This window comes from Podarcis erhardii (assembly GCF_964252035.2).
Source record: "Podarcis erhardii genome assembly, chromosome: 11".
NCBI classification, from domain to species: Eukaryota; Metazoa; Chordata; class Lepidosauria; order Squamata; family Lacertidae; genus Podarcis; species Podarcis erhardii.
This window is the reverse complement of record NC_138501.1, coordinates 13,768,938-13,913,116: the sequence shown is the minus strand read 5'-3', so window position 1 is coordinate 13,913,116 and position 144,179 is coordinate 13,768,938. Positions and strand designations below refer to the sequence as shown.

Genomic DNA, 144,179 nt, shown 5'->3' with positions numbered 1-144,179 from the left:
TCCGGGCAGTCTTGATATATAGTTGTCAGGCATTTTGTTTAGAAACATTAAATGAAGGAAATCTTTCAATGTTTATGTGAAACTCAAGATCCTTGACATCTGTTGAACATAAAATGTAAGATTAAACCATTTGTTTTAGAAGGCAATAGGGCAAGAAGGGCAAGAGGTGAGCTGGTAATTAAGATTCCATGTAAGATATATTATTACTTATTTGTCATTTATATATAGCTCTTTGTCTCCCATATAAGGGCAAGGAAGTGGGTGTATCTTTTGTGGGTGTATCTTTTGTGATTGGCTCTAGCAAACAGCCAATAGGAATTTCAACCAGGCTGATTGGACAGAGGCAGCCACAGGAGGAGCAAAGGGGGCTGGATTAAGGGAATATAAGTGCTGGCCAGAATGGCAGGAGGCCAGGCCAGAGCTTGGTAACCACGTACCACTGAGCCTCTTATTTATTTGTCTGACAAATAAATTACTATTTTAATTTCTCTATTGCTGCGTTGAATATTTCATTCCAGCTAAGCGTTAACCACAAGCAGGGTGCTACAAAGGGACACATGGAGAGACTCTTGCCTGCATTGGCTACTTCACTCCCTACACCACCTTCCAGATCCCACGCTTAAACCCAGATTAAACATGTGCAAAGCAGGAGGAAGGACAGATAATAATCTCTGCCTATACCTCCTTCCTTCCCTCTGGCCGCATGTTTAATTGGGTTTAATTGGATCTAAACACAGGGGGAAAACACACACTATAAATAAGTCAGAAATTAAATCGTCATAAGAAAAAAACCCCACAGAGACTAGGGCTTGCTGATCAGAAGGTTGGTGGTTTGAATCCCTGCGACCGGGTGAGCTCCCATTGCCCTGTCCCTGCTCCTGCCAACCTAGCAGTTCCAAAGCATGTCAAAGTGCAAGTAGATAAATAGGTACCACTTCGGCGGGAAGGTAAACGGTGTTTCCGTGCACTGCTCTGGTTTGCCAGAAGTGGCTTAGTCATGCTGGCCACATGACCCGGAAGCTGTACACCGGCTCCCTCGGCCAATAAAGCGAGATGAGCACCGCAACCCCAGAGTCGTCCGCGACTGGACCTAACGGTCAGGGGTACCTTTACCTTAAGAAAAAAAAACCTATGTAAAAATGTTATAGAAAGGTTTTTGTGCTCTCTGGTGCCGGTGTTTATAACACATTCAAATCGTTGTATTTTCACTAATATAGCTGAGTCCCTTGTTAAATATGCTGCTGCCTGAGCAGCCTGGTTCGCTCCAGGTGGACATGACACAGCCTGGAGGTGATCCAGGGCTCCCTTTACCAGCTCTGGGTAAATCCCAGAGATGGGCTCAGTTGGGTTCAGGACAAGAGATTTGTCCAAAGGTTGTACATTTGTACAATTGTGCATATGAGAGTGCAAGGTGGGACACCGTTTTCAGCAACAGTCCCATGGTGAGCATAGCATGTAGCCAGTGGTTCTTTCATATATTTTTCAAAGTTGGGAAGCAGAAAACAGAGGAAGGAGAGAGAATGAGGATTTGGACAACTGATGTGTTTGCCAGAGAGAGAATGGGGTGTGGGGATGTACCTGTGAAGAGAAGGCTTCACGTAGTCGAAAGGAAGGCACCTCTTCCTCAACAGAAAGCGAGAGAGAAGGAAGGAAGATCACAGAAAAGTTCATGTACAGCGAAACTCTGGGCAGGGGTCTCTGAGATCCAAAACGATTACGAGTTACTGAGACAAAACACAACTCTTTTTATGCCCCAAATCAGGCACAGGCAAACTCGGCCCTCCAGATGTTTTGGGACTACAAATCCCATCATCCCTGACCACTGGTCCTGTTGGTTAGGGATGATGGGAGTTGTAGTCCCAAAACATCTGGAGGGTCGAGTTTGCCTATGCCTGTCCCAAATGGAGGCTTAAAGGTTAAAACAAAAGCAAAGATTAACAATCCCATTTTCCTGTCTCGTCAAAATCAGGATGGATTAAGAGGGTAAAGGTATTAGCCCTTTCTGGGCTAACAAAAGGAAGGTAAAAATTAACAGTAGCTGGGACCACACCAGTCAGTTTTGTATAAGTTGGGGCCTCAATTTTTGAATTTAACAAGCAATTCCAAGAGGAGCAGAGGAAGCAAAAGGGATTAAGTTGGAAACAACAGACCTACCACTGGGATGCTGACTGTGTGTGTCGTTCCAGAGCCGGAAAAAATTCAGGGTTGTTTTCTGTATATGGTCCCTGATCGCTGGGTGGATTGGGGCAAGTAATATTCTAATAAATAAAAGTAATCTTTTATCACATAGGAAAAAATGGGAGAATAAAATGGGATTATCTCTTGTACGCTGTCTTTAGAGGAAGGTCATAAGTATGTAATACAGTGGAACCTCAGGTTGTGGACATAATCCGTGATGGAGGCACTTTCGTAACCTGGAGTGCTGCGTCTGGGCATGTGCATGTGCATGACGTGATTTGGTGCTTCTGCGTATGCACAAAGCGCAATTTAGCATTTCTGCGCATGGGCAAGCGGCGAAACCCAGAAGTAACCCTTTCCAGTACACAACCTGAAAACACGTAACCCAAAGCGTCTGTAACCCAAGGTACCACTGTAATAATAATAATAAAGTATAGCCGCTATAATATACAAAGTATTAGAGAGGCTGAAATGTGTGGCCTCATTAGCTGACATCAGTAGCATCGCAAGGGGGGCGGGGAGGCAGTGCGCCCGGGGTGCCATGTCTGGGGGGGTAACAATGCACCCCGCAGGGTGCTCGCCCCACCGCTCCTGGGTGCAGCGGCATGAGCAGCCATCCTGCCACTGCATGTAGAGGATCCTCCGTTCGCGGCTGCAGCCCCGCGCAGAGGATCCTGCCACCGCCCGTACAGTGTTCGAGTGGCTCCGGCGGCAAACCACTACATACAATGTGGTGTCGCACACATTCATTGTACATAGCGACGCCACACATGTGCTGTACATAGCGGTTTGCCGCCAGTGCTGCTCAAGCGCCGTACAGAGGGCAGTGGGATCCCTCTGTTGCCGCTACAGCTGCGAGCAGAGGATCCCTCCACCGTTTGTATGGCGCTCGGGCAATGCTGAACATGTGCCCTACGTAGCAATGCCATGCATGCGTCGTACGTAGTGGCGCAACGTGTGTGCAACCAGCGGTTTGCCCCGCCCCAGGTGTCAGTTAGCCTTCGTGAGCCCCTGGCTGACATGTCCCTTTAATTGCTCAATACTGTCTGTTTCAAGAATGTACACAAGCATCTCACATGGGAGCCTAAGTATTCATGATTTCATAATCTGACTTCGCATAGTAATGTTTTACTATTCCAGCTTGACTTGCTGATTAACTGTATTAAAAAAAATTATTTCCAAATTTTCCTTGCTGTTATAAATTCCCATGATCAACAGTTCATGAACCTATTTTTTCCCCAACCAATAGGTAGTCAAATATAGATTTTCCCTTCTCTTACTGAGCACAATTTCTTCTCTTTAGCCCTTCATGCTTTGTGTTATACCTAGATGTCTGAGACAATATGCAGTCCACATTAAGATAAGACAAAAGTGCAGCTGTACAAAATTTAACTTTTCTACGCTACATTTCCAGTCAGTAGGGAATGAGAGGCCCCAAAATGTAAGAGATATGATCAACATATATGGAACCAGAATATTTTCAGACTGTTAAAATAAACAATGCGGCAAACAATACATAACCATCTCTGTTAAATTTTACACCCTTTTTAGTTGGATAGCTCCCCAGATGTCAAATATAAATCCCATCCAAACAGTGAGTCAGAAATATACAGAATTTTCATCTCATGCGCTGCTTGAAACACTGCTTATTTCAGAAATAAAACATTAACTTGAAGCCTGATCCTGAATGGAATAACCTTGACTCAGCAATTGATTGCAGATGCAGGATTTGTGTTCCACACCTGGGGTCCCCCATTCACTCCAGAACTACTCACACAAAAAGGAAAAAGGTTTCAAAATCAGAACTGCCCCATCTATTTAAGAGAAAGAAGAATCTGATGTGGAACTGTGGAGTTCTGTCATGTGTGGATGAAGTGCACAGAAAACTCTTGATCAGCGATCTTATGTTAAAGAATTTCCTATTGGCTCAGTAGAACTTGCTTCCATGTGATGCATTCATTAGGGTGGTGAAAAAAGTTCTCTTAACAGCAGTTGGGATCCCCAACAGAAAAAGAAAAAATATATATGCCAGAATCAGGTGGACATCCATTTTTATCCCTTCCCTCACAGGTCATGTGAAAGTGCATCGCGGACTAGAAATTATGCAAATGGTGGAGAAACAGGAGAAAGCTCGTTTAATAAAGCTTTTTGATGATTATGGGCAATAAGCTGATGTTTTGCAGCTAAGCAAAACTTCCAGGTTCTAGTTTGGTATTGCTATTCCATCATTACTACAGTGGACGCTAGGGTTGCGAACGTATCCGTGTGGGATGCACATTCGCAACCCGCAGCGTTCGCAATCTGCAGTGGCGCATCTGCGCATGCGCGGCTTGCAATTTGGTGCTTCTGCACATGCACAACTGCCAAAACCCGGAAGTAACCTGTTCTGGTACTTCCGGGTTTCGGCGGTCCATAACCCAAAAAAACACAACCTGAAGTAGCTGTAACCCGAGGTAGGACTGTACCAGCAAGTATTGCCAGGAAAACTAACACAGAAGAACATTTTTTTGGTAATTTTGTTTTAATACACTGCCCATAGAAAGGAGTTGTTCTGGATGAGTAAATACAAAAAGACATGGGCATCAAATTTAAAACAAAAGACATCAATGGATCCATCTGTCTTGCTGAAGGAACTGGGTATGTTTAGCTTGGAAAAGTGGAGACTGAGAGGAGATATGATAGCCATCTTCAAATATCTTAAGGGCTGTCACATGGAGGAGGGAGCAAGCTTGAACCAATGGCTTCAAGTTGCAAGAAGATTCCCACTACATATTTGGAAAAACATTCTGACGGTAAGAGCTGTTCGGCAGTGGACTCTCCTTCCTTGAGGGTTTTCAAGCAGAGGTTGTATGGCCTTCTATCATGGATGCTTTAGCTGAGATTCCTGCATCGCAGGGGGTTGGACTAGATGACCCTTAGGGTCCCTTTCCAACTGTAAAATTCTATGATTCAATAGTTCTGGAGAGAACGGAATCTTTGGACTCAATCCAATGTTTCTTCCAATAGCAGTTAATAAGGTGGTGCAGAGTTGCTGACCTGCCTTCTGAACACTGATAAATGCTGCCAGTTCCTGAGAGAGGAGGGCAGGAGGTTAGAGGCAGTAAGAGTTCAGCGGCAGAAGCATTGAATTAGCTCCACAGTGACCCATTTCTTCATAGCACACCTGGCACATTGCATGGATGGCCACCAGATCTCCCCTGTTATTCCAGGAAGTTGGCTGACCTGCCCAACAACTTAACCGAGAGATGCTATGCCAGATGATGCCCTCCAGGTGTCGTTGGATGACAACTCTCATCAGCCATTGCCAGTGACCCAGAATGATGGGAGTTGTAGTAAAGAAACATCTGGAGGACACCATGTTGGCTACTAGTGCTAGGTGTTTGCAGTTGTCCGTTAGATCAGCTTTGTGCCGGCTCCAATATGTTAAAAAGTAAAAATAAATTAGCAAAGCCACTGTTTACAGATGGAATTGTGCATTTTCCAAGTTAAAGAAAGGGCCAGGGAAAACTTGCGTATCGGGCAAAAGATCATGTCTACAAGGGCAAATAAATAATGCTAATATCAAACTGATCACCGAATAATTGATGCTTTTGAATTATGGTGCTTGAGGAGACTCTTGAGTGTCCCATGGACTGCAAGAAGATCAAACCTCTCCATTCTGAAGGAAATCAGCCCTGAGTGCTCACTGGAAGGACAGATCCTGAAGCTGAGGCTCCAATACTTTGGCCACCTCATGAGAAGAGAAGACTCCCTGGAAAAGACCCTGATGCTGGAAAAGATTGAGGGCACAAGGAGAAGGGGACAACAGAGGACGAGATGGTTGGACAGTGTTCTCGAAGCTACTAGCATGAGTTTGACCAAACTGCAGGAGGCCGTGGCAGATAGGAGTGCCTGGCATGCTCTGGTCCATGGGGTCACGAAGAGTCGGACACGACTAAACAACAACAACAATATCAAACTAAGGGTGCTGATCACAGCCATTGTAAGTCTAGACACAGAGGTAACACTTAGCAGTCAATGGTATTTTATTTGTCCTCTTAAGTTATCAGTAGCTTAGTTAGTTATGAAGTCTATTAATCGGCCAAAAGTATGTGGCGGTGCCCCAAGCAGGTGTTTCACTGGCAGTGATGACCCACATTTACTTTCCCCCTGCCCCCAGACTGGAATGAGTGAAGTCTGGTTTTCATCTCCATCTATAGACAGTTATTTCTGAGTGTTCCATCCAAGTGAGTAAATTAGCTACCTGGAAAACATTATTTTTAAAGACATCCTCCAGTCTAGCAAATGGATTCTATCCTTTTAATTATCATAATGTAGCATATTAATTGCATCATCTGGAAGGTGACTTTGTAAAAAATGGTTGTTGTTTTTTTTAAAAAGACCCTTCTTTACAGTTTGCTTTTTTGTTTCTGTAATGTTAGTCTCTGTTTCTGTCCCAGCATGATGCTGGCACCAAAGCTATGTTTGAATGAAGCAGACATTCCTAATGTGTACTGCCAAAAATAATGGAAAGCTTGATACAATGGAATAGTACCTGAAATGCTTAAAAAGCCATAAAGTTTAACGTTGCACAGCTCAACTACCGGATGCCAACTACTGAATGCAGCTGTTGAGACAAACGTAAAGAATGTCGGGTTCTGCCTCCCCTTCTTTTAAAATAATTTGCAGCATACTGTAAACATCTGCCTTTAAGGCTCACTTGTTTATTATGTCAATAGCAATAGTTTGCCATGCAAGGTTTTTTTTAAAAAAAGGCTTCTAATCAACTACAGGATAGCAAAGTCAATGCAAAATGCTTTCCATAAATAATTTGGCAAGAACGAATGCTAGATGATGCCTAACTCCTTTAATGTGCTAAAGTAATACTGCTGAATAGGATTTGTGATTTTGACATATGGTTTGTTTGTTTTAATTTTTCAGCTGGAAAAGACGGCAAAAGTATAACTAGTACATTTCTCCATTGCTTTCATAGTCAGTCTAGAGATCTGTGTCACCTAGAAAAATACATTATTAATCAGTGCTTTTTTCTGGAGGGGGGGGACACGCAGGGATACGAATACCCCTAAACATTTTGTGAATCTTTGTACTTTGGTCCATTTACTTTTCCCGATTTGATCTATAAAATGGTGATTTTCTGGAGACAAAAGGAGAGTACCCTAAACATTTTTTTAGAAAAAAGCACTGTTATATTATTATTATTATTATTATTATTATTATTATTATTATTATCATCCACCTTTCACCCTAATGTCCCAGATTAAAGGTAAAGGTAAAGGGACCCCTGACCATTAGGTCCAGTCGTGGCCGACTCTGGGGTTGCGGCGCTCATCTCGCTTTATTGGCCGAGGGAGCCGGCATACAGCTTCAGGGTCATATGGCCAGCATGACTAAGCCGCTTCTGGCAAACCAGAGCAGCGCACGGAAACGCCGTTTACCTTCCCGCCAGAGCGGTACCTATTTGCACTTTGACATGCTTTCGAACTGCTAGGTTGGCAGGAGCAGGGACTGAGCGACGGGAGCTCACCCTGTTGCGGGGATTCGAACCGCCGACCTTCTGATCAGCAAGCCCTAGGCTCTGTGGTTTAACCCACAGTGCCACCTGCGTCCCAATGTCCCAGATTAGGCTACAACAATTTAAAAACAATGTTAAAAACAGTTTAAAACAACTTGCAATTACAGAGTTAAGGTGGGTCCAAAAAAATACACATCTCAGGTGTCACAAGTGAGGGTAAATATATGTGTCTTCAGTCACAGTAGCTCAGTGGTAGGAAATCTGCCCAGGTTCAGTCCCCGGCATCTCCAGATAGGGCAGAGATAGACATCTGCTTGAGTCCCTGGAGAGCTTTTGCCAGTCAGGGTAGACGATTCTTATCAAGATAGACCAATGGTCTGCTTCAGCATCTTCCTATGCTGCTAGTGGAGAGTGGTTATTAAGGTCCGCTCGCACAAGGGATCACCATATCACTTATGCAGGTCATTTCTTCCCTGCCAATCATCTGTGGTGTGGTGCAGTGGTTAAGAGCGGAGGACTCGTAATCTGGTGAAATGGGTTCGCTTCCCCGCTCCCCCACATGCAGCTGCTGGGTGACCTTGGGCTAGTCACATTTCTCTGAAGTCTCTCAGCCTCATTCACCTCACAGAGTGTTTGTTGTGGGGAAGGAAGGGAAAGGAGAATGTTAGCCGCTTTTAGACTCCTTCAGGTAGTGATAAAGCGGAATATCAAATGCAAAAACTTTTCTGTTCCCTGCTAGTTTAAGAGCCAAATTAGATAGCAGAATTAGAATCTTCTACATTTTAAAAAAGGCAGTTATATTTTCCTCATACCAAGATGATGCTGGTGTTTGTTCTTCGCTGCAGGTCATGGTCAGTGAAGAGAGAGCATAACCATGAGGCTGGGTTTGGATGGTGTTGGGTATCAAACCTTGGCTGAGGTCAGCATGGCGCAGGAGCAAAAAGAACCAGGAAGGAGAAAGTACATTCATGCAGTCCTAGTAAGCCATGGCTGGGCTTACTTTGTGGTGTGAAACCGAGTATTATTTTGGTCTCTGTGTGGGGATGAAACAACCTGATGCATCAATGCATTGCCTAGGCATCCAGTTCATGTTGGCCAGAGTAGTATCAACAGGTTGCAAAAAGATGGTACCAGCAAAGGGTCTGTTCTCACATTCATTTGAGCCAGTGTGGTGTAGTGGTTAAGAGCAGTAGACTCATAATCTGGTTCACGTCTCTGCTCCTCCACATGCAGCTGCTGGGTGACCTTGGGCTGGTCACACTTCTCTGAAATCTCTCAGCCTCACTCACCTCAGAGTGTTTGTTGTGGGGAAGGAAGGGAAAGGAGGTTGTTAGCTGCTTTGAGACTCCTTCGGGTAGTGATAAAGCGGGATATCAAATCCAAACTCCTCCTCCTCCTCCTCCTCTTCTAATAACTAATCTTAGAAAGTTATACAGTGAGAACTGTTTTTCAGGGACCTTCTTTCTTAGAAGGTGTTTGACACTTGGTACTAATGGAACTTGACTGTTCAGAACGAGCAAGCGTTCACAAGTATGAAAAGAAAGACTAAACATGCCAGGTCTCTAGAGTTCTCAAAAGCATTCCTGCAGGTTTTCCCATCATAGATATGGCCTTTAAAGGCTACATGAAGTTGGGCATAGTCTAAAGGTTTTGTTGGCACTCACTGGAATTACTACATTGTTCACATGTGGCTTCACCATTAACAGGTCATTTGATTATAGACGGTTCAGTGCAATAAACTATGAATGATGTCAAGTTGCAACTGTGGGCAGGAAATGGAAGGCAAAGGATGCAACTTTCAGGAGATTTGTATGAGCTTGTGTATTTTTAAAATGGTTTATCGTCATTTTATTTAGAAAGCATGTAAAATTATTAAATGCTGTCTCAATTTCATCAAAAAGAAGAAGAGTTTGGATTTGATATCCTGCTTTATCAGTACCCGAAGGAGTCTCAAAGTGGCTAACAACCTCCTTTCCCTTCCTCCCCCACAACAAACACTCTGAGGTGAGGCTGAGAAACTTCAGAGAAGTGTGACTAGCCCAAGGTCACCTAGCAGCTGCATGTGGAGGAGCGGGGAATCAAACCCGGTTCACCAGATTACGAGTCCACCACTCTTAGCCACTACACCACAATGGCTCTCAGTGTGCGCTGCTTGCAGGCTTACATTACATTCTCTTTCCAAGCTTCTAAAGAGTGTCCTACCATTATGTAACCCAACTACGTATCTGGACCCACTTCAGTCTGGATTTGGGCCTTTATCGAAAGAGAGACAGAAGAAATGCAACACTGTTACTGTAAATTGATTTCTCGTTGGCTTTTGATACCATTGACAATGGTATTCTCCTGGACCAACTGCTCAGGGTGGGTATTAGAGGCAAACTCCTCAGTTTTACAGAACCCCTCACCAAATATTTGGAAGAAGCCAAGGGTTGGTGCCAAGTTCATATGCAGAACAAGCACTGTAAATTAGTGATGCAAGAAAATATCCCTGTCCATTCAGATAAAATTACCACACCTCCAACAGACAATGGTGATAGGTGATCATTCGAGTAACCCTGAGATTTTGGTTTCAATTACTATTCATTACGCGGCAAACTATATATTTAAGGAGAGAGCCAAACAATCGCTTGTTCACAAGCATGTACTAACGCCAACTGTGTGGTATGTACTGATTATGGCAGTGGAAGTATACTATATTGGTCTCTCATATCTAAAATTATATCAAAAAGAGCTTCAGGAGGGATAATCAGTCAAGAGCTCCAAACGGTAGAACAATGATTCCTGTCAGTCCTCAAAAGGGGATACTAAAATGTTCATAACTAAAGACTAATCCGCAATACAATCAAGTCTGAATTCTTAGATTTAGGTTGATTAGTCCCACTGAGCTTGGCTCATATCCAAGCCCTCCTGTTTATCCAGTTCATGGGTTGGGTTGAAAGGTTTGCAAATGGTATTCCTGTTCATATTTCATTACCAACAATGGGCAGCAAGTGCTTCTCCTTCCCTCTTCCCTCCCTTGTTAGTCACGCCATTTGGCAATGTTGCTTGCTTAATTGTCTGTGTTTTCTATTACCATGCTTTCTCTTGAAAATGTCTAATATGTGCTGAAGGAACTACGTGGCAAGGCGGATTCATGTGTTTTCCATTGTTGTGAAGAAAGTTGAGAATGAAAAATGCAATTTTGGTCAGTCACAAGAAAACAAAATGACCAAAAAAATCAACTCCTATCCTAGTGCAAAACTAAATTGTAATAAATCTTTACTCTCAAGTATTAAATTCGCAAATCTTTGCTGTATTCATAAAGGTGCCATAGACATAGTTCCTATAATAATTATTATTACTACTACTAGTCTGCTATTCAGTTAACTACATAAAAGGCAGCTTATAAAGGCGTTCAAAAATACAATTAATCTATGTGTGGTGCAAAATAACAGTAAAAATAATAGTTGCAAGCATAAAGAGTCCATTATCCCTCTCTTCCTAAGCAGACTATGTATGGTTCTTTCATTATGGTTGTGGAAAATATGTTCACAATGTATTGACCTTCACCATATTGTTCCTTCTTTTAAAGGGGAAAGTGGTTAAAGTACCAAACCAGTAAAATATTTTGCCTTGTATTCATAGGCGCCGACTCCATGGGGCCTGAGGGGGCCCGAGCCCCCTCAAAAATTCGTTTGGGGGGGCTCTGCCCCCCCCCAATAATTTAAGAAAATTATTAGTTATATTATGCTTTGTAAAATCACAAAATTATGTTGGTATTTTTTATTTTCCTTGTTTGACAATAGTTACCTTTTAAAATACATTCAGTAATGAGTTAAAACAAAGCCACTCCCGATCTAGAGAGGGGGTGGGGTTGCGGGCTCTCGACCCATCAACAATCTCGCGGGGCTGGTGTCAGCCCCGCGAGAAGCGGGGATTCCCCCTAGCTCATTAATATTCACCGCCCACGGCGGCAGCCAATCGGCTGCCGCAAAGGGCGGGCCCTCACAGATTCACTTAAGGTCGGGGCAGCCCGGGGCTCGTCCCTTTCGTTCCCCCAGCAGCAGCGGTTTGGAGGTCTTGGCCCCCCCCCAATATTTTTTATAAGTCGGTATGGGCCCCCGCCCCCCCCAATATTTTTTATAAGTCGGCGCCCCTGCTTGTATTGCCTATCCAGTTTCATCTGCTAGAAGTCCTACAGCAATTACCTTTTCCAGCCAACTAACACTAACCCCAAACTGTTACCTGGGATGACATTCCACAATTTTTACCCATTTATTTGACAACTTGTGGTACAGCCACAGAGAAGGTACTAAGGCGGCTTTTGGGATGGGCACCAAAGAAATTTGCAGAACCTAAAATTGCAATGGCAAAGGGTGTGTGAGAGAGAGACATTCTTTACGAAGGTTTTTAAAATATAGTGAATTAGTGACCAGTTTCACTGCAGAATTTAGAAATGCCAGTGTGTCTCCCCTCCCAGATCCAAATTACGGAGGAGTGGAATGATCTAGTGCTACGCTTAGTGCAAAATGAGAGAATACGCTCTTTCAAGTTGCAGCTCTGCTGAGAACAGTGAAGTGAAAGTAATCAATCATTTTTCCAGCTGACTAACCTTCCTGCCTTGCATAATTTGGCCCTTTCTCTTTCCATGTACCTTCTTGAAGCTCCACAGTAAAAGTGTTATCTTGAAGAATACTCTTAGAAGCCTACTTTTGAGAACCAATGCATTTTTAATGGGGCATTAAAGTCAATTTCTTGGGAAACCTTTCTACTAATATAAATCAAGTGAGATTATTAGTTACCTTTTTGATAAGTCTATATAAAAAGACAGCCTTTGTCTCTAGTGTCTATGTAAATGCAGTTTATTATATGTTTTAATGAAGAAGGCTGTTGATGGAATGAAGCGTGGCTCCTCTGTTACACTACTGACCTTAGGCCAGCACTTGCAATTTGAGATGAAAACTGCCCTGTGTTCTATAGAAAATGCAAATTTTCTGGACGTATTTACCTTGGACTGGAAGACCCTTTTCAAATCTCCACTCAGCCATGAAGCTCACTGGGTGGCCGCAGGAAAGGCAGTCTAACCTACCTCACAAGCGATTGTGTGGATAAAATGGAATAATGCCAAGCACACCATTCTGAGTTCTTTGGAGCAAGATGCAAAATACAATAAATTCAACGCTGTTAACTTTCTGCCAGTGTTACCCACACAAAGGTCTATCAGGCAACTGCCATTGTGACTGTGAAAACAAAAACAACGCAAGGTACACCCATGAATTGCGACAGTTTGCCATTGATTAATTAAAAGCAAATGATTTAAGGTGGAGAATATTTCATACACAAGATTACATTTTAGATAAGCAAACAGAACACATCCCTTTTGCCAAGGAGAACTAAGCATATGGGAATAACAATAACAATTTATTATTTATACCTTGCCCATCTGGTTGGGTTTCCCCAGCTACTCTGGGCAGCTTCCAACAAAATATTAAAATACAATAGTGCGTCAAACATTAAAAGCTTCCCTAAACAGGGCTGCCTTCAGATGTCTTCTAAAAGTCAGATAGTTGTTTATTTCCTTGACATCTGATGGGAGGGCGTTCCACAGGGCGGGCGCCACTACCAAGAAGGCCCTCTCCCTGGTTCCCTGTAACCTCACTTCTCGTAGCAAGGGAACTGCCAGAAGGCTCTCAGAGCTGGACCTCAGTGTCTGGGCTGAACATTGGGGGTGGAGACACTCCTTCAGGTATACAGGACTGAGGCCGTTAAGGGCTTTAAAGGTCAGCACCAACACTTTGCTCATTTCTCTATTAAATGCTTCCAGAACGCCCCCCCCCCATTAATTTGGAAATTAGTGGAAGCTTTGTGTTCTAATTCCCCCATGGTTTTCATGATCAAGCCATGATCAAGATGAAATTGTGCTCGGAAACGTATTGGGAGCCAATGAAGATCTTTCAGGACCAGTGTTATGTGGTCTCGGTGTTATGTGTGACGCTCCAAGTCACAAGTCTAGCTGCCGCATTCTGGATTAATTGCAGTTTCCGGGTCACCTTCAAAGGTAGCCCCACATACAGCGCAGTACAGTAGTCCAAGTGGAAGATAACCAGAGCATGCACCACGCTGGCAAGACAGTCTGCGGGCAGGTAGGGTCTCAGCCTGCGTACTAGATGGAGCTGGTAGATAGCTGCCCTGGACACAGAATTAACCTGCGTTAACAGGCATGCTTGGTGGGAATACAGGAGAGGGCCTTCTTGTTGGCTGCTCCCAGAACTTGTAATAGAATTAAAATTATACACATAATTTTAATGTGTATCACTGTCCAATGGCATTTTAATGGTTGGTTTTTCTATGTTTTTTTAAGAGGTTCTTCTTTTTCTGTAGGCAGCCTTGAGTCCTGTCAAAGGCGGGATATAAATGTAGAAGAAGAAGAAGAAGAAGAAGAAGAATGGAACCACCTGAAAGCTGTAGTCTTTGATGGTCCCTAATCCCAGATGTCTGGAGGATGCTGTGGTTATTCAGTGGCAAGGGAAAGCCATTCTTCATATTCACATATGTACTCCATTACTACTTGCCTCCAGTATACAAAACTGGGTTCTGGCTCAAATTAAACCCTGCGAGGGAGCAGAGAATAACCAGAATGCTTACTGCACTTGTCATCTTCTTTACAACAGGATCCTAAGCGCAATCACTTGTAGACAAGTCCCATTGATTGCAGCGGAATTTATGCCCTAGCAAATGTGCTGTTTTCAAGCTTTCTATTTTGGAACTGATGCAGAAAGTAAGCGTCTCGAAGTCAAAAATGTTTTGGCTCCAGGACGAAGTATGAAGGCACATGATGTAGCTACTTTGCTGAGCCTAAACAAGTCTGCATTTGGTCAGTGTATGGATGGGAGACTGCCTTGGGAATCCCATGTATGCTGCCTTGAGTTCTGTAATTGGGGTGGGGGAAATCTATGAGATAAACATAATGAACAAAAAACAGGCTTGAAAGCCTCCAGCATTTTTCATCCACCCATTTAGATACTGTTCACACTTTGTGCAGTTCAAAATGATGTACAATGCATGCTAAAAGTAATATAGCCTCCAGATCCAAAGACTGATGAAATTAAGAGAGATAATTCTATTTTATTTTAAAAATGTATTCCCTGGCTTGTGAATGGTGGGGTATTATTTCGTTCTTGTTTCTGAGGTCAAGACTTTGTTCCAGAAATGCATTCCTTTTTCTCTGTTATCTGCCTTATCTTCCTTTTTTATTTTTTGGGCCAGAACTTACTGTGAATTATCAGTGGACTGTTCTTTTTTTTTTTTTTGTTAATACTTGTTTTTAAGCCTATTTTTCATATGACTGTTTCATTAGAACTTGTAACTGAGTTCACCTTAAGAAAACTTCACCATGCTGTGAGCCACTTTGAAAAGCTGCCGATGATGTGATTGACAACAAAACCAGCAAAATTATTTTTAGTTTTAAAACAACCTAGTGAGTACAGTCATGGCTTTTTTTTATTTGCTAATAGCCACCACTCTCCTGAAATCAGAGGCTGCTCTTTACCTCTTTCATTGGGCACTATAAGATAATATTTTAGTTTTCTGTTATGTTGCTTTGACTGTATACTCTATATTTGACTATTAGTTCTACAGGATTACCGAATTCTTAGGATCACATAAGCCCTTCCTTGCCTCCCTCCAACATCTTTTTAAGGGATATGTGTTTTTTTAGCAGCAATAGGCACCCTATTAGTAGCAGAGGACATATAGACTCTTTATGCTCATGCAAAACGGCCTCGGTCCAGTATACTCGAAGGAGCATCTCCACCCCCATCGTTCAGCCCAGACACTGAGGTCCAGCTCCAAGGGCCTTCTGGCTGTTCCCTCACAGCAAGAAGTGAGGTTACAGGGAACCAGGCAGAGGGCCTTCTCAGTGGTGGCGCCCATCCTGTGGAATGCCCTCCCATCAGATGTCAAAGAAAGAAACAACTATCTGACTTTTAGAAGGCATCTGAAGGCAGCCCTGTTTAGGGAAGTTTTTAATGTTTGATGTTTTATCGTGTTTTTAATCTGTCTTGGCTGCCAGCCACATGCCCTCTTAGCTTTTAAAGCATAACTACTACCACACAATCCAGGAAAGATCCAGCTGCATTTGTCACCAAATCTTGCTAGATAAAAATATGGCTTAAACTTAAACTTCCTTTATGCTGCGAAGCCTTAGAAAGCAGCTGTTGCTACCAAAGGGCCACCTCATCATCATTAAGGTAAAGGTAAAGGGACCCCTGACCATTAGGTCCAGTTGTGGCCGGCTCTGGGGTTGCGGCGCTCATCTTGCTTTATTGGCCGAGGGAGCCGGTGTACAGCTTCCAGGTCATGTGGCCAGCGTGACTAAGCCGCTTCTGGTGAACCAGAGCAGCACACGGAAACGCCATTTACCTTCCCGCTGGAGCAATACCTATTTATCTACTTGCACTGGCGTGCTTTCGAACCACTAGGTTGGCAGGAGTAGGGACCAAGCAACGGGAGCTCACCCCGTCGCGGAGATTCGAACCACCGACCTTCTGATCAGCAAGTCCTAGGCTCTGTGGTTTAACCCACAGCGCCACCCTCGTCCCTATATTCATCATTAGCCACAGTTTATTCTTCACTTGGCCTCTTGACACCTCCTCTAGTTTTTCTCCTTGCATGATACTAGCTCAAGCATCCCCAAACTCGGCCCTCCAGATGTTTTGGGACTACAATGCCCATCATCCCTGACCACTGTGGTCCTGTTAGCTAGGGACGATGGGAGTTGTACTAGCTGTACTAGCTCACTGATAATGGCCCACATTCCACAACATGGTGCAAATCAGACCAGGTAAGCAGATTTGCACAGTTAGAATTGTACACCAAAGTGCCACAGTCACAGAAGTAAAGGAAAACATGAAATATATCGAGTGTACAATTCGAAAGATCTTCGTTCTTAGCCTACATGTTTTTCTCCTTTCAATCTTGTATTAAAAAATAAATCTAAAATTCACTTGCAACGTAAAAGCAGCAACGACATCTGCATTAGCTCCACAGTGAAAAAATCAGACCCCTTCACTCCGCTGCATGTATGTTCCTGTAAGGAACAAACTGAGCTTGCAGAGGAGATGGCTGGGAGAAGCACTGCTGCAGTGTGCTGGCAGGCGGCCATCTAAAAAACTGTTTACGGCTGCGTATGTTGGAACAGCCTTTACCTTGCTCCAGACAATGGGCCAGGGCTGGCAAAGACTCAGCTAAAGATTTAGAGAACCCCAGCCAGCTCTCAGAACAGTCTGAATCACATTTCCATCGACGTGAATGGGTTAAATCAGTTTAATCCAAGTAACGCTGAAGAACTCACTTAGGCTACAAGCAACTCTCCTTGTTTTTGGAGAGATTTAACAGGAGACAGGCCCAACAGGAGTTTCATTTCATTTTGCTTCTTCATATCACTGATCTTCTCGTCGTCCAATATTTGGAAGACAACCACAGTCTGTTGGTAATGGGCCATCAAATTAGATCCAGGATAGAAAATGGATGCTTCTAGACGAAGAATTTTGCACATAAGATACCTGCTGTCTGCATTGTGCCTCTGCCAGTCCTGGTGCTGATTGCTGATAGTCAAAACAATCTAATAGGATCAACGTAAGTGGTATAAATAGGGACACGGGTGGTGCTGTGGGTTTAACCACAGAGCCTAGGACTTGCCGATCAGAAGGTCGACAGTTCGAATCCCCGTGACGGGGTGAGCTCCAGTTGCTCAATCCCAGTTTCTGCCAACCTAGCAGTTCGAAAGCACGTGAAGTGCAAGTAGATAAATAGGTACCACTCCAGTGGGAAGGTAAACGGCGTTTCTGTGCGCTGCTCTGGTTCGCCAGAAGCGGCTTAGTCATGCTGGCCACATGACCTGGAAGCTGTACACCCGCTCCCTCGGCCAATAAAGCGAGATGAGCACTGCAACCCCAGAGTCGGTCACGACTGGACCTAATGGTCAGGGGTCCCTTTACCCTTTACCTTTAAGTGGCATAAATACAATGATAATAATTTCAGAATTCTGAATTCGTTTCAGTACCTCTTTTGTAAGCAGTGCTCCCAACCCAACCCTCATCCCTTAGTGCTACAACGCTGGGGTAAGGTGCCATGCGAGAGTATCCTCACATAATATTTCCTGAAGAAGACATTGATGTTACTGTTGGGTAGGAATGGGAAAGTAATTTGATTCATTTCACATTTTAAGGAGAACCTACCTAATTCACACTGGCCCCAAACAATATGTGAACTCAAACACCAGTGAATTTTGCAATGCAAAAAACAGGCACAAAAATATGTATATTAGGGGAAACATAAATGTGTTAGTGAAAAACAACATACAAAAACACATTATATTAGGGAAATTTTCTTGCAAAATATGTATATTACACCAAGGTGAATATAAAAATGTGTGCATTCAGAGCACATTAAAAGGGTGGAATATTTTTGTGAGAGCTTTTTAAAAATAAATCGCAAATTGACATAGAAATGTAGCGAACTGAATGTAGGACTGGAAAACTGAGGGAAACAAAAAATTAAGCAGAATCATATGTCCTTGCTGTTGGGAAGCATATGTACTCAGGGTTGTTGGTTTTCAGCCGGAACTCAGTTCTGGCACCTCTCAGGTGGACGCCATTGCCATTGTAAGAAAACAAGGGAGAAATTCATGGTGAGCTCCGGCCAGAGCCGACTTTAGCATATGCGGTGCCAGGGTGCAAAAAACTGCCCAGCGCCCCCAATTTTTTGGCTGGCCTGGCTCTTCAATCCTTGGACTCCAAATCTTGGCCCCGGACTTTCGGCCTGGCGCCCCTGAGAGCCCGGTGCCTGGGTGCCCCGCACCCCTAGTGCCTGTGGGTAAGCCGGCCCTGGCTCTGGCACCTCTTTTTCTAGAAAAATAGCACTGTATATAATAGATTAATGACCATGCACAAAAGTCTCCCTTGCCCTTACCAAACGTAACAGGAAGGACTTGGCTTTTAGGCCTGTTCCTTGAGAGGACTTCTGAGTCCACTCATGTAAAAGGAAATACAGTGGTACCTTGGGTTAAGAACTTAATTCATTCTGGAGGTCCGTTCTTAACCAGAAACCGTTCTTAATCTGAGGTACCATTTTAGCTAATGGGGCCTCCCGCTGTCGCCGCGCGATTTATGTTCTCATCCTGAAGCAAAGTTCTTAACCCGAGGTACTATTTCTGGGTTAGCGGAGTCTGTAACCTGAAGCGTCTGTAACCCGAGGTACCACTGTACATGTTTTCTTGCTACTAATAAATTGAGACTAGTTCCTTTGACTAGAACTTGTTGAGTACTTGAATTAGAAGCAAGGTGTATTATGTGGGAACATTATCCGAGGAGTGGACTGCTGAGGAAACAAAGAATCAAACGCTTAACTATTTAGAGAGCTGATCCTGTGTCGCTAGAGTAAATTGCTTCAACCTGGTATTACTGTTAGGTATTGATCCAATGCAGGTAGCAGGAACAGCCAATAAAAATTTCTTTACATATTAAAACTTTATGGCAAACCAGAATCTAGATGTTCTGGTATGCTAAAAGCTGGCCCTGTCTTGAGTTCTTGGAACCTATAGCTCCTGGTGGAGTTTATGCTTTGCTGTTAGGAATTTCTGCTTCTTTCACTAACATAGTGAATATAATACAGTAGTTTGCTATGTTTATATTAAACTCTGGAACCGAACACACTTAGTATCAATAATTTGCATCATACAAACATTTCACTGGAGATAGGGTTTGTAAATAGTCATGTCTCCTGTTATGTCTGTGCTGCAACATAGCTGAGATGTTGGCAAGGTACCAACGTCGACTCAACACTTACATTTTTCTGGCTGAATAGATAGCTAAATCACCTACCACTGGGTAGATCAGGTTCCTGACCTTGTAAAGATTGCATCAGAAATGTTTAATTTGACATATGGTAGCAGTATGGGCACATTATTTAAAACTTTTTTGAGTCATCTATACCTTGACAAATTATTAATTATCTTGCACAACTGTTAATGCACTTAGCAAACAAAAAACACTACGATGTTAAACAAATGATTCAGAGGCAAAGAATGCTTTATAGACAGAACCACACATAAAAAGAGCTGTTCAAATATATATTCTTAACTTTGCCTCCAAATTGTCTTTGGCATACAGTCCACACAATTCTCTTCCAGGTAGTCGCACTCAACAGATGCTAGTGTTAATCTCTTTGGGTAGTTCTTCAGAAAATATATATTTCAATTCTAAAAGCACAGAAGTGAAGCAGGAACAGTTCACAGAAATGTTCTGTCGACAGAGCAATCCTATGTCAACCACTGTTCCATTAAAGCTTACACCGGTGTAACTAGAAACATGCTATGCTCTCCCAGCAACAGCATCAAAAGTACAACGGTAGCAGCCAAAAAGAGACTAGACACACTTTCACAGGATCCCTAGTGACACTGACACTGACATCAATCATTAATCATTTAGCTTCCAACAACACCCCACTCAACTAGCATGTTGAAAAAACGGGCTGTGTTGTTTGCCAATAGGACAAGATGAATGGAAGGTGCTCTCTCACCTATCCTCCGGCAACTGCTAAAAGCACTTTCATCTGGAAAATGTTCTGGTTTGCTCCCTATCATCTGCAGAACTGTGAGATAAATTTATTTATTGTCCCCATGGACACGTCTTTGCCCGGTCATCCATTACAAAAACACCAGTGCTGCAAAATTAGGAAGCCTGTGTCTGGATTCTGAAAGCAATATTTTGAGGAGACATGCACATGGTAAAGGGCGCATTAAAGTAATTCAAATATAGCAATGGGAGTCTCATGAGCCCCACATCTGGTAAAGAATAGATCTTAGAAACATGTGGCATGATAATGCAACTGTGTGCATTTTATATCACTCTATACAAAATCTGTAAAAAGTGGAGTTCAGTCCGACAGTATAAATTAATCACTTTCTCCATCCCCTTCCCCACATCTTAAATATGACAGATGGATATGGAGCCATGATTTAAGGGATGCACATGTACAGAGAAAACTCCTATCTCAAGCACACAGATTTTTGATTTTTTTTTTTTACTGAGTCTGTAGACCTTTCCAGGAAAGACAACTCAACCACCTTGAAAGACGTAACTCCTGAAAGTAACCCTGTTGTGGGGAAATCAGTGTTTCCCAACATTTAAACCACTAACTACAAATGATGGAAAACAGCAGTTTGCAGCTCAGCAAGCGGAACAGTTTCACTACCGGTTATAACCTCAGCTGCATATTGATCCTGGGGCAAAGCTATCCTCCTTCCACCCCCAGCAGCAAGATTATCCTCTACCCATATAATAATGTAAGAATGAGGATATTACTTGACTACCTCAAGCAAAATGGTAAGAGAAATTAATGTTTGGGGGAGGGGCCATCGCTCAGTGGTACACCATCCACATTGTATGCAGAAGGTTCCAGATTCAATCCCTGGCATCTCCGGGTAGCGCTGGGAAATAATCCTGCTGAAATCCTGGAGAACCATTGCCAGTCATTGCATGCAATACAGAGTGGTCAACAAAAGAGGTTTGAAGGCGCTCTCAAGGCAAATCTTTAAAAAATGTAGTACAGTGCTACCTCGGGTTACAGACGCTTTGGGTTTAGAACTTTACCTCAGGATGAGAACAAAAATCACGCAGTGGCGGTGTGGCGGCAGCTGGAGGCCACATTAGCTAAAGTGGTACCTCAGGTTAAGAACAATTTCAGGTTAAGAACGGACCTTCAGAACAAATTAAGTTCTTAACCCGTGGTACCACTGTATAAATGCCAACAACTGGGAAACACTGGTCTGCAAGCTCTCCAATTAGAGAACAGCCTTTACCAAAGGTGTCATGGACTTTGAAGATGCTCAAACTCAGGACTAAAGAGAGAAACATGCTAAGAAGAAGGCATGTTTGGCAAACCCTCACCAAGATCAACTGCCACCCAGAAACCTACGTCGCCACTGTGGAAGGACGTGTGGATCCAGAATTGGCCTCCACAGTCGCTTACGGACTCACTGTTAAAACCGTGTTTATGGAAGACCATCTTACTCGGCTACGAGTGATCGCCAAAGAAAAACAATATAGAGGCAAACAGTAATGATTACTTCAGTACTGAGGTAATAAGGCAGCCATGCTCCTGTGAAGGACAATGACTACAAACACAACTGTATGGTTGTATAAAATGAATTAAAATGTATTGTTACAAAAAGTTGGGGGCCTTCCCCTATCTCTGCTAAGTGGCAGCAAGAACCCATGGGGTTCCAGGCACTCGCCCAGGGTCTGTGTTCCTTTCGAGAACTGAAACATGGCAGAGACTATTACAGCTTTAAGAGATTTTATAATGAATTGATTTTAGAATACTGTATTATTTTACTGTTGTTAGCCGCTCTGAGCCTGGCTTTGGCTGGGGAGGGCGGGATATAAATAAAATATTATTATTTATTATTATATGGTTTATTCACCTACGGCTGCCATATTTCAAAGAGCAAAAAAAGAGGACACTATGACGGCCATTCAAAGTAAATAAATGCAATTTGTCTCAAATTTTACCCCGGAAAAAGAGGACATGTCCTGGAAAAATATGACACCTATTTACACCTTCAGTGTGCATGGAGGGAGTCCAGATCTTACAGCATGGTCATTTCAAGAGTGGCTTAAAAACTCTTTTCCTGTCACCTCAAACACATACCTCATCACCTTTGCAACATCTGTCTGCCCAGGTCAGAAGATTCCTCTCAGACACCTTTTATCGTCTTAACACATTTGCTCTTTGCTAGGTCAGACAAGCTGGTTTTCATGAGCCAGCCCTGAGATTCCTCATCTGGCACAGTTCTGCAACTTCATCCATACCCCAATTAATCAAAATCCTACCAGTTGTTAATTTCAACCATGGTTGAAGAAATGTAAACTCTCCAGTCTTTCGATGTGTTTGCCTATTACATAGGCTCTCATGGATATCCTTGTTGGCCCATAACTGATTTTCCCCCCTTCAGGAGAAGCCCACTTTGATAGGTGTGCAGAACAACCCACCTATGAATCTGTAAAAAAAATCAATATCTTACTCCAGTAGACTGATCCTCACCATGTCTGTATTTGAGGGACTGCCTGTGCTCTCGGAACAGGGGTGTCCAAGCTTTTTTCAAAGAGGGCCAGATTTGATGAAGTGAACATGCGTGTTGACCTTTTTGGGGGATTGGAGTTGTTGAACTTCTTTTTTTACGATTTTACCCTAAAGTTGTTGAGCTTTTAATTGGGTTGAAGTTGAGGTTTTTTTTAAGACTGAAGTTGCTGAGCTTCTTTTAAACAATTTTACCTCAGGAAATAAACTACCACAGGGGCCAGATTAAACCGACCGGTGGACCAGATTAGGCCCCCAAAACGGACTTTGGACATGCCTGGCATACAGCAATGCAGAGGTACTCAGGAGCCATCGTGTAACGGACTTTGGCTGTACCGCCCATCGTGCATTTGCTGCACAAGCAAGTTCCAATAGGGAAGTCTCTCATGCAGCCGATCCAGCATACTGCTGATGGGCGATAGGGCCAAAGCCTGCTTTCGCTTGCCAACCCAATGCACAATCAAAACTGCACTTTCAGGCTCCCGGTTGCACATTGGTTGCTGCATGTCTGTGGGCAAGTGCTTGACATCACAGATGACATTTTGTGTAGAGCAGGTGGGCACGATTTGAAGAAAACAGCCTCACAAGCTAAATTTGAACCTCTTGTAGACCAAGTTTAATCCACAAGCCAGCTCATCCTTGCTATAGTAAAAGAGGCTGGAGTCAAACTATTGCTATTGTCTTTAATGGCCTCATATGCTGCAATGATGTGATAAAATAAATATTTCAACTTCTCTTTTTTTGAAGAAAAAAAAAGGATTAACCTTTACAGTCATAAGGAAAAGCATTAGAGCAGGACCCTAAATGTAGAGGAGATGGAGGGAAAGAACTCAAATGTATTATTGTTTTAAAACACACAAGCTCTAATCATGACTTTTCGTACAGTTTATGTTGGCAGTATGGGTGGCATTCAGCAAAACCATATGCTCATGATTAAGGAATTTTAGTGTTTGAGGATTTAGTAGCTCAACCAAATATTAAAAAGAACACATTGACTTTTCTGAACATGGGCAGATACACAATGATATCTTTTTTTTAAGCAAGCAGAGGAAAGAGATCTCCAGTTTTCAAGATTGTTGAAAATACCAAAAAGCTGATATGCCTATTGCTGAACTTTTAATATAAACATATTTTTAAAAATATTTATCAATTCTTATTTACAATGGAATTTTCTAAAGTCCACAGAGTAATCATTTGTGTCAGTGAAGACCTTAACTAAACGCAGGAAGACGCTAACTGGCTAGCGTTGGGTATACACTTGGGGAAAGTCATTCTTGATAATATAAAATATTCTGCCTTTTGATACGCTAAATAGAACCATCTATACTTCATGCTAAAGAATGAAAAATATGCTCTTATCAAGAACAGATGCGGAAAATAGATCCTTGTTTTGCATAAGACATAGTATCAGAGGTGACAAGTTACTTATGCTAGACTTGAAATGCTTTTCCATTCTTTTAAACACACACATGAACAAAGCCCTTTTCTGTGTCTATCAGCACAATGCTATATTGATGCAGGAGAGACAAGACACGAGAATCACACATATCTTCAACTTCACTGTCATAAACGGAGAAATACTCTTACGATGATAAATGAAAATAACACATGGAAGACAGCTGCTTTGACTGAGAACATTAACAACTATTCTTACGCTGCAAAATATGCTAACAGAGAACTGAATAATTGACAAAACATGATAAAACTAGGTAGTATTTGTTTAACTTTTTTTCTTTTTTAAAAAAGGAAAAAAAAATGTAAATTCAAAGACTGATTCTAAAAATGATGAAATGTGGCGGTTAATTCTAGAGTACCATTTCCAGATGTCCAGGAAGCAAAATATATCTTAAGACAATGCGGTCAACTCAACCAAAACATCTGCTTGAGCATTAGAGATAAAACACCCACATAAGTTAAAGGAACAGCATGTTGACTTGATGGGAAATAAATAATTTGCAAGTGTCTACATTAGTCATCTCTGAATGTGTAACTGTTGCAGAATTCCATGAATGGAGAAACTTATCAACAGCAAAATACTAGCCAAATGAGACATGAAATTGAGTCCCCAGTCAGTTCTGCACCAGAAGATGGCATAAAAATGTACAAATAAATGAATGACTAAGTCAATGTCTGTTGGTAATATGGATGCATTAACCAACTTCAACAGCTTAGCATTTGCTGTTAAAGTATATTCACATGTGTTATCAAACCTACTTCTGCAAAAGCTGATCTTCCTCATCCAATAAGAAAAATATTATTTCCAGACAGAAGCTGGCGCAAAAGGTGGACTTTGCGACACAGCTCTGTTTCTTTGTACCCCAAACCAGTCATTTATGAAAGGGACGACTACACTGCCCTCTGCAGGTAAAGCAGGAAAAATCACCCGTCGGCTCACATGAGTACACATTATCCATGAAACCTTTGCTCAGGCTATTTTTCAATGGGTAATTATGTATGTATTGCTATAAGATCTCTTTCCACCGAGTAACAGTCCTACTGAACAAGCAGGGTATTGTGTACTGGGAAAATGAATTCATAACAAAATGCAAAGATACTATCAGCCCTGTCCTTTCAGCCTCAGTCCTCCCATATACAATTCTTAACGAGGATTTTAAAGGAAAAGCTTCATCTGCACATTTTTAAATTAAGCATTTGAAACGTTTATACAAGAGACATGTTGATAGACAATATATATATATATATATATATATATATATATATATATATATATGGGGAAAACAAACTGCTATTGTGTCATATGCACCATAAGAAACCAAGAAAGTCTAGAGAATTTTGTCTACTTTTTAATCAGGTTTGGGATGTTCTGACAATGGAGATTCCATATAATGTTCATTATTAATAGACATTGATAGACCTATCCTCCTTTTAATTAGTCTAATCCCCCTTTAAAACCATCAAACTAACATGTGAGAAAATGAAACAATTCTGGGATATGATCTACAATGAATTGAAAAAGATGTTTAAATATACGTTCCCAAAAAAACCGGAAGCCTTTTTGCTAGGTCTGATAGGAGAAGAAATAGGAAAACCAGATCAGAGATTATTCATGTATGCCACAACTGCCACCAGAATTTTGGTAGCCCCAAAATGGAAAATACAGGAATTACCCACATTGGAGGAGTGGCAGACAAAAATGGTAGAATATGTGGAATTAGCAAAACTGACCTACAGGATTCGTAAGCAAGAGGAAACAAAGTTCAGAAGACAATGGAGCAAATTTGTGGAGTATATAATTAGAAACTGTAGAAGTCTAAAGACCGTAGCAGGGCTAAAATAAATCTTATTATGTGGATAGAATGTTATTAAGAAACTGTGGAACGCAAACTGTAATACGAAAAGCTGCTGAAGGTAGGGAGGGAAGTCCATGCTTGGCAGAGCGTTGAGATAGTAAAAATTATGGAATTTTATTGTATTTGTTTGTCTGGTTCATATCAAAGAAAAATAAATAAAAAAGCATTGGGGGGGGGGAATAAAGCCATCAAACTAGCTTTGCCACATAGCAGAGCAACTCGGCCCCACAACCGTGGGTGCCCTGGGCTGCAGGTGCCAGCCTGCACCTAAATTTGTGGGTGGCCGACCCCTTCATAAGGAATTATGTGGGTGCTCAGGCACCCAGGGCTCCAGGGAGTTGGCACCTATGTAGGAGGGCAAAATCACTTGCTTCAGGTATGCCCGTGGGGCAAATAAAAGAAGGCATGTCTGAATTGCGCAACAACACTTTTAATGCCTCGCACCAGCACTGCTATTGGACACCACCACATTTTGTGTGTTTTGTGAAAAGCTGTTTTATTTTATCTGGCCTGGATCTACTGATGGGACCAAGGGTACCTCTATAATGCCCCCATTTTATGGGAGATATTCAAGCGCATACTGGTTCGCACAGTTAAAGTGGATTAAAGGCCTCTGCTGCCACAGTGAAACAAAATTGCTTTTTAAAAAAAGTATTGGACTTTTTGCGGCTTGGAATGTGAAGGGGAAATGGGTAAAATGAACAAATGACTAATGGGAAGCAGTATAAACATCCCTCAAGTAAATCAGAATGAATGCTCATTGTCATTTAACCACCCCGTGGATACACAGGCTGGATCTACACTGACCTCTTTAACGTTATTAGAACGATATTAGATATGTCGTTCTAAAACATCACAGGACCTACTTGTTAAGTGTTTTTTACCTTGGTTTTTTTCCTGTCAAAATGCTGTCTCCTTGCGGTTGGTTGCTGGCTGCTCTGCAGAGCCCTCTGGTTAATGCATTAATGCATTTAATAACACATTAGCAGGACATCATGTGCCCATATATGTTATCAAACCATTCCTTAACCCTTCCTTAACATTAAAAACCATGAGTGTAGGTCCACCCACAATAAAGACTGGACATAGCCTAACCACCATGCAACTTTTGCGCAAGCAAATCAGCATGAATGCTGAATACATAGATTACTTGGAGGGGGCCCAAAAAAAATTCCCCTCTTCATGCAAAATTTTATAAATTTCTTTCATATCTTCTCCCCTACCCAGCTGCACACATTGGGAATGAGCTTCATTAAACATAGTAAGCTTTACTTCTGAGTAAGCCAAGGTACAGGATCATATTGTAGGTGTCTTTAAAAAAAATGTGTTTTCAACTTAACCCATATTTCCCTACGTATGACTTTATGGTAGACAGTATGATTTTTTTTATTTTTTAAAAAAGTATCTCTTTTAAGGTTCTTACCTTAACCTCAGAAAGCAAAATGTGTTCTTTATAAGAGATAATCAAAGATTAAGAAAAGAATCATGATTGTACAAGGAATGCAAAGATCTCCTTTGTTTTACGTCTTCCAATGGGGAGGAGAGATGTAAAATCAAGTTGCAGTGTAAGCAGATAGTTCCCAGCCTTTCAACCACAAACAATGTTAAGGTGTTTCCGTTGAAATCTGGATTGCACATTAGCCTAAATATTCTGTCTCACTAATCGCCTTGCGGTGATCAAGCTTCACAGATAGTCGGGGAGGATGGTGAAAATTTACTCTTGGATAGGTTCTTAAATCTTATCTAGGCTTGTGCGTCCTTGAATGCAAAAGAGACACATCATCCTGTAACATTAAATCAACCTTTCTCAAAGAGTTTGCACTTAACAAATCTACCGTGAATCATTTAGAATGGAAAAAGATTAATACTGCTTTAATTTTTTCTAGCAAGCAGACGGAAACTTTAATCAGCACTTATCTGAGTTAAAGGTGCCAGCATGACTTATCAGAAAGGCAAAGTATAAAACATAAAGCAACATTAATTCAACGTCTAAGGGCAGTCCAAGGTTACGCTGCAAAAGTAATGAATTTTAAGTATTTCTTTGGAATTCTGGCTTAGGCCTTCAAGAGAAATTTCATGAACAATTCTTGAAAAACGAGGCTACCAGTGGCTATGAGTCATAATGGTTATCTAGCATATTCTGTGCTATTTTTCTAGAAAAAGAGGTGCCAGAACTCACTGTGAATGCCTTCCTCGTTCATTTAGAATGGCAATTGTGCCAGAACTGAGTTCTAGCAAGGTCCAGCTGAAAAAAAGCCCTGAGTATCTCCAGATTCAGATGCAACTCTGGATACCAGTCATCCAGGAACAATAGCAGGAAATGGTTGTCCATCTCACTATGGGCTTCCCATAGGCATTTAGTTGACTACTGTGAAGAACAGGATGCTTCTGCTTAAGAAGGCTGAAGCCAGCTGGTTCTCATCAGCACCTTCTCTTCTGTGTCCTTGAAGGCTGATCAGCTGCAGGTGGAGTCAATCCATCTTCTCACCTTCAGGCTGCTGTTCAGCAGGTGAAGCTCACTCCTGGCCCATGACAATTGCACGGCACCCTACCCATTTGCCGTCTTGCAGCAAGACCCCTCCTTTTAATGGCTGATCACCCAGGGTTTATCACCTCAGAAGGAAACTAGCCTGGCTTAATTAACTGTTAACATTTTCTAGATACAGGGTAGTCGGGCACCCAACAACCCATGGCTTGATCAAATTCTCACACTTGCTGAATCCAGGGCATAGGAGCCAACTCCTAGGGGCCGTGGCCCCCACAATAAAATATTTGAGGGGGCTGGGCCCCCACAAAGTTGATGGGCATTCCCATTCAAATGAATTGTGTGCACTGCATCATGTGATCGATTGTGAGGGGTGGGGCTTACTTGGGCCCCCAGAATATTTTATTCAAGTTGGCACCCTTGATCCAGGGATTATAGGAGTCTGACCATAACTGTCAACCTTCCCTTTTTTTGCGGGAAATTCCCTTATTCCAGTGCCATTTCCCGCTGCTATCCCGGATTGTTAGATATCCCCTAGACTGTCTCCAGGACAGGTGAGGCTGCTGATCCCTTATTTTCAAATCTGGAAGTTGACAGCTATGAGTCTGATACCCACAAACTCTTAACACTATAGTAGATGAGCAGGGAACTTTTGCAAGCCTAAGGACCAGATCCAAAACCCTTCAGACCCCCTGGGAAACTCAACAAGCCATAAGAGCCCATGAAGTGTACACTGCAAATATTGAAAAGTTTTAATATTGTGCATTTGTTGGCTCATTTGACTGAGGCTAGCAGACTCTGAAATTCCATGACTTTCAATATGCTTATAAGCTCACCCAACCTACCTACTCCATTTAAAAACAATAAAAACAAACCACAATACTAGTCCACAAGCAAAACTATGGCTGGCAATCTTAGCAAGAATTCTAGGGTCAAAACACATATTAGAGAAGTTAAAGCTATGGTTTTCCCAGTAGTCATGTATGGAAGTGAGAGCTGGACCATAAAGAAGGTTGATCGCCAAAGAATTGATGCTTTTGAATTATGGTGCTGGAGGAGACTCTTGAGAGTCCCATGGACTGCAAGAAGATCAAACCTCTCCATTCTGAAGGAAATCAGCCCTGAGTGCTCACTGGAAGGACAGATCCTGAAGCTGAGGCTCCAATACTTTGGCCACCTCATGAGAAGAGAAGACTCCCTGGAAAAGACCCTGGTGTTGGGAAAGATGGAGGGCACAAGGAGAAGGGGACGACAGAGGACGAGATGGTGGGACAGTGTTCTCGAAGCTACCAGCATGAGTTTGACCAAACTGCGGGAGGCAGTGGAAGACAGGAGTGCCTGGCGTGCTCTGGTCCATGGGGTCACGAAGAGTCGGACACGACTAAACAACAACAACAATTGCTTCTTGCTTTGGGCTCTCAAGATTGCATGCAGACGTGCGGCTCTAGTGCACTAAAACCCAGAAAGAGAGAAATTAGATATGGCCCCCAAAGGGAAGAATCTATTCACAGCTTACTCTGCAGCAGCCTGGCTTGGCGAGTTCGGCTGCAGTTTCATAGCGAAACCAGAGAGTAAGTCACTTACAAAGAACTGAGTTGATGCTCTTTGGAGAATGGTAGAAAGAAACCTTTGCTTGCACATGCAATCAGCAAAATTCCTGGAGTCTTTATTGTTGCAGCTGCAGAGCAAACTTGAACTATCTGACTGCCAAATGAGGGACGCAGGAGCAGTGCCAAAAGAATGCACCAGTTCCAATTACACGGCCTTGACGCAGCCCGTAACAGTGAAGACTTGAGACTTCGCACTCGAAAGCCACAGGCGAAATGGGGCAGCCCCAGTTCTGAGAGCCCTCGCTTGTCCAGCCAGTTTCCTTCATCAAAATAAATACGGCAGGTCCTTCCTGAAGGCCTTCTCTGAGATGAACTTGCCATGCCCCATTATCACGATCATTAGGCTCATCTTCCCTAAATGGCTGGGTCATTTACACCACAGCTGTCTGCTCTCAGCCCAGGTGGACTTGGGGAGGAAGGGAAGCAGCTGCAGTTTTTTTGGATCACTGCCTGTAGGACTCCGCTCTTCCTTTAGAAACGTGTTGACTTTTTCCTGGAGATTGTGGCTTCCTGCCCCCCTCCAAAGGGGTGTGTGTGTGTGTGTGTGTGTGTGTGTGTATGAGAGAGAGAATGAATGTGTGTTGTAAACCACAGATTTCCTTAAATAAAATAAATACATGGAAATATTTGTAACTCCATTCTATTCCACTGCACGAACCTATCAAGTTCAAGGAGTGGGGAGGTCATCGAATAAACACCCCCATCTATGTGTTGTATGCAAATATGTGCATTGGTTTGTGTAATAAACCCTGTTTAGGGACGTTTTTAATGTCTGATCTTTTATTGTGTTTTTAATAACCTATTGGAAGCCGCCCAGAGTGGCTGGAGAGGCCTGGCCAGATAGGCGGGGTATAAGTAATATGTTGTTGTTGTTGTTGTTGTTGTTGTTGTTGTTGTTGTTGTTGTTGTTGTTGTTGTTGTTAAATAACTCTTTACAAATGAATTCAGAGTAAATGTGACAGATAACTGGATTTTTTTAATTATTATTTTTAAACACACCTATAATACAATCATACAAGAAAGCAAGTTAAGGTGGAGGGGAACCCACTTAAAACCAATTTTATCCTTTACAAGTCAACTTCTGGGTCAATGTGCTGTTTAATTGTGACTGATATTCGGCAGACATCTAATATCAACATTTACAACTTCCGCCAAAACCTTTTTTGTTTAGGCAAGCTGAGCCAGACATATAATTTTACCGACTGCATTTGTTTTTAAAAACCTGTTGATTTTATCTATATTTTGATAATTTTATGGTGTTTACTGTTTTCAAAGTCTGTGTTTAATGAATGTTTTATATTATTTATAAAAACCGCTCAGAGATTATTAATTTTTTTAATCTGGCAATATAAAGCTCTTGCTCGATAAATAAATAAAAATGTCTTTGCCTGCTAGCAGAAAGCAACCTTTTCACCGGGTGCAGAAAGACACTACATGATCAGCTGAAAGCAGCAAGAAGGCAGTGGGTTTCTTTTTCTTCTGTTCACATCTTTTAGTTGGCTTTAAAACAGGATTAGACCAGTGGTTCCCAACCTCTTCTTGGCCATGCCCCACCTAAGCATCTCTAAAATCCTAATCCCCACCCCCCAGGTGACATATAATTCTTGACTGGGAGTGGCCGCCAAGACCACATAACACCGGTCCTGAAAAACCAACATTGGCTCCCAGTACGTTTCCGAGCACAATTCAAAGTGTTGGTGCTGACCTTTAAAGCCCTAAATGGCCTCGGCCCAGTATACCTGAAGGAGTGTCTCCACCCCCAGCATTCAGCCCAGACACTGAGGTCCAGCTCCGAGGGCCTTCTGGCGGTTCCCTCACTGCGCGAAGTGAGGTTACAGGGAACCAGGCAGAGGACCTTCTTGGTAGTGGCGCCTGCCCTGTGGAACGCCCTCCCACCAGATGTTAAAGAGAAAAACAGCTACCAGACTTTTAGCAGGCATCTGTGATGGCCTGGGAATCGGATTCAGAGGCTGAACCTGAGGAATCCCAGCCTGCGCAGGAGTCCCCGCCTTCAGTAGGATCCAGAATGCAGCAGTCTGATTGGTCCGCAGGAGCCACCCAATCCAGCTCCAGGTGGAAGTGAATCAGTGGAAGTGAATCAGCGACCTGATTGGCCTGCAGGAGCAGCCAATCAGGCTTCTGGAGGAGGTGAATCCGCAACCTAATTGGCCTACAGGAGCAGCCCGGAATTAGCCAATCACGTGGGGCCCATTGTGATAATGTATATATAGCTAGACGTTTTGAGGAAAGATTCATTCATTGCTACTATGAGCTGAATAAAGAGCATGAAATTCACATTCGACTCCAAGTCTATTTCACACGTGTTGTCATATTAATTGCAGCTGAAGCAAAAGGATCAAAGGGCCCGTTCTCCTCCTTATTTGCTGTCCTGTCTCATTCTTTAGTACCCACAACCATATATATACGAGGCATTGCTGGTATCTGTCCAGACACAGCATCTGGTTCTTTTTGGCGCAAGGCTTTGTTAGCTGCCAATAGCTGTACAATTGCTTCTGCATGCTGCATAGGCTGTCAAAAAAACAAAAACAAAAAAAGAATCAGGCCTTCTCTTGCGAATTTGGCTTTGGGGAGCTGTTTCTATTCTAGTCACAGCTGGTTGTGAAAAGTTCGGTGTGGTGATTACAGCCATTCTAGAAGCAAATGGGGAAATTATTGATTTTACGCTTTATGTTGTCCAGCAAACGAGTCTATTTTCCCTGTGTACCAATACTATTTTAAAAGCTATCCCACATGGGTTGCAGCAGTCATGGAATGAATGTTTCTCAAAGCAGGCTAACATTGACGTGTTACATACAGTTGAGTGACAGATTTGAAGGTAAGCAGCTAAGTAAAGGTAAAGGGTCCCCTGACCATTAGGTCCAGTTGTGACCGACTCTGGGGTTGCGGCGCTCATCTCGCTTTATTGGCTGAGGGAGCTGGCGTACAGCTTCCAGGTCATGTGGCCAGCATGACTAAGCTGCTTCTGGCGAAGCAGAGCAGCGCGCGGAAACACTGTTTACCTTCCCGCTGGAGCGGTACCTATTTATCTACTTGCACTTTGACGTGCTTTCGAACTGCTAGGTTGGCAGGAACAGGGACTGAGCAATGGGAGCTCACCCCATCGCGGGGATTCGAACCGCCGACCTTCTGATTGGCAAGTCCTAGGCTCTGTGGTTTAACCCACAGCACCACCCACGTCCCTTAAGTAGCTAATAAGAGTTAAATTTTAGGTTGAAATCCTAGTCTTCATCTTAGTTTATGGCATGGCCCAGGGCAGATCCAGGATATTTACTGCCTGAGGCAAAAGGCAAGATGGCGCCTCACCCTCATCCCATGCTGATAGCACTGATAGAAGGTGACTCTTACTTCTGCACTGGCAACAGGACCATGTCCCGCTGCACACCTGAGGGAACTGGGCTAGTTTGGGGGGGGGTGACAAGCCTATGGCATACATAGCTCTGATCTCCAATGGAAGGTAATGTCTAGGGAGCTCCGGAGGAAGAAGCTGTAGGGGTTGCTGCTGCTCCCCCAACCAACCCAACATTTGCAACCTGAAGCAATTGCCCCATGCTGTCCTATGGCAGGCCCGGCCCTGAGATGGAACTGCAACTTATAGGGTTTGTTTTGGATGGAATAAGTGGTGAATATGTTGAAATATGCGCAGGTGACCCAACACATTTTGGTGTCTAAATGGATTTTATTAATAATATCTCATCAATGAAACACAATTGTATTTTTAGTCTTTCCTCCAAATATTACATTTACTTTTTCCTTAGATATTGGGGAAGTGGAGAAAGGGTTTGCATGAATGTGTCCTTTTCTCTGTTCCTGCTGCTCCTCTTTCTTTTTCTTTATTGACTCTTTCGTCTGTTATCTGACAATCGAACCAACAGGGAGAGTAAACCTTTTTAGAACTAAAATACCCAGAACTAAAATACCCAGCAGATGAAGTTAGACAACAGAGAGTAAACCTTTTTAGAACTAAAATACCCAGCAGATGAAGTTAGACAACAGATCAACAGAGCCAGACTGATACCCAGAGAGAACTTGCTGCAAGACAGACCCAAAAAAGAAAATAACAGAACACCTCTAGTCATCACATACAGCTCCCAAGTTAAAACAGTACAACGCATCATCAGAGATCTACAACCTCTCCTGGACAATGACAGTTCTCTTTCTCAAGCTCTGGGAGGAAGACCTTTCATTGCCTACAGACAGCCACCCAGTCTTAAACAACTCCTAACCCACAATAATACTACAACCAGACCTAACACGGACACAGGCACCAGAGCCTGCAATAAACCCAGATGCCAACTTTGCTGCCACATACACCCGGACAACACCATTACTGGCCCCAACAACATCACACATACCATCTCGGGACTATTTAATTGCTCATCGTCTAACATTGTGTATGCCATAAAATGCCAACAGTGTCCTTCAGCTCTCTATATTGGACAAACAGGCCAGACCTTACGCCAAAGAATAAACGGACATAAATCCGACATCAGGAACCACAAGACAGAAAAACCAGTAGGAGAACACTTCAATCTCCCAGGACATTCTATACAAGATCTCAAAGTAGCTGTTCTATTACAAAGGAATTTCAGAAATAGACTGGAAAGAGAAGCTGCTGAATTGCAACTTATCACCAAACTTAAAACTATGGAGAGACCTGGATTGAACAAAGACATTGGATTCTTATCTCATTATACATGACAAAGCCATTTTTCACCTTCTCACCCCTTGCTTTTTCCTGTTAGACCTATTGCAGTCGTTAAGAGTCGTCAACAGGCTCATCGCAGCTATCTGCCAATCACCCATTCCCACCACCCTTCTGAGTAATACCCCTCCCCACCTTCTCACTATATAGAAAGGTCCGGTGACTTCTGTTTCAGTGTATCTGAAGAAGTGTGCATGCACACGAAAGCTCATACCTAGAACTAACTCAGTTGGTCTTTAAGGTGCTACTGGAAGGAATTTTTTTATTTTGTTTTGACCATGGCAGACCAACACGGCTACCTATCTGTAACAGGGAGAGTATATGTATTTCTGCTGTTGCCCAAGCTTTAACTAGACATTCTTTAATCGTAGGTGGAAGAGTGTTCTTTCCAATTTGGGACCACTAACATATGAGCAGCAGCTATTAAGTTCCACATTAATCTTCATATTTAATTTGGTCATCAAAATAACCTACCAAAATTGTTGAACTCTCCAAAAGTAAAGGTAAAACGTAAAGGACCCCCAGACGGTTAAGTCCAGTCAAAGATGACTCTGGGGTTGCAGCGCTCATCTCGCTTTCAGGCTGAGAGAGCTGGCGTTTGTCCACAGACAGCTTTCTGGGTCATGTGGCCAGCATGACTAAACTGCTTCTGGTGCAATGAAATACCATGATGGAAACCAGAGCACACAGAAACGTTGTTTACCTTCCTGCCACAGCGGTACCTATTTATCTACACGCCCTGTTGTGCTTTCGAACTGCTAGGTTGGCAGGAGCTGGGACAGAGCAACGGGAGCTCACCCCATCACGCCGATTCAAACCGCTGACCTTCCAATTGGCAATCCCAAGAGGCTCGGTGGTTTAGACCACAGCGCCACCTGCTCCAGAAGTGTAACATAATGTGGACTATATGGAACTTGCCAAACTGACTGGAAGACTCCGAGACCAGAGAGAAGAGACGGTGAAAGAAGACTGGAAGAAATTTAAGGAATATTTGAAAAAATATGTTAATTGTGATGGCCTGGGAATCTGATTCAGAGGCTGAACCAGAGGAATCCCAGCCTGCACAGGGGTCCCCCGTCTCCAGGGCCGGCTGAGCCGGGGCAGGGCCTTGAATCTGAAGGGCCCACACCTGTGCCGAATCCTCAGGAGCAGACACCAGATGAATCCACTCTGGCTCCGGAGGTGATTGAGGACCCATTGCCTGCAGGTGCTCCTCTCCCAGCTCTGTCAGGAAAAGGTGAGGCTGCCTCTGGGTCCAGTAACCCTCCAGCCTCTCCTGAGCTACAGAGGCTCAGGGCAGAGAGGCGGAGAGAACTAGGTTCTCTTAGGAGGAGTGCTCGCCTTAAGGCCAGGAGAGGCGGGTCACCTGTGGACTGGGGCTGCCCTATGCCTCGGGGCAGATAAAAGCCAGCCAGCCCCAGTCCCGACGTTGGAAACCTGTTTCTGCCAGCACCCAGACCTGTTTTTCCAGAATTCCTGACCATGCCCAGCTTCTTGCTTTGGACCCCGCTTCCCCCTTGGTGGACAGTCTCCAGACCCTCGGCCCAGGACCGGACTTTGACCACGCCTCATGGTACCCCCCCCCGGGACCAGCACATTAATATTTAAATCTTAGAATAGCTTTGGAAGTGGATATCGGCTGTAGGGTTAGAAGCAGAAGATAGTGTATTTTAAAATAGTATTATTTGTAAGTGATAAAATGTGAAGATTTTTTTGTTTAAAGTAAGCGTGATTTTTAAAAATGGTTAGAAATTATGATATATGTAAACTGCTAAAGATGAGGTAAAATGAAAATCAGATAGGGGGGACTTAGGGAAGCCCACCTAACAATGTTTAGAAAATATAAGGACAAGACAAGAATTTCTTTGTATTGTTTGTTTTTCTGTTTGTGTTGTTTATTTGTGTTATAAAATCAATAATTTTTTTGAAAAAGAAGAAGGGTAACATATTGGGTCATTAGTGAGATTAAACCACTCACTGCTTCCCAGTGTATCATTATTAATGGATAAGACAACCAAATATTATTGGCATATACCTCCAGCATTCATCTCCATGCACCTATAACTTCTGTGACTCATCCCTCAGACTCTCCAGACCATGCATTTACAGCCCTTCCAATCCTTTTTCGAAACCAATTAGGTCCCAGTGATTGCTGTGGAAATTAATTCCAGATAAGAATGCACAGGACTGGGACTTCAAGCTCCTTTGCTGTGCAGACAGTGTTGTGCTTTCCTCCAGCTCCCAAATTTACTTGGACCTACGCACACTATATCTGTTATTACATCTGTTAGAATGAAACTTTTAGACAGGAGAAGAAGCAATTGGAAGCGTGTGTTTGCACTGTTGGTGTGAGAATAGGAGGGAGTCCAAGAAGTCGGCGTTTGAGTTTGAAATCCATTGTATCTTCATGGAAAGATTAAAAGGGAATATAAATTGGCTGCCTTGGCACACAAAATGTTGCTGTCACGGGGGATCAGTATCTTATAATAAAGGCTTCAAAATACAGAAAAGCTTCGGCTGATATTTCAGCTTGAAGTGCGTATGTTTCAAATAAAAAGCACTGCATTGGCAGAAGGCCTCTTTTTTGTTCAAAGGGCTGGTATAACACCGATTCCTCTATGTGCAATGTAGTCCCGGATAAAAGAGGAAACACGGTTGATGGTATTTGTAAAGGTGCTCCTCAGCTGGCTACTAAAAGCAGCAAGCAGTAGTCTTGGCACGAGAAGCAAATTATTGTAATGGATCGGAGATTGGCTCTGAGACAGGAAACTCAGAATAAGAATGAATTGGTTATCACTTTCCATCATAGTTAAAGGTTAACAACAGGGAGTCTAAGTTGTATTGCAGACCTGGCATTGTTGAAATATATTTATTAATGATCTGGAAAATAGATGGGTGATGAAGTTACAAGAAAGGCATTTAAGTTTAGATAGGCTCGGAGACAAGAACAGGAAACAGGTAAGAAGGAGCTGAAAGTCCTACTAAGGGTGGAACTCCATGTTACATGTAGTATTGCGATTTTCTTTATAGAATTGTTGTAAAAATGCACCGTAGAGGACATAGTTTGCCGTTATGAGGCTGGGGCTTCTCAACCCTTTCTCCTCTTCCTATTTTCCCACCATTTTCAGCTGGAGGTATAGGTTGGGGTGGTTTCTTTCTTTTAACGAGAAAATGACCTAAAAGGAAAAGGTTGAGAAGCCCTTCGCCTCCAACAGTAGCAGCAGCGGAAGTGCTCTTAATATTAAGCTGGAAGCCAGAAGCAATTCTGTGTGGCCACTCTGTCTATTTCAGCTTGTTTCTCATTTTATTCCCTTCTGAAGTCCAGTTCTCCACATTTTCGCATCACTTTGTGAATTCTTTTCTAAAAGTCCTCATGAAAATTCACTGGCATTTTGGAGTGAATTTTGTAATACATTTTGTTTTGCAATTTTGCTTAATATACACATATTTTCTCTAATATTTGCCCCAATTCAATGCATTTTGGTAAGCTATTTTCACTAATATATGCATTTTGTGCAGCCTTCACCTTAGTTATATGCATTTTTGTACACATGGCTTGGCTGAAGAACTGCATTGCTAAATTTGGAGCATTGCTCCAAAGAACTGCATTGCTAAATTTATCTCCCTAGCTTAATTTATGATGAGTTAAAAAAAATGTTTGGAATAACTTTTCTAAAAAGACCAGAGGCATTTCTGTTAAGTATTGTTGGCAGGGACATCCTGAATGCCTTTAGGGAGGTATTTTTATATGCAACGGCTGCAGCTCGGACTTTGGTGGCAAAGGGGTGGAAGGAAGAAAAGTTCTGACAATAACAGATTGGCATAACAAGCTACAAGAATTTGCTGAAATGGCGCAGTTGACAAATAGTCTGAGAGGCAATTCAAAACAAAAAATTATGGGAAAGTGGGATAGATATAAGATATATGTTCAGAAATACAGGAAGGTTTCGCTATCTATGCTAGCATTCAATTGACTTTGGAGAGAGACTGAGTTGAGAAATAAGACCAAGGGTACATATTGACATAGGAATGTATTAGATAAAATGTAAAGAAGGAATGAGATAGGTAAATGTAAAGAAGGAATGAGATAGGTTTTAGGTTATGCTATGCTTCTAATAGGTTGTGTTATATTCTGGATTATGTATGTTTTAATAGATTATGTCTGAATAGGATGAGAGTGTTGGAGATACGTGCAAATGTGTATGTGAATCCGGTCTTGGGTGTTTGATTTTCGTTGTTGTGTATACTGTGTATATATGGACAATGACAATAAATTTATCTATCTATCTATCTATCTAAAGAAACATACAATAATAAGAGTACATCTATTTGTTTTTTTTAAAAAGGAATATACAACAGGATAGACAGGAAGTCCAAAGTGTTGGTATATATATGATTTGGGAGTAGTTTTTTGTCCTTGTTTTTTTTCTTTCATTTTCTTTCTTTCTTCTTTAAGTATATAAACTTTGTATACATGCTGAAAATTATAGTATAATAAGCCTTCTGATGTACTGTAATATGATAATGTTTACCAATGTAACATAAGAACTTTAATAAATAAATAAAACTGCAATAATTAATAATAATAATGATGATGATGATGATGAATTTATCTCCCTAGTAAGCAGACACACACACACACACACACACACACACACACACTCCTACTGAAAATTGATTTGCCAAGGCTAGGAATATGGAAGACTTCAATAAGGATCTTGGCGGGGGGGGAAGGATCTTGAAAGTTGAAAATATAACTGAGGGTGATAGTTCCAGTTACAGATAGGTAGCCGTGTTGGTCTGCCATAGTCAAAACAAAATAAAAAAATTCCTTCCAGTAGCACCTTAAAGACCAACTAAGTTAGTTCTTGGTATGAGCTTTCGTGTGCATGCACACTTCTTCAGATACACTGAAACAGAAGTCACCAGACCCTTCTATATAGTGAGAAGGTGGGGAGGGGTATTACTCAGAAGGGTGGTGGGAATGGGTGATTGGCAGATAGCTGTGATGAGCCTGTTGACGACTCTTAATGACTGCAATAGGTCTTACAGGAAAAAGCAAGAGGTGAAAAGGTGAAAAATGGCTTTGTCATGTATAATGAGTGTCAGAGTCACCCGTGGTCCCAGCTCACAAGAGACCAAAGTCCAGTCCGGCTTATGTACAAAAGCTTTTATTGAAGAACATTCTTAGCTTTACATCCGAGCTCCGTGACTCCACGTCTGTTACGCTTAGACCGCTGAAGTCCCCTCTGAGTCAGTCCCGCCTCTACACCAGTTTAAGAGGCTTGTACTGGTCCACCTCTTCCTCTCTTTCCTTTTCCGCAGGGTCTTTCTGCCCCCCTGTGTTCTCTCCCTTCGGGACTCCCCAGAGGCTGTATCCTCTGACGCCTGCTCCCCCCTCCTTCGCGCTTTGGGACCAGGCTCCTCCCCAGGGCTCTCTTCACTTCCGCGCGCCTCCCATTTTGAACTTGGCGCGCGTACGTTGCTCCTGACCTTCCCTTCGACAGTTACACTGCTCTCGGTACTACTTTCCGCCCCTTCCGTCAGGACGTCTTGCCCCGATCTCCTTCCCCTCTCTGCTTCCTGTTCTGCTCCTCCTGACACACTGGTCACTCCACCCCCTTCACTCCGTTCCGGCGGAGCAGCCAGTCCCGATCTCCAACTCCCACTGGGGGTTCCCCCTTCGTTCCCTTGCTCCTGACTGCTTCCCCCTCTAGCTCCCCTTGGCCTGACTAGAGGGGCTCCCTTTTGGGAGTCCTCCGATTCACTGGACGGACTCATGGACAATCTTGGGTCATTGTCGTCCTCTTCCTCGTCACCCTGGAATCCTTCCCCCTCGCTCTCTGTCTCCTCCCTCATCTGCGCCTCTCTCCCTGAACCCCTGACATCCATCCCCCCCTCGAAGCCCCCCCTTCCCCCCTCCCGCCCATCGGAGGCAGGCTGTGGGAGCTGCAGCTCCTCGGAGGTAGATGCAGGATACAGTTCGTTTACTTCAATGTCCTCTGCTGGCAGCTCGGTGTATGTGTGTTCGAATTCGGGTTCTTCACCCAAGGTGTTCTCAGCTCCCTCTTCCATTGCTACTTCGTCTGGTGCTGCCTGCCAAGGCCCCGTCAGCCATTTCTTGCGCCAGTCTTCCTCTGGTTGCTCGTCCCACCAATAAGAGGGTTCTGTGTCTACCCCCGAACACGATCCCCTGGGCGGGCTTGAGTCTGGCGTTCTCTCCTCGGCGGAAGAAAAGCCCCTGAAAGTACTGTCTGAAAGTGTGGGCGTAAAGAGCCAGTCATCAAAGTACTCGGCTGGCATGGGTCTATGCGGGAAAAGTGCATGGAACTCGTCCTTCAGAAGAGGTTCGTCTAAAGCGTAGTCCGGCACCCAAATATTGGCACTGGCCGGGGTACCCTCTCTGGCTAGAAAGTATTCTACTCCCTCTTCCCCCCATCTCGAGTCTAGGATCTCAGTGACCTCGTTGAGTGGTTCGGCCCTGGGCGCCCCCTCCCTCTCGGGGGACTTCGTGCGTGGGTGCGGTACTGTTTCAGACTCCTGAAACCTGTGCGGGGTCTTGTAGGGAGTGAGCACCGACCTATGAAAGACCGGGTGCACTCTGGACCCTTCGGGGAGGGCCAGTCGAAAAGCTACAGGGTTGATCCTAGCCTCCACCTGGTATGGCCCTAGCTGCCTGTGTCCCAGCTTCTTCTTAGCCAACGACTTGGCTGGCATCGCTTGGGCCGCTAACCATACCCAGTCCCCCACCTGGATGTCCTCTCCCACTCTCCTGTTTTTGTCCGCCTGCACCTTATATGCTTGTTTGGCTAGCTCCAAATGTCTCCGCAGCTCCTCATGCACCTCTTGCAGGTCTGCTGCGAACTGGTCGGCCTCTTGCGGCACCCCCTCTCCCGGTGTTACGAACCCCAGGAAGGTTCTGGGATGACGGCCATTGTTCGCGAAGAACGGCGTCACCCCCGTCGACGCGTGCTTCGTGTTGTTGTAGGCAAACTCCGCCATCGGCAGGTAGTCCACCCACGCTGCAGGGCGCTGATTGGCGTAACACCTCAGGTACTGCTGCATGATCGCGTTGACCCTTTCTGCTTGGCCGTTGGTCTGTGGATGCCTTGCCGACGTTAGGTTGATCTTGACGTGCAGGATACCTAGAAGCTTCCGCCAAAAAGTAGAAACAAATTGGCGCCCCCTGTCGGACAGGATGGATTGCGGCAGCCCATGTACCTTGAACACGTGGTCGACGAAGAGTTTGGCTGTCTGTTCCGCCGTCGCCACCTTCGCGCAAGGAATGAAGTGCGCCATCTTGGTGAACAGGTCCACCACCACCAGTACCGCTGTCTTGCCTCTGGAGCTGGGCAGGTCAGTGACGAAGTCCAGCGCCACCCTCTCCCACAGTTGCTGTGGCGTCTCCAGCGGTTCCAGCAACCCCGCTGGCTTCTGGTGCACTGGCTTGGACCTCTGACAAGTGTCACACCTGGCGACGTAATCCGCTACCTCTCCCCGCATTTGGGGCCACCAAAAGTCCCTGGCCACCAGTTCTATTGTCTTCTCCTTGCCGAAGTGGCCCGCACTGGGGGCGTCGTGCAACTGCTGCAGAACCCTTGCGCGTAGCTCTTCGCCTGGTACGTAGAGGGCACCTTTGTGAGTTAACAGCCCGTCGCGTAATTGGAACTCATCGTCTCTCTGCGAACCCCTGCGCAGCGCCTCCATCTTGGATTGTGCAAATTGATCCACTTGCAACGCACGTCGCACCGCGTCCAGGTCGACTGCGATGGCAGCGCACGTCCACGTCTGTGGTGCGAAAATGTGCTTGGCTGCCACTGGCGCCGCTTCCTCGAGATATTGCGGTTTCCTGGAGAGCGCGTCGGCTATAACGTTGGATTCTCCCGGGATGTATTCTATCCTGATGTCGAAATCCGCGAAGAATTCAGCCCAGCGCATGTGTCTTTGGCTCTGGAGCTTCGCCGTGCGCCAATACTCTAAGTTCTTGTGATCCGTGCGGACCTGCACCGTGTGCTTGGCTCCTATGAGGAAGTGTCGCCACGCTTTGAAGGCAGCGTGGATGGCCAACAGCTCCCTGTCCCATATGGTGTAGTTTTGCTCCGCCTTGCTGAGCTTTCGGGAGTAAAAGGCACCGGGTCTCCAATTTCCTTGCGAATCTTCTTGCAGGAGCACGGCTCCCACCGCTCTGTCGGAGGCGTCGGTCTCTACTCGCATGGGTCTGCCCGGATTCACGTGCAGCAGCTGCTCCTCGGAAGCGAAGAGGCTTTTAAGCTTCCTAAAACAGCGCTCCGCCTGTTCCGTCCAAGCGAACTTCTTCTTCTTGGAACTGAGAGTGTCCGTGATTGCTGCCGTCTCCTTTGCAAAACCCCTGATGAATTTGCGGTAGAAATTGGCGAACCCGACAAATCTCTGGACCTCCTTCCGATTGCGTGGGCTCTTCCAGTCCAACACCGCGCGGACCTTGGCGCTGTCCATGGCCAGCCCCTTGTCAGACAGCTTGTAGCCGAGGAAATCCACCTCCGTCACATCAAACTGGCATTTCTCTAACTTGGCGTAGAGCTTGTGTTCCCGTAGTCTCTGCAAGACCTCCTTCACGTCCCTTTCATGAGCTTCCTGCGATTCCGAAAAGATCAGGATGTCGTCGAGGAAACACACACATTTCTTGTAGAGGAGCCCCGCCAGCACGTGATGCATAAAGGCTTGGAAGACGTGAGATCCATTTTGGAGACCAAACGGCATAACTCTGTATTCATACGTGCCTAGAGGCGTGAACATGGCCGTCTTCCACTCATCGCCCTCCCGGATACGTATGAGGTTATACGCTCCACGCAGATCCAACTTGGTGAAGATCTTCCCCTTCCGCACGGTCGCTAGGAGGTCATCAATCTTGGGCATGGGGAAGGCCTTGGGCTTGGTCATAGAATTTACGGCCCGGTAATCCACAATGAGTCTCTTCTGAGGCGTGTCCTTCTTCTTTACAAAAAACACAGGGCTGCCCCCCACTGCTTTGGACTCCCGGATGAATCCACGCTTCAAATTATGCTCTATGAACTCCCTGAGCTCCTGCATCTCGTCCTCAGACATGGAATACAGCTTCGCAGTCGGTAGCTGCGCCCCCGGCAACAGGTCGATTGCGCAATCGTAAGGTCTGTGGGGCGGCAACTGGTCAGCTTCTTTCTCGCAGAAAACCTCGAGGAAACTCTTGTACTTGCGAGGAACTGCCTGCACCATGCCAAGTTGCAGCTGCTGCTCCGCCCCCTCCTCCTGGCTGGACTGGATGCAATGTTGAGCACAGTATGATGAGCAAAAGGTGATCTGCCGTTGGTACCACGCTATCGCAGGACTGTGCCTCTCCAGCCAACTCATGCCTAGTACTATAGGCGTGTCCGACAGGCGGGTGACATTGAAGCTAATGACTTCTCTATGATGTCCAATCCGCATCACCATGGGAGGCGTCTGTTGCACAACTTGTCCTCCCAGCAATTTCCTGCCATCAACCGTGACTACGTTCAGAGGCGTTGTCGCGGGCAGAAGCGCTATGCGATGCTGCTTGACGAAATGCACCCCCACAAAGTCCGCGTTGCTCCCAGAATCGATCGTGATGGGGACTTCCAGGGTGGTTCCGTTTGGCAACTGGAGCGTTGCAGTGAGCTGCACCGTTGGCTTGGGTGGTAAAGGGTCTGTACGTTGCAAAGGCACTGGGGACTGTTCTACAGACTCGCCTGGCTGAGCCCCAGCAGCTCTGCTTCCAGCCAGGCACTGTCGTTTCCCTGAGGTTGCTCTTCTTACATCACTTCTGTTGCCACTGTTGCTAAGGCTGCAGTGTGCTTCTGGGGCCTCTGGGGGCACTCTTTCGCCATGTGCTGTGCACTGTCACAGATGTAACATTTCCTGTTCCCTCTAGGAGGCTTCGCCTTTACTGCACCGGATGCTGGGACTCTGGCTGTTGCTTGAGCCTTAGCACCACCAATTTCCATCGGTTCCTCTCCCTGCCGCGCCAGGGGCGAGGGATGTGCCTGGCCGAAGTCTCTGGGGAGAAAAGGAGGCGTCCTTGTCGGTGCACGCGCCTGGCGTCCCTCCTCATTGTGCCAAGGACGTTCTTCGTGCCGTACCCCTATCGCGAGAGCCCTCTGCACGACGTCCTCCAGGGTCTGAGGTCTGTCTCCCCTGGCAAGTTCATCTTTTATGGGGCCGCTGAGACCCTCCCAGAACAAATCCCTCACTGGTGTGCAGTCCTTCTCCCAGCCTAATACAGTCAGTAACGCGAAAAATCGTGAATGATACTGACGCACAGTGGCTCTGCCTTGCCGCAGCCCGTGCATTTCCCTGCGCGCAAGATCAAGATCCACGGTTGACTGGAAACAAGCATCCATCGCTTTAATAAATTCATCAGAATCGCGGCAGGCAGGGCCGTCTTCACGACACAAATTGCGCAACCAAGCTCTTGCCTCCCCATGCAAATGAGACACAATAAACCCCACTTTCTCCTCTTCATCTTTAAAGTCATTACGAAGCAAATGCAGTGCATACAAGACGTCTGCTCTGAAACTTGGGTAGTGCTTCAGGTTCCCATCGAAGTGGGTGACTAGACTGCCCCCCCGCCTTCCAAGTCCAATTCCCTCCGATCTGGATGCTGGGAACCCTTCCCTGCTTGCACGCTCCCACCTTGTTTGCAGGTCCTGGCAGCTCTTCTCCGCTTCATCACTCTTCTTCTGAGATGCAATGACTGCAGCGGTGAGTTCTGTAACTGCGTTTCGCAGTGTTGTCAGCTGCTCCTCCGCACTCATGGCCGCTACCGTTCGTGAGCTTTGCAAAAAAAAAAAATTTGCGTTCTAGAGAGGGGACTTACTGTCAGAGTCACCCGTGGTCCCAGCTCACAAGAGACCAAAGTCCAGTCCGGCTTATGTACAAAAGCTTTTATTGAAGAACATTCTTAGCTTTACATCCGAGCTCCATGACTCCACGTCTGTTACGCTTAGACCGCTGAAGTCCCCTCTGAGTCAGTCCCGCCTCTACACCAGTTTAAGAGGCTTGTACTGGTCCACCTCTTCCTCTCTTTCCTTTTCCGCAGGGTCTTTCTGCCCCCCTGTGTTCTCTCCCTTCGGGACTCCTCAGAGGCTGTATCCTCTGACGCCTGCTCCCCCCTCCTTCGCGCTTTGGGACCAGGCTCCTCCCCAGGGCTCTCTTCACTTCCGCGCGCCTCCCATTTTGAACTTGGCGCGCGTACGTTGCTCCTGACCTTCCCTTCGACAGTTACACTGCTCTCGGTACTACTTTCCGCCCCTTCCGTCAGGACGTCTTGCCCCGATCTCCTTCCCCTCTCTGCTTCCTGTTCTGCTCCTCCTGACACACTGGTCACTCCACCCCCTTCACTCCGTTCCGGCGGAGCAGCCAGTCCCGATCTCCAACTCCCACTGGGGGTTCCCCCTTCGTTCCCTTGCTCCTGACTGCTTCCCCCTCTAGCTCCCCTTGGCCTGACTAGAGGGGCTCCCTTTTGGGAGTCCTCCGATTCACTGGACGGACTCATGGACAATCTTGGGTCATTGTCGTCCTCTTCCTCGTCACCCTGGAATCCTTCCCCCTCGCTCTCTGTCTCCTCCCTCATCTGCGCCTCTCTCCCTGAACCCCTGACAATGAGATAAGAATCCAATGTCTTTGTTCAGACCAGGTCTCTCCATGGTTTTAAGTTTGGTAATAAGTTGCAATTCAGCAGCTTCTCTTTCCAGTCTATTTCTGAAATTCCTTTTTAACAGAACAGCTACTTTGAGATCTTGTATAGAATGTCCTGGGAGATTGAAGTGTTCTCCTACTGGTTTCTCTGTCTTGTGATTCCTGATGTCCGATTTATGTCCTTTTATTCTTTGGCGTAAGGTTTGGCCTGTTTGTCCAATATAGAGAGCTGAAGGACACTGTTGGCATTTGATGGCATACACAATGTTAGACGATGAGCAATTAAATAGTCCCGAGATGGTATGTGTGATGTTGTTGGGGCCAGTAATGGTGTTGTCCGGGTGTATGTGGCAGCAAAGTTGGCATCTGGGATTATTGCAGGCTCTGGTGCCAGTGTCCGTGTTGAGTCTGGTTGTAGTATTATTGTGGGTTAGGAGTTGTTTAAGATTGGGTGGCTGTCTGTAGGCAATGAAAGGTCTTCCTCCCAGAGCTTGAGAAAGAGAACTGTCATTGTCCAAACAAAAAAATTCCTTCCAGTAGCACCTTAAAGACCAACTAAGTCAGTTCTTGGTATGAGCTTTCGTGTGCATGCACACTTCTTCAGATACCTCCGATTCACTGGACGGACTCATGGACAATCTTGGGTCATTGTCGTCCTCTTCCTCGTCACCCTGGAATCCTTCCCCCTCGCTCTCTGTCTCCTCCCTCATCTGCGCCTCTCTCCCTGAACCCCTGACAATGAGATAAGAATCCAATGTCTTTGTTCAGACCAGGTCTCTCCATGGTTTTAAGTTTGGTAATAAGTTGCAATTCAGCAGCTTCTCTTTCCAGTCTATTTCTGAAATTCCTTTGTAACAGAACAGCTACTTTGAGATCTTGTATAGAATGTCCTGGGAGATTGAAGTGTTCTCCTACTGGTTTCTCATACCAAGAACTGACTTAGTTGGTCTTTAAGGTGCTACTGGAAGGAATTTTTTTGTTTTGACTATGGCAGACCAACACGGCTACCTATCTGTAACTGTCATTGTCCAGGAGAGGTTGTAGATCTCTGATGATGCGTTGTACTGTTTTAACTTGGGAGCTGTATGTGATGACTAGAGGTGTCCTGTTATTTTCTTTTTTGGGTCTGTCTTGCAGCAAGTTCTCTCTGGGTATCAGTCTGGCTCTGTTGATCTGTTGTCTAACTTCATCTGCTGGGTATTTTAGTTCTAAAAAGGTTTGCTGTAGATACATACAGCTCCCAAGCTTATAAGAGTCGTCAACAGGCTCATCACAGCTATCTGCCAATCACCCATTCCCACCACCCTTCTGAGTAATACCCCTCCCCACCTTCCCACTATATAGAAGGGTCTGGTGACTTCTGTTTCAGTGTATCTGAAGAAGTGTGCATGCACACAAAAGCTCATACCAAGAACTAACTTAGTTGGTCTTTAAGGTGCTACTGGAAGGAATTTTTTTATTTTGTTTTGAGGGTGATAGGTATTTTTTAATGTTAGTTGGGCTTTCATCAGACCTTTCTGGTTGTCAGCTGGCTTTCTCTTAGGCACTGTGCACAGGATAATTAGATACCCTAAATAGGTAAAAGGCAAAAGATTTATACAATCTGAGGAGGAGCCAGAGTATTCTAAATATGAATAGTATGAAAAACCTAATACCCTCAGTTGTATTCTGGGTATGATATTTACTGTACAAGCGAGTCAAGGAAGGATTTGAAGGAGGAAAAAGAAGAGTGGAAAAGCCAATTCCAGGCAAGAATGACAGACTCACCAAGATGGAAATACTATTGTTGTTGTTAATATTAAAATTACTTCGTTAAGAAATGTGCAGCTTAATGCCAAAATAGGCTTCTAAGTGGCTTGCAAGTATAAAAGCCATTGACACAAACATCCATAATGCAAAGATGCAATAAAACAATTATGAATATATTGTGTCTAGCAAACTGAGACAGAGCAGACATATGCAACCCATACATTGCATAAGTAAATGCTAACCTGTGTATCTGGCCATATTAAGATATGTTGGGCCCCTAAGTTATGCCAAGTTTAGCAGGACCCAAGACGTTACCAAAAAAATTCATGTTATTCTAACAGATAGGGCAATGAATAATAGAAATAACAAACTGTTACATCTGCAGTTTAACGAACCGTGAACTAACAAGCGAAAGAAAACATAATTAGGTAAAACTTGAAGTTTTGTATTGGGCTGTTGTTTTTGTATTTAGAGGTCTCTAATAACCTGTGGCCCTAAACTGCAGCTTACTTTTAAAAAGGTAAAGGACCCCTGACAGTTAAGTCTAGTCGCAGACGACTCTGGGGTTGAGGCACTCATGTCACTTTAGAGGCCGAGGGAGCCAGCGTTTGTCCACAGACAGTTTTTCCAGGTCATGTGGCCAGCATGACTAAGCAGCTTCTGGCGCAACAGAACAATGCACAGAAACACTGTTTACCTTCCCGCCAGAGCGGTACCTATTTATCTACTTGCACTTTTGGGCGTGCTTTCGAACTGCTAGGTTGGCAGGAGCAGGGACCGAGCAACGGGAGCTCACCCCGTCGTGGGGATTCGAACCACAACCTTATGATCGGCAAGTCCTAGGCTCTGTGGTTTAACCCACAGTGCCACCCGCGTCCCTGCAGCTTACTTAGCTTGTGCTGAAATCTGCCATTGCCTGTGTAGATTCAGGGTCCTCTTTGATGATGTCTTTAGCAGCATGGGAGCTACTGTAGTCTGAATCCTGTGAATACCACTCAGTAACAACACTGGCCCATTCTTCTGCTTCTAGAAGGCTTCCTACAGAAAATCTCAATATTGTAGGAATATTGAAGGATAATTTGAGTCTAAACTCATTTCACTTTCACCCTTCAAAATCATGTATCAGTCTAGTGAGCCTTAATACTAGTGAAATGATTCATATCTTCGCTATTTCCTTTGTGGGTATTTTTCCTTAAAACAAAAATAAAATAAAGCTGTCATTGTAACCATCATCATAAACACAGTCTAACTAAATATATATACTGGCTTTAAGGCATATTATCCACATTCATTGTATGGATGTAACCCTGGACCTGAACCCTGACACAGTATATTCATAATCAGCTGTTGAAAGAACAGCCAACTGCTGAAAGGAACAAATGCACCAAGGCCCTTTTGCATGCAAACTCCACCAAGCGAACAAATGAGCAAAGTTCGTACAGACTCTGTAAGGCCACTTCACACAGGAACGTTTGCAAGAGGCGCCCATAAACTCTTTTGCTGTCAAACCTAAAAACGCAATACGTTCACATGACAAATCTGTTTTCACCTGCATGAGTCATACAGTTGCACATGCTAGGTTGGTGGGATTTGCTGTAGCTTCCTGTTGCATATTCACAAATAACCGCATACAGCCTCGACTGCATAATATGTGAAGTGCCTAGGAATTCAGAGTGGGGTGGAATTGCCACTGTATTCAAATAGCAGATGAAGGAATGTGCAGTTGGATACACCTCTGCTGCTTTGTCAAAACTATATTCTGAAAAACCGGAAACCAGGCTTATAACAAATAAAACACAGTGCTAGAAATAGAAAAGTATTTTCATATGGACGGATGCCAATAACTGGCACATTCAATAAACACATGAGACGTAACCGGCTGTGTTCTTAGATAAATAAGATATACTATTCATAGTATCAAATTGTAAATTTCAACAGAAGTAACTCATAAAGTTCAACAAACGAACAAGGCAGAAGACCAAGTGGATCAGATCATTCTATAGTCAGTTCATGCATAAGGTGTAATGGTGTCCATTCCACCTGTCTGTTCATAAAGTCCAAACCATAAGGAATATTTGCCTCATTTCGCCATCCTCATTTGGAGCTACTACTATGCCATAAGATCCACTGTCCTGTAATATCACATATGAGCTTTAATTACTGATGAACCCCAGAACAGCGAAACAGGGCCAATATTCTGGAAATCCTTGTCTTAGACTTTGTGAAAGGATTTTGTGGAACTGTAACGACCTTTCATGTGGATGGTTTGGACTTTATAGGAAAGCATGCATTTTTGTGCTGTAGCAAAATCTACTCCAGTCAGATTACCTGAAAGTGAAATTTGGTTTGCTCACAATCCTACCACCTGTTTTCCTTTCAACAATTTTTTTTAAAACCCAATTTCTTTTGTAAAACCTTCAGGGAAATGTCCACAGATTCTTCATGTATATGTGGTATTTACGTGGATTCCACCATGGAGGAAAAAGTGTATAACTCAGGCTGTAATCCTTTGCACACTTACATGAGAGTAAATACTATGGAATATGGTTATTTACTTCCAAGTAAACATGTTTGATTGTTCTGCACTAGTATTTTTCTTTGTGTGTGTATGGAAATGGATTATCTGATAATATACATGCATATAATTCATATGTAAATGGATCATAAATAGAAAATAATAGAACTAGACATAACGTTCAATTTACATCTTAAGCTTTTTTGGTAAAGCATCACTTTTGATTGTTGTTCGGGTCTTTACGTTTGTGTTTGACATTTTTGCATGAATCATGGGACACAGGAAGGTTGGAGGTATTTATAAGATATCTTGTATTTCTTACATTTGTCCTTTTGCTGCTAGAGCAAGAAATACGCACAGACTATTTTATATCATTATCCTGAATTTCAACATGATTTAGTGGATGAGAAATGGTTGTGCAACACAGTTTGCTGCACTTTCCTCTGATAATAACCTTAAACTCTTGGCAAATATTGTCTGAGGCAAGAGGAGGTATACAAGTTTTGAAAGCCACCTAATTAAACACTGTTAACACCATCTGCCTACTGCCAGAACAAAAGTTCATTTTAGTACAAAGAACATGGTCTACTGTAAAACAGAGGACTTCTTAACTGAACACAGATGTTTTCTAGGATACCCGGCTCAACTTAAAAGTGCTATTTAGCTGTATCACTCTAATTTATTCTAGGTCACTTTCAATTTGTGTATATAGAATGACATGCCCTTACACAAAAGTATGAAGAAGTTCAGTGAAACTTAAACATAAAATAATGTGGGAATAGAGTTAGAGAGAAACAGTAACATAACTATGTGTAGCCAACACACACCTGAATTTTAAATCTTGGCATTTGGTTTGAACTCTTTAACTCCTTCACTTTTTTGCATGAATTAATGGAATAACGGTTTTGATGGCTCGCTTGCAATTAACTTCATCGTTAAACTTTAGTGACGTAATTAAATTGATTATGGCTGTCAGCGGATCAGGATCTGATTCTCTCATAATTTGCATGTGCAGATACACAGCACAACTCAAACAACTTCAGCTGCGTGAAACAGTTAAAAGCCAATTTATTGCCAGCGAACAGATACTAAATGCTATCCCTTTGTAAACACTTCCTTCAGTGTATTATCAAAATGCCAATACAGAAAAGTAAAAACCCTCACATGGACGCATGCTTTTCATGCTATTATTCAGATGCTATATGATTTGATTTGTGGGGGGGGGGGCGGACTGTGGTTCACAAATATTGAGGGAGAGGAAGGGTCGTGGGGGCCCAAGCACTTGCCTCCAAGAAGCCAAAGTAGCAAATGATAAAGGCAACTGCCCCATCCCATTAAATGTGTGAGCGACTCAAAGTATCAGTAGCACAATGGTCACAACTTGTAAGTGTGAGCTACAGTCCACCAGGAGTGTATATGTCCAGTTAGAAAAATCTCAGGTAGAAGAGCTGGTAAAGATTTATGCTCTAGACTTTGGAAAGCCTATACGATTTAGATGTCTGACTCAGTATAAAGCAACTCTTTATAACTTTAGCAGAATTCAGATGCTTTCAGACAATGAAAACAAACTGTTTAGTAGAATTGGTTTAATTCACACAGAAATGGAAAATGTCTGTGTATTAATAAAGGCTTAACATGAGGAGATTCCACTGAAGCTTTAGAAAAGCAAGAAGAGCCCTCTGAGCTCTTGCTGAGTTGATAATTAATGAATTGTTGTTTTTTGCTAGCTAATATGTAAGTGTTGTAACATTAAATCAGTTGACAAAGGTATTGAACTGCAAATTGCCATTTTGAAGGGAGTTGCCTGTTAGTCTTTCTCTGAATGCCACAGAGAGCAAAAGGGTGTGAATGACTCTCCAGTGCATGCTGGAATGGGGGAGAGAGACAGTTTGTATGTATCTTTTATTTCTAAAAAGATGCTGAGCCTGTGCTGGACACTGCACAATATCTTATGATTATTTTGGAGGTATAATTTACTGTATTTCATTATGCTTTGAAGGAAGTTCTGCAAGTAAACTTTGAACAATATTTTATAGGTCTGGACAATTATTTATTTCCAAAAGGAGTCAGTTCTTATGCATCCAGTTACTTCATGCTGTGCAATATTAATATCTGCAATGCAACTACACAGCAACAGTCCTGTCTTTTGTGGAAGGATTATTTTTGAAGCTATTGAATGTGGCTATGACTAGTGGGTAACTAGAAAATGTCCACTTTATAATGGTAATGCATAGTTAGAATAAAGCAGTGCTATTTTTCCAGAAAAAGAGGTGCCAGAACTCACAATGAATGTGTCCCTTGTTCTCTTATAATGGCAATGGCACCCACCTGAGAGGTGCTGGAACTGTGTTCCAGTGTGTTCCGGCTGGGGGGAAAAGCCCTGGGATAAAGTGATAATTATCCCAGCACCAAAGAGCAAAAAGTGGGGATTCACTAAAGGGCACAATCTCAGCACTCACTTTTAGAAGAGCTAAAATCAATTGGCCTGAGGGAATGGCAGAAAATTGCAGTTGAAGTCCAGGAGTTACAATTCCTCGGTTACAATTCCAAAATAAAGTTCCTTTCGACATCTTAAAAAATAAATGTACCTTCTCTCTAATTGAAAAGAAGAAACAAAATCTATGATATTTCACCTGCTGAAAGAAATAAGTAACAAGGGAACAGGAAAGAAAAGGCACCTACACATATTATTTGCAGAAATCTGGCTCCCTAGTAGCTGTTATTGCTGGCACTGTGGCGTCAGCCGTATTCCTGTTTTCATTTTGTTCCTTGGTGTGCTCTGGCATGGACACCAGCGCATGTGTGGCCATTCTTAGGGTGTGTTTGGCAAGCGTCAAAAGATGGATGCCAAAACTGGGAATGTAACCCCCTCCCCTCTCCTCACAATCTTGATATCAAGGACTGTAGCCTTCCTGCCCAGATTCCACTCTCTGCTTCTGGCTTTCTCCATGACTGGCTGCTCCAGCAGCCTTAAGAATTTTGCCAGGAGGCCTAGTGTGAGGATTAGTATGGTTTAGCTGTCCCAAACCTCAAGATGCCATGATCCTCCAATTTCCCTTAAATTGAAAGGAATTCCCCCTCCCTCTCCTTTTTCGTCATCCTTCTAAGAACAAATCCCTAGAAACGCTTTTCCTTCAGATCCCTTTTCAAGGCACTTCTGTGGTGAAGGAAGAGGAAATGGTGTATTCACCCGAGTTGTTAAAAACACATAGAAGAAAACCAGTTCTGGTGTATATTTTACTGGCCCCATTCAGCTGAGTGCAGGCCACAAAATGGACCAGTCTTTTTACTCTTACTAGGAAGCAAATGGAATAACCGCAGCGCTCTAAAGAGAAGTAAAAATCCAGACAAGTTTTTGTAACAGATTTCCAAAATATTCTCCATGTTAAGACAAAGTAAAATAGCATGTGTGGTTCTGAACAGGCCAATATTCTCTCATTCTCATATATATATTTATATAATTATACAGAGAGAGAGATTCTTCCTAGGGGTTCGTGGAACTTGGATATTCACAACAACCCTTTTAGGGGCTGCTTATTGCAGAAACTTGCCCCAAAGCTATATACTGTAGGTACCTTCATGACTAGGGTTGCCATATGTTTGGGATTCCAAAGATGGAATTAGCATCTGGGGTGTATTTCGGGAAACTGGCAAAATGTCCAGGTTTTTGAAACTTTGGGTGATTTCCCATCAACAACTTTTTGTGTCCAGATTTTTACTTCTTTAAATATGGCAACCCTATTCATGGCAGAATATGGATTTAATTCTGAATTTATCCAGCACAGGTTCGGCAGATGCCTGCTTGTGACAAAGTGCCTGATACAACCAGAAATTCAGTCTGCCCTGGCCTGAGGAGACTGCATGAGAGAATCAGTGAAGTGGGTGTGAAAACGCACATGCCACATCATATTTTATTTCCCAGTAATGCTGTTTCTTCTATTTTGGCTGTACACAGGAACTAGTATTGGGAGCCATAAGACCTTCTCCAATGCACGTATCTTGAGTGGAATGAACATACAAAATATGATCTTCCTACCATTTTTATTTTTTGAAAAAGAAGCAGATTTCCAGTTCACACTGGACAAGAGTAGAAATAAATTCCATAAATGAAATTTGCCTCCCCTCCCCCCCCCCCCCGCACAAAGAACTTTTAATAAAATGGCCCTTGATGGAGAGCATCCTTATTAGTTTAATTGGAAGCGGTATTTATGGCTCTGGAGGTCTGTAGGGATGTGGCACTCACAATGTAACTGGCTAAGTAACAAGATGAGTGTAGCTGACTATACTGTATATATTTTTTTCTAACAATCATTGAGAAAGTGCAAGGAGATTTCCTTGGACCAGCTTCAATAAAATACCCTCCGGCTTCCAAACCAAAAATATTGCCATATAGCCTTCCTCCAAATATGCGGTCTGGCTCAGTTTCCTAGACTGTATACAGCAGACTACAGTTTTTGAAAACTTAATTTTGTACTTTGAAACCTGAGTTTCTAAATTATACTTTCAGTAGTAGCACCCTCTTCAGGGAAACATGCATTTGCACAAGACCTGCTTTTCTGTCGTGTGATCCCACGCAGCTGTGCAATGCGCGTGAACATCAGAACCAGGTGAAGGGGGGTTAAATACCTGAGCTGTTTCTGCCCTGCTGGGAGTGAGGACAATAATGACTGGAGCTATCAACATAGTTAATCCTGCTTTCAGGGTTCACATACAACAGGGGTAGGCAACCTAAGGCCCGGGGGCCGGATGCGGCCCAATCGCCTTCTCAATCCGGCTTGCGGACTGTCGGGGAATCAGCGTGTTTTTACATGAGTAGAATGTGTCCTTTTATCTGCATCTCTGGGTTATTTGTGGGGCCTGCCTGGTGTGTGAGTAGAATGTGTGCTTTTATTTAAAATGAACCTCTGGGTTATTTGTGGGACATAGGAATTCGTTCATTTCCCCCCAAAATATAATCTGGCCCACCACATGGGCTGAGGGACGGTGGACTGGCCCACAGCTGAAAAAGGTTGCTGACACCTGACATACAGTCATAAACCACTGTCAGTGCCAGATTCACGTATACAGTGGTACCTCAGGTTAAGTACTTAATTTGTTCCGGAGGTCCGTTCTTAACCTGAAACTGTTCTTAACCTGAAGCACCACTTTAGCCAATGGGGCCTCCTGCTGCTGCTGCACCACCACCGCGCGATTTCTGTTCTCATCCTGAAGCAAAGTTCTTAACCCGAGGTACTATTTCTGGGTTAGCGGAGTCTGTAACCTGAAGCGTATGTAACCGGAAGCATATGTAACCTGAGGTACCACTGTAAGCTAAACAAGCTATATTCTCTTGGGGGGGGGGGCAAAAAAAATTAAAGAGGGAAAAAACTGGATTTACATTTCCAAAATATAAAATAAAAAACAAATAAAATAAAACGTACATACAGCAACAGTGTTTTGTGTTGTGTAGGCTCCTATGGTGTAAGTGATGGGCCCCGCCTGCTCGCCTGCTCCCTAAAATATCCTTGGTTTGCTCATAGGGTGCTTACATTCTGCATGGACTGGTTGCAAGGCAACGTATAGCATGGAGCTGCAGACTGCAGTGAAGCACAGCTGAATGTAGGCCAAGCTGTTGTACCTGTTATCTAATATTAAAGAGTGCTTATTATTTACTAGTACAGTTCCCTATTACTCCCACTTGCTACTCTCTCTCTCTCTCTCTCTCTCTCTCTCTCGCTATAATATTTCTTCTTAATTGTATTTCAGTTCAACAATTACTTTGATAAAATACATATTTTGTTATGTGTAAATGTCTTTAGATACCTATTAGGTCCATAAATTGCCATATAGCCTACATTCAACACAAAAACAGTGAAAAGCTGTTTTTGACAAAGGACAGCTGGACATATAAAGGGCCCCCATTACCTTCAGTAGCTTAGGGCCTCATCAAACCTAAATCCGACCCTGACCACTGCACTTTAGGGGAAGCCCGAGAACAACACTTAGTGTTTGTTGTTAGCTCCTCACTCACACACCCCAAACTTTATACTGGAAAGTATCTTGGAATACTAAATTCTAATAAGACTTTTTAAAATCTTCTAAGAACTGGGAATATATCGCTCTCAAAACAGATGTGTTATAAAGCAGTGAATGAGTACCAGTGATACTCCTCCTGGTATGATAACTGGCTTGCACTGAACTTCTCACTGGTATAAATTTCTTTCCACATTGTGAAATGTATGCAATGGTATGCAATTCTTGTGAGACTCCCTTGCCTTATTATGTCTTTACGCTGCTGGATTTTATGCAGCCTGAAGTGTCACAGCAGGAATTACATGCCTGCTCTTCTCCATTGAACTGTAACCCAAATGGGATGCATTTTCTTTGGACATCTAGATAGTTTCTACTTAATGGAAAATGTAGCCGTTTAACTTTTTCACAGGAGAGTAAATGTCTGATTTTTATACTTGGCTTCCACAGGGCATGTTTAAGTCCAAGTCATAAATCCCAGCACACAGCACTATAGCTGGCTCGAAGCTGAACAGTTTATTTAACTTTCACTGCATTGATATTCTTTTGTTTTCCATTTATTTTCTGCTCCCTCAGTTACTTCGTTGTCCCGAATGTGAGAAGTTGCATCATAAATTGTGCCCTGTAAACAGTCGAGCTACAGAGCAAAATAAATATAACATTTGCAAAGCAAATGGCAGACCTCAATAGTATTTAGTTAACCTGCATGTTCTTACTTTGTCATTTGCCTTTGCACTGTTTCTTTCTCTTCCTAACTGGCCGGAGCCCAAAGTCCCAAGGTTTCATGGGGCCAATTTTGAAAAATGAGTGATGAGGAAATGTGGAAGCTGGTGCTGACTCCTTGCTTTCTCATGCATTTATGGTTTTCATCTCAAATATTGTTGCTGCGTGCGGTGGCTCAGGGACGGAGCAAGACATTTGGTTGCTCGAGGTAAAGGACAAGAGGGCATCTCTGCCCCAACCCGTGTACAGAAACCAACTGTCATGGCAGTTGAACACTGACAGTGGGACCGCATCCTCCATTGCAACTGAAGGCAGCAGACTGGGTTGTGTGGCACACACAAATCTGTATGACAACAATTGACCACCCCTTTCCACCTCCCAACATCTGGTGCCTGCGATGGCCATCTCACTCTATGCCTAATGTTAGGGGAAAGCCCAGCATTGGCTCATACAGATGCACTGCTGACATGCCAGGGAATGACTTTCTAGACCAGTGATCATTGCTGCAGTACAGTTGTACCTTGGAAGCCAAACGCCTTGTGAGTCGAACGTTTTGGCTTCAGAATGCCGCAAACCCATAAGTGAGTGTTCCGGTTTGCGAACGTTCTTTGGAAGCCGAACGTCCAGCGTTCCACGGCTTTCGATTGAGTGCAGGAAGCTCCTGCAGCCAATCGGAAGCCGCGCCTTGGTTGTTGAACATTTCCAGAAGTCAAACTGATTTCCGGAACAGATTCCATTCAACAACCAATACGCCATAATAAAATGAGAGTGGAATTAAATATTGAGAAATGTTGACGTTTGCAAAATTTTCAAATTCTCTGTGCTGAATACAACCCCTTATGTCCCTTTATAGCCTAGTGGTAACATTTTAAAATGTGCACTTTCAAAAAGTGGTCAAGGAGGGAACACATCGAAAAATACAGTGGTACCTCGGGTTAAATACTTAATTCGTTCTGGAGGTCCATTCTTTACCTGAAACTGTTCTTAACCTGAAGCACCACTTTAGCTAAGGGGGCCTTCTGCTGCTGCCGCGCTGCCAGAGCACAATTTCTGTTCTCATCCTGAAGCAAAGTTCTTAACCCGAGGTACTATTTCTGGGTTAGCGGAGTCTGTAACCTGAAGCGTATGTAACCCGAGGTACCACTGTATTTATTTCTTCCTCCTTTTCCTTTCTTTATTGAAAAGGACTCCGAGATAGGAGAACTTTGGAAAGACATAAACTTTTAGAATTAAAAATACAAGGAACAAGGAAGGCATGGCAATTGCGAGGAGGAAGCTATTACATTTGGGTCCAAATGGCCTGTACAAGACTTTATACGTGGTTGGTACAACTTTTGTGAGATGCCCTTTTCCCAAATAACTCATCTCTCTGGAAAAATTCATGCAGTCATTGCCCTCGAAATGTGAACTGCTGTGGCTTGGGGAAACGGGTATATGTTGGTGCACATCAACACAGTTGTCAATATGGTCCTTAAATCTGTGACTAGCATTGCTAGCCAGACTGAAAATTGTGGCCCTCAAATTTTACCGCCTTTGAGGAAGTCTCCCTGCTAGCCTTTCCTGTGGGAAACACCAGTGTCCTCCAGCATGCCAAAGGATTGCCGCGCAAGCCATCCCTGCAGGAGAGGTGGCCAAGGAACTTGGTGGTTTGGATACACAGAGATGAAACACATTGGGTGATATCACCAGGCCCTGCCTTTAAGATTTAGAGAATGGGATGTTGCCAGCCCTTGAACCTCTGGGAATAGTACGTTGCTGACCTGGTAACTCCAATTTGAGAGGTTTTTCCAGACTTCTCATGCAACTCCCCTCTTCACCAGCAGAGACTGTGTGTCATTTGGGGTAAGCCTTGTCAGGACAACGTTCCCACTCATTTCCTCCATCATTAACACATTCTTTCCCCTCTCATTCCCCATTTTCTCACTGTTTTTCATTTTTCACATCGTTCTTCCCTCCTGGCTTTCTTAATCTTCCATGTCTGTTTGGCAAGGACTCATGTGAGCAGAAAGAACCTTAGCAGGCAGCAAGTAGACCAAGAGGGAGCCCTGAAGACTGAATTTTGAGCCAGAGATGTCTGGTTTTAGAGCTCCAATCAAACAGTTTCATGGGTTGCGTACATGCCATATATTAAAAGCACATTATCCCCCCCCCCCAAAAAAAACCCACTATTATTTGAAATGTAGTTTCTAAGGGTGCTGGGCTTTGGCAGCTCTGTTAGTGGTAAACTAGAGTTTGCAGGTTTTTTTGTGGGAAATAATGTGCTTTCAATGTATGATGTGTACACAAACATTATATTTAGCTAAAGCAAAAGTGTAGCACTTAAAACAATGAGGACACAGTTAACCTATCCTGACCTACCTTGACATATTTCTCTAACATTCCAAAGCTTTTTGATGATGTGTTATAGCACTTCATTTTCATAAAAGTATTCCAAAAGCATAAAGCGTCGAGTGAATTTCCCCCCTCTAATTTGTCACTTATTCACAGTTCCTTTTACTCTGGTTTTATTCTTTGTTCCGTTCCCTGTTGTATTTCCCCCCAAATTAAGCAAAACCTTGTCAGTAAAGTTCAATATGATCTACTTAGAGAGATCAGTTTTCATTTAAAATACTTGAGCTTCTCTTCTAACGCTGGTGTCCCTGGATGAAAGACAGAAACACAGCTTGCCATGCACTTGTATGAGCTTTGAATGAGGTTGTATAAATTATTCCATTGTTTAGGTAAGAAGGTGGATTTACCATCACATTTAATCTTCCTGTGTGTGTGGTGTCAACCTGTGAATAGATGCATTTTTCTGTAGCACATTTTTGGGAACAACTTTTTCAATTTTACAGTGAAATCCTATGTGTCTGCTCAGAAGTAAGTCCTTCCACATTCAATGAAGTTTATGTATGTACGTACAAGATTTTAGCCTTAACCTCTCCTACCTCTAGGGAACATTCTCCAACTCAGATACTATACCAGGTGTGGGGAACCTCTGGTCCTCCAAATGTTGTTGAACTACAACTCCCATAATCCCTGCCCCTGGCAATGCTTGCTGGGGCTGATGGGAAATTATATGCAGCTTGGCAACATCTGGAGGGCCACAGGTTTCCCCAGCTGTCCCATACCTTTGCCATGATGATGGACATTGGCTGTATCACTGTTTCCTTTGCCAATTCCTTTGCAACTTTTCAAAATGACAAGAAGGCAATCCATTCGCTTCAGCTTCTTTTCAGAAGTGAAAGCTGACAGCCCAACTTTTGTCTGGCTTATCATCAAACACCACACTGGTATCTCTGTCAGTAAGGAGCCAATGGAAGACCTCCATTCTGCCAGGATCCCTTCCCTGGGAGTTCATTGCCTTGATATTTTATGATATGGCGGTATAGACATACTTTTATAAATAAATACACTGAAATCTGAAGTATTTATAAAGTGGACTTTGAACCAATGAACTTTCTATCTAATTATTTCCAGGTGAGTGCTATGAGCAAGAAATAACCAAATAATCTGCTGTGAGCATACTCATAATGAGGATATCTATAACTGTAAGAATTCTGGTGTTCTTCCTTTCATCTTTCTCTGTTTCCCATGGCTGCAGGTACACATGTGCTTCCGATGCATATCTTAAGAAGTGAATGCAGGTCCACAGCAAATGAGTTAGTCTTGAAGGTGCCACAGGCCTTTGGGTTGTTTTTGTTGGCCCAACATGGCTACCCTTCAATAGAATTGATATCTTCTCCTTTTTTCCCCTACAACATGTCTTAAGAGCTGTATCAAAGGTAGAAATTCAGGTTTTAGCTGTGCCATTTGTTTACCTGTCGTTTTTGTTGCGCAAGAGTGCTACAGGCCTGACAGGGATGTGTAACTACTACCATTTGTGTCAAAAGTCTGCATGGTTGGTCAACATGATGTCATAGCATCAAGTCATGCGCAGAAAGTGAATATGCCCACATCATGTTCTCCTAGTGCAAGACATGATACCTCATCCATGGTTCTATCTCAATGATGGCAAATGATACTGATAACAACAACAACAACAACAACAACAACAACAACAACAACAACATTTATACCCCGCCCCTCTGGCTAGGTTTCCCCAGCCACTCTGGGCGACTCACAACAGAATATTAAAAGCACGATAAAAGATCAAACATTAAAAACTTCCCTAAACAGGGCTGCTTTCAGATGTCTTTTAAAAGTCAGGTACTTGTTTATTTCCTTGACAAATGATGGGAGAGCGTTCCACAAGGAGGGCACCACTACCGAGAAGGCCCTCTGCCTGGTTTCCTGTAACCTCACTTCTTGCTGTGAGGGAACCACCACAAGGCTGGACCTCAGTGTCTGGGCAGAACGATGGAGGTGGAGATGCTCCTTCAGGTCTACTGGGCCGAGGCTATTTAGGGCTTCAAAGGTCAGCACCAATACTTTGAATTCTGCTCAGAAACCTACTGGGAGCCAATGTAGGTCTTTCAGGATGCAATGTATATGTTTCTATTAAGTCAGAAGGAGGTCTGCCATTGCTACCGTTGCCCCAAAGTCTCACTTTTTTGAGCACAGGACATTTCAGAGACTAATAGCATCCTTCACTTCAACAGACCTCCTCTGAAGCAAATGTACTGCAGACCGCAATCTGACAAAGTAACATTTCCTATCAGATTCCATACACTCACAGACAGTGGGAAAGGATTTTAACAGGAGAAATTGAGGCCAGGCTGAGATTTTATTCCCCACAGGTGAAATAACATTGGGGAAAGAATGAATGAGAGAAGCTATTTTGTTCTTGGGCTCACTTTGCCATTGTGCTTTAAAAGGTAATCGCCATTGTTGACCGAAAAGGAGAAGTGTCAGATGTTTGTCCCCAAAGATTTATGTGAAGAAAACTTAACAAGGAATGTTGACGTTGTGGCATACAGGATGTTGTTCCAACTGGGGCCTAAGTGGTGAAAAGTCAACATTCGCCACTTTTTCTTGGTAAAATATTTGCTAGAATGTGTAAATAAAGAATAGAAAGTTTTTACTTCACATCCATGTGCTAAAACATCTGGGGTTTTGTTTACACTGGAATGTAATGCAGACTTGTTTTTTTTTTTTAAAAAAAATCCAAATCAGAGAACCTCTGAAAAGTATGTTTTTCTAAGCAAGACAATTCTGTCTGCATGTGTGGATAATTCTTGACTATGTAGCTGGAAAATGCCAATTAGGAGAAAGATATTCAGCTAGAGGTTAAGACACCATACTGTGGACATGTGTGTATCATTGTTCAAAGCATGAACTGCTATTCCCCTCTCCTCTCTCGTCTGCAGTTGCAGGTCTGGTAGGACTGTGATTTAAAAAATCATTAAGCAAGTGCTGTTAAGCTTGGCCTGGAACAGAAATATTTTGGGTGTGGTTGCCTGAGCCTCTGTTCTGGTCCCTCCCCTCCTTCTGCATTTCCACCATCAATGGCTAAGTCAATATGACTTCAGCACATGTACTGGGTTGCACTAACCTTTGCACCTGCTCAGGAATTAAAACAATCCGTTATGTGGCCCTATGGATCTGCTCGTGCAATTCCCACCCACCTTCCCATCTCTTTTTGATGGAGATAAATCTCATGGAGGGACTTCCGGAGGACTGGGTGATGGCATAGATGCTTCATCTACAACATAACTTCTCTATGGCGGCAGCAAAAGACCGTTTCTGTATGGGACACTTCTAAGAAATACAAATCTCCCTCTGTATCCCGAATTACATAAGGTAGTGATGTTATTTTCAAAGTGATGAATTTAAATTAGGCAGAGAACCATACGGGAATTTGATTTAGACTATGTCCCAGAAAGGGAAAACCAAACTACATCAGAATAATTTGAGGTTGGGGAAAGTGAACTTTATTCTGGATAAAAGCAAAAACGCAACAAAGACTGTCTTAAACTGGAGCAGGGCTGGGCTCTAAACAATCCACTCAAAGGAGCTGTGAATTGATTTGTTGCTCAGTGTGATAAACCGTTGACTACACCAACTGCTTGTATAGTTGTATTTATGCTTTGTGATTTTTTCCTGAACTGCATATATAAGTTTTTTACTTATGTTTATGTTTTCAATTTGTTGCAGGTTGCTTGGAGACCTTTTGGGAAGCAAGCAACTAACAAGTTAAATAAGTGAATAAATAATATTGAGTGGAATCCAACTAACTTGTTTCATCAGCGCAACAATTTCTGCTTGAGCAAAAGAACTCACCGCTCTCTTCCTCCCATGCCCCCTAAATCTGTTACGGGTTTTCCCTCCACCTCCAAAGCAGATTTGGGGGGTGGGGGGGTGGTGCATACACAGGGACAGGAGACCAGGGCAGGGAGCTGGCGGTTCTGTTGTACAAAAAAATACTACAGTGGTACCTCAGGTTAAGAACTTAATTCGTACCGGAGGTCTGTTCTAAACCTGAAACTGTTCTTAACCTGAAGCACCACTTTAGCTAATGGGGCCTCCTGCTCCCGCCGCGCCACCGGAGCATGATTTCTGTTCTCATCCTGAAGCAAAGTTCTTAACCCAAGGTAATATTTCTGGGTTAGCGGAGTCTGTAACCTGAAGCGTATGTAACCCGAGGTACCACTGTATTGAGCTGATGGAACAAGTTAGAGACTGTCTATGATTATGATTTAAGAGCAGTCTAGTGAATGTTCTAGAAGCACAGGATACAGTGAAACTGATAAAACTAAGCAGGTGTGATCCTGAGCAGAGGCCCAGAGAAAAGACCTGGAAATCTTATTTTAGCTGCTCTGAGTTAACATGAAAGCAAAACTGCTTCAAAAAAGACAATAAATAATGGGATTGAAACAAAACCAGACCTCAGAACATGTTACCATCCATGTGGGCCAAATTCAGAAATTAGAATTGGATCATACAATACTGAACAAATTAATACTGAGTTTTAAAGTGGAAAATGAAAGTACTTTGTGCGCTCATCGGAATATATTCTGTGCCCAATGTGGAGTCTCGTTCTTTTCAAGGGAGGGTACACACATCGGGGGGGGGGGGAGAAGCTGCTGATAAAGTCACTTTTGTGCATGGAAACCTCTGTGCTGAGAGTAACAGCATGTGGTCCCAGGGCGTGGTCTGAGGACACATGATGTGCCCCCCCTCCCACTTAATCTAAGTGGATCTGGGTCAGTCAGTGACTGGATGAGAAACCACCTGGGAACCCTATGTATTCTGCCTTGAGTGTCATGATAGACGAAAGGCAGAATATAAATTCAATAACGTGCGTGAGATTTCTCAATACGAGAGAAAGACAGAAACTGCAAGGTCTATAAGATGTTCATTTGCAGTCATCATTAGTGACTGCAAATCAAGCTTGTTTTACCTCGCATTTTCAAAAGGGTATTCATTATGCGTTGGCAGCCGCAGTCATATTTTCCATTTCTTTGCCCCCATCCCATCCCATTACAGAAATTATGTCATCCAACCGCATAGATCATTTGTCTTAAGGTAGGCCATTGGGAAAAATATTTATCATACATTCCAGGAGAGAATTACGCCACAAGAACCTGCTTTATGTACATCAGCCTCTGCATGTTTCTCTCCTCATCATCACACCCAGCAGAAACGCACAGAAAGGAAAATGTTAGATGGCAAAAGACTTAAAGCATTTTCGTTTATTTGCTTTTATAACTAGGCTTCATCAAGAAGACAACCCAGACAGAAAGGCTAGCTTTTCAACACAGAATCCAAACAAATTGGCAAGGTGGACAATTCCTGTGTCTCATAACTCTGGAGACTTCGAAAAGCCTAAAACCCTGGTGATTTTTCCCTTAAAAAAAACAAAAACAGAATCTATCTGTTTTCATTTAAAACTATAATGTAACCTGCATCTCTATAACAGGGAAAACTTCAAAATATGATTATAGCATGCTCAAAAAGAGTCAGAATCAAAGCTGCTAGTTTTCAAAAATGCAGAAATGTATCCATTGCAACTATTTTGGGTTTTTTTTTTTCTTTTTGATGAGAAATCAACCAACACCTAGTCAAACTTGTCTCTCTCTCACACACACAAAGTCTCCTGCATCAGCACCTAGTAATCCCCATCATGTTTTGTGTTTTTTTAGTTATTGGTTCCCCTGCACCACAACCTCCTCACACTATGATGCCTTGTCAAGCTGTGACATTGCTGCCAAATGATGTCAAATTGCCAACACATACTGGCACTAAAGAGGGGTGCGGGTGGTGCAGTGGGTTAAACCACAGAGCCTAGGACTTGCCGATCAGAAGGTCAGCAGTTCGAATCCCCACGACGGGGTGAGCTCCCATTGCTCAGTCCCTGCCCCTGCCAACCTAGCAGTTTGAAAGCACGTCAAAGTGCAAGTAGTTAAATAGGTACCACTCCAGCGGGAAGGTAAGCGGCGTATCCGCGTGCTGCTCTGGTTCACCAGAAGTGGCTTAGTCATGCTGGCCACATGACCCGGAGGTTGTACGCTGGTTCTCTCGGCCAATAAAGCGAGATGAGTGCCGCAACCTCAGAGTCGGCCACGAACTGGACCTAATGGTCAGGGGTCCCTTTACCTTTACCTTTACTGGCACTAAATTACTGGTTTCATTATCCAAGTGTTGGGTGGCATCTTTGATACCGGGTGAACACCAAAGTTTTCTGGAAACTTTAATTATACCATATAGTTTATATAGTGTTTGATTGTTTAAACACACACACACACACACACACACACAGCCCACCACTACGAACAACCCTAAGAACCATTGGCAAATACTGGTGCTCCTTTCAGAAAGGTCTAAGCGACATCTTTAGCAGTTGGTTCTTGGAAACATTAGATCAGTACACTTAGCAGAACGGTGCATATTCTATTGATATTTGGCTGTGTGGAAAAACTCTCCCACTACTAACAAAAGTGGGGAGGGCTCAGATGAACATCCTCTAATCACTGAAATAACATGGGAGCACAGGTTAGTTCAGCTGCTGCCATGTGTTGTGTGTATATGAATGGGCTCTGTGTGTATGCTGAGGAATGTGAAAAGAGCTCCCCCATGCAAGAGAGGTCCCTAATCAGAGCGTCGAAAGTGAGAATGGGACTGGCCTACACTGCCTTGCAATCCCCTTGACATATTATCTCCAGGTATGGGTTGGATCACTGTATGAAACTGTCTGCCCTCAGCAGTGGAACTTCCAGGTTTATTGGCTCTATCTGCCTTTTAGCAGCATGGAGAACATTGCCCACAATGGTTCTTTGGTTACTGAACTGCCCCAGAGAAAGCGTAGAACCAAGGTGGAACCACATCAAAGATGCAAGCTTTTGACAAAAGAGAACAGCAGATCCCCAATTGGTTTGAGACCGGCATTAAGGACATGGAGCCTGCTACTGCTGGGAGCAGCACAGAGAGAAGGAAGGCCGTGGTGCATCTGTGGCAGCAAAACCAGACCTCGTCATCTGCCCCATCTGCAATAAAGCATGCCTGTCAGGAGTGCGTGCAGGAGCCAGGCCCTGTGACCAGTAGGGCTTCGCAGGACTGGGGCCTTCCTAAGTTTGTTCTGGAGAGGCAAGGCACAGGTGAGGCCGCTTGGTAACTCACTGCACCCGGTGGCAGGAGCTGGGGAGGGATATAAGGTCAGCATTTCCCTTTGGCTCTTTGCCACAGCAACACGCTCCCTGCCTTGCTGTCTTTGGCTTCTTGATTTCTTGCTTCCTGATCCTCAGACCTCGACTTCTTGACTCCCTGCTTCTTGATCCTCAGACCCTTGACTTCGTGACTCCTTGCTTCCTGACCCTTGGACCCCTGACTTCTGGAATCTTGTTTTTTATGATATTTTATTAAGTTTTTAACAAGAAGAAAAATTTTAAGACAATAGATAAAAAGACACAAGAAAAATACAAAAAACACAAAAATACAAACATTTAACATATAAAGAAAAATAAAAAATAAAAAATAAAAATCCCTCTTTTTAATTTCTCACCATTCATTAACTTATTTTCCCGACTTCCTCACACCTCCCTTTTTTGTATTCCATTTAAAAATTGGTTCAGCAAATTCATATCTTATTTGTTTATCCTTAATTATTTTTCCTCGCATATTATAATTTCAAATTTTCATCTAATACCAATTCATTCTTGCATATTCTTATTTTACCTTATTACTAGAACCCCTTCATTTCATTTCAATGTCATCAACATTCAAAAATTTTACAGTGTTTCTGTAAATAAATTTTAAATTTCTTCCAATCTTCTTCCACCAACTCTTCTCCCTGGTCTCGGATTCTGCCAGTCATTTCCGCCATTTCCATATCTGACTTCTGGACTCTTGTTCCTGCTCCCACCCTGCCATCTTGCCCCCGGTCCCGACGTCCTCAGCCAGGACTTTGATCGCCTGTAGACCAGACCATGACAATGCCTCTCCCATATCAGTCTCTACAGCCAGGTGCTGTATCTCTCCAATGGTTTGACTTTACTCCCAAAGGCACACGCTTCCATTGTCTCCCAAAACAGATGGATGCCCACAACTATTCCACGGAATATTACTTGACCTCCATGGCAGAGCAGCAAACAGGCGGAGCTGTGGCTGGTACGTGTCACAGGGGCGTGGTGCGCACCCCAGGGGTGTGCAGCAAGTGGTGTGCATCCGGGGGGGGGGGCAGCCATGATGGCACTCCCCGCCCCAGGATGGCCCGCTTCCCCCGCCCCCACGTTCGTCCTCCAGTGCTTGACCTCTCACTAAAAATGCTTTGAAATGTTACAACTGATTGTTTTGCCTCTCGATTAGCATCTGCAGTATTAACTTTAAGGCTCAGGTATTTGTGGGTTTTGATATTCGTTTTAACATCTTCTTGATAAAATAAATAAATAAATGGCAAGTTAGGCAAAGGAGTTTGGCATTTTTTTGAAGATGTTTTATGGGTGCCAATGTTCCAGCCTCAAGCAAACACCAAAGAGCCATGACGAAAATGATGCCCAGCCATGGGGTGAAGGAAACTGAACAATGCCTGAATTAGCCAAAGGTGACATGGCCGGAAATGTTATCCAGTCTGATTGTGCCAGTTTGATTGGGTTTCTGAGCAAGCTTCCGCTCAACATCCACTGGAAAGCTTTGTTCCTGAAGTTCAGGGAACTACCCTTTTGGATTTTCTAAGCAACTTTGTGAGGGTCACTCAGGGACTGCCTGATCCAGTGTGGCAATAAACGGCAGTAAGCATTACTAGAATGCATGCAAATTATTGGAGAGGTATCCACATACTCACATACTTGTTAGATTAAAAGCAGCTCAAAAAGAGATGTAGTGCAGAGGGGATTGATTTATATTTGACAGTGAAAGCTACTGACCCATGATGGTGCGGTGGACTTTATGAACCTTCACCAGACAGAACTCTCCGTCTGACAAAGTCTAGGAATGTACATGCTACAATAAAATTAAGGGTCGTCATCACAATTCCCAAAGATTCTTTGTTGTTTATTTTATTATGAAATCCATAACCCCCCACCCCCACCCCCCCAAAAATGCTGCCAAAGCTTGCATTCCCTTGCATTTGTTAATTTGAGTTCTAAATGCAGAAATCTGCAGCACTTAATAAAGCAGACTGGGCTTTTCCATATCCATTACCATGACATTTTTTATTTTATTTTAACACATCAATGCCCTCTAGTGGCAAACCACTTTAGAAACACACTTGAACGATATTCTAGGATTCCAGCATTAAAACTGTGAAAGCGCACTGGTATCTGAGCGAATGTGCATCTGCATTAATAAATTGCAGACCTTTGAATCCTGGATGAGTGCACAGAAAATAAATCTGAGCTCAAATATAATCCAGCCTATTGGATTACAACATAATACTTGTGAAGCGCTTTGAACACTTGAAAACCCTATCTAGTATTATTATTATTATTGCTGGACTTTGCCAGTGTTGCATCAGGATTGTGAATGCAGAACTCATCTGATCCATCTATATTTATCATCTCCTTGGGAGGAAAAGGAGACTGATACCACAAACTTCCCCTCATCATCCACGGATAGGTTGCGCTGTCAACACTGCCTTCAGCTATCTGTTGAGTAGATCTGTATGCAACAATATTTGGATCAGGCAGACCGGATTTAGGCCAATACAGGTGATTCTTCTGCATAGGGTGCTGAGCTGAGGGGTACAGGTATCTACTCAAAGATAGGCCCAGTCAGACGGATGACTGAGTTGCCACAACTAGGACGTGGTGCCTTTGAGAGGATGCACAGAATGGAAGGTAAGAGGAGAGAGTGCACAAAATAAATATTTAGGACACCAATTTTTGTCCTTGTTCAGGGCACCATAATACCAAAGTCCACACCAGGATCAGGGATAAAGTCTATATCTGCTATTGTAAAAATTAAAGCTTAAAGGTCACTGATCTGGTGCATAACGGCTGGGCTCATTGGCAATAAAGTGGGGAGAGCAAAGTTCATTACAAAGCTTAAAGCAACATATTTAATGGGGAATTTCTCATTAAGGTTTCTCTATCAAATAGTGAATACCTTAGAATAATGTTGGCATCTAAAGCAAAAGCTGCTTTGAGTAATATGCTTGAATCCGGCGCAGGTTCATAGTGATGGAAAGCTATTAGCAGCTGGCCAGATGGAGAGTTGTTCAGCAGCCAGTGAAACATCTGGGTGGTCTCTCTCAGCAGGGCCCTTATCACACAACCCTGCCAGTGCAAGTGAGCTAATTGGCAAATATATTAGCAGACTCAGCACAGCAGTCAAGGAAATGGAGAGGGAAAGGCCTGCGTTAACATATTCTAGATTTACACAGAGACATACAAGCCCATTTATGGGTGTCACATATAGAAGCCAGGTTGGAGGGGAGGAAGGGAATACAGGTGTTCCTAATCTTCTCATTAGGGTGGCACAGCATCTACCTATAAATGGTCTCCTTTTCTACTGCGTTTATGGCTATGCAGAGCAACCCAGGAGTGGTTATCCCTAAGCAACTAAAGCCAGACCTTACATAGGAAAACAGAAGACCATTTGTTGGAATGGCTGGACAGATTGTTAATAAACTAAGGATGGAAGCCTTTTTCAGGCCCGGGCCATATTCCCTTATGGCAACCATCTGGGGACCACATGCCATGTCAGAGGCAAAAGTGGATGCAGCCAGAGGCAAAAAATGGCAGAAGAACAGATGTGATCCTTGTTGTTGTTGTTTAGCCGTTTAGTCGTGTCCGACTCTTTGTGACCCCATGGACCAGAGCACGCCAGGCACTCCTGTCTTCCACTGCCTCCCGCAGTTTGGTCAAACTCATGCTGGTAGCTTCCAGAACACTGTCCAACCATCTCGTCCTCTGTCGTCCCCTTCTCTTTGTGCCTTCAATCTTTCCCAACATCAGGGTCTTTTACAGGGAGTCTTGTCTTCTCATGAGGTGGCCAAAGTATTGGAGCCTCAGCTTCACGATCTGTCCTTCCAGGGCTGATTTCCTTCAGAATGGATAGGTTTCATCTTCTTGCAGTCCATGGGACTCTCAAGAGTCTCCTCCAGCACCATAATTCAAAAGCATCAATTCTTCGGCGATCAGCAATCTTTATGGTCCAGCTCTCACTTCCATACATCACTACTGGGAAAACCGTAGCTTTAACTATACGGACCTTTGTGATCCTTAGTTTTCAGCAATTGGCTACATTTGAGCCATGGAAAAGTAAGAGGTTTCTGGCCTGCCTGCCCCACTGATACCCTCAGTATTTTCCATGCAACCATGCAGCCAGGCAAAAGCACTAAGAGGGCACAGAGCAGGGTCCATGGGGATAAGTGTTGTTTGGTGATAGGATATGTGAGCCCTGGGGAGGTGGGCATGCCCTGCAGGGGGCATGTCTTGAAGGCCACATCCAGTCCTTGGGTCTGAGGTTCCCTGCCTCTGCTTAAGAAGTAAACAACACTTGTCTTTATGAATACAGTGGTACCTCAGGTTAAGTACTTAATTCGTTCCGGAGGTCCGTTCTTAACCTGAAACTGTTCTTAACATGAAGCACCATTTTAGCTAATGGGGCCTCCCACTGCTGCATCGTGATTTCTGTTCTCATCCTGAGGTAAAATTCTTAACCCAAGGTACTATTTCTGGGTTAGCGGAGTGTGTAACCTGAAGCGTATGTAACCCGAGGTACCACTGTATAATATTTAAGAGAATATTGGGATGGACTATTTCGATTAAAGATGGATACAAAAGGTAATTGGTGACAGAACAGTTGCTAATACATTTGGAAACAGGCTTATAAGTAGAAATGCAATATTATGAAATGGCATCTTTGAAACTTTTGTGGGAGCAAAAGGCCTGGGTGGTTGCAAGCAAGTTGGGGAAGTTTATAAAGAACCTGTTGTAGTTTTTATTGTACACAGGTGTGGATTCTTTGGGCCAAAAAATGTAGAATGTGCTGACATCAGCAAGACAGAATCACTCCTAATTAGGAACTGCTTTGAAAGTTTGGAATACGGTAAATATGGCATACTGTGGAACTTGAACTGAAAGTTGTGTTAAGTTTCCCAACCACCACAGGGTGGCAGTATTTAAAAACTTCATTTTTATTTTGAAATTACCGGTAGATATTTTAAAAAAAGACCCACTCTTGCTACAAAGTGAAACATGGGCTGAATAATTGAAAACTTGTTGTTGATCAAAGAGAAGCGAAGCTTTTGAGCTTCAGGGAACAGTTGGTCACTGTTAGGGTTGCCATATTTCAAAAAGCAAAAACCAGGACACTCCAAAAATGTTGAGCGTTTTTTTTTAGACAAGCCCCAGAGTTGTTGAGCTTTTCCCCCAAAAAAACTTGTCTAAGTCCAGACATCTGACACAGGGTACACATTGCTGTTTACTGCTGGTGTTTGAAGCCAAGTACAAATAACATTAGCTGCAATCCAGGTTTATCCTGTAGTGCTGCTGTTTTAGAATTCCAACCCATTTGAAAATGTAACCCACTGTTAAGCTGAATTGGGGGTAATGCACACTGGGTGAAAACATTCCCTGATTCAAAACCCTAAAATGTATTTTATATAATTGACTTTTTATTTCTATTCTTTGTATATTGTATTGTTGTTTTATTGCTATGGCCGATGGCTGATGCAAATAAAGATTTATTCATTCATTCCCTGTCTCTAGTGTACACACATACACAATATTAAAAATGACCTTGCTGTGTTGTAAGTTACTCTAACTGGCTTTCACAAATAATGAAAATACTTTTAGTCAGTGCTATTTTTCTACAAAAAGAGGTGCTGGAACGCATCATAAATGCCTCCCTTGTTTTCTTATACAGTAATGGCAATGGCACCCACCTGAGAGGTGCTAGAACTGAGCTCCAGAGTGAGTTCTGGCTGAAAAAAAAGCCCTGCTCTTAGTATACTATCTCAATGGCCTAGATAAAGGACTGCGAGCTTCTATGGAAATATTAGGCAATGGGCCAAGAGTTAAAAGATTAAGTGAAGAAACTAGCTTTTATTTTGATAGCCTATGACCCTGGAAAAATGGTTGACCACGTTGGCCATCAGTGATTAACTTTCACTGGGGAAAAAATATTTATAAAATATCTTAAAGGATGTAATACCCAGTTTGAGGCTATAAATCTCACACCTTTTGCCCAATTGGGACCTAAGAAGGGTAAGATGGAAAACTGAAAAAGATCCATAATGCCCCAATTTAGCCCTCAAGGCCACCTTCTCCTAACCATGCCTACTAGCCCCACATCTAATGCCATATATGTGGGGCAGAGAAGGGCATGGCTTCAAAGTGAGGTCCAAATTGTTCCTTCACAAGTGGGGCTCACTAGGGCAGGCTGCACTAAGGGAAACTCCCTAGTGCAGCCTAGGAGGTTCTGCCAGACGGATGCCAGGCTATATAACAATAATAACTATCAGTGGAAGGGCTGCTTCTGTGGGTTGGCATTTTTGCCTCTGGCCAGCGCCTGCCCTCCTGCATTTTGAGGGAAAAGCCTTGACCCTTAGGTGGGAAACCTGCAACCCTCCAGATGTTTCTGGAGTATAGCTCTCAACATCCCTCATCACTAGCCACAATAGACAAAGTTTTGCTGCTTGGATAATATGCAATGTTCTCCAGACACAGAGTAGACTCATAGAAATTACCAGTAGGTCTACTCCTCAGTATGACCTAGTTTGATCACCGTTCCATTGTATCAACAGCCAGTGGGACTCCCTTCTCCCCAACTTCAGTTTAATTCTATTGTAGTTTGGTGTGCATCTTTAGGCATTAGGCAGGTGTCCCTCTCAGCCCCCAATTGGGGACTGAGGCTGAGCAGAAGCAAGGCAGGAAATATGGGGGCACTGCAAAATGGATGCTTACACAGCTGGCCCCCCACTCGATACGATATCTTTATATTTATTGTCATTGTCCCATACAGATCAATGAAATTGAGTTCAGTTCTGTGAGTTTGACCATACACTGAACACTCATGGCTAGTGACTCCCTGTGAAAACCCCTCTAATGGGGTCCTGCTAACATCACCGCATGAGGGGTGCGTAACCACGCTCCCCCTCTATTCCATTGATGGACTAAAGAATACCTAAAGGCCTAAAACCACCAAAGTTGTGACAATTGCTACGGGAAAGGCAAAACCTGCAAAGCAGGGAAATTATTTCCTGGCTCTGGGAAACAGCAACCATCGTAGGGAAGCTGGAATAGGTGTTCCTATGCATAAAACACATTGTGAAATTAAAAAAAAACAGCTACAAAAACAAATAAATGCATTTTTAGTACTTAAGGGTTTGTGTCCATTTTTCAAAACTTTGGTTGTTGTACCCAGGATTTTTCACTTGACAGGAATCCAGCCTTAATTACTCTTGTCATAAAAGACACCGTGGACCATGGCAATTTGCGTAGAATATAAACACAGTTGTTATACCAAATCCAAGTCAAATTCTTTGGCAGGAAAGATCCTTTGGAAAACAAAAATGTAGCTGTTTATTCATAATGTAACGCTGATCCCTCATAATTGCATACACTAGGACTATTGTTTATGTTATCTTTGTTGCCTCTCATTCCCTTGTGATGAAGCAAGAATTAAAAGATACCAGCAGATAAAATTCTCATCCACCCAGATCCAGAAACTACAAAAATGTGTCAAACAAATAGAGCCTATATGGAAGTTTAGCAAACCCACAGCTGTTTGCGAATTTCTCTGTCTGGCAAACAAGATGAGGAAACAACTAGGATTTTCCTAAGCAATAGGGTACAGACAGTAGGAGGAATCCGCCCCTGATCTGGTATGAGTTGCCAATCCAAGATCTGTTCTTTCTCATAAGATTAGAACTTCCAATGAAATTGAATGTTGGAAGATTCAGCATGGATTAAAGTACAGAACTCAGTCCCATAGGAGGCAATCATAGCCACCAACTTTGTGGCAATGGTAGGCAGTGTGTGATGGCAGTGTGTGCCCGGGCCCCCTGGAGTTGGCACCAGGGACAGCTAGAGAGACCAAGAGGCTGACTCAGCATAAGGCAGTTTCCTGTGTTTCCAATGTGCCCAAAGAGCTCCTGGCTAACCCAAATGCACCCACAGTCTCTGTTTACCGATATGCTTATCTGAAGTGTATTCTTCAGCTCAGACAGGGGTATTCAATGTGTTGGACTACAACTTCCATAAGTACCACCTAGCATGGGCAATGGTCAGGGACGATAAGAGCTGCAGTTCAGCATAATCTGGAGGATACCAGGTAGATTAGAAAACCCAAGTTAAGGGCAAATATTTCATTCATTCATTGCCTGATCTTCACCCTAAGATCCAAGGGCAGGTTACAACAATTAAAACCCAATGTTACTATCAAAACACTCTATTACCCAATATTAAAAAACAGTTTTATTAAACTACAGCGAGGAACTCAAAGGGTGTGGACTCAGCATGGCTGCCTTACCAGGCAAAATAAAAAAAGGGGAATGGTGGGCCAAAAGAACTGGTTGGCATTTGGTCTTTCTGAATTGGCTTAGATGTGCCTGAGTTGAGAGGGAGCTATACCAGGCCCTGGATTCAAATCTAGGAACCCCTCTTGCAAAATATCAACCATTCTGCCTGGCTAGTGTTCCCCCTGCAACTCCTGACATCTATGACTGGCAACGGGCTGAAGTGTGAGTCTGGTGCTTGTCTGCTGCTCTGTGCCCTAACTCCTTCCGATGAGTCCTTGGTGCCCTGTCCAAGCTTGGCTCAAGGAAGCCAAGGGATGCTGGGCTGAAGCAAGGGTCACATTCAGCAGTCAAGGTGAAAGTGCAGGGTTGTAACGGGCAAGATCTTTCAGTACCCTGGACAGATCTCTGTGGCAAAGACTGGCAGTAACTCACCCAAGGAGAGCTGTTGTCTCAGCAGCATGCTGGGGCCTCCTGTGGCCTGCCTGCTCTGGATCTGCTGTTAACCTCACCCCCGCTAAGGATCTGTTTCTTAAGGGGTACTGCAGGCTCTAGCGTCAAGGCAGTGAAAACAGAGGTCCCAGGGCTCTCTGTGTCTGAGATGTTGTGAAAAATAATATTCTATGGCCTGAAAGGTATTGAAATGAGGGGTGATGGTTCCTTAGGTGGTGCCTCTTCTCCTTCTTCAGTGTAGAGGAAGGTTCATGAAGGATGGGGGCCAGAGAACATGGCAACTGGTAAAAGAGTTAGCCATTGGCTTCGTAGTGGCATTATCTCTCCCCCAGCATAAGAAAACACAGGCTTGTCCTACCCCTGAACATAACTTATAGAACAATCCTAAGTATGTATAAAGGTAAAGGTAAAGGGACCCCTGACCATTAGGTCCAGTCATGTCTGACTCTGGGGTTACAGCGCTCATCTCGCTTTATTGGCCGAGGGAGCCGGCGTATAGCTTCCGGGTCATGTGGCCAGCATGACTAAGCCGCTTCTGGTGAACCAGAGCAGCACACAGAAAAACCGTTTACCTTCTCGCTGGAGCGGTACCTATTTATCTACTTGCACTTTGACGTGCTTTCAAGATGCTAGGTTGGCAGGGGCAGGGACCAAGCAATGGGAGCTCACCCCGTCGCGGGGATTCGAACTGCCAACCTTCTGATTGGCAAGTCCTAGGCTCTGTGGTTTAACCCACAGCACCACCCGTGTCCCCCTAAGCATGTATACTCAGAGGTAAAATCCCACTGAGTTCAATGGAACTTTATCCTGAAAATGTTTGGTTAGGATTGCAGCCTTGGGTTTAATGAAGTCAGGAAGTATTTGAATCAAAATGCCACTTCTAAAACTAATATGAACTGAATGGGGGGGGGAATCTAAGATTTTCATAATCTGAACTTGCAAAAATGCACATTTATGATTCTCCTAATTGGAATGTTTTCTAACATCCTCAGTTAAACCTGTGGTTGGATATTGGAACATCAGAAATATATTTGTTGCTATTTAACATTATTCACATTAAACTCATCACATTTTACCTTCTTGTTAATGTAACTGTCGTTTTCAGATCTGAACTTATGCAAATCAAAAATGAAAAGTTAAAGTCATTATCTGATCCCACCCCACCCCATTTCAGATTTGTGTAAATTTTTGTTTTGATTCTGACCACTTTCCCCATAATACTTTTCCTGCACAGAGATAATTTCTGTGTAGGAAAAAAATATACACTTGCATCTGTGAACTGTGATGTTGCGAGTGTTTATTTTATCATGGGTACGTGAGTTCAGGCACTGCACAATTGCTGAGGTGACCATCTTGTTCAAGTTGCTGACTACATTTAAGTCATATTCATGTGGGGGAAATGAAATTTCTCTCATTTGTGACCCTAAATTCTTTATTAGAAACTATGTCATGTTTTAAGAAATAATAGTAATAATTGTTGGATGATGATTTTCCTCACAACCTTCCTGCAGGTCATGGAATTCCCCCCCCCCCCTCCAGCTATTAACTGTAGGAAAAATTATCCCATTGGTACCCATTGATTTTAATCTCTGCTCCCATAGTCCATTGTGGCCTATTATTAATTTTCTCTATACCTGTTATAAGCATTTTGAAACCTGATGTTTCTACCCTTAGTTAGTTCAGAACCAAACAAATGCCAGCTCTATAAACAGCAGTGTCAACAGGTAGCAATGTTGCTACCTTCACAAACATCTAACATTTTTAACTTTCTTATATATTCATTTAAGGCTTTGAATTACAGATTAAAACTATAATCTACAAAAAAAGCAATCCTTATCATTTATACTTCCTAAGTTCAAAGAACTGGGACACGATTACACAATGCAAGACGAGTCCTGAATGGACAAACAAAATCTGCTTAATTGTTTCTGAGCCCTCTTTCATCTGAAGCTTAAACAATAAGAAGAGGATAAAAGGATTTTTCAAGTGTGAGGCCCCTGACTGCTCAATAATCAGACGCCTCCTATACCCCTCAAAACAGGCAGCTGAAAAATAGTATATTTGCAGCATGACTTGCATGAATTTGTATTATTTAAGGATGGAAATAATATTTATATTCAACACTTGACCAAGGTGCATTTTCATAATGTGTCATCATCCCCCCCACCTAAAAAAAATAAAAAAGTGCTATAAACCTACATTTCGCAGAACAAACTGCAAACGATATACAGTACAAACCACCATGCCATTTAAAGTCATTTTCAAAAGGTAAGTGAACTTTTTAGAAAAACTGTAACAAGTTATTCTTGCAATAACTATCAGACCTGCGGATACACAAATAATTGTCATGTGGATCTTAAACTAACTTACTTATACAGAAGTGGAATGGAATTTAATTACAGTTGCTGTCAAGAAAATATGGCAATGTTGAAACACTGTCCTATATGCTATCTATGAATGATCTAACTGTAAAACATTATATTGGAACCTGTCCAATATTCAACAGAAGGTCAGCCTGTTTTATCAGATAAATGGGTAATTTAGCTGATGATAGTCAGATGGTATAATAAATATTCACAAAAAATCACATGCATCATCACAACCAACCATATTAAACTGCAGTGTGTGACAATGTAGCCAGCAGCTCCCAGACCTGTATATGTAAGAGGTTTTGTATGAATTAGCTGTTTTTTCAAGTTCCACTCAACTACCCTGGGCTGCTCCCTTGTTATTCAATGAACTTACCAAAGCGCTTAATTTCATTACCCAATTCGCTGCTTTTCATTTCTGCCTGGAGGGTGGAAAAATATGTAACTTATGGTCAATTCACACATTGTACTGGACTTCTTCAGGAAAAATGTAGCATGAAAGCGGTAATGCAGTGATCTTACTCAAAGACGGACTGTAAATCGGAAATTTAAGAAAGAATCTATTCACAAGTGATACTTTTGTGATGCCTAGGCAGGGGCGTAGCTAGCCACTCCAGCACACAGAGCGCCGGGGGCGGGGCAAGCTGCCCACGGAGGCAGGGCGATCTGTCCAGGGGGGCGCCGTGGCGATCCACCCACAGTGTCCGCCTGGCGGACGCAAGCCCCATGTTGCTGTTTCGGGCAGCTCGGGGCCCCAAGCCACCGCCTCACTCCCAGGAGAGATGCGTGGCTCGGGCACACTGCAGGCCAGGCCCCGTGGTAAGTGCTGCCCCCGTGGTGTGCCTTTTATCACCCCCTCAGGGTGACAACCTAGCAGTTCGAAAGCATGTCAAAGTGCAAGTAGATAAATAGGTAGCGCTCTGGCGGGAAGGTAAGCGGCGTTTCCGTACGCTGCTCTGGTTCGCTTGGTTATGCTGGCCACATGACCCGGAAGCTGAACGCCGGCTCCCTCGGCCAATAAAGCGAAATGAGCACCGCAACCCCAGTTGGTCACGACTGGACCTAATGGTCAGGGGTCCCTTTACCTTTACCTTTACTCAGCATTAGGAACAAAGGAAAATCATGTCTGTTTCCCTTCGTGTCCAAGCAAAAAACAGTATAGCAAAAGCTATATACAACGGAAGTTCCCAGCAGACTGCGCTGGAAGTAAACAGACCTGTGACATACAACAACTCCACATGCCTGGTCTAAAGGTGGAATGGAACTATATCCTAACAAGCAGTGGGGTCCCGAAGGGCGGTGGTGGCAACAGTGGCATGAACAGATGGGGGGGGCACGGCATGGTGGAGGGGTGACCTTATGCGCGTGTAATGTCACAGGCAGGGGTACCAACTGGAATAAAACACGTGTACCAACGGGAATAAAATATTGGGAGCCAGGTAAGCCCCGCCCCACATCACTGACGCCGCACACCATCGTCAGCAGGCTCATCACAGCTATCTGCCAATCACCCAATCCCACCACCCTTCTGAGTAATACCCCTCCCCACCTTCCCACTATATAGAAGGGTCTGGTGACTTCTGTTTCAGTGTATCTGAAGAAGTGTGCATGCACATGAAAGCTCATACCTAGAACTAACTTAGTTGGTCTTTAAGGTGCTACTGGAAGGAATTTTTTTATTTTCTTTTGACTATGGCAGACCAACACGGCTACCTATCTATAACTGGAACCATTGGAATGGCAATGCCCATGAACTTTGGGGGGGGGGGGCGGTCCCCTCAGATACTTTATGGGGGCGAGCGAAGGGACCTTGGCTCCTACGCAGGCGCGCAAGCTGGCACCTCTGCTCCCGCCGTATCGTGAGGCGAGAGGCGGGCAGCGGTCCGCTCGCTTTTCCCGCCGCCGCCGCCGCCTGGGGCGCAGGGGCGGAGTCGACGCCTTATGCAAGGGCTGAGGGCGTGAAGGGGAAGACGACCAAGGAGGCGCGCGCGCAACAGCCTCTCCACGCCTTCGCCGGCGGCGCTTTACTGGGACGGCCGGGGGAAGTCGCTGCCGCTCGCTCGAGTCCGCTGAGGGGACGAGGACCCTCCGCTTCCTCAGGGGCAGGCGCAGCTGCGGGGCCCGAAGCCCCTTCCAGAGGAGAGCCGCTGCGTCTTCAGCTCCTTCGAGCGCCCTCCCTCCGCTCCCGGCTCCTTTACGAGGCTGCCCGGGAGACAGGCTCCTCCCCGCTCCCTTGGCCGGGCGGAGGCGGGCGGCGTGCGCTTGTTTGTCCGCCTGTTTGGTCTCCCGAAAAAAAGACTTTCCACTCCGCGCGCCGTCGTTGTTTTTTCGCCCCGGCCGCCGAGCTCATGTTTCCCTCTTGGGCGCCGGCAGTGGCGGCCGGTCTGGTCTCCTTGCACTTCCTCCAGAAGCTCTGCTTCCCTTACTTCTGGGCCGACCTGAAGTACTTGCTGAAAGTGGCGCGCTATGGCTTGAGGGTGGAGGGCTACAGGCTGCGCGGCAGCGTCTCCACCGTGCTGGAGCGCTTCGGGGCGCTGGCCCGCCGGCAGCCCGACAAGCCCTTCCTCATCTACGAGGAGCAGGCGCACACCTACCGGGAGGTGGACCGGAGGAGCAACCGGGTGGCGCGGCTTTTCCTCGAGGAAGGGGCGCTGGCCAGGGGCGACACCGTGGCTCTGCTCATGAGCAACGAGCCCGACTTCATCCACGCGTGGTTTGGGCTGGCCAAGCTGGGCTGCGTGGTGGCTTTCCTCAACTGCAACGTCCGCGCCAGGTCCCTCCTGCACTGCCTCGCCAGCTGCGCGCCCAAGATGCTGGTGGTGGGAGCAGGTAAAGTAGGCGCCTGATCCACGTTCGAAACTCCCCCCTTGTTCTAGGCGCCTTTGGCGACAGGGAATCTCCTTAGCGAGAGCAGTTTCTGGGAGCAGCCCTGCCCCTGAGATTTCTGATTAAAACTGCAGAGTGGAAGGAGAGGAGGAGCTTTTTCTGCCTCCCCACTTCCAGCTGCTCTCTGAAGGCTGAAGAAGTCACCCTCTGTTCACAGGCTGTGAAAGACTTCCTCACAAATTTATTGACAGCTGCATGAATCATTATAGGTAGGAAGTGGAAGGGGAAAGTAGAACTTAAAATGGAAGGACGGTATAAAGTGGTGTGGAATATAGCTATTAATGATAAATTAGCATGTGCCATTAAGGTAAGATGGGGACTATGCAGGAGAAATTATTTTGAGGAGATACGGAGGGTGTCTGTAGAATTTGTACTGTTAAAACGGAAAGGGGTCCACAAGTAGTGTTGAAATTTGGGGAGGTGGGATAGTTACAATGGAATGGCCTTGGTGGTGGTGTGCACATTTTATTCTTATTTATGATTATTACGTTGTCGAAATGAAATTAAAAAATTAAAAACAAAAATAAGAGACCCTCTGAAGAATATTAGGAGGGTGGGATTGACCATGTGAAAAATGAACAAAATATTTTAGCTGCGGGTCATTCATTTTCAGCTTTGTATTCTTGTTCTTTAAAAAAGTGCACCTAGACATTCCGTTGTTGCGCCCATAACCTAAGTTTAAGGCGCCATTTAGCTCCTAGCTTTCATATGTGTTTCTAGCGCTGCACCTGATATTTGCATATTGCCCGCCCCTTTATCCTAGTGCACTTCATTCTCCCTCCTCAACGTGCTGTATAGTTTATTCCTTCTCATTAATTAACTGACCAATCACATCGGTTCTGCCACCCCTAACAAAAATCCTGGCTACACTGACATTCATTCTAGAGAATCTAGAGAGGGGGTGTGGTTATGTCAACCAGGGATGCCCACTTGAATAAAATATTGGGGGAGGGGTGGGAGTTAAGCTCCGCCCCACATAATCAATTGCATGACATGCTGTATGCATGCCATATGAATGGCAATGTCTGTCAACTTTGCAGGAGCCCTGCCCCCTCAAATATTGGGGTAGGGGGAATGGACCTTAGCCTCTCCGAGTTTGTTCCTGTGATACCAACTGAGGCTTCATGCAGATCAGTGATTGCGTATTTGAATACTTCTTAGAGTACAAAGGTCTATGAGCATAGAAAATGGTTTGATAGGGTAAAGCCTTCTCCTTGATAGTCTAGTTTTGCATGTGCGTGGAGACTATATGCTACATACAAGCATGCAAACAAACACACACACACATGAGTCCTGAAAAAGCTTTGGCACTATTCTGAATATATAAACTTATAGTGGTAGGTGGGGGTGTTCTAAATTGTAATCACAAGGACAAGGTGCTTTAGCAACAAAGAGGTCCCATGTTTTGCTAGAAGTTACATGCAGCATGCACAGCGATTTTCTTCATATCTTAAGGGTTTGGGGCAGATTCTCAACATTACTTGGTCTCAGTTAAGCTTTAGCAGCCAATTTAGAAGTCTTGAATGAATGAGTGAATGAATGACTCTTTATTTGCATCAGACATCGGCCATAGCAACAAAACAGCAATGCAATATACAAAGAACAGAAATAAAAAGTCGATTATACGAAACACACTTCCGGGTCCTGAATCAGCAGTCAAATAGTGGACCTTATTCTAAGTGCCCCAGCTAAAAACCTTGAAACCTTTACTGTCATCTGCTACTCTTGATCTGCCAGGAGAACACGGTGGCAGTGGTTGGGTGACCTGGAATGGACAATAAGAGAGGGGTGATAATCTCATTCCTCAAGTCTTTATAAAGAGTGCAAGCCAGAAAGGCATGTACCACTGATTCGGTACTGCCATCTCCACAGGGACATAAGCGTTTTTTGTGTGTTGGAATCTGTAGGATTGATTATTCTTATATGTCTTGTTGCACACCGGCTTGAGCCAACAAGTGGTAGTTTATTCTATTCGTTATGGCTCCAATATGGAAAGCTATATTCAGCTAACCTGATGCGCTAGCAGAAGCCAGCACAAGGATTCCTGCTAGCCCAATGGGAATTGCTCCCTCTCCTGTTCCCTTCATCCCATCCCATCCCATCCCATCCCCAGATCTGCTCTAAAGGGTCTGGGGGGAAACCCAGAACAGATTTTAGGGGCATACAGAGGGAGGACAGAGGATAAGCTTCCATCCCTCAAGGAAACTCCTTGCACTTACGTAACCTTAGCACTACCTTGAATATAAGCCAGGGGCTTTGTTTACAATTAAGTGGTATACAGATTTTATTAAATACTGCAAAATACATGTTAAGTCAGAAAATGTATCTTTGGCAGTTCCAAACCTGGGTTTGCAAAGGTAATGCGGATGAAGAGGGGCATTTATAGAGGCGTGACTGCAGGGTGAAATTAGTAGAATTGGGAGGCACTGTGGATATAGACTCATAGAATTATAGAATTGTAGAGCTGAAGGAACCCAAAGGGTCTTCTAGTCCAACCCCCTGCAATACAGAAATTTCTCTCTCTTTAATGTAATTGAACCTTCCCTGTTCAATGCTGTAAAAAGGTAAAGGACCCCTGGATGGTTAAGTTCAGTCAAAGGCGACTATGGGGTGCAGCGTTCATCTCGCTTTCAGGCCGAGGGAACCGACGTTTGTGCACAGACAGCTTTCCAGGTCATGTGGCCAGCATGACTAAACCGCTTCTGGCGCAACGGGACACCATGATGAGTTCCAGAGTGCACGAAAATGCCATTTACCTTCCCGCTGCAGCAGTACCTATTTATCTGCTTGCACTGGTGTGCTTTTGAACTGCTAGGTTGGCAGAAGCTGGGACAGAGCAACGGGAGCGCACCACTGTCGTGCAGATTCAAACTGCAAGCCCAAGAGGCTCAGTGGGTTAGATCTGCTTAAATACCTCTGGTGAAGGAGAGTTAATACTCACCTGTTCTACTGATGAACAGCTCTTAGAGTTAGGAAGCATCTCTATAACAGGGGAAAACTTCAAAATACGATTATAGCATGCTCAAAAAGAGTCAGAATCAAAGCTGCTAGTTTTCAAAAATGCAGAAATGTATCCATTGCAACTATTTTGGGGTTTTTTTTTTCTTTTTGATGAGAAATCAACCAACACCTAGTCAAACTTGTCTCTCTCTCACACACACAAAGTCTCCTGCATCAGCACCTAGTAATCCCCATCATGTTTTGTGTTTTTTTAGTTATTGGTTCCCCTGCACCACAGCCTCATCACACTATGATGCCTTGTCAAGCTGTGACATTGCTGCCAAATGATGTCAAATTGCCAACACATACTGGCACTAAAGAGGGGTGCGGGTGGTGCAGTGGGTTAAACCACAGAGCCTAGGACTTGCCAATCAGAAGGTCAGCAGTTCGAATCCCCACGACGGGGTGAGCTCCCATTGCTCAGTCCCTGCCCCTGCCAACCTAGCAGTTTGAAAGCACGTCAAAGTGCAAGTAGATAAATAGGTACCACTCCAGCGGGAAGGTAAGCGGCGTTTCCGTGCGCTGCTCTGGTTCACCAGAAGTGGCTTAGTCATGCTGCCCACATGACCCAGAAGCTGTACGCCGGCTCCCTCGGCCAATAAAGCAAGATGAGCGCCGCAACCCCAGAGTCGGTCACAACTGGACCTAATGGTCAGGGGTCCCTTTACCTTTACCTTTACAAACACATTTAAAAAGCCATAGAATATTAATCAGACAAATGCCTGGTTGAAGAAAAATGTTTTCACCTGGGGCTGAAACACATGTAATGAAGGCACCAGGCGAGCCTCCTTGGGAGAGCATTCCACAAACAGGGAGCCACCACAGGAAAGGCCTGTTCTTGTGTTGCTGCCCCCCTGACCTCAGATGGAATGGCAGATGCCAAAGGCCTCAGATGATGATTGCAGGGTCCAGGTTGGTTCATATGAGGAGAGGTGGTCCTTGGGGCATTGTGGTCCTGAGCATGTATAACATGCTTTCCTGAAATAGCTGATACATATAGGCCTATACATATGGATTATCATATAGAAGACACATGAATAACATAATTTCTAAATTTAACTTTAGTTGATGCTAAAGATTTCTGTAAAATGTCACCAGTAAAAACTCTCTGAAAGATTATTTGTATTTCAAGAATCCTGATCATTGTCTCTTTGACCACTTAACACAAGACTAAGTGGTCTTGCATGGTAGTTAATTCCTTGTTAACATTGTACAAATTCCATGTGTCATTTGTTGGCATATGGTAAATAGACTTGTTTCCTGTTTTGTCGTGCCTATGTGGAGCATGACTCACTGTTCTATGAGATAGTTATTAAGAACAGGAGAAAATGTGTGCATTTTAAAAAATCACTAGATAATTCAATTTGTCTTTTAAGGAACAGTTTGGTAAATATTGTTGAATCTCCACAAAAATTACTGAATTGACTTTTATAGGATCACTGTGAGACTGACTGTACTCTAAAAAATTGTGCTGAAATTGAAGTAGAAATGAATGACTTCTGGAGTTGTACTTGGATTGTTTATTCTTTTGGCATGTTTCAGTTTAATATTTTGCTTTAAAAGTCTTTCTTCTGAAAGTTCTATTAGCCTGCATATTACCAGATGAATGCAGCTGTCTTAAATTAAAGATTGATGGGAGTAAGTTCTTGCATTGATGAAATTCATTCTGAAAAAGTAAGGAGAAACTAATGTGTGTTTAGAATCAGGGGAAATGGGTTTTATTTAACAAAATTAACTTGCTTTGAAAAGTACTGTACTTTAGGAAGTGATGTAAGATGATACGGAAACATAATCACTAGGCATCATTGAAATGCTATTCTGTCAAGACAATGGGAGCAGCTGCAATCTGCCAATTCTTTGTGAACTCTACGTGCTTCCATAAGGTTTTGATACTGTTGATCGTGGTATCCTCCTGGGATGTCCCCGAGTCACAGGATGAGTGCCCTATTTTATGGTGGGTTTAGTTCTGCTTACAGGATTGATTCCAGAAAATGCTCTTGGATTACTGTGCCTTGACCCTCTGTGGTGTGCCATAGGGCATAATTTTGTCCACAGTACTATCTAATGTCCATATGAAGCTGCCGGGAGTGTCATTAAAAGCTATGGGTCAAGATGACACTGGTATGCTGACGGTGGCAAGCTCTATTTCTGTGTAACATCTGAATCGGGAGGGACAATACATTCTTAATAAACTGCAACTTAATCTTGACAAGATAGTGGCCATGTCTGGAAATTGAGTTTTGTACAAGTTCTAGATCAGGTTGTACTCCATATGAAGGAGGTGTGTAATTTGGGGCTTCTCCTAGATTCATTGCCTTCATTAGAGGCCCAGGTGGCCTCAGTGGCTCAAAGCACCCATTACCAGCTTTGGTTGGTGTTCCATCTACAACCAGTTCTATACACTGAGAGCTTTGCATAGATGGTCCATACATTGGTAACCTCCCAATTAGACTACAGTAATGTGCTGTACGTGGGGCTACCCTTGCATCTGGTTTGCAAGCTGCAGCCAGCTGAAAATGCAGCTGCTAGAGTGCTTAGTGGGACACCCAGCTGTAGAGGTACTGTGCCTGTTTTGAAAGATGTGGCACATCTTAATTAGACATTAAGGTATGTTCAGGCTTTTGTTAACATTTAAAGCCTAAGCCACTTGGGAGAAGGATACCTAGCAAACCACCTCTCCCAGTACAAATCGAGCTTATATTTAAGATCTGCCAAGGAGAATCCTCTGGCCTCTTCACAGCCACATCAGAGGAGAAGCAGAGATGCATGCATGTGCATGTGTGGTGTAGTGGTTAAGAGTGGTAGACTCGTAATCTGGTGAACCGGGTTCGCGTCTCCGCTCCTCCACATGCAGCTGCTGGGTGACCTTGGGCTAGTCACACTTCTCTGAAGTCTCTCAGCCTCACTCACCTCACAGGTGGAGGAGGAAGGGAAAGGAGATTGTTAGCTGCTTTGAAACTCCTTAGGGTAGTGATAAAGCGGGATATCAACTCCAAATCCAAACTCTTCTTCATAATGCTAAGCCAGGACTAGCTGACTTGAGGCCCTGCTAAAGTTGTTGGATCCCACCAGCCCCAGCCAGCATAGCTAATGGTCAGGTAGTCAGACAACATCTAGGTGAAGGCATAGCTTAGTTACCCTTTTGTCAAACTTTGGATTAGTGTTGCGTAAAGCTAATCATCATGTCTTTCTCATACCCTAGTGCAGTGAAGAAATGAAAAGCAGAATGGTGCTTTCTAGATGATAGTATATTTTGTTCTCAGTGGCTCCTTTTGGGTTCTGCTGAAGATTGTAATCTGGGACACATACCTGACCGGCTTCCTGCCCCAGTCTCCAATCCTGACAGACATTTCACTACTGATATCTATTTATTGAATCCAGTATTGTATTTAATATGTTGCAATATTATTTTTTAGATATGCTTGGAACCTTAGAGGAAATTCTTCCTAGCCTCCAAGAAGATATCAGGATTTGGGTGATGGCGAAAGAATCCACATTGCCACATGTTGATACCATTTTGGACAAGCTGGAAGTTGCCTCTGATGATCCTGTACCCGCTAATCTCTGTGTTGCTAATAACTTGAAGGATCCTCACCTCTACATTTTTACCTCTGGAACAACAGGTACAACATTCTATAAGAGTTTTCGATACACAGTCAGAAGTGATTGTGCTTTTTCGTTTTTTTAATGATTGTTGTTGTTGTTTAGTTGTTTAGTTGTGTCTGAGTCTTCGTGACCCCGTGGACCAGAGCACGCCAGGCACTCCTGTCCTCCAGTGCCTCCTGCAGTTTGGTCAAACTCATGCTGGTAGCTTCAAGAACACTGTCCAACCATCTCATCCTCTGTTGTCCCCTTCTCCTTGTGCCCTCTATCTTTCCTAACATCAGAGTCTTTTCCAGGGAGTCTTCTCTTCTCTTCTCTTCATTAACTAGGTTAATGATTAACCTAGTGCAAACACACTACAAATCTACACTGATATGGGAGGGCCCCACCTCAAAAAGCTCTTGGCTTGGAAAACAGTTAAAACTTTTCTTTCTTTCTTTTTTAAGGCCAACTGCCTACTGTATACTTCTGACCCCATAAACCTATATAGCATGTAGTAAGCTTTTCAGTTTTTCCAGATGGCCAGGACATTAAACCTACTCATTTAAGAAATAACTACTTTTTGTTTTACCTTTTAATATTGCAAAACAGCATCCAGCACCTACTAATTCTACTTTGAACATTGGAACAAATAGCAGCATATTTTCTGATCATGTGACGTAGCTTTGGAATTTGGCTTCGTGAGCTTTATAATCTCCTTTCTTAGCATGTTGTTATACATCTGTTATGAAATGTTTCCTGTCCAGGCTTGCTGAGCTTACAGGTCATTGTGGAGAAAGAAAATAGGATTAAGTTACTAACTAGCCCTTTAGTTTTCAAGCAGATGGCCAGGTTTGTTGCCATTGGTACAGATGCTAAGAAGCTAAGATCTTTATGTGCTTGTTTTGAAACACTCCTTATCGGAGGACATGAAAAGCAACATTATATAGCTGATTAAAAACAAATGTTCCACTCATAGTATTATTGTTATTTGTTAAATTTTACAATTATTTTTGTATTAAATATTATTTAAAAGGCTCTATTTGCCACACTTTCCTTACATTTTAATTAACAGCAAAGGCTAATTTGTGTGTCTGTGTCATATACCAATGTTATAGATGCCTTTTCGTTTTCTTCTCTGATGCTTGCAGAACATGTCTTATCTCCATTACCCATAATATTTCCTGATCAATGATGTAGCACACATTCCCCCCCCCCTTTTTACTTGTGTTATTGAAACCAAGTGTCAAGTGCTTAAATCTTAAATTTACATACATTTAAAGCCACACTTGTGTGCATGGTCCCTATTGAAATGAATGCAGCAGCACATGCAGAATGTTGAAATGGGAAAAAACAACAACCTCTCACATCTTCCAGGATCAGGTTGAAGTGTAAGTCAGTTTAATTCATGCTGCATGTATACACTGCAGGACTTCACATCCTTCCGCAGGGTCTGTAAGACGGAGCTGTTCTGCCTGGCCTTCAGTCTGGGCCCAGTTTGACCCCCCTCTATGGGACCCTGTAAGCTACCTCTTTGGCCCTTTAATCGGCTCATGTGGGACACCAACATGGATAGCTGGCCCTGATTAATACTTGAGGTTCTCGACCCCTATGGTTGTAATTTCATGCGCAGTCATTTAATTTTATCCTGATTCTAATTTTTAAGCTGTATTTTAATGAATTGTTTGATTGTGTTTTAATGCATTTGACATTTGATGTTAGCCGCCCTGAGCCCGGTCTTGGCCGGGGAGGGCGGGGTATAAATAAAAAATTGCTTACTTATTACTTACATACATATAGAATTTGCAAAAGCATCATTTGCCTAAAAATTTACAACTTACATCATTCAAGCAAAGAAGGTAGTGTGACCAGAAGAGAAGCTCTTTTCCAAGGAAATAATTAGACCCAACTATATGTGTGATAGAATATCGGAGATTGGATCACCAGACAATTTTCTTTTTCTTTTGTTCAAATGAAGCTGAGGGGAAAGGGAGCTGGTTAACAGTTTGTTCCCCCCCCCCTCCACCAACCAAGCAGTTTTCCTAATCTAATTCACGCCTGTAACGCCTTTGATGCCTATAGCTTCAAGATGTGATGCCTGAATTTTGATCAGGAAAGTGGCATAGGTGAAAGAACATCAGGATGTCCAATCTGTAAAAAGCTGTAATAGTTTCTGAGGGGGGAAAAACATTGATGATTTTTGTTTTATATACCTGGGTAGCAGGGAGTATATAGCTTCCATAAACTGGCTACTTGTTTTGAAATAAGTAGTTTTCTTATTTTTTTTTTTAAAAAATGTTTCATTTTTCTTCAAACAATAAAATAATTTTACATCAAATTTCAATATCCCATTTCAAAATAATGTTTTCTTAATGCATTGACTTGCCTGTTATTTTAATCTTTTCGCAGAATACATAGTGAATAGGCTTCAGCAGGAGCAACTGGTTTGTTTATTTATTTTGGATGTTACTTAGTAATATCCCAGAACAATTTGTGCAAATTACATAACCTATTTTAGCATATAGATGAAAATTTCACCCTGGAGTGCAAAAAGTAGCCATTGATTTTGTAATTAAGCTTTTTTTACTTCCTTTGAAAGAAAAAAAAAAAACATGTTTGCGTATATTTTATTTCTTTATTTCAGGTTTACCAAAGGCTGCAATTATCAGTCATCTGCAAGTTCTAAAAGGAGCTGCTGGATTATGGGCATTTGGTGCTACTCCTGATGACATAATTTATATTACTCTCCCTCTTTACCACAGTGCAGCCGCTCTACTTGGCATAGGTGGATGCATTGAACTGGGTAAGGCAAGTTGACATTTCCATTCCACCTTAAGGAACAGGCATGAGATTGTTGCATGTCACATGTCTGTTTACATTCCAGCACAGGTTGCTGGGAACTTCCGTTTGTGTATAGCTTTTGCTTTTGCTGTTCTCTATGAGACGACACAAGAGACGACATGTTTCTTTGTCCTGATTTATGTCTAATAAAACTGTAGCTGTAGAATGATTTCACAAGCCTCACACCTATTCTGTGTGCTCAGTACACTCTGCTAATAGCGTGCCCTGGTCGCTGATTTACGTCTAAGCACAGGCCAATGGAAGGAGACGGCACAGCTGGGGCTTGCCAGCTGGGCTCCTGGCCCTCTGCATGTCCACAGTCTTTAGTCATGCTGATGGAAAGCATGTATTGTTAAACTACATAACAAGTGTTTCTAAAGGAGATGAATGATCAACTAATAGTTGAAATAGTTAAAATAAGCCAAGAAAAGACCCTCAATCAATAATCACATTAACGGGGTGTGCCTTGTAGTTGCTTTAACTTTTAGTCCATGTTTCGGGTGTGTGCTTGGCATATTGTAGGAATGCAAAGTTACAGGTTAGGTTCCATCAAGGCAAGGTCAGGCAAAGCAGAGGTCAAGTTCCAAAAAGGCAGCAATAGAGGTATCATCTGGATAGATCCAATTGAAGCTTAGGCTGCAGGTCAGTCAATGCAGGCCTTAATATCCCTACCACAACCAGGAACCCTACACTGAACCTTAAATAGGACTGCTGCTTTCTCTGAGCAGTTGAGCCCCCATTGCTTGTGAGCAGAGCTACTTTTAAAGGGGCCCAGCGCTATAAGGATGGAGAGTCAGAGCCCTGGGTCATGGGAAAGGGCAGCTGTAAGAAACTCTGGAGAATATCCTCTTCCACCTGATACATGCTGTTCCCATAGGATTTCCATTACAGGTCTCTGAGGATTGCTTTATGTTGTTGAGATGGTTCTGTACTGGCTACAGATCATATGGTGATAAGCATAATTTTTTCCGTGATCCACTGGGAGAAAGACAGAGATGAAAACATCTTCTGTTAAAAAAAAAGGGGGTGGGACTTACTGCAGTTTCACTTTTTCCTAATCAGCCAAACGAATTACTCTGAAAAGCTGGGTCTTGGTTTTTCCTCTGCATAAAATGGATGAAAGTTCACACTAATACCATGTAGTAACTTTCTGATATGTAGAGGACTGACTCCTGGATGCACAAAAAAGTTTCAGTTTTGGTGCGGTTGGATAAGCAGGGCATCCAAACTCTTAAGGAGCAGCAAACAAATTAAACATCCCTTCTGGGTTCATATAGCATTCTGCACGTTTCTATGTAAACAGGCATTTTCACCTCAAGGGAAATTTACCAGTACTTCCCAGAAGGGCGGCAGCCAATATGGCCTGGCCCAGAGCACAGCTTGATATATAACTGCTAAGATCAGAAATACGTTTTGCATGGTTGTAGTCTGCCTGTCCCTAGTTCCTGAACGGGGTAACTGTGCCCCTGAAGGACCAGGAGTGCAGCCTGGGAGCCCAGTATTACCTGAAGGAGCATCTCCACCCCCATCATTCAGCCCGAACACTGAGGTCCAGCTCCGAGGGCCTTCTGGCAGTTCCCTCACTGCGAGAAGTGAGGTTACAGGGAACCAGGGAGAGGGCCTTCTTGGTAGTGGCGCCCGCCCTGTGGAACGCCCTCCCACCAGATGTCAAAGAGAAAAACAACCACCAAACTTTTAGAAGACATCTGAAGGCAGCCCTGTTTAGGGAAGTTTTTAATGTTTGATGTTTTATTGCTTTTTTATTATTAATAATAATATTCTGTTGGGAGCCACCCAGAGTGGCTGGAGCAACCCAGCCAGATGGGCAGGGTATAAATAATAAATTATTATTATTATTATAGAGAAGGGATCTGGCCATGCCAGTAGGGTAACCCATCATAGTTTAAGGGATATTTAGCATTACAAGAGTGTTGTGGTAGAATCAATTACCTCAAAGGCACACCGAACATGTTGTTCAGGCATGGTGATCAATCTGGTTGTGGGAGACAGGGTGCTGTGCACAGGCCTAGCTAGTACTGTCAGCTCCTGAGATACAACCCCCCAACCATAAAAGGCTCAAAATGCACAGCCCAGTTCACCCTGCTCCCCTGATATCAAGGACTTGCCCCAATCGTGGCCTGCCAGCAGTGGGAAAACACCCAAGAGAAGGATAGATTTATTGTTTATGCATCCAATTAAGTGTTTGAAGAAGCTTGGGCCATAATAAATCTGTTGCTGCTTTTGCTACAACACACTAACACACTTCTCCTCTGGCAACAGAGCGGAGTCACTGGGCCCAGTTCAGCCTTCATGCAAAGGCACAGTGTGATTTAGGGGTGGGGTCCATCTCAGCCTGAGGCCATAGTCCCTTCTAAGCCGTTTGAGGCCACATACCAGTGGTAGGTGGGGAAAGAGGCGAAAGTGGGTGAGGCAACAAATTCCAACTTTACCTTTCTACAGGAGCCTGGTTTTTATACACAATCTTTCACCCCACAATCAGCCATCCCGACAAGCAGGACACATGATCAGAGTTCAAAGACCCATTCCCATCATTCAAAAATAGTGTGCAAAGCAGAGACACTAAGAGGAGAGTCCAAGGGCCAGACAGAGAGGTATGGGGATCTGCTTTCTGCCCCCAAGGCTTTGAGGTTCCCTGCCCCAATGTATTGCAACATGTACATAGATTTTTTAAAATTAAACCAAGTGTGTATCAATTAAATTCAAATCTGTTCTTAAGGATGTTAGACCTAAATAAGATTATCCAGTAGGTACTGTGCATAGTGTCAGCAAAAAGGTAATCCTGAAACTGTGGTTTTGTTTTTCCCCCAAGGTGCGACATGTGTTTTAAAAAAGAAGTTTTCAGCTAGCCAGTTCTGGACTGATTGCAAAAAGTATAATATTACAGTTATTCAATACATTGGGGAACTGTGTCGTTACCTTTGCAAGCAGCCTGTGGTAAGTCCATTTAAAATAATATATTTATATGTTAGTTTTATCTATAGCCCACTCTTCATCTAATGAGCAGTTTACGAAAGATAGTTTTAAACAATACAAAACACAATCAGATACCATCATAAAATTGTTAAAACCATGCTTAAAACATATGCGGCAGAAAACCTCAGAGCACAAAACTCTGACTTCCATTAATGGTTGCAATTTACCTGAACAATTTTGAATGAGTTACAGATAGGTAGCCGTGTTGGTCTGCCATAGTCAAAACAAAACAAATTCCTTCCAGTAGCACCTTAAAGACCAACTAAGTCAGTTCTTGGTATGAGCTTTCGTGTGCATGCACACTTCTTCAGATACACTGATTTTGAATTTTGAATGAGTTAGAACACTCCTGCTATCTGGGTATCTAGCCTGGGTAAACAGCGTTGGAATTGTCCCCAAGATTGCAAGATTTTTTAGTAAGAAAAAATGGGTGATGCAAGAATTTCAGTCATGCTAAGCATCCATAAATCTCTCTTGAGCCAAGGATCCCAGCCAAATATATTATGAGGCAAGCATCTCTTTGAAAGGATAGCGTGCCTCCTTTTATCTTATTGCTTCTAAAAGAAATCTACCTGCTTCTAAAGGACAGTATTTTTCCATGTATAAGACAGCCTTTTTATAAAAAAATAGCGATAAATTGGTGGTTGTCTTATACTTGGGTTAATATGGTAAATAAGGCTGGAGCCTTGTTGGTAGCAGGTAGCAGGGAACAGTTGCTGGGGAGGGGTGTCATCGAAAAACAGCTCAACAGCTCAGGAAAATTACAAAAGAAGCTCAACAACTGTTTTTGTGATTTCCGCCAAAAAGCTCAACAACTTCCTTAATTTTAAAATTTCTTAATTTTAGACTCCCAAAAATAGGGGATGTCTTGTACATGGAAAAATACATTACACGTGAAAGCAGAGTTAGACGCAGTCTCCATGGCATGCAGGGACGCGGGTAGCACTGTGGGTTAAACCACAGAGCCTAGGGCTTGCCGATCAGAAGGTTGGTGGTTCGAATCCCTGCGATGGGGTGAGCTCCCGTTGCTCGGTCCCTGCTCCTGCCAACCTAGCAGTTCGAAAGAACATCAAAGTGCAAGTAGATAAATAGGTACCGCTCTGGCGGGAAGGTAAACGGCGTTTCCGTGTGCTGCTCTGGTTCGCCAGAAGTGGCTTAGTCATGCTGTACGCCGCCTCCCTCAGCCAGTAAAGCGAGATGAGCGCCACAACCCCAGAGTCGGCCACGACTGGACCTAAATGGTCAGGGGTCCCTTTACCTTTACCATGGCATGCATGATATGCATTTGCACTTTGGGGCCAATATTTAAGCAGAGTGATTCAGATTTCTCATAAAGTGGTACCTCAGGTTAAGTACTTAATTTGTTCCGGAGGTCCGTTCTTAACCTGAAACTGTTCTTAACCTGAAGCACCACTTTAGCTAATGGGGCCTTCTGCTGCCAGTGTAGCGCCGGAGCACAATATCTGAATCAAAGTTCTTAACCCAAGGTACTATTTCTGGGTTAGCGAAGTCTGTAACCTGAAGCGTATGTAACCTGAAGCCTATGTAACCCGAGGTACCACTGTAGTTAGTTTCTGGCTCCGCAACCTCCCCACAAAATGGCAATTCCTTAGTTATTTATGGAAATGCCTGTATTGGGACTCACAGCATTGCTGCCATGTCATGCAGAAACATCCGAAAAATGTGTTGTCTGTCATCTTATATTGTGAACGGCCCTGAGATCTGCTAATGAAGAGGGGTTTATAAATCTAACATGTAAGTAAGTAAAAACTTAAGAAGATAAATCTGTAAAAGATAAATCAAGAGAGAACAATAGGGAAGTTTAAAGCAAGAGAAATACAAATTGTTGGTTCTCACCACTGTCCTACTTAAATGTGTAATAGCACCTACAAATTCATATCTCAGATGAAGAATTACAAAACAATATTTGAAGGCACAGCCACTCCTGCCAGACAAATTCCTTATATGCACCCAGTGTTAATCAGCATCAGTAGATTCCCATTCTTTTTACTACACTATTATGTTCAGAAGGATGTAGATTAGATCGGATTGTTGACACCCTAATATGAGCCCTGTCTGATTTAGGTTGCATATTTTTCAGTGTAGAACTGAGAATAGCAATTGACAGATTGAAGACAGGGTTTGTGCAGAAAATAAAACAAGGTCTCGTTGGGAGTGCTAAAGCTTTGGTTCAAGGCCAGTTTTCTTTTTTTCTTTTTTTTTGTAATAGCTGCCTCCCTCTTATTAGGGCCATCATAACTGCTGAAGGAGAAACAACAACAATATGTTGTGTTATTTATTTATTTACACAACACATTCCACACTTTCAACATAATGTATGTTGCCAAGGCAGCTAACAGAATAGAAAGAAAGAAACTAGTATAATTTAAAACAACGAAGGTAGATAGAATTCAGCGTCACGCTATTACAAATGTTCGGTCTACGCAAGCCTATTAGGTTGCCATATGAAACAACACCCCTCCCCGTCCCCCACATTCTGGTTTGAGGGTTCTCCCCCTGAGCCAATTCCAGGGGGCACACAGGAGAGGAGGAAAGCCTCATTGCACAAGTGGAAGTCTGAGTGCAGGGCTTCCCGCTGACGGTGTTCTTTAGATCATGGGTAGACAATATAAGGCCCGGGGGCCGGATGTGGCCCAATCGCCTTCTCAATCCGGCCCCCGGACAGTCCAGGAATCAGCGTGTTTTTACATGAGTAGAATGTGAGCTTTTATTTAAAATGCATCTCTGGCGAGAGCCAGTGTAGTGTAGTGGTTAAGAGCAGTAGTCACGTAATCTGGGGAACCGGGTTCGCATCTCTGCTCCTCCACATGCAGCTGCTGGGTGACCTTGGGCCAGTCACACTTCTTTGAAGTCTCTCAGCCCCACTCACCCCACAGAGTGTTTGTTGTGGGGGAGGAAGGGAACGGAGAATGTTAGCCGCTTTGAGACTCCTTAAAGGGAGTGAAAGGCAGGATATCAAATCCAAACTCTTCTTCTTCTTCTATTTGTTCGGCATAGGAATTCGTTCATTCCCCCCCCCCCCCAAAAAATATAGTCAGGTCCCCCACAAGATCTGAGGGACTGTGGACTGGCCCTCCGCTGAAAAAGTTTGCTGACCCCTGCTTTAGATGAATCTCGCCCAAAGCATACAATTAGGTTAATAGTGTATTTTAATTGTTGTAACCCACCATGGGATATTAGGGTGAAAGTAATAACGACAAACTACTGCAGTAACAGTGCATTCACATAAACAATAAAACCAAACTGCTCTTTAAAAAAGTTTCTAAAGTCGATTGATATGATATTTATGAAATTGCATGACTTGCTTAACTCTTGTCATGTTTCTGTAGGGCCATCTCGCCCAATCTTGCTCACTTAATAGCTCTCAGATTTGTATAAGGTTTCCATGATGTCCTGAGGGTATTTCCAGTGTTTGCAACTTTGCACTTGCCTCTATCTATAGGTCTGTTTCCTTACTCTACATTCTTAATCCCAAATGCTGGCCCCTGGCCCTGGCTGTCTCCTCAAAAGCATTTTCTGCCTTGAGATGTGTTGAATTGGTTTAGTTACTTTGCATGGACTTGTGACAGCAACTGTGATGTTGCAAACAATGCCATAGCAGCTTTGAATTAATCTGTCTCCTTGTGTGGGATATCTACAATAAACAAAGCTTTCTTTTGTTACTGAAAAGGATAAATGGAAACAAAGTTTACCTGCATATCAAACTGGCTACTAGAGAGTTTTGGTTTCTGTAGGGATATGAATAAACCATTCAGTCTGAATTGAGCGGGTTTCTCTACTGGTCTTTTTCATCACTGAACAAAAGGTCACAATAAAAGTCTTTGTTGTTGTTTTTAGTCTGGTGTTACCAGGATTTGCATTTCAATAACAGAGAATTCAGTGACCTCAGCAAAGGGTAGCTGCAGTGGTGCAGATGACATGCCAATTTGAAATTAGCAAGGAATCAGATTCCTTTAAAGGTAGGTGCTTTTAAAAGTAGGTGCTCAAATCAAGTCTATTTTAGTTGATTGCCTGGAGGAAAATAAGCAGGATAAACAAAAAAGCAACATGATTTAAATGACTTTTCTGCACATTTTAAAAATGGTTGCCCTGATCCAGCTAAAGGGGATTGTGGCTAGGAATGCAACTCTTTGCACAGTCTGCATAAAAACAAGTCTGATTGTTCTCAACAGGGCTTTCTGCCATATAAGTGGCATTCTGCCATGTAAGCGTGTTTAGAATTGCAGCATAAATCTTTATTGAAACCAATGAAACAACTAACTATAATCTCATTGCTCACAGCGGGACCTAGGGCATATGCACACTTCCTTTTTGCCCGGCTGTTTAAAGCTCAGTTGGAGCAAAGGTCAATCGGCAGAAAACCCAAATTGACGTTTGTTCCTATTCAGCTTTAAAGAGTGAGTTTTCACAGGGAGAGCTCAGGCCGAAAAAGAAAAGAAAGCAAGAGTGTTAAAGCATGAACTTGTGTCTGGAAAGAGTGCAGCAAAAGATAAATGTGGATAAGCCCTTATTTAAAGCTAGCTAGCTAGGTTGGGGTGGTGATGATTAAAAATGCATATGCTGGTTGTCACTTATGGCCATTTGTCATAGCCAAATGCAGTGTAAATTCTGCAGATAAAAAAAACACATTAAAAATGTTGATGAGTTGTCAAGTACATAAACACATAGGCTGTTCCTAACAACTGATTGTGGTTCAAACAGAGGTTACATTGTTAGTGATTTATACATACTTCTTTTTGGTCTTGATATCATCTCTAATCCAAGAGTTTTTGCAGGTTCTCAAACACTATAAAAACCTGAGGAACTAAAAAGTGGAATAAGTGTACAGTGGTACCTCTAGTTGCGGACATGATCCGTTCCGGGGTGTTGTTCGCACCCCGAAAAGTCCGCAACTATAGAGTGGTGCTTCTGCGCAAGCGTGGAGTGTGATAGAGCACTTCTGCACATGTGCGAAGCACGTAGAATGCTTCTGCGCATGCGCGCATGGCGAAACCTGGAAGTATACACTTCCAGGTTTGCTGCGTTCGCAAGCCGAAGAGACGCAACATGAACCTAACGCAATACGAGGTATGACTGTACATACCATTGTGAATGGTGTTTTCACCATACTAACTTCAACACACACAAACGCACACGCACACAAATATACACTCCTATTGTCTGCCTCTAGCCTTAGGTATAGAGTGGTAGAATGGACTCCCTTAGAAGGTGGGCGACTCTTCTTCATTTTAAGCAGAGGTTGGATGGCCATCCATCATAGATGATTTAGTTGTGATTCCTGCATTGCAGGGGGTTGGACTAGATGACCCTTGGGTCCCTTCCAACTCTACAAGGAGACATCCCATACCAGGACTGCCCTCAGGAACCTCCGAGGAATTGGCTGTGATTTTTATGATGGGTCACACTGCAGCTGGTTTCTGATCTGTAGATAAACTCAAGACGGGGGCCGGATTTTAATTTTCTTTTTAAATGCGAGCTTGGAATCTGCTGTAGGTTAAAATGTGATGGGTTCATCTTAAGGATGTCTATGTGTGTTTTTAAAATGTCTTTCAGAAAGAGGGAGAGAGGAATCACAAAGTTCGCCTAGCAGTTGGGAACGGAGTAAGAACAGATATCTGGAAGGAATTTTTACACCGATTTGGTGACATCAAGATATGTGAATTTTATGGTGCAACGGAAGGAAACATTTGCTTCATGAATCACACGGGCAAAATTGGATCTGTGGGTCGAACTAATTTCTTTTATAAGGTGACTATTTACATGTATATACTGTGTGAAGGAATGCCAGATTAACATGACTTTTATAGCACAGTAGTTGGCAACTTCAGAGTCTGAATCACTCGGTGGGAAACTGCTGTTCATACAAAATCAAGTTTTAAACTTAACTCTGAATCAAGCCCTAAATCAATAATCTAGTTATTAATTGCATTATTTTGGTCAGATATGATATATGCAGGGAAGCAGGTGGCGCTGTGGGTTAAACCACAGAGCCTAGGGCTTGCCAATCAGAAGGTCTGTGGTTCAAATCTCCGTGACGGGGTGAGCTCCCATTGCTTGGTCCCTGCTCCTGCCAACCTAGCAGTTCGAAAGCATATCAAAGTGCAAGTAGATAAATAGGTACCGCTCCGGCGGGAAAGTAAATGGTGTTTGCTGTGCGCAGCTCTGGTTTGCCAGAAGCGGCTTAGTCACGTTGGCCACATGACCTGGAAGCTGTACACCGGCTCCCTCGGCCAGTAAAGCGAGATGAGCGCTGCAACCCCAGAGTTGTCCACGACTGGACCTAATGGTCAGGGGTCCCTTTACCTTTACCTATGATATATACAGTTGTTTGAATCTTTGCTTTATGGTTTTAACCATGAAGCAAATCTAAATATTTACTTCCCTTCCCTTTCTAAATTCCTTTTTTGGGGAGGTGGATTTTTAAAAATATTGTTTGCCAGTGATGTTTCACTGAAAAACTTGGTTTGGGGATCACTGAATACTTTGTCAAACTGGGATTCTGCTCATAAATCACTTTTCTCTGAAATGCTTCTCAGGACTTGCTGTCATTTAGCTTTAATAAAATTAAACCCTCTAGTAGCATGACTCCTGTGGGATAGGGATACATTTAGATCAGTGTATAGAAAGCTCCCTTTGTGTAGATGTATGAATACTAAGAACAGAGAGTTGTCAGTGCATGCATTAGCATAGCAAACTGTAAACAAGCCCAACTTACAACAACTCATTGTGAAACTCTTTCAAAAATCCACTTATTTTTGTGTGATCGTGACTAACAGGGCAATAATGTGGTTCTGCTGTGCTAGCAGCTACTATGCCCGGACCGATGCCAGTGTACCATAGTTTTAATCCTCTGCACTCCCAACAGTGAGGTGGAAAGTACAACAGTATCAGAACAAAAAGCTAAGGTAATAATACCAATGGGTGGGTGTTCCCACCATCTATCATTTAGATGGTGGCCAGTGAATGGTCATTTTGCATTGCCAACCAAACGAGGAATAACATCACATGTTGAAGTCATTATTCCTTCCCTCGCACAATGGACTATCTTGCTTCTCCTTGAACTCTCAGCAACGTTTGACTCCATCACCTATGGTATTCTTCTGGAGAAGCTATCTAAGGTGGGTGACACAACCTTGCCCTGATGAGTTAAAAATTAACTATGAGAAGTCTGAATCCATTAACAGAAGGCTCCTTGGTCCAGCAGATGTTTCTATGAAAATAAGGAGATGATTTCCTCCCATTTCTTGTTCAGTTCTCATTTCACCATACTCTTTTGGAGGGTTTCCCCAAACTCTGGAGCAGATTTGTAGGACTGCACAGGGAAGGTCCGTATAGTTAAAGCTATGGTTTTCCCAATAGTGATGTATGGAAGTTAGAGCTGGACCATAAAGAAGGCTGATCGCCGAAGAATTGATGCTTTTGAATTATGGTGCTGGGGGAGACTCTTGAGAGTCCCATGGACTGCAAGAAGATCAAACCTATCCATTCTGAAGGAAATCAGCCCTGAGTGATCACTGGAAGGACAGATCCTGAAGCTGAGACTCCAATACTTTGGCCACCTCATGAGAAGAGAAGACTCCCTGGAAAAGACCCTGATGTTGGGAAAGATGGAGGGCACAAGGAGAAGGGGACGACAGAGGACGAGATGGTTGGATAGCGTTCTTGAAGCTACCAGCATGAGTTTGACTAAACTGCGGGAGGCAGTGGAAGACAGAAGTGCCTGGCGTGCTCTGGTCCTTGGGGTCACGAAGAGTTGGACACGACTAAACGACTAAACAACAACAACAACAACAACAGGGAGTTGCAAAGGGAAGCAGGAATAGAAGAAAATTAGACCCCTGCTTCCATTCAAAGGGAGCAATCATATAATCAAAGAGTCTTTCATTAAACACATTGATTTTTATACATCCTGCAATGCCTTAGTATTGGAATGACTTTAGTTGTGGATAAAACATAAGGATTAAAGTTCCTGGGGCCTCTTTTACAAAGTGGCTCATTTTTGTGAAGCAAGAAAGACTGCACACTCAAAGGATGTTGGTCCAATGGAAGGCTCTTAGTACTTTTTGTGTGTTCCCCCTTCTCACAAAGGAATTGAAAAGAAGATACCGATTGAATCAGCAACATGCTCAGCATTCTGAGTGCCTTGACTTCCTTGAGTACTACAAGTCTTTTGAACAGTTACTCATCTAGTTTTCATTTTGGATCTCTTCCCAGTTAATGGGTATTGTTGTGTAGTAAGTGACAAGCTGTGAAAGTCCAAAAGGAATAAGTAATTGCAGGGCTTGAGAAACATGGTCTAAGAGCTTGACAATGAAATTTGAGAAGTCTGCATTCTGGACAATCATGCTTGTTCAGTAATTTTTTACTTGTACTGAAAAGTCCTGTGTGGAAATACATTGCATTACAAGCTAAATAGTGAAATAGATTATTTCTGAACTAAGGATTGTAGCAGCCAACTCATATCGTTGACAACTCATTCCCATTGAATCCAGTATGTGCAAGATCACTTCTAAAACGTCTGTATTTTTGTGATTAAAAAAAAATAAAAAATCTTGAGAGTTTATAAGGCTGCCAGACTTTTGCTGAAATAAGAACTCATACATTATTCATAATATTTAAATTCTCTAGATTCTTAAAAAAGAAGCAATATTTTCCCCCTCACATTAAATTAATGTATTGCTCTTTCTCTTGATATAAGTTAACCAGTTTAGTCTTTTTTCCAGTCTTTATTCAAGCTTTATTATTCATTTTCCATATATGTATACAACACCTAGTCATCTTCACTATCATCAATCCAATAAAAATATCACAAATGATACATGCAATTTTAACTATGGGCTGTCTACACGAACCCATGACCTCCTGTCCTCTCCATGTTTCCTTTATATTAAACATCTTGCTTTGATTTGTAATTATTAATTTATAAAAATTCTCTTTTCTATTTCAATATCATTTTCCATTGTATATATTACTTACAGAAATCATTCAAAGGCAACTACCGTGTTTAAGTTACAGCTATTTTTCAAATAATTTTTGAAATTATCCCATTCTAGAATGAACTCTTGTCTGGGTTTATCTCTGATTATTTCCAAAAGGGAGGCTAATTCTGCGTATTCTGTCAATTTGAGTAACCATTCGACTCTGGTAGGGAGTTGGTCATTTTTCCAATATGTCGCAATGAGCACTCTCGCAGCCGCCGTTGTGTATAAAAAGAATTTTCTTATGCCCTTGGGAATGTCAATGCCAGTAATACCCAGAAGAAACGCTTCTGGTTTTTTAGGGAAATGCTGTGGATAAAACCTCAGCGCCTAGGGCTTGCCGATCACATGGTCGGTGGTTCGAATCCCCGTGGCGGAGTGAGCTCCCGTCTTTCGGTCCCAGCTCCTGCCCACCTAGCAGTTCGACAGCACCCTTAAGTGCAAGTAGATAAATAGGTACCGCTTTATAGCGGGAAGGTAAACGGCGTTTCCGTGTGCTGCGCTGGTGTCGGCTCGCCAGAGCAGCTTCGTCACGCTGGCCACGTGACCCGGAAGTGTCTCCGGGAGACAGCGCTGGCCCCCGGCCTCTTAAGTGAGATGGGCGCACAACCCTAGAGTCGGACACGACTGGCCCGTATGGGCAGGGGTACCTTTACCTTTACCTTACCTTTAACATTATTTTTAGTTCTGAGTGTATGTCGCTCCAGAACCCTTTGACCTACCTTAACCAGTTTGGTCTTAAGGGAGCTCATCTGTTCCAAACCACAGAAATGGCTGTGGCTTTAAACTATAGTAGTTCCTGTGTGCTGTGAAAACACAAGTGAGATCTACAATGAAATGTTGCAGTGTGGAGTGCTGCTGTTCACGCTTCTAGCCACTCCCTTCCATTCGCTCTAGTTTTCCATTTGCCCTCCGCCCCAGTTAGTCATCATTCCGTGGCCACTGAGCATGCTCAGTTTGCATTAGGCTGGTTTTGAGACATTCTCCCCTTCAGCTGCTATTCTAAATACACCAACCTGGGAGTGTGTTCCCAGGATCTCAATGGGGGCCTTACTTCTGAGTAGACACATACTTCCTAGATGTTTACCATGCTGCTTCGTAACCCTCCTATTGTTTATAGATGGTGCAGTTTTGGTTATATGAGCACCAGAACACCAGAAATTGAGAGAATTTGGGCCCAAGAATAAACATTTCTCTCTCCCAAGGCCACTGGATGGTGCAACTCTTCTGCTTTTCTTCAAACCAAATATCCTGGTAGCATAGTTTAGTCATGCTACATTTCCTTTTCCCGTCAACTAAAGCAGAAACAAGAATACTTATTTCCTTAGTTTTTCAATTAGTGGGTTAGTTCCCATCTGGGAGTATTAATTTATGCCAGCTGAGGCTTTCTATGAATTAAAATATTAGTTATTTGATTCTGTTGTCTGTTGAACATTATTAGTAGCAGGGGGTTACTTAAAAGACTTCAGTGACAGCTGTATCATTTGGGTCTTGGGCTTCTTGAGTTTCTAATAAGTATTATATTTCAATCAAATAAAACAATGCAGTTTTACCCCATCCTGTGGATAATGCAAGAAAAAGTTCTTTTCCTTTTTTATTTACATTGTTTCCAAAATGTTAGTTTTTCAGCTTAAAGAAATGTTAAATTATTTTGTTCAGATGGGCAGAGCTTTCCAAACTTTTCATGTTGGTGACACACTTTTTGGACCTGCATCATATTTTACGACACAGCAATTCAGTTTTACTAGCAAACCGGGGGTTGAACTAACCCCTTTCCAGCCTGGGCTACCAAGATAGTAACGGGTCTTAGAACCAAGCCTTATACAAAAGGGCTGCATCTAGAAAAGAGGAGACCAAGAGGCGTTATGATAGCCATCTTCAAATATCTAAAGGGCTGGCCTCTTGGAGGATGGAGGCAAACCGTAAACTATAAACCAAAACAAGCTGTGCATAATCAATGCAGAATTTAACCCTGTCCTCCTGCCAATCAACTGATATCACCAGTGATGTCAGCTAATGGGCAAGAAGGCATGTTTTAGGGGAAATGGCCTTGTGGGCTAAATTGGACCCCTGGCGGTCTGATCTTGACTCTCTGGGCAGAGATTTCCCACCCCTACTCTAAGCCATGGTTTACCTTAGCACTACATGCCAACCAGTCCAGTAACTCCCACTGCTGTATTCAAAGATATCAAGTGGGTCATTCTTCAATGCCTTGTTAATGGGAAAATCCAACGAGAGAATCCAGGTGTCTTTTCCCAGATGGTGTATCCGCTTCAGGAGAACTACATGTGTTCAGCACTCATAGAATCATAGAATCATAGAGTTGGAAGAGACCACAAGGGCCATCGAGTCCAACCCCCTGCCAAGCAGGAAACACCATCAGAGCACTCCTGACATATGGTTGTCAAGCCTCTGCTTAAAGACCTCCAAAGAAGGAGACTCCACCACACTCCTTGGCAGCAAATTCCACTGTCGAACAGCTCTTACTCAAGCTGCTGTGTGCTTTTGGTTGGAAGATATAATTTCCTTGATAACAATCCTCTTCTTCCCTGTTATGACACTGGTGAAAGAGAGTCTAGCTGTGGAGGAATTGACTTCAGCTTCAGTTTTTTAAAAAATGTGGTGCTAGCATCTGAAGGCCATGATGAGTTACAGTTGTTAAAGTGTTATCCAAGCTGTTCTCCATTTGATCCTCCACACACACGCAACCACAGAAGAACCTCTTTTGATGGTGTTGGATAACAAGTACAAGCTGCAACTTTCTGGACACCAACTATTAAATGGAAGTGGGTAGCCAAAAGTTTTCAGTGTTGTCTGGGGGTACTTTTCCACTTAGTAACAGCAAAACAATTAGGAAACGTTTATGCTTTTACATCTGGAAAAGCATGTTTTATGTCTGTGATCCTACAGTTTTGTGTTATCTGAAACATGTTCCTGAAGCTTGATTCCTAACTGGATTTTCATTGTGAAAAAGAAAAAAGATTCATGACAAGATCATTTTATTTAACATAATTTATGTAACTCTTGAGGTGGCGCTGTGGTCTAAACCACAGAACATAGGGCTTGCCGATCAGAAGGTCAGTGGTTTGAATCCCTGTGACGGGGTGAGCTCCTGTTGCTTGGTCCCTGCTTCTGCCAACCTAGGAGTTCGAAAGCACGTCAAAGTGCAAGTAGATAAATAGGTACCGCTCCGGCGGAAAGGTAAATGGCATTTCCGTGTGCTGCTCTGGTTTGCCAGAAGCAGCTTTGTCATGCTGGCCACATGACCTGGAAGCTGTCTGCGGATAAATGCCGGCTCTCTTGGCCAATAAAGCGAGATGAGCGCCACAACCCCAGAGTCGTCCGTGACTGGACCTAACAGTCAGGGGTCCCTTTACCTCTACCTATGTAACTCTTGATGGTAGTAATACCTATAACTCAGTTTACAGGAAATATTAAAATTATCAATAAAAGCAATTAAAGCATTTACAAATAATTAAAATTAATAGTAATAGAGATTAAAACAAACAGACAAAATTATTTTACTGGAATGAAAAGCAGGAAGGAAAAAGAGTAATTCAACCTCCAAGATGTAAGGGCTTTCTGACTCTGGAAAGCGCTTGAAGTTCTGGAAGACAATGGGTACCCTGAACTTTCAAAACAGAATCTTTTTTCCGTTTGTCAAATGATGAGATTCCTTTTTATGACTTTGCAGATAAGGCACATGCTCACAACAAGTGAATTAGTTATCATGAGATGTCAATTGATTTTTATTTTATTTTTAAGGAAAGGGAGTGGAATAGCAACAGGAACCCAGAAGAAGAGCAGATGTGTTAGGTGGGAGAATGCACTGGCTGTATCTACATGTTATGGCAGGCCATCTCAAAGCCAAGGTTTCTTCTGCACATTTACAGAAACCATTAACCATAGCTTGCCTTAACATGCCAATGCAGCCATTGCAACTTTTTTTAAATATTGTAGTATGTATCACAGATGGTTGAGATGTAATATCTTATTACAATCCTAATAGATTTAGAGTGAAATCCTGTGCATGCTTACTCAAAAGTAAGTCACATTTTGTTTCATGGGGCTTGCTCCCTAGAAAGTGTGTTTAGAATTTCATTTCTAAAGATGGAGGTAACATAGTTCTTGGCATGTTTTATGCTGTTATACACCAGTTCACAAACATGGTTTGCTTCAAATAGTCATACTGAATGGATTGGATTCAAAGAATGAGTGGAAGGAAAATAAATGCTAGTGCTATTTAGCAATACCAGCACAAGAGCTTGCAGAAGATTTTACATGCTGCGCTGTGGGTTAAACCACAGAGCCTAGAACTTGCTGATCAGAAGGTCGGCAGTTCGAATCCCCACGACGGGGTGAGCTCCCATTGCTCGGTCCCTGCTCCTGCCAACCTAGCAGTTCGAAAGCACATCAAAGTACAAGTAGATAAATAGGTACCGCTCCGGTGGGAAGGTAAACGGCGTTTCTGCGCGCTGCTCTGGTTCGCCACATGCTGTCCACATGACCCGGAAGCTGTACGCCGGCTCCCTCGGCCAATAAAGCGAGATGAGCGCCGCAACCCCAGAGTCGGTCATGACTGGACTTAGTGGTCAGGGGTCCCTTTACCCTTACCTTTATGAGAGGGAAGTTCTGTAACAGTTCTTAGGATTCCATTTGTGAGGGAAAAAATACACATCCTCTTCTGCAAATGGAAGAACATTTTTTTATTTAGTTTTGTTTTAATCTAGCATGAGTTGTGAATCAGGACATTTTTCGATATATTCTGCAAATTAACATGGATCCAAAGGTGCATGTTATATCTGAAACTTACTCATATGTATCTTATTGTATGTCACTGATACTGTAAGGTGACTCCCTTCTCATAGTGTATATAGTGTATGTAATTGTGTAGGTTGAAAGTGGCCTTCCTGTTGAGCTAGGAGGGAAGCAAGTCAACAGGTGGTCATTGAAGGAATACTTTGACTCATTGACTATTTATAACCGTTTGTAATATTCTGAAGAGCCTCTTCACTTTGTTGTCTAGAAACACATGCAAATGTAACATGAGAATGCAGCTTTCTATAGCTAGTGGATCTATATTTTGACTGCCACAATTTTATCTATTCCTTTACTCCAGGGGTGACTAATCTGCGGCCCTCCAGATGTTCTTGAACTCTTTATCAGACTGAACCAGCATGTCTAATTGCATAGCTGTCAACGTTTCCCTTTTTTTAAGGGAAATTCCCTTATTCCGAATAGGATTCCTCACAAGAAAAGGGAAAAGTTGACAGCTATGGTCTAATGATAGGGTTTGTAGTTCAGCAATGTTTGAAGGCTCACAGGTTTCCCACCCCTGATTTACCTCTAACATTTTTTGAATTTCACAATCTGACATTTGAGAACGTTTTGAAATGCATTTTGTATAACTTGGTAAGCACATTAGAACTTTTGAAAGTGGTATATGAAATTACTTCATTTTACAGCATTGGTGCCCAAGGTTTTACATATTCCCCATGTTTATTTATTTACAAATATACAGACAATAACAAAAATACTATGAGTAGTTTACAATATGAATATTACAATTAAAATGTATTTGTTGCATCTTCATAAAAGCTTACTTTTAGGTAAGTACAATCATTAAGTAGAGCACACAACTCATTTAATGTACATTATTGAATGTTGCCACAAGATGTCACTGTCTAAACATTACTGAGCCCATTTTTTCTTTCTACTTTAAGCTCTTTTTCCCTTTTGACTTAATCAAGTATGATTTGCAAAAAGGAGAGCCAATCAGAAACAAACACGGATGGTGTGAAAGAGTTAAGAAAGGTAAGGATTTTATCCTGAATTTTGATGGCAATAGATACTCCAGAGGTATTGGATGCCTAATTGAAATGAAAACAAGAACACATACTTTAATAGGACTGCAGTTTCTTAACAGGCATAGTCACTGTTCCTTAGTCGTATCGAGAGAAACCACCTTGGCCATTGTTGTACTGTGAATCCCTGGACCAAGCTGTATCATTCAGGATGCTGAGAATCTTAGCTTGAATTTTTAAGGATTGCTGAAAAAAACCTAAATATTATAAGGCAGATTTTGCTAAAGGTGTAGGGCTTGTTTGTACACAGAGATGCACATAGACATTACAACACAATTATATACAGTGGTACCTTGGGTTAAGTACTTAATTTGTTCCGGAGGTCCGTTTTTAACCTGAAACTGTTTTTAACCTGTAGCACTACTTTAGCTAATGGGGCCTCCTGCTGCTGCTGCGCCGCCAGAGAACAATTTCTGTTCTCATCCTGAAGCAAAGTTCTTAACCCGCTAACTATTTCTGGGTTAGTGAAGTCTGTAACCTGAAGCGTGTGTAACCTGAAGCATCTGTAACCCGAGGCACCTCTGTACCCTATTTTTCCGTGTATTAGACGAGGTTTTTTGACTCAAAACTCATGTCAAAAAACTGAGGTTGTCCTATACATGGATAGTGGCATGGGGGGGGGGGAGAAGTGGCGCACTCGCCAACTAGCCAGTTGACGGGATCACAACTTCCACCTGATGCCGCTGTGCGCGGGAAACAGTCTAGGGAGTGTTTTCTGCCCACAGCTGCATGGAGGGCCAACTTTGGGCCATCTCCCCTCATCTTCTTAAAATTGTGTCCCCAAAAATAGGTGGAGGTCTTATACATGGGGGCATCTTATAGACGGAAAAATACGGTAAGTCCTGCTCCATAGCACAAGGAGACAGAAATTGACAGATTTGAAATATCAGAAAAACACTGTGGAGTTCTGGTAAAACGTTGTGGTCACATTGCTTGTTGAACTTAATAAACTAGAAAAGCATTAGTGGAGTCCATGTGTAACTCAGTTATATTACAACCACTGTGTTACATGAGTTTACTTCCAGCGAAGATGGCATCACAACTGAATGTGCTTATGAGACCCTAGCGTTGAGTACTTCGCCAAGCCTGTCACAGTTTCCATGCTGTCAGCGATGCAAATTCTTAACAGTTGCTCTGATATAAAGCCTTACTCATTATTCATACTTAGAGAGGTTGCTATTGTACTTGCTAGAAAAGTCTCCAGAATTTTAAAATGCATAGCTAAGGATCAAATAACGCCAAGCCACTGCTGTCATCTGGTGGCCAGATTGTAAAACAGTTTTCTTTTTATTTGTACATTATTTACATATTTACAATTATTTACATATTTACAATTATTTAATTCTAACAAGCTTATAGCTCATATTGTTTCAGTTTATTTGGGATTCTTTGTTATTTCTTCTTTAATCCATATTTAAGGAAAATAATGAGACCACGGGAAGGCAATCTTATAACGCTTCCACTTGACATTTTTGCTAGAAAAACTACACTGGTTTTTTTTTTTCCCTAGATTGGAATTTCCCTTTTGTATGTTGATTTTGCTTAATATATGCAACCTGATCTTGGGAAATCCATGTCTATAATATCCACTCTGTCCTATTTCCTCCCCCCCCCCAAAAAAAATAACCACTGTAAGGGCATACTCAGTTATGTGAAGACCAAGGTAGCATGCATAATGCACAGGCCCTGAAATTTGGGTGTTGAAATGTCGAGGTTCAAACTCCTGTATGTGGAAAGAGCCTTCAGTTTTTCTAAATGGCCCAGAAGTTCTATTTCTCTCCAGATATTCCCCCCCCCCCATTTTTTTGGCCCAAATGTATCAGAGACATAGTTATCAAATTGCAGTACATCTGGATGTAAGAGTTCTGGCATGGCCTGCCCTACCAGTAGGCAGAATGAGGCACCTGCTTCAGTTGTTAAATGCCAGGTGACAGAACCATTCTCCCAGAGACCTCCAAATTAGCATTCTCTCTGCTCCCTAAGTTAGTCTGCGGCACTCTGGTCTGGTGGAGAATGTTATCCCATCACCACTGTTAAAGTGAGATTTAACTCCTAGTCCAGTTGGATTCTGTACATGGGTGGCATCATATTTTCCTTCCTGAGAAGTCTTGAGTTTGTATGTTGATTACAGTCGGCTTTTGATTTATCATGGCCATAGTATAATAATTTAGAATAAAGCTGCCTTTATGTTTTTCTTAGGATCTTTTAGAGTGAATCAGCATGCTTCTTGGTCAACATTTTGTGATCACTTTGGATTGACAAGAGAGGCAATGCAAGAGAAACTCACATACATGCAAACACTTTTTGCTATGATACTCAAGAGGCATTCTGTCCTTTTGATAGCTTTAGACAGCTTGGTAAATAATTACAGATTGTGCTGAGCTAACTTTCATCTGTCTTCTCCTCCACAATTTTACACGCAGGTGAGCCTGGCCTCTTAATATCCAAAGTACACTCAAAGAATCCATTCTTTGGCTATGCTGGAAATAAGAGAGACACAGAAAAGAAATTACTATGTGGCGTGTTTAAGAAGGAAGATTTTTATTTCAATACAGGGGACCTGATATTTCAAGATCAAGATAACTTCCTTTATTTTTGGGACAGGACAGGAGATACATTCAGGTACAGCTACTATTAAAACTTAAACCATCTGAATATGTGTGGGTATGGGTGTGAACAGATAGTGCTGCTTACACTTACTTTTGTTCTATGCCCAGTGCACCCTACATCTGACTACAAACATTTTCACCGAGTGGGGGGAATATTTTACCTAAAAATAAAAATCCTTGGAAATAGCTAATCCTAAGAAACAGGGAATACATTGCCTACTACACCACCTGTATGCTCTAATAATATGCTTTGCATTGAAGTTTACAGGTTGATTTTTCTAACACTTAAATTCACAGCTAAACTTTGTAAGTTTAATTCCTCAAGATATTGAGGTCAAAAGGTGTATTGGTAATGATAAACGGTGGTATTTGTCCTACTCAGTGTAGAACAATTAAAAAATAACTTGTCCTTTGATTTCAATGGGTTTACTTTGAGTAGGGTTGACATTGGCTACAACTGTGTTTTTTTGTTACATTCACAAAAGCCTGGGGAAGCCTTCATCCCACACACTCATTCTCTCTCCTTCTCTGGAGCAGCAGATAAGAGATTGTAAGCTTTTTAGCTAACTGCAGTTAAGCATTATGTCTGGAGCAGATCAATTGTGGTCCAGTAAACTATGGTTTGGGATGCGGGTGGCACTGTGGGTTGAACCACAGAGCCTAGGACTTGCCGATCAGAAGGTCGACGGTTCAAATCCCTGTGACGGGGTGAGGTCCCATTGCTCAGTCCCAGATCCTGCCAACCTAGCAGTTCGAAAGCACATCAAAGTGCAAGTAGATAAATAGGTACCGCTCCGGTGGGAAGGTAAATGGCATTTCCGTGCGCTGCTCTGGTTTGCCAGAAGCGGCTGGCCACAGGACCCGGAAGCTGTATGCTGGCTCCCTCGGCCAATAAAGTGAGATGAGTGCTGCAACCCCAGAGTCAGCCACGACTGGACATAATGGTCAGGGGTCCCTTTACCTTTAAACTACGGTTTACTGAAACAAGCCAACTTTAAAAAAAAATTAAGCAAAGTTTATTTCAATAATCCGGTTATTAACCACAGTTTAGGGTTTGAACATGAATGCTCAGCTCTCGATTCCCCCTCCCCCATCTATTTCCAGTTAGCCAATCTTCACATGACCGTGAAGGAAAAAGGAGAGTGCATATGCCTGAAAGCTCATCATGCCTGGAAGTGATAATAAATCGTAGTTTTATCAGTAATGAGCAGATACTGTCAAAATCCCAAATGAAGTGCAATATTCCTGTTTTGCAGAGAACAGTCCATAAAAGAAATGCAAGCTTGGTATTTTTCTGCATGGTTAAAATTAAAAAAGCAGAATTGCATCTATCATGAGGTACCATGCATATTTATCTGCACACATTTCATTTTAGATGGAAAGGGGAAAACGTTGCCACTACCGAAATTTCTGATGTCATCGGTATGTTGGATTTCATACAGGAAGCCAACGTGTATGGGGTTTCTGTACAAGGTAAGGAAAATATTCCGCATTTTACTTTGTAAATAGTGTCGATGCAAACGGCATCTGCTAATATCGAAGGGATATTCGTTAGGAAGGAAGCTTTGACAGTGAGGCTGACCCACCAGTAAGGAACACCCCAAAGTGGAACTCCTCTAAATGGAAATGGGGCATTTGCAGCTGCATCCCTGCTGTCATCATGTAGCAGCAACAGGCCTGGTAAAGGTATTGTCAGTGCATCAGCCTAGGAACTAGCACAGCAAAACAGCATTTTTCCTGCCATCGCACCTTCCACCCTGGCCAGCATCAGTAATAGATCTGTATATGATGTGCTGGTGACTATGCTCCAACGAGGTTTGTATTGCCCCCTAAGTTGCCTCCCATACTGAGGCTTTGTTCTTATTTTCAAAAGAGAAAATTTCCTATGCCGCGAAACCAGTTTTTATCAATGTAATCCTATGTGCATGTTTACTCAGAAGTGAGCCACATTAAATGTGCATATAGCATTTTAGCCTTAAGTAGTTTGTGATATGGCCTTATTTTGGAATGGAGGATGGAAGAAAATGTTCACACATGCATTGAACGTCACATGCGTAAAACTAAACGAAAACTAAACAACACAGAGGGCTAGCTAAAATGTAAATAACTTAATTTGCAGATTTTTAATTCTGTTAATCAGCAGAGGAAATATTTGCTTAGAAAACTTACAGTGAACAAAGCTTACAATAAATGTATTTGGGCTCATTATGACAGTTTTGCAGGGGGGGGAGTTGCATTTGAAATTAGCATTGTTTTTATGCTAAGCATCTAACAGAATGAAAGAGAAGTACAGTTTCTTAACTGCTGCCTTTGCTACAGGTCTGACATTCACATAGCTCTAACCTATGAAGTCACAATCAGTCTTATGCTCCTTCGCTTTAATGCCATCTCTGCTGCCTCATTGCCATAAGCTATCGAAAATACCATAGAGAAACCCCAGTTGTTTCCCATGGGTAGAAGTCACTGTGTCAACTGCTGAAGCCTGAATGCTCCCAACTTTACTATTCCTATAGGAGCACTCACATAGCTATTTAAAATGTTCGGAAACAGATTCCATGCACCAGCAAGAATACCATCTCCCTGCAGTATTACTAAAACAATTCTTGTTCATTCCCCCCCCCCTTTTTTCCCCTCAAGCTCAGGAGCACCCATTTAATGTAAAATGCATTTTTTCACTCCCAATACTGAAAACTAGAATAGGCATTTAGAAGGGCCCTTATGGAAAAAGAAACAACAGACTGTATACTCTATTAACACAAGTCTGTCCTTGTATTGCTAGCTTGGAATCTGAACCAGATACGCTTCACTGTAGCAAGCACAGATTTAAGTGACCCATACAGCTTTCTGGCTTAAACAGTTATGGAAAGAAGCTCAGACAAACAGGGTGGTGATGTGCAACCACAACCATGAATTATTATGGTGTTTTCTTCATTTATCCAAAAGCAATACTATGGTGTAATATCAGAAGTACTGACTATATCATTTGATAGCTGGGCATTTTTGAATTTTAATGGATATAACATGAATAATCCCCTGCAGGTTATGAAGGAAAAGCAGGAATGGCCTCTGTCATCTTAAAGCCTAATAAGTCTTTAGATCTGGAACAACTTTATCAACATGTGGTGATGTATCTGCCCAGCTATGCCTGTCCGCTCTTTTTAAGACTCCAGGTAATAATATACGAAGCACCGTAGGCATGTCTCCAAGCCTCTTAATCATTAGCAGGAAATCAGTTCAGTGATCTACTAAGCCACACATACTGAGCACTAAGTGATGACTTCAGAGAAAGGTACCTAATCAGTTGTACATTTAGTCCTCTTTACCATTTCCATTAACAAGTTGGAATTAGATAGCACACTAATGAAAACTACAGATTATGCTAAATTGGAAAGAGTTGTGTACCCCAGGAAAGATAATATAAAGGGATTAGTGGGATTAGAAACATGAATCAGGAATAACAAAATGAAATTTCGACTGGCAAAAGAAATAATGTTGGAATGTAGAGATTCCGCATCTAGAACAGAGCATATTAGAAATTACATAATAGCAGACTCAACCCCCCCACAGCTGGTGCCCACCAGATCCTTTGACCTAAAATACCCATCAGCCTCAGACAGCATTGCCAATGGTCAGTAGTTCCAGCAACATTGGAGGGGGCACCAGGTTGCTACTGACTGTCACGTTGCTTTGAAAAGTGAAGTCAGTTAAACAGTTGTTTGTAGTGGTGACTTCTGAATCAAGAGTTGGGTCAAGGCTGGCCAACATGGTATCCTCTGGATGTTGTTGTTGGACTACTCCCACCAACCCCAGCCAGCATGGCCAATGGGCAGGAGTGAGTTGTCATTCGACAACGTATGGAATGCACTGTGTTGGCTACCCATAAAATAAATACAGTCTCAGCTTACATCTGTTGGCCACCACGTTTTGTAAATGGGAATATTGTGAGCCAGGGGGACTGGGGGGGGGTGTCCTTGCCTGCATCAATATCTGGTAGGGAGGGGTACTGGGAGGTAATAAAGGCTGCTCCTGGGTGAGACTGAAAGATACATACTAAGAACTGAATCCTGCAAGACTTTAGCTTTGCTCTGCTCCTAATAGGAAGACTGTTAAGAATTGCTTTTGAATTGAGCAAATGCATCTCTGTGTATTTCCTCACACAGTACAACAGGAAAAAGAGAGAGAGCAGAATTTTTTTTAAAAATTGAATAAGCCATGTGTCAGTATAGAGATGAGCCTCACTGCCTTTTCCATCTTTGATTTCTGTGACAGTTGTATGAGTCAGAGGAAATTGATGTGGGCAGCTAAAACCTTTTGTATCAATCTTTGTATCAAATGTAAACTTTACAGTTTCCAAACAAATTTATAGATTTAAAAGTTCAGCAAATTGTAGCATATGGGTACATTATAAAGCTACTTTTATAAATTCTGCTTCAAAGATCCCATACACAAGCTTCAGAACTCCATGAGGCAAACTATAGCTTACCGAGACAGTTGAAATGTGCAGCCTCCCAGGATTTATTTCCTCATTAATCACAAGCTGTGGTCAAGGTTTGTTACTGACTACAACTCATAGCTCAGACTTTCATGTGGTCTCAGTAAGCCATAGTTTGGATTTCCTTCTTGTGTGAACCAAGTTAATGAACCTGCATTTTGCATTTCATGTTAAACCATGGTTTATTGTGATGTACATGAGCAAGAACAAACCTTGCAATCATATGCTCCCTCTCTCTCCTTCAGCATTGTGGCTGAGGAGTTAAAGAAGCAGTTAGTTTTGCTTCTGGTTTGTAATGTCATGGGACATTAAAAAAATATATGTCATTAACGTTAACTGTTAATTTCAAACATGTCAAATTCAAACCAAGGGTTATGGAACCAGTTTGTTGAAACTGACTACAGTTGGTGTTAATCAAAATTCAAGGTCTGGAGAATATGGCAAATTGTGGTTAACTAAAAGCAGAGGCAAAACCTCCCAGATTCTTGGCCTTATAAGCAACCCAAGGTCATTGTGGTTCATTCACATCATGCTGCATCATGGTTTCATGAGTTATTCAAAGGTAGCCTCAGACTCTGAAGATATTCATCTCCCCTCAGATGAAGATGTAACACATCTCTTGGTGAGCCTGTTTTGTTTACAGTAAACAAATTAAAAATCTTCTCTTTTGCCTGTAGGAAGTAATGGAAGTCACAGGAACTTTCAAGCAACAAAAATTTCAGTTGGTCCAGGAAGGATTTAATCCATCTGAAATCAGTGACCCACTATATTTTTTGGACAGTTGTAAGAAGTCTTACGTTTTATTAACTAAAGAACTGCACGATAGAATCTTATCTGGACAAGTGAAACTTTAGAGTTTATTAATAAGGATTTTACAAGCTACTGCACAAGACAAGACAAAACTTTAAACATGTTTGTCAGCTATATTCTGTATGGTCTCCTGGTGAAGAGATGTACACTGTTGAATTTTACAGTAAATATTAGGGAGGGATTATGCTTTGTTAATCTTTCTCTGTTTTGACCATCAGTGCATACTAATCTACCTCTTATAGTGCAATCCTAGGCATGTCTACTCAGAAGTAAGTCCTATTGAATTCAGTAAGATTTACTCCAAGGCTAGCCTTAGACTATCATTGGTTCAGTATTTTATAGTTTTTGTATAAATATCTCCTAATAAAACATTGTTTATGATCAACATAAACAAATGACATTGAGAGAATAACAAAGCTACAGTGAAATTATATTTTGCTGCCTTGTGCTTCATATTTTATAGTATAATCTCCCTCTGCTGAACAAAAACTGGTCACTATTAGCAGTAGATGGCCGTTGTTCCTAATAGTCACCTCCTAACTATATAGGCATACCTCTTTTTATTGCACAGTGCTTTATTGTGCTTTACAGAAATGTATCATTGTGAGGATGTCGGTGCAACAGCAAGAAGCCCAGCCAGGGAAAGGAGGCCTTCTTACTATACTGCCTCTCTTCCCGAGAATGGAGCTGGCCAGGGCTGGAGCCAGGTTTTTCCCCTCCCGCCCCTGCAGCCAGGGAGTCTTTGCTTAATAGTGTAAATATAACACTCATATGCACTGAGAAATAAAAATAAAAATAGCGTGACTCCCTTTTTTTGCAATATTCGCTTTATTGCAGTGGTCTGGAACTGAACTTACCATATATCCAAGTTATGTCTATAAACATTTATTTTTAAAAAACAATAAACAGTTGAAAAGAGAGAATCCTGCCACAATTTTGATTTGTTAACTCTGCAAAGATAATACCTCTGTGATAATTTGTGCTGCAATTCTGTACACCTGGGGCCAAGCCACTACTGAATACAGTGGGACATGCTTCCGAGTAGACATATTCAGTATTGTGCTATTACTTCCGACACGCAGGACTGCAACATTATTTATTTTGCTGTAACAGAAATTATTCACATCCTCCTTATTTTAATGTTTTCTAATCTCAATGGCCTCTGAACTACAGTAGTATTCTTTGTTTAAAAACTTAGAACCAGCTTGTAGTCCCTCTCTGCACAGAACTCTTCTGAATGCTTTTATTTCCAAAACTGAGTAAATTAAATTGCAGTCCTGTACGTACTTACCTCAGACTAGACACACATAGGATTGTGCTGCTAGTGTTCTGTTTTTGAGCATGAAACAAAGATAACACGTTGATTTCTGTTCCTATGCCAATATACAGGAAGAATACCTTTGTCTGCAATAATACGAGAAGGTTGTGCAGATGTCTTTTGTATGCTGGGTACCTGTATCTTGCACATTAGGAATTTCCTATAATATACATGTAGTAAAACAAAAACCTTTTTAGATGTACGCAACAGGTGTTTTTGTTCGTTCATTAAAAAACCCCAAACCCTTGCCCCTAAGAGAATTGCCATTTGTAAAGCAGCCCTCGCTTGAAGGTGTTCCTAGTTGTAAAGCAATACTGCTTATTTATTTTAATACATTTTTAAGTCCCATTCTTCTGTGCCAGATTCATGGCAGCGCACAACGAATGATTGAAAAATTTCCCTCCTATGCATTATGACACTCCACCTGGCACACAATCCCATTCTTGTAGAAACTAGCTATCTGATCCACTTTCTGTTCCTTTACATTTCTATTGCCCTAGAAACTAGGGCAGGGGTCAGTAACCTTTTTCAGCCGTGGGCCGGTCCACCGTCCCTCAGACTATGTGTGTTAAGTTGTGGGTGAACATATCAGACAACACAGCGATTCTTCAAACAGCTCTTGTTTATTCCCAGGCCAGGACAGAACTGAACTGAAGGGTTCAGTCAGCCTGGTTATATAGAGCTCCAGTACAATGTAACTGTAACAATTTTCTAAAACTACCCAATCACTGAATGTCACTTTTGATTCCTTATTTGCATAACTATCTACAGTATCCCCCTGCTGGCCCAGGGTGAGAACTTCAGTACATAACAATGTGGTAGGCCGGACTATATTTTTGGGGGGGAAATGAACAAATTCCTATGCCCCACAAATAACCCAGAGATGCATTTTACATAAAAGCACACATTCTACTCATGTAAAAACACCAGGCAGGCCCCACAAATAACCCAGAGATGCGTTTTAAATAAAAGGACACATTCTACTCATGTAAAAACACGCTGATTCCCGGACCTTCCGCGGGCTGGATTGAGAAGGCGTTTGGGCCGTATCTGACCCCCGGGCCTTAGGTTGCCTACCCCTGAACTGGGGCATGGATTCAAAGGATTTCTGTGTGAGTGAAGAGGCTCTTCTGCCCATGCAGCCTCCCTTTCTTGCTGCTAGCCATATGCCATATGCCATTCTGTTTTGGCAGTTTCCCCCCAGTCCTCAGGAGCAGAGATTCAGAGGATAGAGAGGGTTTAAGAGGAAAGGGGCTGCTGGGAACATCTCACTTCATTCACAGAATGAAAATTAGGATCTACGCCAAAATCCCTGAGTGCAGCATAGAACTAGCAATCACAGACAGTAAGAAGACACCCGTACAGAAACCTCAGCACCTTTTAAAAAGAAAAATACTGCATTTCCCTTCCTACCATTTTACATTGATTGCATTGTAAGCTCTTCAGAGCATGAGAGGCAATATAAATGCCTCATACCCTTGGCCCAGTGCTGTTGAGTCAGAAGTGCCCATTAACTCCTTGTAAGTGATGAACAATGGATCTCTGAGATCTTAAACTAAAATACCAATTCTGTAAATGCTGTTTTTCTTGACTTTATTAAAAGCAAGTTCCTTTCTCACTTTACAAACACATTAACTGGTGTTTTTTTAATAAACAATAAAGGTAGAACATAAAGGAGTGGAAACATAGCTCAGTTGTAGAGGTTTGGTTTTTTAATAAAAAAAATAAAGGTAGAAGATAAAGGAGTGGGAGCATAGCTCAGTTGTAGAGTACATGTTTTTCAGGCAGGAGGCCTGATGTTTATTCCCTGGCACCTCTGGTTAAAAGGATGATGTTTCTGCTCTCTGCTTGAGAAAGGCTGCTGTTGGTCGGAGTAGGTGGTATGGGATGAAGATGGACAAATGGTCCAGCTTGATATGAGGCTTTCTGTGTTCCTGTGATTTTTTTTTTATTATACAAAATGTATTAATAAGCTGCTTTCATAAATAATAAAGGACCAGAATTTTTAAAATGTAACATATTTTTGTTTTAGTTTTAATCATGCACTTATGGTTGTTATTGTTGTTTAACTGTTCAGTCGTGTCCGACTCTTCATGACCCCATGGATCAGAGCACGCCAGGCACTCCTGTCTTCCACTGCCTCCCGCAGTTGGGTCAAACTCATGCTGGTAGCTTCAAGAACACTGTCCAACCATTTCGTCCTCTGTCGTCCCCTTCTCCTTGTGCCCTCCATCTTCCCCAACATCAGGGTCTTTTCCAGGGAGTCTTCTTTTCTCATGAGGTGGCTAAAGTATTGGAGCCTCAGCTTCAGGATCTGTCCTTCCAGTGAGCACTGGATCAGGCCTACACTGTTTTATTTAAACAGTTACATCCTGCTGTCCATCTGCAGACTGTTCCAGTGGTTCAGTTTTAATGGATTTTCCCCATTCATTTCATTATGGTTATAAGGAAAAGCTAGAAGATAATCTGATTTCCATTTAGTACAAGTAAGAATTGTACAAATACAATACGATCATCAGATATAAAGCACATTTGTAACAATCCCCTCTGTTAATGCTTCATTTTCATTTTTTTCCAGTACCAATCTATTTATATAAATGTGTTTTTGTTAGGATTTCCATACTTTACAAAAATGGCAATGGGCCTGAATTAACTCTGTTACTTTTTCAGTTTTAAGCAATATGAAAGGGAAGACTCTTAACTGAATACAAGCTTGGCTCCCACATTCTAATCTTTCCCTTTGTTACTATACTACAATACCCTCCCAAAAAATGAACTGATGAAATTCCTTTAGATCAATTCAAGTGATAAGAAATGCAAAGTAGTTGAAGATGAATGAATCGAAACCCAAATAATTGCAGAAACAATCAGCATGGTGGATCTTTATGTCTAACACTAAATAGGCAAGCTGTTTCAGAAATACACCAATTGCATGCATGAGAGTTTTTCTTTTTGCTAATGTGTTAGGCAGGAATATGTATTAAAAAGTAATTCAAGCTCAGGAGTCTGATATGAGCCAGCAACTCAGCTTTCTACACAAAATCCCTAAAGCAATTACCCTCCTGCTCCCAATTATAATATATTTCTAGAGGCAAGAAGCCTTCTGTCAAATTAAGAACTGTGCTTCCCTTTTCTATCTCCATGTTCAAAAAATAATAATACATTTTGCTTTTTGCCTGAAGTGATGCACAAAATTTAAAGATAAGGCCAGATTTAACCAAACACATTATTTCAGGAACAATTTTGATTTCTGTACCACTTCAGTCAAATTAGAAACTATAGAGAGGTTGTGAATCTTCCCTTGATAAAGGCTGTTCTCCAATTGGAGCGCTCGCAGGCCAGTGTTTCTCAGTCGTTGGTATTTATACTACATTTTTAAAGAATTGCATGGAGAGTCTTTAAACCTCTTTTGTTGACCACCAGCGTCATGCTTTAAAAATTTCCGTTTTTAAGTTCGGAATAGAGTAGTTGCTTTGGAAGACGATAATCAGGCATCCAAACAACATGACCAGTCCAACGAAGTTGATGTTGAAGAATCACTGCTTCAACACTGGCATTAGTTTGCCTGTCTTCCCAAGTGATGTGTAAATTGTTTCGGAGACACAGTTGATAGAATCTTTCGAGGAGTTGGAGATGGCGTTTATAAGTGGTCCATGTTTCACAAGCATACAGTAAGGTTGGTAGTAGAATAGCTTTGTAAACAAGCATTTTGGGTTTCCCTGTGAATGTTGCAGTCCTCAGACACTTTGCACTTCAGTCACAGAGCTCAGGTGATGCTGGATTTTGGCATCACTGTTGGCCCTTGTGGGAAGATAACTGGGACCCTTTTCTGGCTGAGGAGCAAGGTAAAACTCCCTCCAATAAACAAACTTCAGTTATTCGTTTATGAATTTTGAAACTGCATTTGAGGGCAAGACATTCACAGCAATCAGAAGTGGGTAGAGACATGGCAGAGCTACAGCTGCATCCAAAGCCTTTCCAACTTCGTTTTGAACCCCCTACCAAGGAAGGGCTGAATGAGGTCAAAGTCCCATTTAGTTCAGCCTTCTGTTCCCACAGTGGCCAACCACCTTCTCATAGGAAGCCTGCAAGCAGGACCTGAGCACAATAGCGCTTTTTTCACTTGTGATTCCCAGCAAAGTAGTACAGTCATACCTTGGAAGTACAGGTGAAACTCGGAAAATTTGAATATTGTGGAAAAGTTCATTATTTCAGTAATTCAACTTAAAAGGTGAAACTAATATATGAGATAGACTCATGACATGCAAAGCGAGATATATCAAGCCTTTATTTGTTATAATTGTGATGATCATGGCATAGATTATGAAAACCCTAAATTAATAATCTCAGAAAATTAGAATATTAAATGAAATCATCAAAACAAGGACTGCAAATAGAGCAATATTGGACCTCTGAGAAGTAGAAGCATAACACCTCAGGAGTCCACGATATTCTCATGAGTCCACGATACTCTAATTTTCCGAGTTTCACCTGTAGAACAGAATCTGCTCTGGAAGTCCATTCGATTTCTAAAACACTTTTGGAAACCAAAGCACAGCTTCTGATTGGCTGCAGGAAGTTCCTGCAGCCAATCGGAAACCATGGAAGCCCCGTCGGACATTTGGGTTCCAAAAATAGTTCGTAAACTGGAAAAGTCACTTCCGGGCTTGCGGAGTTCGGGAGCCAAAACGTTCAAGAACTAAGCTGTTCGAAAGCCAAGGTACAACTGTATTCAGAAGTATTCTGCCAACAGTAGATGGGAGAATGAAGGGGTATTGGACTCAACAGATGTCAACATGTTTTGTTTCAGGGCCTGCTGCTAGTAGAAACCACCAGTGGTAGATCTACACCCACTAAGCTTTCCATGGGTGTGCTGAGATCCGCCACAGATCTGCCTTCCCAGCAGCACTTTTCTCTGCTAGCAAATGAACACTTCCACACAATTCAAATCTCCTCCAGCCAGTGGCTCTGCAAGTTCAGATTGAACTCCCAAGGTGGTATACAATTCAAAGTAATGAATGTGGTAATCAATTAAACAAAATTTATAGAATCTACCAAGGCCCAGCTGCCACATCTTGGGGCACAGAAGGCAATGTTAATTTTAAGAACCTAATGGTGCTCCCTGAGGAGATTTCACCCCTCCCATATCCAAGAATCTCCTGACGAGTCTGCTGATTCTCCAGAGAGGAGGAGCAGTGTTCTGCTTTCTACTTATTCAGCTCCAGCACCAAGTCAGTCAGTCAGTCAGTGTGTTGGGGAGAGAGAGAGACTGAGTGTTAGAGATCGTGTGTAGAGATAAGGTTGCTGCTAAGAGCAGCTGCAGACACTCAGTGTAGCATTCATTTATGCTTAGACCTATTTAGCTCTGTATATAGTTTTGTATTATAGTTGTAGTTATAGAATAAAAGAAGAGATTCTACAGAGCTGCTCTCTGAGTTGTTTATACACTGCCAGACTCTGCTATACTCTGCTGTGCGACGACTGTATTGTGGAAGTGAATCCGGTGCTCACAACTCTAAGCTGTGAGTCCACAGCACTTTGACCTGGTGGTCTCTGGAAGTGCTACCCAGCTCGCCTAGCCCAGTCGGGGTTGAAGTGCATGAGTCCAGTTGGTGACACTGGCTCAAGGGCGATGCTGACATCCCATCACAATAATATACCTACCTGGATGGAGAGGATAATACAGCTGTGGTCTCATAATAAAAGCTGGTAACACAGTGGCTGAAATTAAAGAGGAAAAGTGTGCAGAAGTACCATTCAGTGGAAAGTATGTAGAACAAGTTGACAAGTTCACATGGTTTAAAAAGTTCAGTGGAGCTAGCAGGGCAAATGTAAGGTAACTTACAGGCTTGAAACAGATATAATACATAGAATATACAATAGTTGGGGAAATAAGCTCGACAGCAGGTCACTGCTTTATCTATCATTCAAAATTCAGGACACTAAAGAAACTGGGTGGAAGAAAATCTTGTTGAGCAGAGCTCAGCTTGTTGAGGAAGCTCTTGACAGGTCTCCAGAGACTATAGACAAAATGAGGATATCAATTCAGACCTCGGCTGACAGTAAGTGATGGAAGGAAGAAGAGTAGGTCACAGTGGTGAAAAGAATACCTCAGCAAGATTGCATAAGTTTTTCTTGGACAAAGGAACAAAATTTTGTCAGGGTTGCTTCTCACAAGACAGATAAGGGATAACACATGTCCTGTGTGGACACCATCACATATGAAAGCGGGGGAGGGGGGAGAGATGTACCTTCACGGCATAATGTACATGTACTTTGCTATACAAAAAATATACTTGTATGTTATCCACTAAGTATGTTATCCACTAAGATGTCAGACCAGACACCATGAAACTAAGCTGGTTTAAACTCAATGGCTACAATTTAACTGACTTGTAGAAAAGACTGATTAAAAAAGAAACTAAACTCTAAGAGGAAGGAAGGCTGGATAAAAATATTCTCCTGCAAAAAAATATTTAGTACATGTATTCAATGGCAAATAGAGAGAGATCAATTGAGATGAATGATGCAAGCAAGCCTTTTCTCAAGAACATACATATCCATGTGTGTGCTGCTATGTCAGCATTTGCAGAGGAACAAGTCTGTTTGGTCAAATAGGTACTCATGTTATTGAATTAATGCTGGGCAATGTCTGCAATCGCTTCTACCACCCACCTTGACCTGGAAATAGGGTGCTCAATAAGAGATAGATATTCCCATATTAAACACTTCTAGAACTGCTCTTTCTTGGCCTTTTCTGGGCTGGTTGACTATCTGTCCTAAATATTGTAGAGGCTCATTTGCTCCCAGTTCAACTGCTGTCAAAATCAAAAACATGAATCCTGATGGAACAGACAAAAGGATTCATCTTGTTCAACATCATGTATCCCACATTTATTTCTGTTTTGTGGAAAGCTGTGCCCAGAGAACATGGGAGGTGCCAAACTGGTGTGATGTATGAGTCATTGGTTATTAGCTCCAGGTAAGTTGATCCTGAGTTAAAGATCCCTTGTGAAAATAGCACTGCACAAGTGCAAAGGGCGTCCTGGGCTGGTTAGCATGGATTGGATTATACTTCATATTGCCGCAGCCCTAGACTGCCTCTGCAGTATATTATGTTTAACCAAGCCCTTCTTGAGTTATTCCAGACTTGTATTGCACTGACACAATACATTGCATCCAATCCAAAATTTTAGCATCATAGCTAGAAAAGTTGGGGGGGGGGAGCAACAAAATACATTACACTATATTTGCAATTAGGAATTGCAATAGATGTACAATAAAACTGTAACATGCTGGTCATTACTATGCCATCCTGAATGCTAAATTACTACAGTAGTCTTTAAAAGTAACACATGGCAAATTAAGACTGATTAAATCAAATGAGCTAAATAGGATTGACACTATCATATTTTAATTAAGGAACTGGAATTGATTCAAGTTGGTTAATGACTAGCTCATACAGCTGACCACTTCAGGAGCTTCTGTCATAACAGCATTAAATTATTGGCTGCAGTCATGAACTCAATCAGCATTAGGATAAGCCTTGCTGAGTAATTAAGCTGGCCACTGAAAAAAATTGATGTATTTCTGACTCTCTGTGTCCCTATTTTCCAGGGATAGTCCAATTTACAGAAGCCACCCCAGTTTCTGATTTGACCTCAGAATGTCCCGCTTTTCCTTAGGACATCCCTATTTTCATCGGAGAAACGTTGAAGAGCATGGAATTATGTGGTCCACAAGCCAGGGAGCTAAGTGACTAGACAACCTTTAGAAGACATCTGAACTGTATAGGGAAGTTTTAATGTTTTATTGTGTTTTATGTATGTTGGAAGCCACCCAGAGTAGCTGGGGCAACCCAGTCAGATGGGCAGGGTAATAATAATAATAATAATAATAATAATAATAATAATAATAATAATAGAATATGGACAGTGGTTTTCAACCAGTGTGCTGTGGCCCCTGGGGTGCCTTGAATTTTGGTCCGGCCTCTGCCCTTCTTCCCTTCCCTCCCTCCTTTAATGCCCTCTTGCATCTCTGCCTCCCGAAGGCTTTCACAGCTGTTTATTACAGCAGCCCTGGCTACAAGCTCCCCAGGCGAATGGTGCCTCTGGGGCTGGTCAGGGGGTGCTTCCCAGGCCCCTGTGGGGCAGTGCGAGACAGCACCTCTCTTTGGGGCAGGAAGGGCAGCTCAGAGCCCAGGGGTGCTGGCAGCGGCTGCCTAGAGGACTCCCAAGGAGAGGAGGCTGAGGGAACCCTCCCCAAGGGAGGGTGTTTGGAAAAGGGCGAGAGGCTGCCCGCTCTGTAGGCAAGGGGTAGCATAACTGCCCCACAGGGGTGCCACAGAAAGAATGCAGTTGGTCAAGGGCAGGGCCGGATTTAGGTTTGATGAGGCCCTAAGCTACTGAAGGTAAGGGGCCCTTTATACAGGGCGAGTCCTTTAAAAGAGGCCCCGTGGATACAGAGTACACATGTTCCACAGGGCCTCTTTTAAAAAACTCACCCTGTAGATCCAACTGTCCCTTGTCAACAACAAATTGCCACTGTTTTTTTGTGTTGAATATATGTGTTAAGTTGTGGGTGAACATATCAGACGACACAAGGATTCTTCAAACAGCTTTTGTTTATTCACAGGCCAGACCTGAACTGAACTAAAGGGTTCAGCCAGCCTGCTTATATAGAGCTCCAGTACAATGCAACTGTAACCACTTTCTGTAACTATCCAATCACTGAATGTCACTTTCAACCCCTTATTTGCATATGTGGACTTGAGTGAAAATTATCTACGGTATCCCCCTGCTGGCCCAGGGTGAGAACTTCAGAACATAACAATATGCTATATGGTAATTTATGGACCTATTAGGTATCTAAAGCCATTTGCACATGCAGAATGTAGGCGCCCTTATATACAGAAATGAGCAAACCTGTGATATTTTAGGGAGCAGGCTAGCAGGCAGGGCCCATGACTTACATCATAGGAGCCCACACAACACAAAACACTGTTGCTGTATGTAGGTTTTATTCTATTTGTTTTTTATCTTATATTTTTGAAATGTACATCCAGTTTTTTCCCCCTTTAAATTTTTTTTTTTGGGGGGGGCCCTCTTAAGCTATAGCTTGTTTAGCTTATACATAAACCCAGCACTGGCAGGGGAGCCATGGACCCCAAAAACATCTGGAATAGGGCGTTCCTATTTTCATCAGGGAAATGTTGAAAACACTTGACTGGCCAAAACCCCAAAGTGGCACAGCCTCTCTCTCTCTTTTTGGCGCGGGTGGTGCTGGCATCTGCTTGTGGTGGCACAATTATTCGCCGGCAGATGGAAACCACAAGAGCAGAGGAAACGAGGGAAGGGGCATTTCCACCCCATCCCGAATTTCCCCTCAGACTGCCAGGCGGCTGAGGCAGCAGCAGCAGCCGCCATAGCCCTGCTCCCCCGCGGCCACCGCCTCTAAGCCCCGTCACTGGCCACCTCAGATCCCCCCCCCGCCCCACTCTCCACAGCGCCAGCCCGTATCCTTCCGCGCCAGCCAGCACACAACGCGCGTGGATTGCGTGGGGGGGGGGGCGAAGCAGACGACGGAGCGGCTCCCGGCGAGGCGATAACGGGGACGCGGCCTGAGGGCGGGCGCGGAAGGCTCGAGGGGAAGCGAAGCGCGGCGGCCACCTGCGCGCTCCGCCCCGGCCGGGCGGGCGGGCGGGCGAGCCAAGGCAGGGCTGGCTCCCATGGTGAGGAGGAGGAGCAGGAGCCGCGATTGGGAGCCGCCGGCGCGCCCCGTCTGGCCGGGAGGCGGCACCGGCAGCGGCAGCAGGAGGAGGAGCAGCGGAGGCGCGGAACTGGAGCGGCTGCCCGCGAACATGGCGGCGGCGGCGGAGCAGCAGCAGCAGCAGCAGCAGCCGCCCTTGGTGCAAGGCTCCGCCGGCGGCGGCTCGTCTCCCGGCTCGGTGCCGGTGCTGTTCTGCTTCTCGGTGTTCGCCAGGCCTTCGACGGTGCCGCACGGCTCGGGCTACGAGGTGCTGATCCAGAAGTTCCTGAGCCTCTACGGCGACCAGCTGGACATGCACCGCAAGTTCGTGGTGCAGCTCTTCTCCGACGAGTGGAGCCAGTACATCGACCTGCCCAAGGGCTTCCTGGTGGGCGAGCGCTGCAAAGTGCGCCTGGTGCCGCTGCAGATACAGGTGGGTGGGCGCGGGGGGGGGGGGAGAGCCGGCAGGGGGGCCAGCCTGGCGCACCCCGACCCGTTTCTTGGCGCTGTGGGTTGGGCGCCGTGTGGGTCTCCCCTGCTCACTTTCCCCGTCCCGGAAAGGGGGAGATCCCTGCGCCCCCCTCATCCTCTCTTGTTTGCAGAAGGAGGAGGAGGAGGAGGTGAACTCTCCCGGCTGGCAGCTTGCTGGTTCCCTGCCGCCCAAACACGCGGGACAAACTCCAGGTCTGCCTCCTGCCCCGAGAGAAAAGCATAAATCTCTCTCCTTCTCTTATAAAAACAGCTGCCAGGTGCAGGTCTGAAGAGGGTAGTGACATGGGCGTAGCAGAGGGGGGCAGCTGCCCCCCCCATCAAAACAATAGAAATACTCAGTGCTTTTTCCCTTTAAAAATGTTTAGGAGTACTCTCATTTCCTATTGATATTGAAATACTGCCCCTCGTTGAGGCCGATCTTAGATTCACAAAATGTTTAGGGGTATGCGTACCCCCCCCCCCAGAAAAAAGCACTGGAAATAACTAACTGACCCGTCGCATAGCCCCCCCCCCCACAGAACAGAAATCCTGGCTATGCCCATCCTTACCACCAACCTTGGAGGGCAGCCCAATGCCAGCATGCCACTTGCAGACCCTAAAAGTGTCCCCATTTTCCAGGGACGGTCCCGGATTTACAGAAGCCGTCCTGGTTTCTGGTTTTATCCCGGAAGGTCTCGCTTTTCCTTAGGACGTCCCTATTTTCATTGGCGGGTATGGTAGGATATCCCTATTTTCATTAGAGAAATGTTGGAGGGTATGAAGTTATGTGACCCCCTCAACGCCAAGGAGATAAGTAACTAGACAACATTTAGAAGACATCTGAAGGCAGACTCTTATAGGGAAGTTTTTAAAATGTTTAATGTTTGTTTATACATAAGTTGGAAGCTGCCCAGAGTGGCTGGGGCAACCCAGTCAGATGGGCGGGGGTATAAATATATTAATTACTATTATTATCATCATCATCATGGAATAGGACTTCCCTATTTTCATCAGAGAAATGTTCGTATGTGCTTGGGTAGCACAGGAAAAAAAGAGAGGAGGGCTTTCCTCCTAGAGCCATGTAAGGTGTTTGTGGCTCAGGTGAGATGTGAAGGGGGGGGGGGCTCTATTGCACAGCCCATCAGGTAATCTGGTCCAAAGCATTTTTAATTTTAAGACCGTGCCACCCAGTGATTTCAGTGGGGCTTGCTTCCATCTCCTCATTTAAAATACTGGCCAGAGTAGCAAGAAATCCCCTGAAGATGGGAGGAGAAATCGGATTCTTCCCACCTCCAGAAGGCAGGAGAATAATGTTGGCAGGTGGAGCATGATTTTCCCAGCACGTCTCAACTTCAGCTTACTCAATTTTGATGAGGGTAAGGGCTTCTCATCTAACCTCAACTGAGAATTGGGAGTGCCTTTCATCTCACCCATCTGATAATCCAGGGACAAAGTGCCCTCCTGCCCCAGAAAGCCAGAAATGGACTCAAAGGCAATACGAAGGAGAGCCTTCTTTTGGACTGATGTTATCCTGAAGCTGGCAAGGAAAGTATTCTCAGTCCAAGATTAAAGTAAGAGTTTGCAGATTTAGGAAAGGGCATTTGGTAATGCATTCAATTTGAACTAGGTATGTGAGACTAGTTATATAAAAAATCTACGCAAAGCATCCACTTGGAAACATAGCTGAGTGCAGAATACGTCTCCAGAAAGCAAGTGTGTAAGGGCATGTAACCTCAGGAGAATGCAGGGAACTTTCATCCACCGCCACAGCATACAAGTACAAACTGTACATTCAGTAATGCCTCTTTGTCAGTTAGGGAACGTGTTTTGAGGAACAATAACAGCCTGATCTTGTGCAGAGTCAGGCACCGTATTATTTAAAAAACAGACTAGTTTAAACATATTGTTTCGGATCACTTGCACTTAACTATTCCACAAATTTGGTCAAAATAGAGGTGCAAGCGCTCATTTCCTCTACTTGTCCCTACCCAATTTTGATCAGTATTTAGGCATTCTCATCCTGTCACAGCTGCAAGCTTTAAGTCCCAGTAACAATCAATAGTGTGCTGCTGCTCATGAAAGGGAGGCTGAATTGAAAGATGCCGAACAGACTGAGTGTAGGAGACCATGCTAAACATTTGTTGTGGTTTGCTGTCCTTACCTTGATAGCACACATTAGCCCTGTTCAGATTAAAACCGTAGTTTGAAGCAAGTTCTCAGAGTGCTACTGCTGCTACTCTGTCTGACTTGTCCTTTGAACTGAGGCTTGTAGTTTTTCTCTTCAGACAAACCACAAGGTTTGTTCTGGGCCTGTTGCTTATGGTTTGTTTGAGGGAAATAAGCCACAAACCTGTGTTTTGACATCGCAAGAAGTCAGGCTGGCTTGCTTTGTCTGCAGTGCAATAAGAACAGGGGGGAGCAGTGCCAGGGAACCTTTGAGCAGCAGGCACCAGCTTGCTTCTCATTTATGTCAAACCATGTTGTTTAGTCATTTAGTCGTGTCCAACTCTTCGTGACCCCATGGACCAGAGCACGCCAGGCACTTCTATCTTCCACTGCCTCCTGCAGTTTGGTCAAACTCATGTTTGTAGCTTCGAGAACACTATCCAGCCATCTCGTCCTCTGTCGTCCCCTTCTCCTTGTGCCCTCCATCTTTCCCAACATCAGGGTCTTTTCCAGAGAGTCTTCTCTTCTCATGAGGTGGCCAAAGTATTGGAGCCTCAGCTTCACGATCTGTCCTTCCAGTGAGCACTCAGGGCTGATTTCCTTCAGAATGGATAGGTTTGATTTTCTTGTATTCCATGGGACTTTCAAGAGTTACCTCCAGCATCATAATTCAAAACCATCAATTCTTCGGTGATCAGCCTTCTTTATGGTCCAGCTCTCACTTCCATACATCACTACTGGGAAAATCATAGCTTTTACTATACACACCTTTGTTGGCAAGGTGATGTCTCTACTTTTTAAGATGCTGTCTTATGTCTATGTCAAAACATAGTTTCTTCTAAAGTTTAGCTAAATGTGATGTACGAACTGTGCCAGTGTGCACAAAAAGGGTACTTGGAAGGATGTTACAAAGTTAAGCCACACTGCATTTAATGATGGTGAGTCAGCTCCAGCTTAAACTTTCATCTTTTAAGTAACTTTACGTATGCTTATCACGGACATAAAATAATTCCCAAGTAGTTGCTCACACCGTTGAAAAATTACGAGTGCAGTCTGAAGAGCCACTTCCACTAACATAAGGGAGGTGAGTTACAGATAGGTAGCCGTGTTGGTCTGCCATAGTCAAAACAAAACAAATTCCTTCCAGTAGCACCTTAAAGACCAACTAAGTCAGTTCTTGGTATGAGCTTTCGTGTGCATGCACACTTCTTCAGATACCATCTGAAGAAGTGTGCATGCACACGAAAGCTCATACCAAGAACTGACTTAGTTGGTCTTTAAGGTGCTACTGGAAGGAATTTGTTTTGTTTTGATAAGGGAGGTGAGTTTTGATTTCTTCTAGCTGCAGCCCCTGGGAAGCTGCAAGGGACTGCAGTGAGATGGAATAGCTGGGAAAGCCCCATTTCATGAGCAGAATATTGCTCACAGTTCCCTGGATTCCATCCTATGTTTTAGAAACAAAAGAAGCTGTCTTTACACCGACTCGGACAATTGGTTTACCTAGTTGGGTATTGACTAGCTGTAGATCTCCAGGGTTTGAGACAGGAGTCTTTCCAGAAACTGCTGAAGGTTGACCTTCCGCACACAAAACGCGAGTTCTACTACCGAGCTGCAACCCTTCTCCTTAAATAGACATACATTAGAAAGTGTGAGTTGCAGAATTATGCATAGGGGTTAACATGGTTGTATTAGTAAAGGTCATCAGGGGTTCTTCCCGTATTCAGAGTGACATTAGTAAGGATAAAGACTCACAGTGCTTTAAAGGATGGTGAAGATGGTTTTAGAGTGCTATCTCCGCCCTCTTCAGTTCTGTGTCCTGTGCTAGCTTCGGGGAAATGAAAAACTTGTTTTGTAGATTTCCGGAGAGAAGCCTTCTGCATTGAGTGCCAGTTTTTTGCATTTAAACTTTTTGTGATTTTTTTTTGGGGGGGGGGGACTTTCATTATGGTGAAGGGTGTGTGTGTCTGTGTCTCTTCAAAAGAGCAACTTTAAGAAAGGGTTCAGTCTGCCTGGGGCAAAAGTGGTGGGTTGACACAGCTCCTTAGAATGGGGAACAATTTTCCAGTCCTAGTAGTCTGATTGTAAATAGTGAAGTTGGGATCACATAATAGGGGAAGAACCTAGTGCGATTCACTTTAGAATGCTGTTTTTTACTTAGTTGTTTTTTAAATTAAGCTTTTAATTTATCAAGTATTTGCAATACGTCATGTTCGGTGTTGCTGTATTTACAAATCTCTGTCGATGCCTGTTACCTTTATCTTGAAATGTGTCTAGATTGCACATGTCTTCAGGTACTGGGAGACTGCATGCCAGAGCTATTCCAGCAGATAATGACTGGGATCCAAAGAATTGTTTAACCAGTTCAACACACTTGAAGGAGCTTTTGATTTTTCTTTTTCCTCTTGCTGTTACATCTTGGTTTTGAAACGGAGGATTTGTGAGTTGACTATATGACATGGGGGCATGCTGTTCAAAGAGAAAAAAGTCCAATATCCTGCTGGACACACCTAGCCCTTTGGGCTCACCTAAAGTGGGTATTTGGCTTCTAGCCAATGTAAAATATTTCCCCTCAAATAGGACTTGTTTGACCGTGATTTCTGATTTTTCCTTTATTTCAGTTAACTACATTGGGCAATCTCACACCTTCAAGCACTGTGTTTTTCTGTTGTGATATGCAAGAGAGATTTAGACCTGCTATCAAGTATTTTGGAGATATCATCAGCGTAGGCCAACGATTAGTAAGTTTACTTGGTTTCTTAGTATAACATACCTGGTTTCTAATGTTATCATCTGCTGCTGCTGTATAGTTTTTATTGTTATGGACTACTTTATTGCTTAAATAAAAGTTTAATTCTTGTGTGGGCTTTTTCCATTTGCAGCTTCAAGGTGCACGAATTTTAGGAATCCCAGTTATTGTAACGGAACAGTATCCTAAAGGTCTTGGAAGCACAGTGCAAGAAATAGATTTAACTGCAGCTAAACTTGTCTTACCAAAAACAAAGTTTTCTATGGTATTGCCTGAAGTTGAGTCTGCAATAGCAGAGATCCCTGGAGTTCGCAGTGTTGTTTTATTTGGGGTAGAAGTAAGTACTGCATTCATAACTTGCCTATAGACTTTTTGCAGAAGTATTATTATTTAGATAAAAGTGACGTTTTCGTATTTATTAGTGTCAAGGCAATAATCCTATAAAATATTTATATACATAGAGACGAACAGCTGTATGAAAACCAGTAAGTTATTCCATAATAGAACAAATAGGTTACATGCTATCTGTAAATACAGCTTGCCGAACTTGCTCTAATCACTTATATACACTTATATTCGGAACATTTTGTCTAACTGTGTGGAAAACAAATACACAAGCAGCTAGCTTGTCCTGAAGTCGTTGATATTCTGTCTATGTGATGGTTGATGAAGTTAATTTTTGTTTTTCTCCAAGACTCATGTTTGCATCCAACAGACAGCTCTGGAATTGGTAGGCAGAGGTCTCGAAGTTCACATTGTGGCCGATGCAACATCTTCAAGAAGTATGATGGACAGAATGTTTGCCCTAGAGGTAACTACTTTGAGATGGGAATGTGTATGAGATTGATCTCTTTAATTGTTACAAGACGGGCATAACCACTAACTTTTTGATAGACTTTAGGATTCATACTACATGGAAGAGAAGTGGGAACCATATTGTAACCAAAAATGGTAGAAAATTCGATAAGATCCATATGTCTTGCTTATTTTGTCCAAGTCATGCAGTTTGGGGATATCTAAGAGTTGCCCTCTTTATCTGAATTCAGGAAACATGTAAAGCCTCTTTTATTTATCTAAGCTTTTGGCTGATCGTTTTGTACACTACTGTTTTTAACTACTAAGCTTTAATATTCAGACCGGACCAACAATGGAGAAAGCTCAATAAGAAATTGTTTTTGGAAGTTTGTGAGGGGAAGTCGGTCAGTATGCCATCAAGAATGGTTTTTGATTTAGGGAATTCTACCATAGCAGGATGGTTGGGTTATAATAGATGTGTTTTTCCAGACTTTCTGTCTCGACTGCCGATCTAATAGTGTTACTATAAAAATTCCTTTCTGTACCACAACTGACTCATCCTCTGATTTTATCTAGCATCAAAATAATCAACCCTCTCTGATTCTTCATTGTATCATCCCTAGAGTACAATCCTATGCACAGTTAACGAGAAGTAATTCTGCTGTTTTCAGTGGGTTACTCAGACATAAGTATTTATCGGACTGATGTCATAAAGTATTAATAAATACTTCTATGATTTTCTCTTTGGGTACAAAACATTCAACTGCTGTAATAAAAATCATTGGAACTAAATGTTATTAAGACATGTTGTTTAACCATCTTACTATTAGAACTGAACTGTCCAGCTATACCAAAAACAAAAGGCCAAACTCCCCCCCCCCTAACTTTTCTTTCAATGAGGAAATTGTTGTTTCTCCATCATAAGCATTGCTCCCCTGACCACATGACTAAGTTATGTTCATTAATTTTAAATAAGTCTACACTAAGTAATACTTATTTCTTATCCTCCCGCTTGCAGAGAGCAATTTTCATATGTGATGGCAAATGTTTCTGCCTAATTCTCAGTGCAAAGCGATTTGCCCTCAACTTTTCTAATACATACTGGACAACAGTCATGTTTTTATAGGGGATTTAGGACGATTTCTTATGGCCTTGTAAACCGGGCATATTCAAAGAAGATAATTCCCAACTTTGACTTTGTGTCATTATTTGTTTTAAATGTCACCTGGACCAAACATTTTTGAAGTTTGCATTTGCAAGTTTCTTTGTTCTTTTAATTACTGCCTCATTTTCTGAATGAAAGCATTATTTAGTGCTTCCTCATTTTTGCTTGTTCCTTGTGTGTGTTTTTGTGTTGATATTTGGAATGTTTAAGAGTTAGGAGTATCCAGGTATCACATCTGATTGAGCCATGAAAGATTATGCTGTAATAATAAATAACGTTAGTTTTTAAGATACCACAAGGCTTTCTTTTGCTGTTTCAGAGTAGCATAGCATCTCTCTAGAAACTAGGCATTTTTTGTATAATTTCTCACCCACTTCTTTACCACAAATACAGCCATTTGACAAACCTATCAAATCTTATTTTTCATTGGCAAAGGTGTGCATCTGATCCCAGTGTTTCCATCGAGAATTCTTTAATGTATTATGCATACTTTTCTCCCACCAGCAGCTAAAATATCTTGATTGTCTCATAAGCATGACAGGACAAAAATAAATTGATATTAGGGAAATAGGTATTCCTCTAATAAGGATCTGTCAAATTTAATATGTTACATGGAATATGACCTCCTGCTGTTAAATCCTGTTTAATTTCACCAAGGACATAGGTAATTTTATATTACCAGTGCCCTTTTGCTAGAAAAAGAGGTGCCAGAACTCGTCAGGAATGCCTCCCTTGTTATCTTATAATGGCAATGGCGCCCACCTGAGAAGTGCCGGAACTGAGTTCTGGCAGGAAAAAAAAGCCCTGTGTATTACTATTCCATATAAATGATTTAAAGTCCTAGCCATTTGGATTTTTAATCCAGCCTACCTACATTGCATTGAAAAAGAACAGAAGTTTCCCCCTGCAAATGGTAATGGATGTTTCTCGTGTTTTAAAATAACGAACCATACTATATTGTGCTGAGAAATTGTATTATTATTATTATTATTATTATTATAGTTAAATTGTATTATTATTATTATTATCATCATCATCATCATCATCATAGTTTTTATTATAGTTTTTATTAAGTTTTCAGTTTTACATCTCAGAAAAAGCATCTTGCATAGTACCATACATTTGATGACTCCCCTCCTTTCCCTTCCATGGTTCCATTTACTTTTATCCACCATTCCTGCATATTTTGCCATAACCGTTTTATTCTCCCATCTTACATTGCTCAAGTATTTGTTACACTGTTGAATTTACCTTAACGCTGCCAGCGTTTCCAGCTGTGCGCAATGGTTTTCCATATACTCGGCAAAAAATTCCCCACTCCTCTTTAAATATACGTTCTTCTTGCTCTCTTCTTCTGTGCGTTAGGCCAGCTAGTTCTGCATAGTCTATCATCTTAAGTTGCCAATCCTCCTTACCTGGGACCTCCCTCACCTGTGATGAGAAATTGCAGAGGCAGTGGTATTGTGGTTGAAAAGTTTCTCACTAGGTACGCAGCGTATACTCACCCCAGCTGTCGTCTTTTGCTTTTTTTTTTCAGCGTCTAGCTCGCACCGGGATTATCGTTACCACTAGTGAAGCTATATTGCTTCAGCTAATAGCCGACAAAGACCACCCCAAATTCAAAGAAATCCAGAACCTCATTAAGGCAAGTGCTCCAGAGTCTGGGCTCCTCTCCAAAGTGTAAAAGACGACGTTCTTGAAAGACCATTGGTAACGGAGAGTCAAAGATGTAAACTTTCTCACTCGCGTACACACACACACACACACACACACACACACACCACCTGCAAATCGATGTAATTGTGCTTGCCTTAGCAGAATTTGTTTGGTTACGCTCTTCAGGTGCGAGTGTATTCTGTTAGTCACAGTCATCCCAAGGCTCTGGGTACCATAGGATCGTTTTTGTTGTCAAACAAACTTTTAAAACAGAGGTGCCTGTTTGTCTCTACTGTACCCACTGATTGTAACACAGTTCAGAAAAGTGCATATTTTTGTGAAACCTCGATTGTGCAAATGTACTTTGGAATTGTTTTATTTTTTGTACTAATAATACAGTGACATAGATAAATGTGATACATAACGTTTTGCCATTCTACAAATAGAATCATATTTTAAATAAAATGAGATAGATATATATATTCTTTGGGTGGGCGGGAATGGTGCTTTATAGTCAGAAGAACAAGCTAAGGGAACAGGCAATATAGATGTAGTACTTTAGAAGGTAACTTAGCAAAGCTGATTCTTAATTATCCAAGACTTTATTACTAAATGGTGTTACAAAGTCCTTTCTAACTGGAAAAAAAAGTCTGCGGGTTGATGTTCACTTTAAAATAAAGAGCAATTCTGTCAGCTTGTTAATGGGAATAAGTGAGTGACAGATGACACTGAAGTGAGTGACGTTAATTCACTTGTAGACAGTTCAAAGTAAGATGCTCAAACTCTTCATTTCCAAGTACTAAAATAACTTTTTTTTCTGGATGCGTTGGGGGATTTATTTTTAATCCCTGTATGCCTAGATTTAATGAACTCCATCTGGCTTCTGCATTAGTTCAAGCAAGCTTTGGGGTGGGGGGAATCAGCTTCTTCAGTTTTATGCAGTATTCTGCAATATGGATGCTAAATAGGCTTTAAAAGGAGTCCGGTGTAATAGTATATTTTGAAAAAGACATCTATAATTTTATAGCTGGAAGTAAATTTGAATAACAGTGCCCTTAATACAGGCCAATTAATTCATGTTAGAACCGAGTTCAAATTGTTCTAGGATTTGTATCAAGTATGTTTGTGGCTTTATAGGAATATATTTTGCAATATGACAGTACTAATACTGATGTGTTTTTTTAAAAAAACAAAAACCATGCATTGATGGAAAGTTATTAAATTTCCCACAAACATTGACTCTTAAAATGATCGTGGTATGTTCAAATAAATGCAGATGTTTACTGTGTCTTGTTGTGATATAAAACTTCAGTCTTCATTCTACACTTCCTTTAATTGTGTTTTCAAAAGCCTCGTTCTATCTGTGGAGGGAAGCGTGTGGATGAAAGCAATTTGTTTTTCATTTTCTGCAAAACAAAACAAAGCGAAAACAACTTGTCGCAGTTTAGAACAGGCACAAGATGTGACGGGAGACAAAAGACAAAAGAGTTGAAGAAATCACTGCCCCACATTAGTGACCTACTTTTTAATGTCTTATTATTAGTGCTTTCAAGCAGGGTAAAGTATAAAGGAACAGCTGTCAAAGAGCAGAAACAGCCCAACAACATTTGAACCAAACTGAAAACACATCTTAATATATTACACCATATACCAGACATATCTGTAGACAAAGATTTGATTGTCTAGTTCAAATCAATCACTGATGCAATTTATTGTTAGGTATGCCCTAGTTATAGTGCTCATGACCTGCAGGAGTTTATATTCCATCCAACCAAACAACAGACACCTATGCCAAATCACATTTTTGCCTGTGAAAAGTTTCCTCAAGTGGTCTTCAATTCAACAGGAAGAGCTTTTGATTGAGAAACACACACCATTATGCTCCTGAACCAGTACAGTGGTACCTCTCGTTCCGGAGGTCCGTACTTAACCTGAAACTGTTCTTAACCTGAAGCACCACTTTAGCTAATGGGGCCTCCTGCTTGCGCTGTGCTGCCGGAGCACGATTTCTGTTCTCATCCTGATGCAAAGTTCTTAACCTGAAGCACTATTTCTGGGTTAGCGGAGTCTGTAGCCTGAAGCGTATGTAACCCAAGGTACCACTGTATGCTGATAACATTTGCATCCCTGCTCCACAAATCCCATTAAAAAAAATTCTCATAAGCATTCCGTGTCATTACAGGACTTAATGGCTCTGTGTGGGGAGACAGGAAGGTGGCAGTTTCTAGGCTATTTATATACAGTATAAATCTCTTCTTTCACTGCTGAGGAAAAGGGTTGTTGCTAACGGGTTTTTTTGTGCATCATAACTGTCGGTTTTACCAATCTGTACGATTTCAAGCCATATTTATAAAAATCTTACAGAACGACAAAGCTGTTCATTTCGTGGAATAAGGGATGCAATGTCCCAAATACAAAATTAATGTAGCCCATTGATACTTAAGCTCTGTGTCACCCCTTACCTCTGATTAGGAATATAATCATATACACACTTACTCACAAATGACTCCCACTAGGTTCAGTGATGCTTAACAAGAAGGAATTTGTAGGAATGCCACTCGAAGCACAAGTGAAAATCAAGGTGAGCTGTTACCTGTTGTTTTTCATGTGAAATGGTTTACATTCTTCACCCTGTTCAACAGGAGCAGTCGAGGTCACCTTTTCACACCTGAAAAAAATATGTTAAGGATTTTTTTTTCCTTGGTGAAGAAGTTGTCCAGGAAACTTGCATGTTATAACAAATAAGGTGATTGTTCTGTGCTGAACATCAATACCAGTCCATCCTTAAGATATGCTCTCACACAGAGGTCTGTTGCTGTTAACTGGTTATGCCACTCTAGATAAGAAAGGCTATTTTTATAGCTAGAATATTCACACCTTGAGCTGTTAACTTGCATTTAAAATACCATTCCTAGCCAACTGGTTAATCAAAAGTATTCTAAAATTTCCAAAGTTATTTTTATTTCCCTGAGACATTGGAAAAAAAACCAAAACCTGGAAGAATTGTGTTTAACTGCCACTTTCATCCTGCTGTTTCTTGCTCTGTTTATATTTTATCTAGTGGTTTTTACTGTTGCTTTTAGCATGTTTTTATAAAGCCCTGGAAATGTTTTTTAATTTGAAGGGCAGAATCTGAATTCAGTCAATAAATAAAACAAAACTGACTTTCTTGAAAGCTAGGAAGACCCACTTTTTGATTTCAAAACTGCAATAATAATACCTTTTTATTTCTTTGGAAGCCCACTGAGTAGTCTGATAGGACACAAAATTTCAGGTATGTGTGTTAAAATGGTATACATACTTACTGGGTTGTATCTAACATTAGTCATACTCAGTGTAGACCCACTGAAATTAATAGATGTGACTGATTCACTAATTTTAGTAGGTTTACTTTGAGTAGAACTTAGTTGGAAACAACCCATTGACTTCAGTAGAATTTTCATCCTGATCTTAAATATATTTACCTGGAAGCAGACGACATTGCTTGCTGTAGAACATTCTTCCAAATAAATGTGCAGAGGGCATTTAATTGGGTGCAGGGTTGCAGTGTAAATGCTTATATCACATTTTCAAATCTCGGCAGGCATTGATTTTGTGTGTTTTTGTGGCCTTGATTGTTTGGTCAACGAGAATGTAACCAAAAAATGTGAAGTTGATCCATTTGCTGCAATCCACAGCCCACTTTGCTCCACAGTCCTGCTCCTGGAGGATGCAGACCATGTAGGTTTGTGACTAGTATACTGAATGAATGAACTTTATTATGGTCACAGACCAGGATAAAAAAACAACAACATATAAATAAAATAGCAGTTAGGATTTTTTTTTTTTAAACTGATAAATGTTGGAGCAAATAAGGACAAAGAAACAAGCATAGGATAAAACATCTGACTAAAATACAAGATTAAACACAGATAATGGATGGATAAAAACTGATAATTAAAACAGATAAGAGCTAAAAACAAATTAAAACATGCAGTTAAAACAACTGTAAGAGCGTAGGAACTAAAAGACTCACAGTTAAAACAACTATAAGAGGCTGTAGAGTAGAAGCCTCTGAAACAGAGGACACTCACAGCATTAGAAACTGATGTGCAAATATGGTTAAAACAGACAATTAAAACAGTGCACAACAATAAATTTAGAAACAATGTGCAACAATAAACTATCCCAGGGTGTTGACTCAGAGCCATCCATGGAACCGAGTTTGGGGATTTTCATGCCGGACTATTTTGAGTTGGGCGATGGTCTGTGCCTACAGATTTGTACACAGAATCTGGCGACCATCCAGGTCTTCTTCTGATCTTTGCCTAACAGCAAAAGGTCAAATTTTTGCTTTTGTGGGAGGTGGGCGAGCCTCACCAGTAGGGGATCAATGAACTTACTGCGTGCCTCTTCGTAAAAGGGACATTTAAAGAACAAGTGTTCTGGGCTTCCTATCTCTCCCAATGGACAGGTGCAAAGTCTCTGGGCATAGGGGACTTTTCTAATTTTCTAAAGGCTCCATCCAGGACCAGCGAGGGAAGAGCCGCGCTTCTGGCGAGTATAAAGGCCCTTCTTTACTAGTATACTGTATGCCATTCACTGATCTGACATGATTCGGAGAAACAAAACAAAAAAATCGTTCCAGTAGCACCTTAGAAACCAACTAAGTTTGTTATTGGTATGAGCTTTCTTGTGCATGCACACTTCTTCAGATACACACTTCTTCAGATACCTGAAGAAGTGCATGCACATGAAAGCTCATACCAATAACAAACTTAGTTGGTCTCTAAGGTGCTACTGGAAGGAAATTTTTTATTTTGTTTCAACTACAGCAGACTAACACGGCTACCTACCTGTAACTATGATTCAGAGATTCAGTATATTGGTTTGGAATCTGTTTCCCACCTCTAAATTATAGATTAAATGCCATTGATTGACCTGAATTTGAGAGGCAGGTTTCCTCCTTTATTAAACCCTCACAAACTTACACACACACACACACACACACACACACACAGAGAGAGAGAGAGAGAGAGAGAGAGAGAGAAGCTGTTCTGAAATAGCAAAATTCAGATAATAGGAAGTCAAGAAGTAGAGAAAATTGGTATACAATGCAGTCAGAGGTGAAGGGAAGGGTAGATGCTACTGGCCGGTAGAAACACGTTTAAATGTGGGAAAAGACTGTAGCAATCATGATGCCACAAAGGGAAGTAACACGAAGCGTATCAAAGACTGGTAGTGTTATGCCCCTGAAGTATTAAGGCTCTTTCTCAGTAAAACAGCAAGAGGCTGCAGCTGAAAAAGCTCAAAAGAGCAATTGTGTTGTTTGCTTCATTTTAATGAGGACTCGGGAGAATACTGTAAGTGCTTACAGACAAGTAGTGTATCTGTGCCTTTTAAAGAAGCAAACCCAAACTGGACAGTAGACTGAGTAAATCCTTCAGAGTGCAATTCTCCCTCTAGGTAACTGGCAGCAATGTGCAGTATTTGGGTTTCAGGAGAGCAACGCAACCGTGTGTGCACAGCTTCCAAAGGCACTACACCCCTGGCTTGCTTTCTTTTGCCACATTTTGCTAATTGTGTAGAAAATGAGAGCCATTATCTTTAAACTAGATTGTTGCTATGGCTGTACTTGGAATTTATTATCTCATTAGTGGTGCTGCTGTTTCAATTTCTGGCGAGCGGTAACAATTACTTCTGTTATTTACGATCATCTTAACAGATACAGGGGTTTTTGTGTTATTTAAAAATCCTCTATATGTGTGCAAGCATTTGTTTAGTTAACCATATGCTTTGCTCTGCTGTTCCTCCTAAAGGTAAGAACGGGACAGAAGATAATTCTATTGTCATGATGAGACTCAGGCGAAATGTTACCAGATTCAGGAATTGGACCAGAAGCTCAAATGCACAAGGCTTTGTTTAATAGTGTCACTTGGTACCTCCATAGATAATTTATTACGGTCAAAGACCAGCTCGCATAACACAATAAAAACAGCATTCATAAAGATAAAATATACAATCAGAGCAGACTGCAGCAATAGCTCATGAGTTAAAATTGAGATACAGTGGTGCCTTGCAAGATGAAATTAATCCGTTCCGTGAGGCTCTTCGTATAGTGGTTTTTCCGTCTTGCAAAGCAAGCCCATTGACAGCGGATTAGCGCTATTAGCGGTTTAGCGGCTTTTAGCGGATCAGCTGATAAGCGGCTTATCAGTGGATCAGCGGATCAGCTGATAAGCGGCTTAGGGCTTAGGAAAAGGGGTGGAAAAGGGAAAAAACCCCGCAGGAACTCGCAAGACATTTTCGTCTTGCAAAGCAAGCCCATAGGGAAATTCGTTTTGCGAAGCGCCTCCAAAACGGAAAACCCTTTCGTCTATCGGGTTTTCCGTCTTGCGAGGCGTTCGTCTTGCGGGGCACCACTGTATACAGTGGTACCTCAGGTTCAGTACTTAATTCGTTCTGGAGGTCCGTACTTAACCTGAAACTGTTCTTAACCTGAAGCAGCACTTTAGCTAATGGGGCCTCCCGCTGCTGCTGTGCCGCTAGAGCACGATTTCTGTTCTCATCCTGAAGCAAAGTTCTTAACCTGAAGCACTATTTCTGGGTTAGCGGAGTCTGTAACCTGAAGCGTATGTAACCTGAAGCGTTATGTAACCTGAGGTATACATATACCCGTACAACTGAGATTTGGGCTACCATAAAAATTGACCCTGAGGCACCCCAAAGGGCGACTTCAGCATTTCCCGAGTAAGATATTTTATTCTAGAGGATGATCTGTGCCTACAAATCTGGGCGCAGAATCTGGCTACCAGCCAGGTCGTCTTGTGATCTTTGCCTAAGAGGAGAGAACTAAGTTTAGACTTGTCTGAAAGATCGGCGAGCCTCTTCAGCAAAGGATCAATGGTGTCTACGAATCTCAACATAAAAAGGACATCTAAAAATATATATGTTTGGGGCTTCCTATTTCCCCTAATGGGCAGGTGCAGTCTCTGTGCATACGGGACTCTTCTATAGGACCCTTCCAGAACCAGTGAGGGCAAGGCCAAGCTTCTAGCAAGAGTGAAAGCCCTAGTGTCACTTGGTAAAATATGATCTGACTTGCAATGGTAGAGTGCATGCCCTGAATTCGTAAGGTCTCTGGTTCAATGCCTGATGTTTCTGGTGAAAAGGAGCAGGTAATGGGAAAGAATCTGCTTCAGACCCTAGTGGGATCGATATACAAATACCCTATTTTTCCGTGTATAAGACTAGGTTTTTGCCCTCTAAAAAATAATGTCAAAAATTAGGGGGCATCTTATACTCTGGGCCATCTCCCCCCATTTTCTTAAATCTGAGCCCCTCCCCCAAAATAGGGGGCGTCTTATACATGGGGGTGTATTATAGATGGAAAAATACGGTAGTTTGACCTGTGTTCTTCCAGTGTTCAGTTGGTGGAGCTGAGCAGCATTAGGCATGATTATTTGCTTTGTGGGAATCCTAATGTAACTATAGTCTTGCATTAAAACACATCATCCGAGGGATAGCTCAGTTGATAAAGCATGAGACTCTTAATCTTAGGGACGTGGGTTCGAGCACCACGTTGGTCAGAGGATTCCTGCATTGCAGAAGGTTGGACCAGATGATCCTTGTGTTCCCTCTCAACTCTACAATTCTAAATAACATGATTCAGTGTAGATTATAAATGGGAGCAATGCACAGAGGCGGATGTAAGGGAGCACAACCAGTTTGCCCACAGTGTACACTGAGCTGAGAGGGTGCTGCAGCGGGCATCGCAACAACGACAAACAACGGAAGGTGAGAGCCAGGGCCCC

At 42.9% G+C, this 144,179-nt stretch overlaps 2 protein-coding genes across 4 annotated transcripts; both read left to right on the top strand.

Annotated features, from left to right (window-relative positions):
• Positions 1–80,225: 80,225 nt before the first annotated feature.
• SLC27A6 (solute carrier family 27 member 6) lies at positions 80,226–126,557 on the top strand. 3 transcript variants are annotated; one of them, XM_081880470.1, is made up of 12 exons: positions 80,226–81,074; positions 87,548–87,754; positions 90,358–90,516; positions 93,385–93,509; positions 99,123–99,317; positions 108,271–108,361; positions 110,835–111,033; positions 112,396–112,493; positions 114,060–114,190; positions 116,190–117,122; positions 118,214–119,302; positions 119,371–119,656. In XM_081880470.1, the coding sequence occupies exons 1-10, from the start codon at positions 80,594–80,596 to the stop codon at positions 116,364–116,366; spliced, it is 1,863 nt and encodes a 620-aa protein (XP_081736596.1). In that variant the 5' UTR covers positions 80,226–80,593; the 3' UTR covers positions 116,367–117,122; positions 118,214–119,302; positions 119,371–119,656. The 3 variants fall into 3 exon arrangements, with proteins under 3 accessions (XP_081736596.1, XP_081736597.1, XP_081736595.1); XM_081880471.1 differs by lacking the exons at positions 118,214–119,302; positions 119,371–119,656 and adding an exon at positions 126,215–126,557; XM_081880469.1 differs by having other exon boundaries at positions 118,214–119,656.
• A 356-nt stretch (positions 126,558–126,913) lies between these two features.
• ISOC1 (isochorismatase domain containing 1) lies at positions 126,914–137,674 on the top strand. The gene is made up of 5 exons (XM_081880556.1): positions 126,914–127,820; positions 132,643–132,762; positions 132,904–133,107; positions 133,465–133,581; positions 136,268–137,674. The coding sequence occupies exons 1-5, from the start codon at positions 127,368–127,370 to the stop codon at positions 136,412–136,414; spliced, it is 1,041 nt and encodes a 346-aa protein (XP_081736682.1). The 5' UTR covers positions 126,914–127,367; the 3' UTR covers positions 136,415–137,674.
• The last annotated feature ends 6,505 nt before the right edge of the window (positions 137,675–144,179 follow it).

Coding starts and splice junctions, on each gene's coding strand:
- ISOC1 (XM_081880556.1), top strand. CDS start 127,368: ATGGTGAGGAGGAGGAGCAGGAGCCGCGATTGGGAGCCGCCGGCGCGC. Junction 133,108..133,464: donor TTGTTTTATTTGGGGTAGAA/GTAAGTACTGCA, acceptor TTTTTCTCCAAG/ACTCATGTTTGCATCCAACA. Junction 133,582..136,267: donor ACAGAATGTTTGCCCTAGAG/GTAACTACTTTG, acceptor TTTTTTTTTCAG/CGTCTAGCTCGCACCGGGAT.
- SLC27A6 (XM_081880471.1), top strand. CDS start 80,594: ATGTTTCCCTCTTGGGCGCCGGCAGTGGCGGCCGGTCTGGTCTCCTTG. Junction 81,075..87,547: donor GATGCTGGTGGTGGGAGCAG/GTAAAGTAGGCG, acceptor ATTATTTTTTAG/ATATGCTTGGAACCTTAGAG. Junction 93,510..99,122: donor ACCTTTGCAAGCAGCCTGTG/GTAAGTCCATTT, acceptor AATGTCTTTCAG/AAAGAGGGAGAGAGGAATCA.